This window comes from Prosopis cineraria, unplaced genomic scaffold (assembly GCF_029017545.1).
Source record: "Prosopis cineraria cultivar Desert tree isolate PC_DT_omini unplaced genomic scaffold, ASM2901754v1 PC1, whole genome shotgun sequence".
Lineage (NCBI taxonomy): Eukaryota > Viridiplantae > Streptophyta > Magnoliopsida > Fabales > Fabaceae > Prosopis > Prosopis cineraria.
Window position 1 is genome coordinate 58,610,728 of NW_026555332.1, and position 141,514 is coordinate 58,752,241.

At 34.5% G+C, this 141,514-nt stretch overlaps 13 protein-coding genes, 2 long non-coding RNA genes and 2 pseudogenes across 24 annotated transcripts; 12 read left to right on the forward strand and 5 right to left on the reverse strand.

Moving 5' to 3' along the window:
* Positions 1-12,523: 12,523 nt before the first annotated feature.
* On the reverse strand, positions 12,524-13,229 carry LOC129296382 (uncharacterized). Its single transcript, XM_054934991.1, has one exon. The coding sequence runs from the start codon at positions 13,114-13,116 to the stop codon at positions 12,712-12,714; it is 405 nt and encodes a 134-aa protein (XP_054790966.1). The 5' UTR covers positions 13,117-13,229; the 3' UTR covers positions 12,524-12,711.
* A 1,324-nt stretch (positions 13,230-14,553) lies between these two features.
* LOC129303350 (uncharacterized) lies at positions 14,554-16,721 on the reverse strand. 2 transcript variants are annotated; one of them, XM_054942636.1, is made up of 5 exons: positions 16,112-16,721; positions 15,816-15,912; positions 15,320-15,387; positions 15,015-15,067; positions 14,554-14,937 (listed from the first exon to the last, which is right to left on the reverse strand). In XM_054942636.1, the coding sequence occupies exons 1-5, from the start codon at positions 16,293-16,295 to the stop codon at positions 14,791-14,793; spliced, it is 549 nt and encodes a 182-aa protein (XP_054798611.1). In that variant the 5' UTR covers positions 16,296-16,721; the 3' UTR covers positions 14,554-14,790. The 2 variants fall into 2 exon arrangements, with proteins under 2 accessions (XP_054798611.1, XP_054798603.1); XM_054942628.1 differs by having other exon boundaries at positions 15,816-15,917; positions 16,112-16,712.
* A 3,069-nt stretch (positions 16,722-19,790) lies between these two features.
* On the forward strand, positions 19,791-23,589 carry LOC129320864 (protein NDL1-like). Of its 5 annotated transcripts, none has more exons than XM_054966530.1 (11): positions 19,791-20,360; positions 20,485-20,584; positions 20,742-21,007; positions 21,286-21,374; positions 21,849-21,909; positions 21,994-22,080; positions 22,249-22,326; positions 22,410-22,466; positions 22,629-22,684; positions 22,768-22,915; positions 23,068-23,589. In XM_054966530.1, exons 1-11 carry the CDS (start codon positions 20,301-20,303, stop codon positions 23,290-23,292), a joined length of 1,227 nt encoding a protein of 408 aa, XP_054822505.1. In that variant the 5' UTR covers positions 19,791-20,300; the 3' UTR covers positions 23,293-23,589. The 5 variants fall into 5 exon arrangements, with proteins under 5 accessions (XP_054822505.1, XP_054822498.1, XP_054822520.1 ...); XM_054966523.1 differs by having other exon boundaries at positions 20,103-20,360; positions 22,765-22,915; XM_054966545.1 differs by having other exon boundaries at positions 20,117-20,360; positions 20,742-20,839; positions 22,765-22,915.
* Positions 23,590-26,640: 3,051 nt separating this feature from the next.
* LOC129290398 (mitochondrial import inner membrane translocase subunit TIM23-2-like) lies at positions 26,641-27,615 on the reverse strand. Its single transcript, XM_054927160.1, has one exon. It carries the CDS (start codon positions 27,398-27,400, stop codon positions 26,864-26,866), a length of 537 nt encoding a protein of 178 aa, XP_054783135.1. The 5' UTR covers positions 27,401-27,615; the 3' UTR covers positions 26,641-26,863.
* A 2,186-nt stretch (positions 27,616-29,801) lies between these two features.
* Positions 29,802-32,429, forward strand: LOC129305081 (trihelix transcription factor GTL2-like). Its single transcript, XM_054945000.1, has 2 exons — positions 29,802-30,402; positions 30,882-32,429. The coding sequence occupies exons 1-2, from the start codon at positions 30,014-30,016 to the stop codon at positions 32,221-32,223; spliced, it is 1,731 nt and encodes a 576-aa protein (XP_054800975.1). The 5' UTR covers positions 29,802-30,013; the 3' UTR covers positions 32,224-32,429.
* A 6,405-nt stretch (positions 32,430-38,834) lies between these two features.
* Positions 38,835-46,271, forward strand: LOC129285949 (serine/threonine-protein kinase Nek2-like). Of its 4 annotated transcripts, XM_054921956.1 has the most exons (16): positions 38,835-38,991; positions 39,089-39,228; positions 41,507-41,618; positions 41,749-41,815; positions 41,887-41,952; positions 42,338-42,384; positions 42,507-42,552; positions 42,698-42,778; positions 42,884-42,926; positions 43,033-43,082; positions 43,193-43,274; positions 43,373-43,422; positions 43,862-43,938; positions 44,556-44,607; positions 44,819-45,265; positions 45,409-46,271. In XM_054921956.1, exons 3-16 carry the CDS (start codon positions 41,533-41,535, stop codon positions 46,033-46,035), a joined length of 1,821 nt encoding a protein of 606 aa, XP_054777931.1. In that variant the 5' UTR covers positions 38,835-38,991; positions 39,089-39,228; positions 41,507-41,532; the 3' UTR covers positions 46,036-46,271. The 4 variants fall into 4 exon arrangements, with proteins under 4 accessions (XP_054777931.1, XP_054777939.1, XP_054777924.1 ...); XM_054921964.1 differs by lacking the exon at positions 39,089-39,228 and having other exon boundaries at positions 38,845-38,991; XM_054921949.1 differs by lacking the exons at positions 38,835-38,991; positions 39,089-39,228 and adding an exon at positions 40,153-40,564.
* Positions 46,272-46,377: 106 nt separating this feature from the next.
* LOC129285968 (protein IQ-DOMAIN 19-like) lies at positions 46,378-48,392 on the reverse strand. Its single transcript, XM_054921986.1, has 3 exons — positions 47,724-48,392; positions 47,382-47,618; positions 46,378-47,291 (listed from the first exon to the last, which is right to left on the reverse strand). The coding sequence occupies exons 1-3, from the start codon at positions 48,021-48,023 to the stop codon at positions 46,962-46,964; spliced, it is 867 nt and encodes a 288-aa protein (XP_054777961.1). The 5' UTR covers positions 48,024-48,392; the 3' UTR covers positions 46,378-46,961.
* Positions 48,393-50,597: 2,205 nt separating this feature from the next.
* On the forward strand, positions 50,598-52,499 carry LOC129291733 (uncharacterized). Its single transcript, XM_054929244.1, has 6 exons — positions 50,598-50,877; positions 50,968-51,129; positions 51,230-51,310; positions 51,426-51,551; positions 51,662-51,742; positions 52,157-52,499. Exons 1-6 carry the CDS (start codon positions 50,787-50,789, stop codon positions 52,231-52,233), a joined length of 618 nt encoding a protein of 205 aa, XP_054785219.1. The 5' UTR covers positions 50,598-50,786; the 3' UTR covers positions 52,234-52,499.
* Positions 52,500-53,713: 1,214 nt separating this feature from the next.
* Positions 53,714-56,471, forward strand: LOC129321921 (PITH domain-containing protein At3g04780). 2 transcript variants are annotated; one of them, XM_054967903.1, is made up of 8 exons: positions 53,723-53,904; positions 54,047-54,133; positions 54,502-54,625; positions 54,795-54,843; positions 54,928-54,985; positions 55,094-55,140; positions 55,233-55,310; positions 56,030-56,471. In XM_054967903.1, the coding sequence occupies exons 1-8, from the start codon at positions 53,866-53,868 to the stop codon at positions 56,076-56,078; spliced, it is 531 nt and encodes a 176-aa protein (XP_054823878.1). In that variant the 5' UTR covers positions 53,723-53,865; the 3' UTR covers positions 56,079-56,471. The 2 variants fall into 2 exon arrangements, with proteins under 2 accessions (XP_054823887.1, XP_054823878.1); XM_054967912.1 differs by lacking the exon at positions 55,233-55,310 and having other exon boundaries at positions 53,714-53,904.
* Positions 56,472-62,221: 5,750 nt separating this feature from the next.
* LOC129305718 (probable aldo-keto reductase 1) lies at positions 62,222-67,711 on the forward strand (annotated as a pseudogene).
* A 3,941-nt stretch (positions 67,712-71,652) lies between these two features.
* On the forward strand, positions 71,653-75,542 carry LOC129320712 (probable aldo-keto reductase 1). Its single transcript, XM_054966277.1, has 7 exons — positions 71,653-71,981; positions 72,160-72,327; positions 73,200-73,409; positions 73,796-73,968; positions 74,143-74,239; positions 74,516-74,669; positions 75,101-75,542. Exons 1-7 carry the CDS (start codon positions 71,931-71,933, stop codon positions 75,292-75,294), a joined length of 1,047 nt encoding a protein of 348 aa, XP_054822252.1. The 5' UTR covers positions 71,653-71,930; the 3' UTR covers positions 75,295-75,542.
* Positions 75,543-75,991: 449 nt separating this feature from the next.
* LOC129303938 (uncharacterized) lies at positions 75,992-80,634 on the forward strand. The gene is made up of 3 exons (XR_008591554.1): positions 75,992-77,101; positions 77,595-77,690; positions 80,214-80,634. It is a non-coding gene; the product is annotated as an uncharacterized LOC129303938 (long non-coding RNA).
* A 16,106-nt stretch (positions 80,635-96,740) lies between these two features.
* On the forward strand, positions 96,741-99,132 carry LOC129289972 (uncharacterized). The gene is made up of 2 exons (XR_008588251.1): positions 96,741-97,091; positions 97,595-99,132. It is a non-coding gene; the product is annotated as an uncharacterized LOC129289972 (long non-coding RNA).
* Positions 99,133-108,999: 9,867 nt separating this feature from the next.
* LOC129302960 (ammonium transporter 2 member 4-like) lies at positions 109,000-111,123 on the forward strand (annotated as a pseudogene).
* A 960-nt stretch (positions 111,124-112,083) lies between these two features.
* LOC129287103 (uncharacterized) lies at positions 112,084-114,831 on the forward strand. Its single transcript, XM_054923259.1, has 4 exons — positions 112,084-112,498; positions 113,090-113,284; positions 113,744-113,925; positions 114,290-114,831. Exons 1-4 carry the CDS (start codon positions 112,210-112,212, stop codon positions 114,599-114,601), a joined length of 978 nt encoding a protein of 325 aa, XP_054779234.1. The 5' UTR covers positions 112,084-112,209; the 3' UTR covers positions 114,602-114,831.
* A 10,183-nt stretch (positions 114,832-125,014) lies between these two features.
* Positions 125,015-128,605, reverse strand: LOC129284651 (GDP-mannose 3,5-epimerase 2). The gene is made up of 7 exons (XM_054920184.1): positions 128,380-128,605; positions 127,312-127,722; positions 127,130-127,223; positions 126,901-127,030; positions 126,615-126,747; positions 125,722-125,929; positions 125,015-125,501 (listed from the first exon to the last, which is right to left on the reverse strand). Exons 2-7 carry the CDS (start codon positions 127,719-127,721, stop codon positions 125,346-125,348), a joined length of 1,131 nt encoding a protein of 376 aa, XP_054776159.1. The 5' UTR covers position 127,722; positions 128,380-128,605; the 3' UTR covers positions 125,015-125,345.
* Positions 128,606-136,149: 7,544 nt separating this feature from the next.
* LOC129314627 (light-inducible protein CPRF2-like) lies at positions 136,150-139,865 on the forward strand. The gene is made up of 6 exons (XM_054958109.1): positions 136,150-136,637; positions 137,844-137,940; positions 138,131-138,335; positions 138,710-138,785; positions 138,888-139,013; positions 139,201-139,865. Exons 1-6 carry the CDS (start codon positions 136,257-136,259, stop codon positions 139,591-139,593), a joined length of 1,278 nt encoding a protein of 425 aa, XP_054814084.1. The 5' UTR covers positions 136,150-136,256; the 3' UTR covers positions 139,594-139,865.
* The last annotated feature ends 1,649 nt before the right edge of the window (positions 139,866-141,514 follow it).

Sequence of the window (141,514 nt, forward strand, 5' to 3'; positions counted from 1 at the left end):
ACTTTCAAAAAGTTAATACTTAATAGCAGCTAAGCTGAATGTAAAAACGGACGCGCAGCGAGAACGGACTTCTTATGTGCATACGTATGTATGTATTCGTATAAAAACAACTTTTCCTTCCTTTAAACTAGCCCTTTTATTATTTTATATGGAAAAAAGAAACGCATTTACTCACATATGCACATGTTGGTGGACCTAGGACATTGAATCAATGGCGGCAGAACTTTTCGTTTTTTTTTTTTTAAGGAGGCACAAGTAATATATACTCTATTAATAGCAAAATTTAGTTTGAAATTAAGAAATATAATTATATGAATTAGATTTTCTGCAATGCAACAGTTGATATTCTAATTTCAACCACTTATTTAAATAATAAAAAAATATACCTTTTAATTCCTATACTTCACTCGTCTTTTGTCATAGGTTCTTATATTTTTTTTTATGTTTTAAGTTACTATACTTTCCATTTTTGGTGTTTTAAGTTCATTTAAGGTCCATACATTTTGTTTATTTATGAATCTAGAACATCAAAAAATAAAAGTGTAAGAACCTAAAATATTAAAAAAAAGTGTAGAAATTTATAACAAAACACAAGCAAAATGTAAGAAGTATGTTTTCCCAAATAATAATGACACATCTACCACATATGTTAGCTTGATTTGTTAAAAAACATTAAACAACAAATTGAATATAGAGACGTTAATATTATTTAAAACTTTATAAAGGATTTTAATAAAAATCTAGAAAAATTATAAAAAATAAAATATACAATTCCACAAAAAATATAAGAATTAAACAGTTTGAAATAAAAGTTTCAATAAAAAACAATCATCATAATACTTAAATTATTCTAAAATTTCAATCCTTTCTTACCACTCACTATTCTAAACTTTAAGTATTCCATTATTAATTTTACTCCTCCTGATATTTCAAATCTAAAATTCTATATTCAACTATACTTCATCTTCCCGCTAACGAACGTTACACTTTAACCCCTCTCCTAGATTTACATGGCTCTCATATTTCTTTCCCTCATTCTATCCCTTCCCTCATTCTTCTTTTAATTAGTTGAAACGAACATATCAATAGATGCAAATTAAAACCCAATTTATATATACACTTACATACATACATTCATACATACATACATACATACATACATATATATATATATCAGGTATCACAAAATTTGGAGGAGAGGGGAATTTTCCACCCTCAAAAATACGTAGGACCGCCCTTGCATGTACACAAATATATCAATGTTGAACTTGAAACTCATGATTTCTTCCAACTGTGAGAATTGGGGCTAAAACTGTAACAACTTATGATTAGGACTTCTTATTGATGAAAAAGGCAGGGAAAACAGAGATTTCAAGAAAACAATTAATAAGGGCATTCCTTACACATTAATTTTTTTATTTTTCTTCCTATCAAATATTTGACGGAATCCCCAAGACGGGAATATATCGCGGATTTTGGTTGGGATAAACCTGTGAATGAAAAATTATCTATGGGTGTTCAGTCCGGACCCGTCCCGATTAGCCCAGTATCGTGCCGATTATATCAGGACGGGTCTTGTCCTCGTCCGAAAATAATCGAGACGGGACTTTACGGGACGGACGGGAAAGGAGTTCGGGATGGGACGAGACGGGACACGAGATTACCATCGATACGTCCCATCCCGAATATTATATATAATATTTTTTATTTTAAACATATTAATTATACTAATATAATTTATAATTATATTAATTATATCAATTATAATTTTAATACTTGCAATTCTTATTTAAAACTAAAGTTTTTTATATTGATAATTTTAATGGCATGGAGTAAACATGTCGATATCTTTCTCTATAATATATTAATTATATTAATATAATTTATTCTTATATCTATCTATTTAATAATTTTTATTTATAACATATTTCTTGCTTGTTTTTAGAAGAGTAATTAGCTTAGTACATCTTCACTAAAATAAAAGAACAATGATTTGATGTTGTGTTTGACTTGCCTGTTGTTGCTAATCTTATAGCATAAAGATCACTTGTATTTGTTATTATAATATGTAGTTGTAATTAATATAATTCAATAATTGATTTTAAATTATTGTTATTTATGTGCTTGTGTTGTTTTGATTTTAAATTTAATAAATTATATGATTTAAAATTTTAATGAACGTTATCATTCAGATCTTTTTTCAATATTATTCTATGTATCGGGATGGCGGGATGTCCCGATCTTGTCCCAATCCCGTCCCGACTCTTAACGGGACGGGACGACTTTCGAAACAGGATGGGATACAGGATTAAAATTCAGTTTCGATCTTTTTTTTGGGACGGAACATGAGACAGAGATGTCCCGATCCCGTCCCGTAAATACCCCTAACTACCAATATGCCGACCAAACACGTGTGTGTGAAACGTTTGTTCATACTTTGGCAACCAAATAGGCAAACACAAACTAATGGCATGTTTGTTTTCTGTTTCCATTTTTTATTTTTAAAAACTGTTTTATAATATAATTTTTAAAATAAAAATAAAATAATTTTTAAAGTTCGTTTCAGTATGTAATTTTAAAAAAATTTAGAATTAAAAAATGGACTGATGGTAATAATTGTAGGCTGTTAATAATGGTAATTAATGATAAAAATTAGTTAAGGTAATCATAATTTTTAATAATCAAATGCAGTATATTTTAAAAACAAGAAAAATAAAGTGAAAATAACTTAAAGTTATTTTTATTTATTATTTTTAAAAATAAAAAATGAAAAGAGTTTGGAAACAACCAAATGAAAAACACTTATCCAAACAAAATTTTAAATTTTTCTATTTTTAAAAATAAAAAATAATTTATAAAAACAGGGAAAAAAAACAGACCCTAAATTGCTGTAATTAGTTTATTTCTCTTTGCCGCAAAGGAAAGGAGAAAAACAATTATTAGAATGCAATGAATGAAAATTAACGCTATGTGCTATATAACAAAAGAACATATGGATTTTCATGTTCCAGAATACGTACATTTATTAATTTTTCACAAATTTATATTACATGATAATGCAATGTATCCTCTTACCCTCCATTTTTATTTATAGGACATATATGGTATTTTTTTTATATTTATAGGGAATTTTTATGATTTTTTTTGTTTTCAGGAAATAGCTCATATTTAGAAAATATCAAAATAAAATTGGTGAAAATATAGACTCTTTTTTTAATATAATTTAAAGGTCAATATTTTTTAAAAAATATTAAATTTTAAAATAATATTTCTCAAAAAATCCATGCCCTTTTATTCATTCAAAAAAGTTTATTATTTATCCTAAAAATAGTAAATGGTTAATATATATATATATATATATAAAAGAAAATTCATGTTCTTTATTATCATTATATAATATTTAAACTAGATTTTAAATTAAATTATCTAAAAAATTCAATTATATATTTTTTTATTATTTGTAATTTGCTCTTTAAAAAAATCAAAAATTAGTCACAAAAATATATACAAAAAAATCACGTCCATTTTTATTATTATATAATTCAATTGATTTTTGAATAAAATCATTTAAAAAATTTTAGTTTGTTTAATTAATTTTTTTAAACATAAATCAGGTTAAAGTTAAAAACTTTTTTTTTTACCTCAATTGCAATATTTTTAATTCAAATACACACTTATATGTGTTGTTGTTTAGATGAAGTCCTGTGATAACATTTGCGGACCCCACTTTATTAATTCACAAACCATTTACGTACAACACTGACAACGGCATCAGGTGGAATCTTTCCAGTACAATCTGTGGGAGGATGGCGTTCTTTGTTGGAAGCCGTCTTTGGACAATAACTTTCCCATATCAAACCTACTTGTCAAAAATTCACACCAACTTTTAAATCACACTCAATAAATTATAATAAATTCATACAATCAAACAACACACTACAAACAATCAAATAATACACATGTTACATTTTCATCACTCAATCCCTTGATCACACAAATATAAAAAAAAATTAAATCATGTAATTTTACATCTAAATCACTAACTTTTACCAATGTATTCACTCCTCACTTATATAAGTATTTGGACCTTACTCAAATATTTTAATTAAAAAAATATCACACGCACTAGGGTCAAAAATACATATGTCAATACTCAATGTTAAATTATGCAAGTATAACAAAATAAAACATTTTAGTTGGTAATATCATGACAATTACACACTAATTAAAAGTAATTGAGGTATTACAATATGAAATTTGATTTTAAACCTCATATGCCTTTCATTTGTCCTGACCATAGTTAACTCCTGTAAAATATTAAATGGGAGGTGGGTACAATCACTCAATAATTAAAGTTAATCTAGCCTATACAGACGTATGTTGATTAATCAGAATAATGCAAGTGGCATAATCAAATAAAGTGCATTCACACATTAAAGCAGGTAATTCATTCATTCACAAAACTATCAATCACGTGACATTAGATTATTTAACATGCAAGAGTCACAAAACTAACAGTCATATGCTCTTTTATAAAACATGTAAGACTACAAAAAATAAAAATCATGTGGCCATATAATGATATGCATCAAAACACATATGAGGTGACAATACTAACAACTTGTATCCCCTCTCAAATTATGTCAGACCACAATAATAACAACCATGTGGTTGAGATATGATATGCATAATCAATGCTAACCTTATACCCTCTTGATACCTCAAACATGAAACTAGTGGCTATTTAGTGAGTTATGTTCATAAACTCGAACTTCCCAAGCCTTTTACTCGTGAGAAGTTGCTCAGTCAAAGCTACTGCAATCACTTGTATAACATGGTTTCCCCCAATACTAACAACTATAAGGTGTTGTACCCCTAATCTAACATTCTCGTGAACCGTGAAGATTAGTTAGGTTTGAGTTTCTTAAAGAACAAGCAAGACAGTCCTTATACAACAATGGAACAATGACTACCTCCTAATTTTAATGGTTGGCAATCTAGCTAGCTTTAGATTCCAATAGTAAGCTGTCAATACCATGTGAATTTACAACATCTACTCCCCTCCCTATAGGAAAACTCCTACCTCATATGATCATGCCATGTATAAATTTTTAACACATAGCATGCAAATTCGTACTTACTAATAGCATGCAACTTTTATTAACATCAATCTCATCATATCCTGCTTATCAATATCACGAATATAATTATACTTAACACAAGTCTTAATACAATTTTCCTTTTTCATTGGCACCCTTATACCCTTTAATATCTACTCACGACAACAATTATATATAACATATATTTCTCACAAATGCCATTCACATCGATTTTATCACATCATATAAACTTATTTATATTGCCACAACTTGCATCAAGTACAATTTTACAATATATTAAGATTTTTAAATAAGTCTTTTCACATATAATTAATTAATCAAGCAAATGCACAAGTTAGATTTTTCTTGATTACTTCAAACTTCTAAAAGGTCAAAGGTTACCTCTCAATTACAACTTGCTGTCCGAGCTAAATTCAAGCTCACTGGTGCTTCGTAATGCTAGTCCACAATTACATTAATTAACATTTATCACTAATAATTATCAAAATTACCACTTTTAACATCTAATTTTATATTTTAATAACTAAATTCTCAAGTACAATATTAACCTCACATCCAATGAGTTCCTTAACTTTCATTAATTTCATTTAGCTCTCAACAACTTAAATAATCACAATATATCATCTAACAAGCCAAAATCATCATCAAAGTCACAAATTTCTCACTTCTAACTTCCAATTTTTAACACTTTAGTAACTCCAAGCTCTCAACTATTGAGTTTAATCTCTATATTAGGTTTATTAACTCTCATGAGCTCTAACTAACGTAAATAAAATTTTTAATTAACATCAATGGCAGCCACTTACATCAACCACTATCAGTTATGGCCCTTTAAGGCATAATTTCATCCATAATTGAGAGCCCATTCTCATGGATACATAAAATCACTTTACCTATGTTTAGACAACTCAAACAATTTTTATTATTCCCATCTAGACTAATGAATTCAGACCCATAGCCTTAGGTTCAAAAATTATCATCTTCCAATCTCAAATCTCACTTTCAAAACGTGTAGAGAGAAGAAGAAGATATAAGAAAAACATACCTAGGTGAAATCAAGCTCTAATCATCTCCAAAATACCCAAAGGTTGATGCCCTTACAAGGCAACAACTCTCTTCATCACCCTCCCTCTGTTTTATGGGGTTTTTCCTCTGTTTTTGCATTCTTAAAAAGATTGATTATAGGAATTATATTGTGGTGTAAATTTTTATGTTACAGCAAAAAGCACCAGGCCAAATTAAATTTTTTTTACAATTTAAGCCTGAAAGACCTAATTCAGTTTTGAACCCAATCCAAAAACTAAAATCAAATCTAATAGCCGTCTTTAACTATTCTCTAATTTATTTATGTTTAAATTTACATATTTATCCTTTATTGGCTTAATTAATTAGGGAATAATTTTTGGTATGTTACAAATACCTTTTTTTTCCTTTCATTATAAGGCTAGTTTCTCTAAATTGCATAAAATAACCAAAGAAGCCCAATACTGGGAAAGCTCCATGGCAGAGACTTTTTATTCATGTATGTTAGAATATTTGAAAGGAGAGATGCAAACTCATCTATTATGAAGAAGACCATCTTGCAAGAGACATTACTTTTACTTACACCTAGGACATTATCACTAACCTCAATCTAAATTTAAAACTCAATAACAATCCTTTGGGATATGGTTGGAGTCATGCAAAATGGTGCCCTCTTGAATCTAGCTGAATAAGATTGGACATTGACCGCTCTATTAGTGGTAATGGCTTTACTGTCTATAGAGGACTCCTTCATGATGATCAAGGAATTACATTGGATTAAGGGCCTTTCTAGATACTTTGGTTATTATCATAGCATTGCTCCTAAAGTTATGAGTATCCTAAAAGGCTTTAAACTTTCACGAAGGTTAACATATACTCATATTCTATTAAAGCTCTCACATTGATTCAATTAGAATTCTCTTGGAACCACCTTCTCTTAAATACTATCAATAAGATTAAGGACTTAGTTACACAAGATTAGACTGTAATTCTCGATCGTGTTTTTTTAAAGTGAATAAATGTGCTAATTAGTTGGCCCATCATGCTTTGAATGATAATTTAGGATTTTTTTTGGTTTTTGTTTTCATTTTTTATTTTTAAAAACTCTTTTGCAATATAGCTTTTAAAATTATTTTTTAAAACAAAATAAATTGAAAATCCATTTGGTTATGTCAATTAAAAAATAATTTTAAAATTAAAAAATGGACTGATAGTGATGGTTATAGATAGCTAGTGGTGGTCATTAATAATAAAAGTTAATTAAGGTAACTATAATTTTGAATAATTAAATATAATCTATTTTAAAAATAAGAAAAATAAAATTAAAATAACTTGACATTATTTCTATTTTCTTGTTTTTAAAAATAAAAAATGAAAATAATTTTGAAAACAATTAAATGAAAAACACTTTTTCAAACAAGTTTTAAAATTTTTCTATTTTCAAAAGCAAAAAACAAAAAAAAAATGCCTTAGACTCTACAATTTTTGTCAGCCCACCTTTAGAGTGCATAAGCATTATTTGCTTTGACATGAATTGATTTTTCCCTGCATGGTTTCACCATGACCTTGTATTTAAAAAACACACACTAATAATGGAAATATATAATCCTTTCGGCCTTTTTTATAAGGCACATTCTAAAAGGTGTATTTGATTTTATTTATAAGTTACGGTACGGATTTTTAGGTAATATTTAAAAAGTATTTTTAAAATTATCATTCATAAAAGAAAAAAATAATATGATATTATTTTTTAAATTTTTTATATAGATGTCTATTTTAAATTCTACATACTTTTATTTTTTATTTTTTTATATTGATATTAATAAAATTAATATAAATAATTTATAAAAAAAATAAAAGGAATATCCTATGGTCATTATTGTTAGAGTCACGAAGAATAGAACCATTTTGGCATGTGCTTCTGACAAAGGCTAGGGCACAAGCTACGGAAAACAAGAGGGTGGAAGACAGAGGGAGAGGGGAGTTGTTTTTTACTTTTTTTAGTAATAGAATGGAAGTGGGGGAGTTAGTGCGTGCTGAACACGTTGCAGCCTGTCCGAAGCTCCATAAAGTTAAAGCAGGGGAAGCAAAGTCACGTACGGGAAAGGGTACGAAAAGAGAAGCAGACGAGGCTTTACAAATCAGCACCAACACCACAGATATGAGGCTGCCTGGCCGAGACAGCGACAGGTTTCATTGGTGAAATCTGCTCTTAAAGTTGACGAGCCAAGCTTTTCCATTTTTCGCAAACCACAAGCATCATCCTCATCTCTCCCATGAATTTGATGGCCGTGGTGGCCTGGCCTTTGCAGTGAATCACGACTCTCTGGTAAAAAGCAGCCACCTTTCCTTGAACTTCTCTTTCAACACTTCTCCTGTGCGCTCGTTGCGCTTTCCTCCAACGATTTCCTCTATGAATTCAACTCGGGAAAGGGACCCCGTTCCGCACCTCCCAGTCATCCGGTGCCCATTAATATCAATGTCATCCAAATGTAGAAGCTCCAATTTATCAATATATATATATATATATATATAAACTCCAAATCTAAGTTATGTGCGGTGCAATTTTTTGTTTAGTGGAATATATAATTCCCTTCTCTCCAATTATACCTTTTTCTAAATTATATTACATTTCATTTAATTATTAGAAAAGAATAGAATGAAATGGAGTAAAAAAATAAAAAAAATCCCCCTAGTAAGTATAATAACATTTATTAATATATACTACAAGTGTAGAAATCATCACACCCCTTCAAAAATCTTATAAATCATGATTCCCAACTCTATAAACTAAATTACCCCTTTTCTTTATGAATATGTTCATTTATTCTCTTTAATCATCTTATTTTTATCTTTATTTTTTCAATTCATTTTATTTCATTCTTTTCTAGTAACTAAATAGAAACCTATATATTTCTTGCAATAGAATGGAAAATCACAACAAAGGCTTAAATCATGTTGTCAGGAATAAGTTTGCTACTAACTAAAATACATTATTAGATAGCCAGAGTGATGCTAAATATGAAACCAAATGGAGCCTTCCATTGCCTAAGTGGACTAGGCTAGACATTGATGGCTTTGTCAACATCAATAGTGCTGTCGCCTGTAAAGGTATCATTAGGGATGAAAAAGGTAATTAGATCGAGAGATTTTCTTAATACCTGGATTACTACCCTAGCACAGTAGTTGAGCTCATGGGGATTCTCAAAGGTTTCAACTTTTGTTGGAATGCTAAACTTTACAAAGTCAATGTTTACACTGATTCAATAGAAGTATTATCCCTCATTGAGTATAATTACTCTAGAAGACACCCACTTTCTGACATTATCAATAAAATTAGAGATCTCACTATAAAGGATTGGGTAATCACATTCAATTATGTTTATAGAAAAATTAACAAATGTATTGACCTTTTTATTTGCCAGCCTTCTTGGAATAATTATATGATATTAGGACTTTTGATAATCCATCATCTAATTGTAGAAATATTATGATTTTAAACATGAATTGATTTTTGTTACTTTTGCATGATTATGCCGTGATCATGTATTAAAAAAAACATACTAGACATCTAAGTTTTAAAAAAAAAGATTATAAATACGATCAATTGCGATAATATTAGGTGATCGCATTAATTAAGATTCCATGAAAATTTGAAACTCTACGGATAACAAATCAAATTAAAAAAAAAAATTGTCGTGGGAAGATGATTGGAGTGAAAAGCTAAAATACAAGATAAAAAGGTAAGCACTGACAAATTTGAAGCCAAGAACTCGCTGTCTGGTGTCCACAATGATCCAGCGGTGCTCCAAATTTTCCGCATTTCCATGGTTGAAAGCTTCTAGAAGTAAAGTGCGGACGGCGATCGGTCAAATTAGAACAACGTAAGAACTAAGAACTACAATAAATAAAATAATTGTGGTAATTGATCAACCCGGGCCCATTGGCCTTTCTTTTCTTTTGTTTTTACATCAGTCAGGCTAGCAAGAAGCTAGAAGGATTACACAGACAAAAGAGTGTAGCTCAATTAAGTGGTTGACAAACAAGGCCAGATTATTTTCTAGAGGGCTTAGATCACCCAACTTCAAATCTTCCTTGTCTCGGGCGCACGAGTTTTTAAATAATGTTGGCGCTTTCTGATAATATGTTTTTCTGTATAATTGTACACACAGAATTAGAATAAATCCACTCAATTGCTCTCCATAATCAATTCTTTTGCGAGAAGTTCCTTGATCTACTCTTATCATGCTTCAATAAAAAATTTAACGTCCCTATGAGAAGTGAGCATTTATGAGTTGAAAGAAATCAAGAGAAAAGTAAAGGAGATCAGAAAAAATCCCATTCTCTATTGATATAAAAGGCTTACCATATACAGACGGGCCTTATAATGACTAATAAATACAAAATATTTTCTGAAAATATAGATATATATATATATATATTATCATGCTTCAATAACTGATTAATAAGTAATATATATATATCACTTACAATAAATTTTAATAAGTAATATATATATATATATATATGTTAACAAAATAAATCTCTATCTCAACATAAGTTGTGACAGGATTAAATTGTTAGGCTCGTCGACGTGGTTGGAGGTGTACAGTAATACTACCATAATTTTATTCTTTGAAGGTGGCGCAGTATTCAAAGTTAAGCCTCAATTTCCTGGCCTCCTAAAACAAATTAAATATTTTCGCGCCAAAGTATTCCTTTCATACGGAAATGGTGTTTCGAGCAGAAAACATTAAAAAAAAAAATTATATAATTTGTTTATTGTCCGGAAAACTAAATTGAGAGGCTTTGATATTTATGTTAGAGGATCAGTTCAAGAGAAAAGTAGCAGTAATATCTAAGAAACTTAATGGAAAACCTTTATGATTAGTTGCCAAAGACGAGTGCCTCAAAGTCACGCACGCCATATTAAATTAAAGGCAAGAAACTGACAAAGTTTTTGAGCATCGTCTTGTCCAAAAGGAAAAGGCGGCTGCCCAGTTCTGAAAACCACGTCCATTCCAATTCATGCAGACCTACCTTTACATGACCCATCAACTCACTCTCTTTCAGCACTGGCACAATGCAAAGCGCTTTATCTACTAAAAATTAATTAAAACAAAACAGACATCATCATATGTTGCATGCTCTCATGCTCTTTGTTCACAAGTTACTATTTTATTTTTTTATTTTAATTCTAACATTCACTTTTATTTATTTTATTTTCAGGCCAGCTTTGTTGCCCCAAAAGAGACGACAGAGTGACAGGCTAGACAACTATAAAAATGGCGATGTAACATACTAACACCAATTTGAAGAATTGGCCCAATACCAGTTAAGGATGGACAACTTTAATTGGGCTTCATGACCCAATACCAAGTCACCTGCTCAAGCCATTTTAGCCTGCATTCCTCGTCTAATTTTTTAATTAAAAAAACATTACTGACGCATGACGTGATTTTGGAAAGGAAAGAATGACTCATCGAATTAAGATAAGATACATGCAACGGGTTCGCTTATCGCTGTGAGGAATTTCGCAGTAGGGTTCTCTCATTCAAATACAAGCAATAAAGAGCCGTTCAAACAGAGAAACGAATCATTTAGGTTATATTTGGTACATTAAAATTAGGTTCAAAAGAAATGAAATTGAAATTGAAATCATGCTTTCAATGGATTGGCATGCATGAATTTAATTTTTTATGGATTTCAATTCTATCAAAATATCTAGAATTTAATTTCATTTCTATTATGATGAAATTACTACAATTTCATGAGATTGTCATAAGTGCCTCACATACACACTCTATTATGATAGCTGAGTTTTTAAATTTTTTATAAGGGCATTTTGATCTTTATTTATTTTAAATACATATATTTATTAATATTATATTCAAATTTTATTTTCATACCAAACATATATTTATAACTCAATTCTATTTTAATTTCAATTCCGATTTCGATTCTATTAAAAATTCTTTCATCATATCAAATGAGACCTAGTGTTCCCATTTCATGGAAAAATTTTGCAACGAACGGTTCACTATCGCTGGGAGGAATTTCGTCCTAAAAAGAAATAATTAACTGCCATCGTTTGCAGTCAAATCAGAGTGAATTGGCGGAATTTTCTCTCATAACTGGCCCTGGATTTGCCAATATGTTCCATAAATTAAGGGCTTGCTACAAGACAGATTTATGTTTTTTCCCCTAAAAAAAATAGAATTTATCAGTTTGTCCAATGATCTCTCCGTTTTCTGCCGGTACATCATTTCCGTTACCGGACTGTTTAAGCTACAATGCTATATGATCTGAAGATGAGGGGGGGGGGGTGTGTGTGTGTTCTAATGAAAAGACAACAAAAAATTAAAGTTTGAGCGAGCTCGACGTGCTAATTTGCGTTACTCTTTCTAATGTTTGTCTCTAAACAGTATGAAATGGCTTTAGTTGAGAAGCAAGTCTGGATCAACAAAACAAACAACCGAAGAGATCAAATCTTGAAATTGGAATACCCAAAAGAAGCCGCAACGAAGGCAAAAAGGAAAGGGGAAATGAGAAGAAAGATAGTACCAAATCAAGAAGGGGATCGATCTCTTGCCGATTCGTGTTGAACAGCCTTGGAAAGGAAGCTACCTTGTTCGAGAACGACAATGAGGGGAGAGCCACCGATGCCAAGAGCAAGGGCATTCATAATCTCCGTCATGAAGGACTTGAACTCGTTGCCATCCAGCGATCCATTTCGATCTTCATCAAACCTCTCGAATACTGATCCGCATAGCCCATCGATCTCGTCCTTTTCTCGCGGATGGTAACCTAACGGCAATAACTTGCGGAATCCCCCGCGCATATCGTCTGGCGAAAGCACTCCATCGCCGTCGTCGTCAAGCACCACAAGCCATTCCCTCGTGAATTTATCAAACGCGTCGTTGTCATCCACAAACTTGGTGATCGTAGAGCTATTCACAACCGCAATGTTCATTGTTGCGATTTGGAATTCTGAATTGGTGGTTAAATGCCTCGTCTATATAGCATCAGGTATTGCGCGTCTTCACTCTCTCCTTATATATACTCCCAAAACTAACGCCCTTAGCGCTGGCCTTTCCAACGGTCCAACCATGTAATTTGACTTTTTATAAAACTATGAATATCAATAAACCAACTTCACCGTTTTTTTTCCCCTTATGGGTCACTCCCGTAACTTGCTACTTTTCGTACAGGAATCTAATTTCTCAGCAACTACTCCTTCTAGCTTTATTTGTCGTTTTCTTTGTTTTTTTGGTAGCACGTATTATTAATAATGAAGTATGAAATTAAACAAGCAAGTATTTTTGGTATTTGAATCTTATATTTTTAATCAAACACAGATTTCCTTTGCTTGTTTTTTAGTGGAAGACATAGAGTCCAAGCCAACAGTTTCAGAGAAATAGATACATACTGCTCATTGGTTCAATAAATAAGCATGCAATATTACCTTCTTCTTTTTTTAATATAAGGAGTAGGTTTTATTAACAAAAAATATATATATATATATATATATCTCCCAAAGTACTAAGAGTGATGGGTGGATCTCTTCCGCTGAAATTACTACATACACACAAAAATTGTGATTTGAACTTTCATAAGACTCTAAGTTTTTGTAAAGAAAAATTTTAGATGGGGACCCTTAACCTAAGATAATAAAAAAGAGGATCTTAAAATTTTTAAAATTTTATAGAAGGACCCATAGGAACTTTCTTTGAATTTGTGACAGAATTGATAAAATTGTTCTCATTTAAATGAACAACATAAATAATTTGTCTATTCCCATACTGTATGTTATTTATTTATTTATAAAATATTATTTATTTTTTTTTACTTCACTTGTTTATAACCCTAGTTTTACTTAATTTTATTATACGTATCAATTTCATGATAAGACGACTTGTTCATTTTTAAACTGTGTATTGTTCATTTATTTAAAGAATATTATTCATTTTCCTATTTCACTTGTTTATGGCCCTTAGAATGAAATAAAGTGAAAGTAAGCTTATAAATAAGTGAAGTAGGAAAACGAAAAATATTCACTAAACAAATGAACAACATACAGTATGAGAATAAACAAATTATTTATATTGTTCATTTAAATTAAAGCAATTTTGTCATTTTTGTTATAAATTCAAAAGAAATTTCGTACGAGTCCTTTAGTAAAATTACAAAAATTTTGGGGTACTCTTTTTAATTATCTTAGGTTAAAGGTTCCCGCTTAAATTTTTTTTTTATAAACCTAGAGAGGCAAAAAAATTTTATAAAATGATCTATTTTGCTCATGACTTATATTAAAAAAAAATCTATAATATTTTCTTTTGCCAGGAAACAATATATTCGAATGAATATAAAATGTAAAATTTATAGCATATAGGGTATCTGATTATCCATGTGTAATGAATAACATGTCTTATTTCTCATTAGATTCTGTACAACACATTGAGAATGTGTCTCATCTTTCAAAAAAAAAAAAACAGAAAAGAAAGAAAGAAAAAAAGAAACGAAAATACACCCACCCACACACTATATTCACAGAAGGACATACATTTGGAAGAAGAAATGGTTCTGCTATCTACGTTGGGAATTTAAGTAATGAAATGAGCGGAGGATAGAATTGTTCTGGATGGCGTCAGAAGGCTGTGCAGAGAAGAGCCAGGAAAAATATAAGTGCAGCCAGTGCCAGGAATAACAAGATTGCGGAGCAAGCCTTCCATACCCAATACATTGACATTGAGGAACTACTTACCTGCCCCTCACTTCTGCTTCCAGCATCTTGCTGCCATCCCCATTCCACAATTTTATAAAACTGAATGAAAGTCCAGGATTATAATTTTCATGATTACAAAATCTTACCAGGAGAGGTTTCAGCAATTCTATGTTATCTTGGTACGAGGTTTTCGTCTGATCTGGAAAAGAATAAGTATAAATCATGGGACACAGAATAAAGTGCAGGCGAACCAGATCACGGCAAAAAATGGATACAGTAATTGATTATGAATGTCACGTGCTTTCAACGATTACTTATTTGTGTCTTCCATCCGCTAGTTTTACATAGCACCCTTGTGTATACTACATTTGTGTTTTGAGTTTCGTTTTACATAATTGCTTTAAATAAGGGTATGAAAGGGAGGCCATAAAAAAGGACACCTATTTTGCACCTTGGTCACAGTAATCAGGGCCTACGTTGCATTCCTCAGTATCTGCTGTTGCAAGAACATCTCTTGGCCTGAACAGAAGCACAACCTATCTGTCAATATCTATCAACAGACTAGATAATGGCCCCGACAACGTAAAATTGTTCATTTACATTCAACATTTTGATTCAATGGCTCGCCCAATTAGGCCAACTCCCCGATCATTTAAATAGTGCTGCACCAAAAATTACTCATGCTTTGACAAACCCAACATTGATATGGCAAGTAAGATTGATTGAAAGATATATTAGTAGATCGTCCAGTTTCCCTATCAACTATTCCAAGCACCCATGCCTTTGTTTCTCAACAATTGACTGCCCCAGCTTACCACTCTTGTCTCTTTTCTTAGACGTGGAGAAATATCTAAATACAAGATCTCTTGAGAAAGTACTCGGTAAATAAAATCGGTTCAGTTAGCTTCAAGTAGGTAGAAAAGGAAGGTAGTGAATAGCCTACTTACCAGTCTGGCGATGGTACCGCAGAGACGCTAGAAACCAATGATTTTGTTCTCAGCTGGATGTCTTTAAGCATTTTCCACCGATATTCCACATCTTCATCTGTTCTGAAAATAAACTGTAGACATGGGTTACTGACTCAAGCAAATCTTTCTTCTCTAGTTCTACTGTAAATCCACAATTATCTAATCAAAATATTGACAACAATCAGTATTACATCATAGAAATGAGCTACTCCAGAATTTCAATACACTTGCTGAGAAAGATAATGGATCGAAGAAGAGAGAGAGAGGGTGTATACAAGATGGGTTTAGCTGGTAGGTTGCGTAATAAGGATTCGAGGCGATCAAGTTTGACTCCGAGCTCCAATAACTTGGATCGAGCAGAGTGTAGGGAAGTGGAATGGACGAGACCTTTATGCTTGATTCTGCTCTCCAAGTCCTCCAACCAATGAGAAGCCTCCTGGGCTTCTCGCATCCACGCATCTATAATCAAAGGAATCTTGGACATGTCGAATGATTTAAATAATTAAGAAAAGCAAACAACCTTGGAACAGCACGAACAGCGCGCAGTGTCCGCATCTTATTAATTAAGTCTTCATACTGTGCAGGAAGCAAAGGAGTGGGTGGTCCTGGATGGTGTTGAGCAGAGGAGCCTTATGAGCCCACGGAAAATTAGTCGAAGCGTATTATCTGGCAGGTCCAGCTGGCGAAGGAAATGGGTTTTGGAAATAATAGCAATGATGAACAGACATGATTAAGATTCCGATAAGAGTGAGAGCAGACAGGGGATAAGGTTTTGATTTTGATGGTCACTCCTTGCGCTTTGTAAACTTGTTCGCAATTCATAATTAGATTTGCCTCAAATCATTGTCACGCCCCTTTACTCCCACTCCATTCTAAACTCGGCCTTTCAATTTCAACGGGGAAGTTACAGCTTGCTTCTGCGGACATCATTCATTCCCTTCACGCGGCTTTTATGCTTTGTCATGACTCGGTAGTTTTTTGGAGTAAGATCCATTTCATCCCGGTATTTATCTTTTGAAAGTGCGAGACACCTTATATTATTAAATAAGATAATGTTATTTTTAAATTATTTTTTTAAAGAGCAAAAATTCTGTTAATAAATAGTTAACTTTGCAGTAACATGTAAGAATTTAATCATATTTTTTAATATTAATTTATTTTTAAATCCTTTTTTAATAGTATTGAGCATTTAAATTTTTTTTATGAGCATTAAGTACTTTAAAATCTTATTAAAATAAAATTTAATAAATATTTTTAAAATATTAAATATTTTCATATTTAATAATTTAAATATTATTATTTATAAATATTTATTTAAAATTTATAAATTATTTTTTAAATATTAACAATTCAAATTAGTATTTTATAAATTTATAGATGACTTTTTATTTTTTATAGATCAATATTTGATTTTCTTTTCAAGCTAGTATCTAAATTATTATGCTTTTTGTGCGTGTCGAAATTTATATAAATTTTTAATATTGGTTATTTTTTAATTTTTTTGATCAACTAATGATCTTCCTTTAAAATATTATACTAATCAAATTTAATACTCTCTATATGTTGCAGTATTAGAAGTAAAATTAAAAAAATGACAATCAGGATGGACAAAAAAATTTATTTAAAAGATATTGCTTATTATATTGATATGCTACAAAAAAGTTACTTAACAAAAAAAATAAAGAAATGAGAATAAAAAATTCCTTCATTAATTTAAAAGTTCATTCCCTTCATTTTTAATACAAAATTATAAAATATTAAAAATATTAAAATATTAAATTGGGTGGCGTAATGTTTATAAAATTAGAAATATGATAATCATGACCAACAAAATGACAACAAAAATATTTATTTGAACTTATTCTATTAATGTGCTATAAAAAAAGTTACTTAATAAGAAAAAAAAAGGAGAGATGAGAAGAAAAAATTCATTCATTAATTTAGAGGCTCATTCCCTTTATTTTTAATACAAAATTTTAAAAATATTAAAAATATGGGTGATGTAATATTTTAAATAATAATATTTAAATTATTAAATATTAAAATACTTAATATGTTAACAATATTTATTAAATTTTATTTTAACAAGATCTCGGAGTACTCAATACTCCTAAAAAGAAACTTTAAGGTGTTAAGTGTTCCTAAAAAAAAAGTTTAAAGATAAATTAATATTAAAAGACAAAGTAAAAGTTTTACTTGACCCCACGCACATGTCACATTAGCACATAATGACAAGTGCTAATGAACCGTTAAATCTGTCATTATGTGCTAATGTGACATGTGCGTGGGGCCACACATGATGACAAGTAAAACTTTTACTTTGTATAATAAATATGATGTCCAGTGTTTCTAAAAAATAAGTATAAGGATAAAATTAAATATTAACCTTACTTGTTTCTTAAATGTTAAGGGTACCAAACCTCCAATCACCTGCCGGACTAAGGAGAGAAGCCTCCTCTGCCTCTCCTTTGAGGTAGAGGAAAATCTCAACCATCTAGATTTAATTTAGACAGTCTGAATTTAATATTATTATTTTTTATTTATATTTTTAAAATAAAAATTATAAAAAAATTTAATAAATATACTTATCAATCTGATAGTCTCAATTTAATATAGATGATCTGAATTTAATATAAAAAATTTAATTTAACTTTTTAGATATATTCTAAACAGTGTAAATATATTTTGAACAGAACAGTAAATTTATTAAAAAAATTAATATTAAATTTAAACCATCTATATTAAATATGAACTGTCAAATTCATAAATACATTTATTAAAATTTTTTTACAATTTTTATATATTTTTTATTTTAAAAATATAAATGAAAAATAAAAAAAATAAAGGTATTAAATTTGGACCATTTAAATTTAATCTAAACAATTTAAATTAAGCTACTATCTTAAAAGAGAGATAGAAGAGGCTTCTCTCCTGGTAAAAGAAGAGAAGCGGAGTCCTCACCTGCCATGTTAAAAAAAAAAAAATTGCGTGCATGCTGTCCGAATCATATCTATTTTATGATTCTGTGAAGCAAATCATGCAATCAGTAGGGTTGTGAGGGGAAAAGTCCAAGTTTTTTAGAGGGGGCTAGTAGTTGGATTAGGAGTCCTGTATAGTAAATAGGCAATCAGGTCAGGGAATAAGAACAGTTTAATTTGTTGAGGCGGACTTGAAAGGTTTGGGCCCAAAACAAAGCATCACCTTGAACGGGTTGGCAGGAACAAAAGGAATAGCCGAACAGGATTTGAGAGGCGTGTGATGGGCCATTCATCTGTTTGAGATATTGAATCGAATGCGGGAGTTCCGGAGCGCAGGTGAGGTGATTGAGGTAAAAAGATAGGATTTGAACCCAAATTGACAAAACGTGGGAGGCATAGTGATTGTGTTGTTGGAGCATTGACAGATGGAGCACCCGTAATGGCGTTGTGAATCGGGAAATGATAGGGTTGGGCCTGGGGTCAGGTTAGGGCCGTGATGAGCGGCATAAAAGAAACCGCGTCTAAGTCATTCGTCATTCCCTTTTTCCCCTCTTCCCTTCCAATTTCATTTCTTTTTTCCCCTTTTGCTTAAAACGATCCTGTTTAATAATTTTGAGGTACCTCTCTCGCCAGAATTCAAATTTTCATTTGCCACTGAAATCTCATCCATTTCACTAGATCTAATTTTATTGGCATTTAATATTTTATTGACAACATTGATTCTTTGACTCGCTATATTTAGTGTGATTGATTGTGTGTGCCCATTCTCAAAACCCTGGGTAATCAATACAGAAAAATAAAATATAATGTGCAATCAATAACTTTAATCATAGTAGATATAAACATTAATAAAATGGGAAAATGCACTCAATATGATCCCACATTGTTGATCATGCCTCCAATTTGAAGCCAAATAAACAGAGTAGGGAAGAAAAGTACACATACTTGGAAGGGGCTGCGGTTGAGGGATCCAGGTGGCGTCCAGCTAGATGAATTGACCAGAAAGGGTATTGCTCGGCATTTATCTCCCTCGCATTGCATTTGCACGTGCCCAGCTCATATGCCCTTGCAATTCCTTGTCCCACTTGTCCCCGCCGCACCGCTTTCTTATTTTGTCCTCCGCTATTTTCCTGATTACGGAATTACCCCTCTCTTTTTTTTTTTTTTCCTTCCAGAATCTGTCTCCTTAACCTCAAATGACCTCTTTGTCCCCTACAACGGACATCTTTTTTGTTCCCCCGCTCTAACGATCACTTTTTACTCCCTTCACGCCCCCGCGATCAGACAAACTAGTCACTCCCCGACTCGTAAGGTCAATGCTGCAATCCCATCCTGCTCCGAGGTTCTTTCCGTAATTTGAATATTACACTATAAATAATAACCCCGGCGTAGAGTAGAGAGACGCGAGGAACAACAGGAGCCTCTATTTCACGCATTATTATTCTGCGTTTGATTTTGCTATGGCTTGAATGTATAGAACTCAGACATGGCCGTCTCCAGCGGTTCGACTACCATTGACATTGATTTGATACCTTTCGGAGGAAAGGTAATTCATCAACATCCCGCAATCATAATCTATCCGCAGCTTCTCTGTTTTTTCATCCTTCAGAATTCTATTGGGTTTTGTGAGAAAACTGGAATTTATGACTTTGCTTTTGGTGTTTTTCCAGGAATTCTTGGTGAAAACTAGCAAAGGTTCTATCTCTGTGATGGTTTGCGGAGACCAAGAGAAGCCTGCTCTAATAACTTATCCGGATATGGCTCTCAATTGTATCCTTCAACACTTTATTTATTTATTTTTTTTAAAAAAAAATTATAGCTCGCCACTCATCCTTTGGTCGCATTCAAACTCACTCAGTATGTGCTGACAGTATCTTGGTCTTTTAACTCGTTTGTGCCTAATGAGACCGGTGTATTTCTTTTGCAGATATCTCTTGTTTTCAAGGTCTGTTGCTCTACCCAGATGCAGCTTCTTTGCTGCTTCACAACTTCTGCATTTATCACATTGATGCTCCAGGGCACGAGGTCATTATCAAGTCTCTAACCTATGTTCCTGTCAAGACATTAGCGTGTGTTCATCTTTCTAGCCATTATTATAGGCAACCTTCCTTGAGCATCTTTCTTTCTAGCTGGGCTTGCTCGAGTTTGCATCCGGGGTATAAAAAGTACTGCTCATTAAATAGATTTCACATGGTAAAGAGAATCGAAGCGTTGTATATTGTTATGCACATAGTCGCCTCCCTTTTGATGGTTAATGGAACATTAAGTTCCATTTTTCCTAATATCGTTTGTCTTTTATTAAGTTCCATTTTTCCTAATATCATTTGTCTTTTACTTCTTAATATTTTTTTCACTAGGTGAAGCCATGACAGCTTCGAGTGCTATATTCATTTATCTAACAATTTGAACGAGTGATAGGTAATCTAATGAATCTAATGGAGTCGTTCTCATTTGCTCAAGAGTTCTTGCAGTTGGGAGCTGATGTGATTCCTTCAGATGAACCCTTGCTTAGTGTGGATGATCTTGCGGACCAGGTCGTGGAAGTGCTTGATTTTTTTGGGTACGTTGCCTTTGCTCTTTCTGTGCCTCAATAGCCGACCATTAGGACCCGTTCCTTTATTTCGACATACAGCGCTGCATTATTAGATGCGTAAAAGAAAACTAGGATCTTTGTATTTGTAACAACTTCATCCCACAGCACGTTTGCCTAACTGTGAGGGGAAGATATTGGGTTAAGCAATATATGTTGATTGCCAGTCATCTTCCGTCAGCGAAGAAATGAAGCTTCTGTGGAATCACGTGTGCAAGTTGATATAGCGATTGATGTGCGCCAGCCGAACCTTGTGGCTTGGTGGTGAAAGCGTTTAGTTTTCACACACAACAACCATTGATGTGCGGTGCCAAGTGTTAGCCGGCCACTTGGCGGGTGTTATTTCCTTGTAATTTGAATAATAAAAGCAAATGGATACGCCCTTGAAATACTCACTCGCATTGGGTCTTTATTTAACCTAAGTCAACGACTTTCTTGTATCAGGATAAGACAGGTTTTGTGCTTGGGTGTCACAGCTGGTGCTTACATCCTCACGCTATTTGCTGTAAGTTGGCAAATATAGGCTCTAACTTTTCTGTCATGACAACCTGATATCATAAATCCTGGTGCTATTTTTCGTTTTTGGCAGATGAAATACAAAGAACGGGTGCTTGGGCTGATTCTCGTGTCGCCTCTTTGCAGAGCACCTTCATGGACTGAATGGCTTTACAATAAGGTTTTAATCTTGGTCGGCTTAGCCTTCTTCATACGTAACTACACAAGGAATTTAGTCAATTTACAATTACAACTAGCTTGAGGCAATGAAACTTGTCAAGTCAATGTTATCATTATGCTTGCAACAGAAAGAAAGTATGTCTAAAGTTTTCAGCCTCCAATGATGCAGGTTTTAAAGAATTTATTATACTTCTATGGCATGTGTGGTTTATTGAAGGAATGCCTTCTGCAGCGTTACTTCAGCAAGGTGAACTTCCTCAGCTACAGGATAAGTTGCGAGTAAGAGCGACATTATTTCATTATGTAACGTGTACTGTACATTTCTTTTAGGAACATAGGTGCAATGTTGAGGGAGCAGAACCAGACATGACATTAACTTGCCGAAGGGTATGAATATCAGAATATCACAATTTGAGTAACTACTCATACATGTGTGGGCATTTTGCTTCAAAACATACTTGAAGTTGTGGAGAGTAACCGATTAATAAGAGTTCTGTAGTCGAGCAAGCCTTACTAACAGGCGTACTTTTTTCTGCTTTATGATTACAGCTTCTGGATGAAAGGCAAAGTTTGAATGTCATGCGTTTTCTTTTAGCAATTAATAAGTAAGTTGTTGTTTGTTTTGAGGAACTTATTTTGCCTTTGACTCAACCCTAAGTTGATTTTACCTTTTATTAATTCCCAGTAGGCGTGACCTCACTGAGAGTCTCAAGAACTTGCGGTGTAAGACGCTCATATTTGCGGGGGCAAGTAGTCCATTTCATGCTGAATCCGTGCACATGAGTGCAAAAATGGACAAGAAGACCTGTGCCCTTGTTGAGGTAGGCAAAGGCAAAGTAAGCCATCACTGTAATCTGTTTTCGTTGCGCAATTTCAATGTAACAACAAAGATCCAAAAACTGATAAGAACCTCTTATAAATAGTGAGAGAGAGAGAGAGAGAGAGAGAGAGAAATGAAGTGACTGTGTTGCGGTGTTTACTTTCCCAGGTTAAAGCTTGCGGGTCATTGGTGACTGAAGAGAAACCATATGCCATGATAATTCCAATCGAGATATTCTTAATGGAATTTGGGTACCAGAGAGTATTTGCTTCATGCTCATCGTCAACCGTTGGGTCTAGTCCACCTGGCCGAATAGCGCCAGAACTCTTATCCCCCCAGAGCCTAGGGATTAAGCTCAAGCCTGTTAGAACCAGAGTGAATATTGAAATCTAATTTAAGATTTGCACACAATATAGGAAGTAAACTAGTTTAGCGTATTCTTTGGTAGGTCCTAAAACCGACACGTATTGATATGTTGTTAGAGGTAGTAACCCTCTGGAAAGCCATTTTTTCTTGCCAACTTTCACTCTCATGAGTCATGCCAGTTGAAGAAATGGCCAGGCTTCCCTAATTTTCTACCTAAAAAATTTGTATGTTCTATGAAAGACTCACTCAATGCCATCAACCTTGGGCTAGCTGTGCCATGAATTACCTAAAGACTAATTATACAGGCTTATGGTTCATGATTCAGATGAAGATGCGTGACTCACATGGGACATGCCTGATGCGAGTTTTGCAATTACCATAAAGAGTTTAATTAGCATATAAAAAAGAGTTTAATTTTCAGCTAAATCTAGAAACATCTGATAGAGATAATTGCAAATTCATGAAAAAATGACAGTTAAATCCTAGAACATTAAATTAATGACAGTTAAATTTTTGACAAATTTTTTAAAAAAATAAGTTAAAAATATAGATAATTGCAAATTTAGGAATTTTATTTTATTTTTTAGAAAATTTTGTTAAAAATTTAACTGCTATTGATTCAATTTTTTGAAACTTAATTGTCATTTTCCTTAAAATCTATAGCAACTGTTTCAAGCACAAGTTAAAATAATAAAGTTTTTTTTTTGTTAAAAAATAATAAAAAAAGTTAAGATACAAATTTACCTTTGAAATATCGTGCGATAGCATCTTAAACTAAGAAAAGAAGCAATGTTACCTTCAATCTTTTAAAAATAGGATAATATCACCCTATTTTAACATACACTAACAGTTAACTAACCGTTAGTTAACCTAACTCAGCCTGCGTGGCATGCCTTTGTGGCATCCACCTTACCTTTTTATCATTAAAACTATGCTTAGCTAGCATACTTTATTTTGATAAAGCTTAATTGTCAATCACTCATTTTAACTAATACATAGATTAATAACTTTCTTAAAAAAACTTCTTTCTTCAAGTCAAGAACCAGCCCCTCAGATCGGACTCCTCTGGAATTAATATTTTTTTGTGTGTAATCCGATTCTCGCACTCTGGAATTTAAAAGGGAAAAAAACTTCTTTCTTCAATAGTTTTTCTCATCCCTCCACAACGGTTCTTCATCTGAAAGCTATACACTCTCTCTTAAAAGTGAAATCCATTGAGCAAGAAATCCGTTTTCTCTTCCCCAAACTTAAGTCACGGACCAAAAAGGCACCAACACCATCAGCATAAACAAGAAGAAGAGGAGAAGGCACGGATCTAAGAAATTAACAGCAACACAACAAAACGCCAAATCTGAAAATCAAGCCATGAAACCCAAAATACAAATCAACAATCAAAATGTATATTCACAGCCACAGGGATGCCGGCACTGCTAGAAACACGATTCGAGCAAGAGCCGACTAGCTATTGGTTTAGATCTTCCAGGTGCGACTGTGGGTGTCATCGATGATCGAGGTTGATCGATGGAGGACTGAGTCTCTAATTCAGCAAGCGAAAGGACAGGAGGATGAAAATTGAAGAAGCACTGGTAGAGGACGAGACGATGTTGAGGAATATTGGAGGTTGAACTGTGGGAGGGAGGGAGCAAGGATGACGAGAGAGCAGCAACTTTAGAGCAACAGCGGATTCAATTTCAGAAATAATGTGACAGCCAGCTAATCTTTATTATATTAAAATAATTTATGTCATAGTCAACTAAAGGTTGACCATTAGTATCTATTAGAATTGGGCAATATTGTCTTGTTTTTAAAAGATTGAGGGCAACATTGCCCCCTTCTTTAGCTTAGGATGTTGCGCCGTACTTTGAAGGTAAATTTGCATTTTGATCCTAATAAGAATAATATATCCCAACCAAGATCATCAAATGCTTCATTTGGTACCTTGAACCATCCACGACAGCTTTGGATTTTTTTTAATCTTAAACAACATCTCGAGAAAGGGACAGGCCTCTAGAAACAAACAGAAGCATAATGTCACAACTTGAAACTCCCTAATCCATGAACCGTGCTGACCTTAATGTGACCAACCTTTTAATCTTTATTAAATCCAGCAAACCCTCATAATGTAGGTAAAAGAACTAAAAAACTTGAATACAAGAGAAGAGAGAGCTTGGATAAAAGAATTTAAAAACTTAAAACTTTGATTACTTTTCTTGTCGTTTACAAATGAGGAATTGTGAAGGTATTTATAAACTTCCCTCTTTATTTAAAAAATTTCCACCTCCTTACTGAACGATAGAGATCAATCTAATTTTACGATTTACATTCATCTTCTAGAGTATTTCATAAAAATATTTATAACAAATATCTAGATATTTACAAAGATATTTATAGAGTAATCTTTAAAATATGTGTGAAATGTTCCAGAACATTTTAAAATATCCTAAAATATTCTAAACATCTACACATTCTTCCATAAATTTCTAAAACTTTTTCAAAACTTCTAGATTTTTTCAAATATTTCTAGATTGTTCTAGATACTTCTAGAACATTTTAGAACATATTAAATTTTTTTTGAAGGTCCTGAATTGTCCTGAAAATCTTTGCATGATCCTGAACATCTCCAAAAGCCATGTAATCTCATGGTTTCTTCTGTTTTTGAACAAAGATTGTGACAATAAGGATAGAATCCGTGCAAAGAAAGCAAGAAACTAAGACACATTAGAGAGCAAAAGCTCTCTGCACCCTATAGATGGCTTCTAAGGATCCTAACATTATTATCCTCACGGTGGGCTTAGCGAGCTTTAGAAACTCCTTTTTGGTTCAGGGAAAACCACTGTTTTGGAGGCCTCCAAAATGGTTCCAAGCAATGCCCTAAAAAATATAGAAAAAAGGGAACCTCAACAAAGAAGACGATGGCCCCGCAAGTTATTATTTTCAAAGCAACGCCTTGAGACTTCTCTCTGTTTGTCAGGAATGAGCGGCTGTGATTCATCTTATCAAATATTCAATGATGTGGTGCAGATGTGCACCGAAATTGATCGATGAGACCAACGGTAGAGATTAAACTCATCGAAATGGTGTTTCATCCATGTGCAGGGAAGCTAAGAGCAAATCTGTGCACGGAGTCTGGATGCAAATAGTGTCGCTAACTCTTCCCAATTAATGTGCAGACAAAAGATGGGAAGAGTGCAAACCTGGGCATACGCATCATTTTGACTTAGTGCTTTGAAGCAGACAAAGGATCCGAGCATGCAGCGGCTGGGATTTTTTGTTTTTGTTTTTTTTTTTTGTTTTTTGGGCAACGCCGGGAAAGGGGTTGATTCATTAGTCTTCGATGTTATAAAATATAAAGTAATTATGTAAGCATTTGAAAGATGAACAAAAATGAGTACCCCTTGCGTAAATTTTACCCAATCACATGGAAGATGTTAACCAGTAACAGTGCCTTTGGCAGTGAAAAGAAATTGCCGGAGAGAAACAACAAGGCAGAGATGTTAACACAGCGACAACATGAATTTGCAGGACGTTCAAATTTGAAACCACCAAGCTCCTTACCTTTTCCTTTACATCCTCACTCATTCGACTGTCACCTTCCTCATCATATTGGTACATATCTCTTCAGAGATTGCTTCCCAGCAACTGCCGTTGCCGCTGCAATTCCACCGATTGCACCCGCAATAGCCGCTGATCGCGGTCCCGCCGCCGCCCTGTAAAGCGCTCCCGTACCAAGTCCCGCCACCACACTGTTCAACAAATCATCCTTACCCCTGAAATGGATAACGCCACTCTCTAGACCAGCAAAGATCAAACCCAAGACGCCGAGCGAATTCCCTAATCTGCGGCCGGTTTGTCCTCCCGAATTCAGAACACGGTTGACCCGTAGCTTTAGGGAGTCGCCGAGCTCGGCAGCTTTGAGGCCGCGGACGGTGCCCTTGGCGGCGCCGAACATGGCACCCGATAAGTAGCCACAGCCGGTGTAGTACTGGAGATTTTCCCCCCACGAGCGATGAGTTCTGGCGGCCTCTTCGGGAAAGAGATGCTCCGGGGCGGTAGGGAGGTTGTAGAGCTTCTGGATCGGAACGTTGAGATCTTGATACGGATGGTAAACCCGCGTCTCCTTCTCGTTCGGTTCCATGTCAGAAGATATCAAAGGTCAAACTGTTCGGCCGAGAATTCAACAGAGCGGCGATTTGAAGGGTATGGGTGGCGCTGTGCCGAAGGATTTGTTGTTTAGTTGATCGGAGAGCACACAAATTTCACCTATAAGGCCCCTCCCCTGCGAAGCGTGTTCGTAGGGTTTAACGCCCACCAAGGGTTTAGCGTTCGGCGATTCGATTCCTTTCCCGGTTTCCCCTCTCTTTAAGTTAAGTTAATTAATAATTTTTATTGATTTAAAAAAAAAAAAAAAAACTAGGCACAGGCCGAAAAGCGTGTTGGAGATTTTTATTTGTTGCCTTGCGGGCGTTCCTGGTCTCTCTTTTCTAATTGGGCGAAAAAATTAAATAGGATATTTGACAAAGTAGCTTGGCCAGAAAGACACGATAAACTAATGAAACGCAGAAACAGGCCAGGATGAAACGAAAATCATAAAATTGCGATACATTGACGGACATTGATTCCAGGTTATTTACAGAGAAGAAGAATGACTGTTCCTCCTAATTATTCGCAAAATAAAATTCTCGTGCAATTTCTTATTCCAGTTGCCCGGCAAACACCTGGAAAATCAGGCAACCAATGAAATGGAGGACCACGCCTAGATCAGTTTCATAAACTTGGCGCGCCCACAGACTGCAAATTTGTTTATAAAGTGTGCCTTTGAGTTCTCTGGATTGATTTTCGCCGTTTTTTGGTCGAGACTGGAAATCTTTCTAGTAACGCAAAAAAAAAAAAAAAAAAATTCTCCGCTGCACAATGGTTTATTTTTGTTGGTCTTTGCAAGTGTTTATTTTTTTGGTAGGAAGAGCGTCCATATTTTTTTAGGAAGAATGATAAATAGGTTTTAAAAAATAATTAATTCAAGTTAAGTCTCAAGTATCAAATTTTATGAATTTACAATTCAATCTTTCAATTTTACAATTACATTATGATAAATTTATAACTTATTTTATAAATTTTAATGAGAAAAATAATTTTTTTATTCTTCAATTATATTAAAATTTAAAAAATAAGTTATAAATTTATTGCAATACAATTACAAAATTAAGAGATTGGGTACAAATTTTTAAAATTTAATACTTAAAATTTAACTTAAATTAATTAATCCTTATCAAACTTTTTTATCATCCTTCCTATTTTTTTACGGTGAAAGGAGGATTTGTATAGAAAGTTATAAGGATATGAATAGAAGGCTGGGCCGAAGCTTGGGGTTTGAATGAGATCTGGGCTTTTAATTACCCTGAAAGCTTCAATGTTATTTGACACAGAAGGGCCTCGACAACCCAATGAGATTTGGGCTTCCATTTCCCAAACCTATTACCCTTGCCGTTCAAAATCAAAACATGGAGGGAAGAAAAGGATGAATTTACGCAAGATAAATTTTAAAAAAGCATGGAGGAATCTCAGTGTGAGGATGTCGCATCCATGGTGGGTCAAAACTCACACAAAATGGCAGCATTACATATAAGAAGACAGAAGTGAAGCGAGGACTGACGACACATCTCTTTCCACAACTCATTGCAAGCTGGTTCAGCCTTAACAAACCTCACCTACACTGCACAGTCTTTCCTCTTGATGCCTCTCAACCTTCCACTCACAGGCCAGCACGCATGGCTCGTCCCACTCCCACCTTCATTTTTGTCCTACAAATATTGCTAACCACGACCCTCGTGCTGCCGCTGGGTCTAATTTAATCCGAAATTCCAAGTCCAAAGCACTTCATCTTACATCATGCTATGATCTTGAGCAGATTAGATTACTGCAGGCCTCTCGCCCTGTGCAGGGGTGTACGATAACACTGTATTCCTCTGCTCCATGTGAAGATTCCCGTCCCTATATAATTGGTCCCATCCACTGCATGTTTTCACGTGTCCTGCCATCTGGATGCCGTTAATTACACCATCAGCTACTGCATAGGATTCGAATGGCCCAGTGACAACCGTATATATTTAATTTCTTTTTTCCCTCTTATCATTTTCCTGCCCCAGTCTCCTCCCCCTCCACTCTCAGCCCCAACGCGCGTCTCCTTCACCCCCACCAAATTTCAAGTTTACGTGGAGGTATCACTTTTAAGTCTATAGACATGATCGTCTATAGTAATGCCCACTCGCCTTGTCTTCAATGGGTGGGTTATAGTCACCATTCATTTGTGAGGCCTACCTATACTTTGTTGATCAAAGGACGCTGAGGATAAGCCTGGATTTTGCTTGGAAAGAGGAAAGAGCCGAACTGTGTGTGAAATGAGTTTGAATATACTTTTTTATTGCAACGTGGGTCGATATTGACTTGTCCGATGTCACAGTGCTTGCATTTTGCCAGGTGTTATGAGCAGAGGGGGGTGGTGCGCTCACTTTCTTCTAAAAGGGTGTGGTGGGCTATCTCTCCTCTTCCACGCGAGGACAAATTCATTGATAGACGTGAGAAGAAGAGAGAGAAGACTGCGAGGTTGGTGTTTTGTAATGTTGCTTTGCTCGTTGCATTTTGCCCATTTAGGCATTTGCAGTGAGCAGAAGGGGGCGAGAGAGAGAGAGAGAGAGAGAGGTGAACGGGTCTAATTAGACGGAGGAAGAGAACTCCCGCTCAGAACACAAACATGTTCGATGGAGTCCCGGACCAGTTCCATCAGTTCATAGCACCCGGAACTTCATCGCTTCCGCTTCACTTGTCTTTCCCTCTCAATGCCTCTCTAACACCCAACACTAACACCTTCCCTACCTTCGATCCTTTTCACTTGCCTCTCCAGCAACCCAATCTCTTGCACTCCCTGCACCACCTGCCTCCTCCTCCTGCCCACAAGCACCAGCAAGACAAGCAAGATGATAGCATGAGCAGAGTGTCCATGAACCTGGAGATTGAAAGAGAGAGGCAATTACCTGAGCTCATCGATTCCTGCTGGACTCACGATGAAGTGCTCGCGTTGTTCAGGATCAGATCTAGCATAAAAACCTGTCTCCCAGACCTCACCTGGGAACATGTCTCCAGGTAAATTAACTTGCTTGAATCGAATCGTATCTCCTCCGATAAACCTCATTTATGTCTTTCCCTATTTTCCTTTCTTTTCAACTCCGGAACTCATCTCCGTGCGTTTAATTTGATTTCATCATCCAAAACCATGCTGCAAAAACTAGTAATTAAATACTAAAAAGAATGAGCTGGAATTCGTGTTTGATCGGTGTTTGTATGTGTTTTACTCAGTGCCGTGTGGTAGCCAAAACGCACACGTGCACATCCGCTTAGCTGTTACCTCGCAGTGACACAGTAGCAAACTGACTTCGAGAGAAAGGAGCATGATGAGGGCGGCGAGCTTGGAAGGGGACGAAATTACGAAAAACTGATTTTTGTCTAGCCATTAAGTGTGTTTGAGGCAGTATATAAGATGGTGGTGTACAAACTAATTAAGAAGCATGTATAAATGACTTATTTGGTTGGTGCTGGATTTTACACATTTATGGTCAGTGCAGGAAGCTAGCAGAGCTTGGATTTAAGAGGAGTGCGGAGAAATGCAGGGATAAGTTTGAGGAGGAAAGTAGATACTTGAACCACATTAATTACAACGAAAATTATCGGTTCATTTGTGAGTTCGAACAAGAGCTTTATCATCAAGACCCTGAAGCTCTGGTTGGGACGGAAGAAAAGTCGACCCAGCAGCTGCAAAAGCCAAGGGAGGGACAAGACAAGACGTCGGGCCACGCATTGGAAGAGAGTTCTACAGGACATGACACATCAGCACCCACCATTACCAAACGCTGCGTGGTGGAAAAATCAAAGCACAGAAAGCGAAAGAAGCAAGATGGTAAGTTTGAGATGTTCAAGGGCTTCTGTGAGAATATTGTCAGCAGGATGATGGCTCAACAAGAGGAGATGCACAATAAGCTTCTCGAAGACATGCTCAGGAGAGACGAGGAGAAGTTTGCGAGAGAGGAGGCTTGGAAGAAGCAAGAGTTGGATAGGATGAATAAGGAGCTCGAAATGATGGCACACGAGCAAGCTCTGGCGGGAAACCGGCAGGCCACCGTAATAGAATTCTTGAAGAAATTCACTGCAAGCTCTCCCAGAGTAACGAGCGTTTCAGATCCGAAAACATCGCATTCACAAAATCTTCACTTTTCTGTTGAGATCAGTAAGGAGAACGATCCAGAGACCCCACCTTCTTCTACAATGACACCGCCAAATCATCAAGATATAATAACAGCTTCTGCAGCCTTACCCATCACGTGCCCTAGTGCAGTAGCGGCAGTAGCAAAAAACCCTAGCTCAAGTCAGGCCCAGGAGACATCAGAAGTTGCACAGAACCCTAGTTGTGTTGATTCAGTCTCAACGTGCAAGGCGTCGTCGACGGGATTGTCGAGCGAGAAAGGAGACGTGGGGAGGAGATGGCCGAGGGATGAAGTGTTGGCATTAATAAACCTGAGGTGCAGCCTGAATAACAACAGCGAAGACAAAGAGGGAAACAAGGCTCCACTGTGGGAGAGAATCTCGCAAGGGATGTCAGATTTGGGATACAGGAGAAGTGCAAAGAGGTGCAAAGAAAAATGGGAGAACATAAACAAGTACTTCAGAAAAACCAAGGATATTAACAAGAAGAGAACGCGCGACTCCAGGACTTGTCCTTATTTCCACCTCCTCGCCACTTTGTATTCTCAAGGAAAGCTTGTTCCTGATCAATCTGAATTATTAAGGCCAGCGAGCCAAATGGTTTCACCTCCGAGTCCCCCTCAAATCCCACCACAGCCCCAAGCTCAACCTTCCCACCAAGTTATTCACGTCGATGAAGGTGAGAATACTGCGATGCAGTGCACCTGAAGTTTTGCATGCATGTGGATTATCGATCTGTTTTAATTATTCATTTCTCCATTTCCATGGCATATAATAATTAAGCGTCCCTTTTTTTTAAAAGCTTTCTTTTGTTGATTCCTTCGCTATTGATCAACAGCATAGATCATTATAATTAATGTATCCGGGTGCGCGCGCGCGCACACATATATATTAAAGGACTTAAATTTTGGCGAGTAGCACGAGCACCGACAACTGAGAGACGAGAACCGTGTTCTACTCAGGTGCAAGTTTTAAATATATATGCATTAACACATCGAAGACGATGACCATCAGGGAAAAAGGAGGAGGGACATTCTTTGAGACATTCTAGCCTTTTAGCGGGGGCTGAAACTAATAAAAAGCGAAAAGAATTATCAGTCCTTTCAAACACAGGTGATGGCTAAACGTGGAGCACTCTTAATAATGCACACGGGGTTTGATACAACTGTTACTTATAAATACGCGATTCAGGAGTTATGAAACGATGGAAGACCCTCCTTAAAATTGTAGGACGGCGGATTCGCAGTGTGCAGTGAGCAAATTCAACGTCTTACTAAATTGAAATACCTATTTTTGCAAAAAAAAAAAAAAGAGCTATTGGTGATGAATATTAATGAAGAAAGGGGACGGTACAAATTGAATGGTCACTGTCAACGGGTGGCCGTACATATATTTTCGTGTAGAAATCATCCTCGTTCACCGCTGATCGCTATGACCGTTGATATGATATTCACAATCACGCATCGCACCTAGCAGCCGCGTTCCCAAGGGAGCTAGCCTGCATTGCGTTAGCGGAAAGAGAGGATGTTGGGTCGCTAATCCACCCCACGCCACGCCTTCATTTCTCGGGTGTACTTGTAAAACAAGGAGAATTTGCAGGAGTACGTGTAAATGGAGTTACATTTAAACGGTGTTCCATTTCGTTCTTGAATTTGCGTTGACGTTCCGAGGACGTTCGCTTTTGAAATACGAACGAAATCTCTGATGAGTGATTCGCTGCCTATAGCTAGGGCTGGAAATCCCTAAGAGCCCGTGTCCGGTTAACTAAAATTTGATCTAATCTTGAGAGGCAAATTATATTCAAAAAACTTAAGGTGAAGTCTGCAAGTCTTTTTAACAAAAAAATTAATATTCTAATTTAAATAAAAATTGTTAGTATTTAATATAAAATAAATTAAAATCTCACATAAAATTTAATAAAGATTTAAAATTTTAAATTTAAGATAAAGATTAAAATCTTTATCAATATAAATATAAATTCTCTCCTCATCGTCTAAAAATAAAATATTAAATTTCTCATATGTAGGTCCATTCATTAAAAATGAAAGTTAAGATTCAATATCAATTATCTTTACAATTTTTTATTCATTATCTACAATAGATATTTATCAAATTGTATCATTATTAATTTTATATATATATATATATATTAAATCTCTTATATGTAGGGCGTGACCTGTGAGGTAGAGATGAGGAACAAGAGGTATAAGGTTGAGTGGTTGACTGGCTGAGGGGGTGAGGGAGAGACGAGCAAGGAGAAGTAAGAGGAGATTGCTTAATTTAATTTCTTTAATATTTAAAAAGTAAAGTGAATTTAAAGTTCAACAAAGTCCCTTTTTCAAACATAGTACTTCAAAAAATAAATTAATAATAAGATAATAGTGTTTACACCTAAATTGTAAATTTGGAGGCCCTAACCTAACTCAACTTAATTGACTTTAAAATAATTATATAAAAAAAGAATATTTATAAAATCTTAGCCATTAAGTTAAGACCATCACCTATGATGAGTGAACATGATGGAGGAAGTGCTTCCTAAATTCAAGGAAAGTGGCGATCATGGGGCTTGGACACCAAGTCAGGATCATCTATAAATAGAGGAGCTTACTCTCAACGAGGGACATCATCGTCAGTATCAACAAACTATCAGTCTCAAACTCCGCGTCTGCTACTTTATTTTTTTTATTATGTAGTTTTAGCTTTTACTTTTCGTTGTACGGCTGGCATAGCCCGCCACCTATTTCTTTAATTAATACATTTCTGCTTTTTTGCATCTACATTAGTGTTATTCACTTCACATTCCCAAATCCGGTGAACTGTGGTAAGGGAGCTCAAGTTCCTTGTATTTAATTAGAAATCAGGTTCTTCCATCCATCCTTTTGAGACCCTGGCCTCTGGCATGCCTCGCGACACCACACCTGATTGATTGTTTGTTTTTTATGAATAATTTTTGGCACGTATGGTGGGACTCATATGAAAGAAATGCCTGGGACACATGAGGATTAATATATTATGAAAGAATAGACCTAAGTTTTATGACTCAAAAAACGTGGTTGTACACGCAGAATGTGAAGTATGAGCTAACGAGAGGCAAAGAGCTCTGCTGCAAACCCTGAAGGAGGGGCTAAGAAATATCCTTCCTATGCTATTTAGATCGTTGCAGAAACAAGCTCCGATTGGCTCACACCTTCAGAGAATAGATAGACTCAGGGTAATCTCCCAAAGTGCCCCTCAACCAAAAGATCAATAACGACGACTGCTATAACATTCCTTAAAAGATAAATGGCAGGTCTAATTCAATAGCAGGTCTGTTCGGCCACAAGGGCCAAAGCCATTGGGGTCAGTACCATCGGAGTCGAGGACACTGGGGTCAGCATCAGAGGTGCCAGAGCCACAAGGACTGAAGTCATCGAGGCCAAAGCCATTGGGGCCAGCACTACAGGGCCAGTGCCACAAGAGTCGAAGTCATCGGGGTCAAAGCCATTGGAGCCAACATTAGAAGGGTCGGAGTCATCAGGGCTAAAGCCATTGGAACTAGCATTAGAGGGCTGTAGCCATAAGGGTCGGCACTGCAAGGGCTAAAGTCAAAAAGGTATGTTTTGTAAGGACCCTTTCCATGAGAGCTCTCTCCTGAAAGACTCTCTCCATAGGGGCCTTACAACAACTGGATTTTACAGAGTTAGTTTTTAAAGTCTAAAAACTCGAAGGGCCAATTCCAAAATCAGCTCTTGAGGTGCTAAACCTTAAGAAACTTGACCATAAGCTGGACCACATGGTCCTTAATTCTTAATCACAAGAGTGTCCTTCAAAAAAATACAAGATCAACTATTAATTAGAACAAGAATAAGCCAGTCTTTTAAGATATATCCATACAAAATTGGCCTACAAAAACTCTAACCAATTTGTATGCGTGGGGCATTATTTGTACCCAAACTATGAATTTGAAGGCCCTGGCCCAACTCAACTTAATTGGCTTTAAAATAATTATATAAAAAAAGAATATTTATGAAGCCTTAACCATTAAGTCAAGACCATCATCCATGATGAGTGAACATGATGGAAGAAGTGCTTCCTAAATTCAATAAAAGTGGTGATCATGGGGCTTGAGTACCAAGCCAAGATTATCTATAAATAGAGGAGCTCTCTTTTAACAAGGAGAATCATTACCAACATTAACAAACTGTCAGTGTTAGACTCTGCGTCTACTATTTTATTTTTTTTATCATATAGTTTTAGTATTTACTTTTCATTGTACGGTCGACATAGTTTACCACCTATTTTTTTAATTAATGCATCTCTGCATTTTTACATCTATATTAGTGTTCTTTATTTCACATTCTCACATACGGGTGAACTGTGGTAAGGGAGCTCGAGTTCCCCGCTTTTGATTAGAAATCAGGTTCTTTCATCTTTTTAAGACCCCGCGCCTCTGACACGCCTCGCGACACCACGCTGATTGATTGTTTGTTTTTTACGAACAAATAGGATTTGAAGAGCCGCCTAAGTCCAGACCTTTTTTTTACATGATTTATTAAGATCAAACTTTTAAACCTGATTATTTAAAATAAAATTTAATTTTTAAGAGTTAATTTTTTATTTAAAGAGAGCTTTTAAATTCAACTCTTATTATGTGACTATACAAAGTGGAGAAGAAGTGCATGGAAGTCAAAAAAGAAGGTGCCGGTGGGGTGCATCTGAACTAGGGTGAGTCCGGGTACAGCTTATAAACTGCATGTTGGGATAAGGTACGGGGGGTGCTCATGCTGATGCCCATGGCGTCACGTTTTAATGGGGCAGGGGGTCCCACTTTGTCTTTTCTGAGGCTCACGCATTCCTCGCTTCACATGTGCCGCTCTTTTGTTCCGTTCTGCATTCCCCCAGCATCATGGACTTCCACGTGCATTTGTGGGCCCCCACAATCATCCCTCCATCCCGTTTTGGCGACCAAGGTCAGACTTCATCACTGCCGTCAACTGCCTCGACTCAGCAATGCCACGAGCTTCCTAGCTCCATCTCAAGCCCACCCACCCCGCCCAGGCCTGGGCTTCCACATACATTTCTGATGGACTCCGAACGACACTCTCGCAAGTCTAACCCATGTACTAAAACTGGCAACGACGTGCTTCCCATTACCAAATGCTAACAGACATGAACTCCCTGCTGTTAACGTTAACATTAACATTGATATCGATGTCAGGTATCATCACTAGACTAATAGATTCCTAATGCTGAGGCATGCAATGGTTGTTATTGTAGACATGGAGAGTATGCCGTTGGAAGCGGGCAAACACGTTAGGATGTAGCCAATGGTGGATGTATGCTGTAGGCAAATGCCCGCCCCTTCAAATTTTAAAAAAATTAGTTGAATTTTGTCATTGACATGAGTATCTTGCCCCGACACAAACCGTCAAATTGCGCCCATTGGACAAAGTTGAGAAGGAAACAGAAGGAAGAAGATGAAAGAGTATTAATTGGATATTATACTAACTTAAATTAATGTTGATATAAAAAATAAGACCAGTTATTAGTTTGAATAAAGTTAATTATAAATATAGTTATGTGTTTAGCTGCTTGTATTATCAGACAAGAGGAATAAGGAAGCTCAATGTAGGAGAGAGATTGAGAGTGTTGGCGACTTGAGAGAGAAGGGGGGGCATTGTGATTGTGGTGGTGAAGGGATAAGTGGAGTTGTTTTTCTTTTAATATATTTATTTCTTCCATTTGCTATTCTTTTGGGTATTTGGCCCATTCCACATGTTGTTGAAGATTGCAAAATATATAAACATGTTATTTTGATTTAGACTATTCAGTCCTTTCAATTTTTTTATTTCTATTTTATCATCAAAAAAAGCTTTTACTCTATAGTATGTTTTGAGTTAAATAATTTTTTGATATTAATTAATAAAATATATTTTGCTTATATTAAAAAAACATAAGATGGGATATAAGCAGATTGATTTTTTTTTTAATAAAAAGCATAGAAAGTAAAATAGTTTTAACAAAAAATTGTAGAGAAACAATCTTCGATTATCTAAATTTCATGAATAAAATTTTCCACACAATAAACAACAAATTAAGATAAATCTAGAAAACTTGCCATCAAAGTTCAAAATTTTAAATCAAACCCAATTGATTTGGTTGCACATGTGATTTTTTTATGTTTATATATTTAACTTTAAGAAAAACATAACTTTAATTTTTACAATGTACATGCGATTTATTATTAATCTCTGTATTTTTATTTTAGGTGCTCTAAATCCCTATAGTTCTTTCCAACTACACATTAGGTCTTTATATGCTCAAAGAGATATTGATGTGACATTAATGATATTAATTATGCTGACGTAAATAATAGCATCATTAATTGTATGTAATGTGTCAGTTAATATCTGATGTGTATTTAAAAAAAAAGAAAAAAGGCTGATAATAAGTTTTCTAGGACTAAAAGTTTGATTAACCTTATCTAATAATAAGTATCACTATTTCTTATATATATGTGCGTGTGTGTGTGTGTTGCCCCCGCTGGCGCTCAGGGTCCTCCATCTGCCACTGGATGTAGCAGAAAAATCAAACTTGTCCTCCCCCTTTTAATTTTACCCCTAATCTAACATTCTTGTTCCTTGTGAAAGGAAGATACACACACTCACATATGCACTGTGTCAATATTGAATTTGAACTCAGGACTTTTTTAAAATGAAAATGTGACACTGTGGCCAGGACAACTAATTATCAACAATCGAACTTGTCTTTTAGCGACGAATGGGCATCTATTTTCAGGAGCCGGCCATGAGGCAAGTTAAGGCAACCCCCAACAGCACGGCTTTTAACCCAAAAAAAGATCAAGTCCGAATTAAATTGTGCGAGAAGAAAAAGAGCACAGGGTCACATAAAAAGCTGGGCATTCTTAATATCACGAGATGCGAAAAAGGGATCACAAGCATCCAACTGAATGACCAGCGGGTTGGTCTACTTTTGCATGCTCTTTTTGGTGCGTCGTGTGAAATGAAGCCCTTTTGACCACCCACCGTGGTAACAACGAATATTGGATGCGGAGACCCTTTTCCAGAACCGGGTCTCTCTTGTCGCGGTTGAGATCCGGGAGTCATGTGACGCCTGTAAACCGTTTTCCCCGGACATGAATGTCTTTAATTATTCGCCGTGTTTTTTCAGAATCCAGGGTAGGAGACAAATGATGAGTGCCTCGCTGCATGAGCCAGGCTTGGGATGATTAATGCTACGAGTGTGTGTGTGTGTATTGGAATCCAGATTCGAGTTGAATAATTAATGAATGATGCGGTATGCAGGGGGAAGCGGATGATTGCATGAAGAATTCGTAGGGTCTGTTGACAAGATGAATCAGTACCGTTGGGCATATACATCCATTGATGCAGTTATGAAGATGGGGCCCATTTGGTTGGAAAAAAAGCGGGCGAGAGCGAAGGGAGCGGCGAGATGAGTTAATTTACTGAAATGCAAGTAAGATTTTCATCCCCTGACGCCCATTGGCCATTGTTACCGTATTTGCCGAACAAATTATTTCTTATATTTCGTTAACTATTGATGTCAATTTAAGTTGGAGAGAGTAAAGGAGAGCTGGGGCGTGGCATGAGGAGAAAAATGAGAAGGGAAGGCAGGAGATGGCGGTACAGTGTTAGGTGCGTTATTATAGGGCCGTGAAAAAGAGCCCAGCAAACTTCATCGCATTTCTCTCTGGTGAGTGCTTTAATGCCTCTCGCTTCTCTATCTGCCTCCACTGTCCTCCAACATCTCCTCATCAATCCCAACTCAATTTTCCTTATTCTACTTCCTTCCCTCCGTTTTCGTACCTTATAATTCCTGACAACAGTGTATGTTCCCCTTCCATGTGTATTGTTCCTCCCGAAACAAAACAAGAAGAGCGGCATTGTACTATCAATTAATTATCAATAATCACAATCTAGTCGTTTGACAAAAATTTATTGTGAATCTTCACAACCCTCCATCAAGTGATATCATTCATTTAAGGTAAAAAAAAAAACAAATTCAAACATGTAGTTATAACGACAAAAATAACCATGCGCTGAACATATTTTTTTTTTTTAATTACGCAAAATCGTAGCGTGGTTTATCTTATTGTGTGTTTTTTTTTTAATTCACTTAGCCAGTCTCCTTCAAACTGGTCAAGATTAAAAAAAAAGGTCGATTGGAGGAGGGAGGTGTTTACCAATTTTATTAGATCGTATTAACAATGATAATAATATGTTATTATATTTTGAGGATCTCACTAGACATGTTTAAGCCTACAACTAGTGCAGCGGAACTGGCTCTGGTGTTTTTGAGGAGGCTATGAAAGCAGTAACACGTGGAATAATTTGCGTGGCTTTGTTGCACTTGCACCCAGAGTTGGAGAAAAAATGGCAACGGAAGCGGATCCCTAGAGCTAGAAATAAAGAAAGGATAAATTTGAGTAGTTGAGCGGCAAGGGCATGAAGCAACGACAAAAAGAAAGGGATCGATAAAGTTGAACGCACGCAGCGTACTCAGAAGGTGTCGACACTGTAGCTGTGACTTGGAGACACCCCCACCTTCCCTTCTTTTTACTTTCTGCTTCTTTCGACACAACACCTATAATGATATAGTAGTAGTCAATAAATAACAACTCCTACATCTTTAGAAGGCCTGGTCATCAGTATTCACTTCCATGTTGACCCCATCGTTTCTTTTCCTGCCTTCCAACACTTTCATGTTCCGCATCTAACACCCAAAATCTCTCCCGGGGCTCCCCCCTGCCTCTGGCATACTATCCCTCGCTTTCATAAATTACATTATAATAATCTCACACTCGCACATCCCCCCCCCCCACTCTCTCTGCCCTTTTTTTACTCCCAACGAGAATGGCGGAGCTCTTCTTCTACTTCCTCTGCTGCCGCTACTTCTTCCTTTGCTCCTTCCTCAACTGCGCTTTCGTCTTCCAGCTCTTCTACCCATGTCACGGCTCTCATTCTCAGCTTCTTCTCTTCTCCTCTCGTTTTGAATCCCTTCGATCTGTCTCACTTCTTACTGTACTCAGGTGCATTATGTCTTCCCTATTTTCCTCTTGTTCGAAGTTCAATCGCCTCTTGATTTTACCCTCTCCGAGCCCTTCGTTACTCTTCTATATATGTTTATCCACTATCTCGATTCGTCTTTGGTTCCTGCGTTTGCTATTTTCACGGTTGCATTTTAGTGCTTGCTTCGATTTACTTCGATTTTATTATTTTCTCCCGTATTTGACTTTGAGACACTCTCTGTCTGTTATAATTTACTTTCTTCCTTGCTTTTTGCAATGCCTTAATCGCATTATCGGCAATGTTAGTCTGTTTGAATATATATATATATATATGTATATGCATATGTATGTATGTATAGGGAAAGGAACATGGCGTTTTTTTTATCTTCCTATTACCACCAATTTGTTTGCCAGAGTTCTATCGCCGGTGCTTCGTCGGGCCTCTGCTGGTCGAACGTAGCATCAATTATCCACCATTATTCTGTCCAATTACTATTTTTGGTCAAATTCAAAATACGTTGCTAAAGTTTTGTTTAGAGTTTTTCCCTTTGATCCTTGAACTTTCATGGTTAACTTGATGTGATCCAATGTCTGTTTTTCATAGACCTCATCATCTTAACTTTGCTGTATATTGTTCATAGTGACTGGCCAGCTTTATAAGCTTGCGGTATCCCCCCCCCCTCAACACTCGCTGTTTATTTTTTCTCTCTTCTTGATTTTATTATAGATACCTGGGCGTTGGATACAGTTTTGTGAATAATCACTACTGCATTGCAATCCTCTTTTCTTATTTCTTGAGAAAGTATAAACTATAAAGAGAAGGAAAAAAGGTCATTTAGAACCACTATTAACTTCGTCCCTTTTTTTCGATTGTTGATGCTTCGACTTTCCAGTACGGCTTAGCTATTTTCTTTTTTCACCTTTTCATAAGGACCAAACTTGCTAAATTTGGTTTGCTTCTAGGAGAAGGTTAATCTCTTGTTGAACTCATGGAGCAGTATGAAATACTGGAGCAAATTGGAAAAGGTGCTTTTGGTTCTGCTCTTCTTGTGAGGCATAAGCATGAGAAGAAGAAGTGAGAAAGAAACCCGTATTGCCTTTTCATTTGTTTCTGCTAAATTATCTACTTTAAACTATTATGATCATGCAAAGCCGATGTCATAATGCATTGCTGAAAGTGCTGTTTTCTTTTTCTTTTAATATAGATATGTGCTGAAGAAGATCCGCCTGGCCCGCCAAACTGAGCGGTCTCGTAGATCTGCGCACCAGGAGGTTAGTGCTGGATAATGATTTTAACAAGTGAATTATGATGTCTCTTACATCTCAGTTCTTTGCCTTTATAGATGGAGCTAATCTCTAAGTTCAGAAATCCATTTATTGTGGAGTATAAAGATTCATGGGTAGAGAAGGTAATCACTTTATCTCCTTCAGTTAATTACTAGAATGCTTTCTGCTTGAAGCTTACCCTCAAGCTTTTAGCGGTCTCTGTAAAAGAATTCAAGAAATTTAATTCTTGGTCTTATCTTAGGCAACACCAACGTTGAATATGTTGTTTGTTTCATTCACGTAGTGTAATACTGTTGAGCTTGATGGTTCGTATTAATCTTCAACGAATATATTCACGTTAACTTTCTTACTTGTTTAAACATAAAATTTCACACACCTCTCATTATTGTTGATTTGTCTATTTCCTTCTATGATAAGAATTTGTGCTTTATTTATTATTGTTGCGGGCAATACAAAAATTAATCACAACTGCTTCATGTTGGTGTGTGTTGATGCTTTGCTTCTCAGGGTTGCTATGTGTGCATCATTATAGGTTACTGTGAGGGTGGAGATATGTAAGTCCTTTTCTTTAACTCCTTCTTTCTTGCAATTCATAGTTCTTTCTCCTTCTATTTGGTGACTTTTGTAAATTGTAGCATTGTTAGCGTTATTAAAATCAATATGGATTGAATTACAGGGCGGAAGCTATAAAAAAAGCAAATGGAATTCTTTTTCCAGAGGAGGTAATACCAATTTGTTTTGTCCCTGCTGAATCCACAATATATCTTCATTTACCCCCCCCCCGGGGGGTAAGTCGGTAAGAGGAAATGGGCTAAAATATCTATTAGCATTTGGATATGCATGTCTTGAAGCACTCTCTGTCTGCAGAAACTTTGCAAGTGGCTTGTTCAGCTTCTTATGGCACTTGACTACTTGCACATGAACCATATTCTTCATCGGGATGTCAAGGTGAGCTGCAGTTATCTCTTTGTAATTAGTAGTAGTGATATTATTTGTTCCTGGTTCTCTAAAGCTGTATACTAATGGAAAAAAAAATCACATGATACTGATCAGTGTTCGAATATATTTTTGACGAAAGATCAAGACATACGCCTTGGTAAGTTGCTCTGTTGTTTCTCAGCCAAGAAGACTACTTTTTTTTTTTTTATGGGAAAGAAAATGGACATGGCGATTTTGCTTACAAGAACTTAATGATCAAGCAGGTGATTTTGGACTTGCCAAAATGTTGACTTCAGATGATCTTGCTTCTTCTGTAAGATTTTTGGAAGATATAAATTGAGTTAAACTTCTGATTGTGACTTTGGCATGACTTGGGATCATTAATTAATGATAAGAGTGGTTTTGCTTTGTCTTTTGACTTAGGTCGTGGGAACACCTAGCTACATGTGCCCTGAGCTCCTTGCTGATATTCCTTATGGTTCTAAATCAGATATTTGGTCTTTGGGTAAGTATCTGCAAATTATATGATTATTTCTCCTTGGTAAATTTCTCATTGTCTTGTTAACTAGTATGTATTAATGACCTCTAAAATGTGCCATCCAGGATGTTGTATATATGAAATGACGGCACATAAGCCTGCTTTTAAAGCATTTGTAAGTTTTTTTTTCCCTTGGCTAAAAAGTTCGTTTATCTCTAGCTTGTCTTTTCGGAGCTTGTTTAACACTATCATCTCAACTGCTTTATGAAAATAATTCAGTTTATTGTGTATTGGATGAAACTAATCGTCTGAAATTTTCATTACATTACTCCTGTCAACAATTTTTTGTTCTGTGAACTGAACGCTGAACTCAAGTTTCAATAGAGATTTTTTTAAAAAAGAAATGCTTAGTGCTATTATTAACTTAGTTTCACCCTTTTTCCAAATTTGATGTTTTAGAATTTGGTAGTTTATTGACCATTGAGCATATTTTCACTCAGTTATGAGCATGGCAGCACGCAACTTTGTGCATGGCTTTATGATCTCTGGAAGACTTGTAGAATTCTAACTTGCATCTTTATTAAATTTTCTTTTTACTTTTTAATTTCATCAAGCAGGATATACAAGCACTGATAAACAAGATTAACAAGTCCATAGTGGCCCCACTGCCAACAAAGTATTCTGGTGCATTGTAAGTTTTTCCTTTCTTCATCAATTTTAGTTATTTTGGTTAATTTTGCCTGTGGCAAATCACATTTGCGAGGCTTGCATTGGCATAGATAGCATTCCCATAAGCCTAGCGGCTTAAATTGCCCAATAATACCAACTGTTGGTTAGTTAAAGTTTTAAAGACAATTGAAAGTGGTTTACCTCCAACATCCACCCTTGTGGTAACAGTCTGACATGGAGGCTAACCTTCGGCATTATGTGCTAGCAAATATGGGATATGAGAAACAGAGGGATCTTTCTACAGAACACTTAAATGTTTATAGCCTATTCAATGAAGTCATACCTAATGCTAGCCATACTCTCAGAGCTCTTGATATGTATAAGACTTTGAATAGTAATCAGGCCACTTAGTTTTTTGAAGCTTGGTCTGTTTTGTATCCTTGGCCCTTGGTCTCTTCTTTTGTAACACCAGGGCTCTTTTTGTATTGGACAGCATTCTTTGAATGGATCCATCATTTTCATTTTCATTTTTTTAAAAATGACCATTGAAAGCGGGCTTTCATGTAAAATAATATATATCAATGGTTATATTATGGATAATACAGTTGATGTAATAATATTTTTATTTCCTTTTGGCAGTCGTGGTCTTGTTAAAAGCATGCTGCGGAAAAATCCAGAGCTTAGACCTAGTGTATGTATATTCTTTGGTTCTCTTCTGACCTATAATAATTTATGTACTATGAATAACATGCGACACTGTGCATAATGTGTAATTGGCTTTGTCATTGATCAACTGTATGCTGCTGGTTGATGCACTATTCACTGACACTCAAGTAGTTGCAGACAGATTCAATCTGTTGCATGGAACTATTTTTCCATTTGAAGTGTATTTGTGGTGGCAGGCCGCAGAGTTGCTTGGGCACCCTCATCTTCAACCTTACATTCTCAAGATCCATTTTAAAATCAGTAACCCCAGACGAAGTACGCTCCCGGCCCATTGGCCAGGCTCCAAATACACGAAGAAAACTAGATTTGTGGAGCCAGGAGATGATCCTACTTCCACCTGCAGGGATAAGTGGAATTCTTTTAAAAATGACCGGACTTTGAATCCTAGCATATCTGGAGCTGAGCAAGATTCTGCATGCTCTACCTTAGAAATAGATTGCACTCCGGATCATTTGAATCACCCGCTAGCAGAACTGTGCGTTGGGGATAGCCCTGGAGTGAACAAAATCCGTAAGCCTGGTGTTTCCAGGAATTCAAGCATTTCCAGAACTCCAAGATTGACATCGTCAAAAACTTTTGCCAGCCCTAAGAAACAGATGGAGTTTTCAAGGAATCGTGAGCTGGTAAGACATAATAGAAGTTTGCAGATTTTTTGGTGTTTTTTCTTGGGCTGAGGGAGAAGGGGACAGGTTGTGTTAATAGATGCTATATTATATGAAGTTTCTTTTTTTCTTTGTTTTTTTTTTACTTAAATGATTGCTTGCAGCATCCTATTTCACACAATGCCAGAAAATCGCTCCATGCAACTCGCAGAGCATCATTTCCGTTACCAGAAAGAGGTGCTGTTCTTGGCCATGCAAAATCACCTCATATTTCAGTAAACTCTCCCCGAATTGACAGGATAGCTGAATTCCCATTAACATCGTTTGAGGGTCCACTGTTTCCCGTTAATAGAACTTCATCAACCTCTGCACAGGGTTCGTCAGTCTCCCCGCCCTGTGGTGATCGTTCAATCATGAAAGATAAATGCACTGTTGAGGTATCTGATAGAGCTGCTGTCAGGCCTAGTTTGACCGATGCCTTGCAAAGAACCAAATGCAGCGTGTATGAGGAAAATGATGAGGTGAAAAGCGGCTCCTCTGATCAAAATGCAACTGCCGGTGCATCAAGCCATACCTCTTCAGACTGGCGCCGCAGGCATTTTGACACTTCATCATATCAACAAAGAGCTGAAGCCTTAGAAGGGTTGCTGGAATTTAGTGCAAGGTTGCTACAGCAGGAAAGATATGAAGAACTTGGGGTCTTGTTGAAGCCGTTTGGACCTGGGAAGGTCTCTCCACGTGAAACTGCTATATGGTTGAGTAAAAGCTTCAAGGAAAACACTCAACCGTGAAGAATCCCTTTGAAGTTTAAACTACTGTACTTGAGTTATCATTCTAACTCGTAACCACTTTGTAGAGTTTGATATATATATTTTTTTAGCCTTTTCGTAGAATGTCGGGAACTAGATTGCTGCTGGTTTTGTAGATTGTAAGGATTCGGCAAACATTTTTCCCCAGTTACCGAATCATGTTATGCCAAGGACACAATCTGAAAATTGAGGAAGAAACAGACATCTTCATAATATAATTCCTGACTGACTGATTCTTTTTTTTTTTTTTTTAAATAACATTATGTCGAGCAATCACTTGTGAAATAAACTTGAAGGCGACGCTGATGGTGCTTCCAAGTTTACCCTGCCGCTGCGGTTTTTTTTCCTTCAACTAGATGAGAAAATCACATGCAGCGTGACGAGTCTTATACGCAGTGATTTATAGTGAATGGAAGGGTAAATCTACAAAATGAAAGAGAAAAACTCCAATTACAAGAAGAAAGTTTGTTCATAAGTTACTCCAATTTAAAATTTTGGTTCGCGAAGCATCATGGCATTGTGCTGCTTTTTCGATGCTTGGATGGGTTACCCATTCCATCCTGCGTGCAGATAATTCATGATATTGCTTCACTACTACAGTTCTGCTCCGACAAGTATGTAATTGGTCGGTGATACGGACCCGGACTCGGTCATGACTCGAAAGCGCTACGCTACAACTACAACTAACATTTGAAATTACGACAGAAGCGTACCAGCCAGCCATTCTTCCAAGAAAGCACTAACCCTTCGAATTCAATTTCTCGCCCTGTTATGGACCCGGCAACCTTCAATGAGAATGAACGCTCAAATTATCCAAGGTTGAAACGTCTGGAGTTTGAGAATGAACGCAGCGTTCGACCATCCAATGGTTCTATAGGCTTGATCATGTGCCTGATCCCACGCCCGAGTCATTGTTTTGGCTCACTCTCAGACCGAGCTTTGGCCCTTGATGACACTGTTCTTGTCATGTAATTCGGTTCGCGTGAATACGATTGGTGATGACGCAGAGAAGTGGACAAGCCCTCCGTTGGAGTTAATCCAGACATGGTCATGCAGTCCGCAGGGCTGTTTGGTGCTGAGTATTGATGGAGTCGCTTCCAAACCGAAAGATCCGAAAGATGCTTTGAAATCAACGTCCCGGAATCATGCTCTGTGCTCTTACGAGGTGGACCGTCTAGACGGGCACTTCTGGTTTTTAAAACTCCTAACGTTTCTCTCAGATTCGTATGCTTTGATTCCTGCACAAACCATTCCCAAGAGACGGGAATTCCCTTAGCATCAAATTAATTCATATCAAAGTTAAGCAGAAAGGTTTGAGGAAAGCTCACTTCATAATCTTGCACGTAACTTGTGGGGAGAGGCATTACTCTAAGCTGTGAAGGCTGCTTCTCTAGAAGGCTTGATTGTTGAGCCATCAGGATTCGGAGGATTCGGGCTCTGACTTGAATGGTCATCAAGGCATGCATGCCGCGCAGTGCGTTGGTTGTCTGCTTCCTTACAAGGTGCCCTCTCACTAATGCCTGCAACTTGACTAGTCCCCTCAGAGCATGCAATGCTCTTCTTCCCTGAGAAATTTTGTTCGAACTGTGTTAACTCCACGGACACGCGAGTGCCTAAAACTTGGAATGCAAGCAAAGCTGCAATACAGAATGCGGGAAACGTAATGATACCAAATATGCGCGAAAAGCAGCTTGAATCTTAGTAGCGGCGGCGTTTTGGATGTCAGAAGATCTGCGAGGTTGAGCTTGGAGGATCTCCCGTATTCGGAGCTTAGCGGAGTCAGTTAAATCGAAAGAGGCGGACAATCTATGCTCTGTTACCTTGACCGATTTTCTTCCGAAGCTCCATCGGCGCTTCACTCTGGGGCTGTGGCTCTCCGTCTCACCGTCGCCCTTCTGTCCGATCTGCTTGTATTTCTCTTGCTTCTTTCCTACCAGCAAGTTTCTGATCCACTCGCTCGCCTTCCCCATTTGCACCAAGCAATGTTAGAGTTGGGAACGCTTGAATATTGGAGCTAAGCTTCCTGATCATATATATATGTGTGTGTGTATTGGTTTCATGGTTTGGTGTCATTCTTGTGCATGTTCAGTAATAGTAGGATTGATTATTATAAATAGCTTCGGCCTGCAATGACTTCCGCCGGTACAGCCACTTGCCACTCCATTCCCTCAACCGGCTCCATGTACTCCTCAAACTTTGAAGTGCACTTCTCATTATTTACGAGCGGGTTATAAAATTAAACGGTCCTTTATTTTTATCAGCAAGTGGTTCAAAGTCATGTTGAATCCCCCAAGAGCCCTAAGGCAGCTACTGAATGCGCAATTGAAGCTCCCACCTAATTCACCAAATCTACTCCGAATCCAGAAAGCAGAATTGTTCCCAGAAAACCTCGGAAGAAAACTCAAACAAACAAGTGAAGATCCCATTACGATTATACATTTATTAAACAACCCATAAAGTCAATTTTCTTTTCTTCTTTTGGAGGCAGGGGCGGTTAACTTCACCCATATCCTCCAGTCACCGTGGACTTGGTCGCTATGATACCATGGGAAACAAGATAAAAACTAGATTCCGTTTTTTTTTTTTACTACAAATTTTGTTGACCATTCAGATTTTATGTTATTGTATTATAATTTTTTAGGTTTTTTCCATTTCCATGGAAACAGCGTATAAAATAAAAATAATAATTTAATTATCATTTACTTAAAAGAAGAGAATTTTAACTTCAAAATGAAATCAAGAAAGAAATACTAAAAAAATGGAAAATGAAAAGATTATGAAAGATGAACTTGATCTGTTTTGCTTCTCCGGGGCATCACGCTATTCTCTCCCCTCCTACAAAGCTCAGGAGCATTTTATTTTAAATAATGATTGTAATAGTCTGGATGGATCGATATTCCTTTTTTATATTAAAAAAACATTTAACTATTCGAATCATATGTTAAAATAAACGTTACGTTATGAACCAAAATGTAAAGAAGCACTTAGTTAAGAAATTTCTTGTTTATCAAGGTGGTGGTACTGTAATAAACATGTGATGTGACATGGTTTGTGGGGATCAGAGATGCGAGTGTGAAATATGAATTAGCTGAATTCCGAGTTTCTAGAAGTTAAATGTTCAAACATGTGCGTCGTCTGACTTTGATCTCATCTCCATGCCGTTATAACATTTTGGTTTTGATTTAGTCCAGTGTTAAGATAATAATACTCCTAAGTCACATCAACGCCATATATTATATTGCCAACTGACGTCCTTCTTTTGTTTTTTTTTTTCTGTGTTTTTTTACCTGCGGGTCATTTTCATCACTCCCTCTTTCTCCTTACTCGTTCCAACCTTCCCCCCTCCCAACCTGCAAACACACATCTTTGAAAATGGTGCGTTTGGTTGAAAGTTTTTAAAAGAAAGGGGATCCTGCTAAAAAAGTATACTTGATGAAATTTTTGAATTACATTAGAATAAGCGATGAATGATAATTGATTGCTCTTCTTCTTTTGATTGAATTTTGGTTACTTATGTTGTCTAGTTTTCAATTTATAAATAATTTTTAAGTTTTATTCAAAAAAAAAAGGGGGATGGGAGGGATTTGTTCCCCTTCCATAATTTGGTTGGCATTTAATAAAAAAAAATTAAGAGAACCTTTTATTTGATTAAGAAAATTAAAGGGAGAGGCCTCTCCCCTCCTAGTTTTCTCCTCCAATTTGAGGGTTTTTTTGGAGGGAAGAGAAAAAAGAAAATTATAATTAAATTATTTATTATTTTAAAAATTTTAAATTGTGTTTGATATTAAAAAATTGTGCATTATTATTCTCCTTCTTTCTTATAATTAAATAAATTTTATCACTTTACAAAAATTAATATGTAATTTTTATTATCTAAAATTTTAATATTTTTTATTAGATACACTGAAAAAATATAATATAAATATATTTATTCTTTAAAAAAATGTTATTAATATACGTGAATGTCCTTAAAATAATAAAGTTACTAAAATATAATATAACTATTTTTAGTAATGAATCAAAGTAAAAATAAAAATAAAAATCAATTTAAAATTGATAAAAATAAAATTATTAATTTATTATTGATTCCTCTCTCCTCTCTTCCCATACCAAATGAAGGTTTAGCAAGATTCCTTCTCCTTTTCTCTCCCCTCCTTTGTTAAAATCTCTTCCCTTCCTTCTTCCTTTTAAATCAAACACACTCCTGACCTACTTTTCACTCTTCTAGAAGAGTGGCATCATGCATGTTAAAATCTGTCAATTTTGGCACGGTAGAGAATGGGTTTGGATAAGGAGCGAGCAATTTATTATGTTCTGCTGCAGTGGATGGAAGTTCTAGACACATATTTTATTCATTCCGTAAGATCAGCAGTCCCCGTGTTGACAAATTTAATAATGCCATTATCAAACATGAAGGTCTTCAATAGCGTGGAAAGAAGGAGACGACTTAGAGCTAAACTAAATATTGTAATGAACGAGCTGTCATCGCAAATTTAAGGGAACAAATAATTTACATAGTCGAAACGACCCGCCATTTTCTTATGATTCTGGAGTTATTAGACTTTACCCAGAAGAATCAACCCTGCACAGTATTTTCTATATTTATTGGCCGCCACCATCGTATATGTGCGCACAAATCCTCCTGTGATCTCCTCTCATCTGAATTGCCTTGGTCCCCTCTCTGCCTCTCTCTCTCTCTCTATACACACACACACACACACACACACACCAGCATGGCCTCCTCCAGGTTGTTGGCCTTTCTAGCTGTTGTTGTCATATTCATGCCCATGGCTGCTAAAGGAGGTCCTCTGGATGATATTTTAGGTGCTTAATTAAATTTGTATTCATACCTATTTTCGTTTCTCTCTCAATTTGAAGCATGAAGTGATTAACTTAGTTGATTGGGCGTTGCAGACAAGGTTTGTGACCAAGTGGAGTGTGGGAAGGGAAAGTGTGTGGTGAATACAAGTTTGCCCTTAAACTTCATCTGTGAATGTGATTCTGGCTGGAAGCGAACCAAAGATTACGACAATAACACCTATGCCAACAACTTTCTCCCATGCGTCATTCCTGAATGTGAATTCCCATCTTAATTTCTTCAGTTTTTTCTATTCCGATACTCGAAAGATGCATATATATTCTTCGTTTGAACCTGAATAACAGAGAACACACGCAGGTAGCCTGGACTACGGTTGCCAGTCAGCTCCGCCTCCAGTCCCTGACAGGGAATATCCCTACAACCTCTCTGCCTTCGATCGTGAGCATTTTAACACCACTGCTTCTCATTCATATATGCACATACTTTCCTTTTCTTATAGTTGTTATTATTATCATTAAAAAAAAACCATTTGTTCTGCAAAAATATGTGTCAGCCTGCTATTGGGCTTACTGCGGGGAGGGTCATTGCACGAGGAACAGAACACGTACGCACTCGTGTGAATGCGATTCGGATTACTTCAATCTTCTCAATATTTCAGTTTTCCCGTGTTACAGTTCATGTAAGCGCATAGTTACTGTTAGTGTCACCCTTGTTTATCTATCCCCAGAAATGGGTTTTTATGAAGAAGTCGTGAATTGACGAAAGAGTTTTTGGTACTCAATTGGGAAGGCACTATCGGGTCCGACTGTTCAAGGCTTGGAATCAGGGTGGCCGATTCAACTTCCAGTGACGGCGGTGAAGCTAATCCAGGTGAGACTCCGAATGAATCCACCATCGAATTATGTTGATTTGTTGATTGATTTAATAGGGAAGGTAGGTGACACAGGGAAATGAAGTCTGGCGTTGGAATGAAAGTGACTAAAAATATAACTTTAGCCAACATACAGAATACAGACAGAATGTTTGCCTCGACGAGGAACCGTGTGCGTGTGGAAAGTCAAACATGCCACATCCAATGGGCGTCATTGTTATCGTTATCTATGCCAGCCAAAATAAGAGTGATATGAGTTTGAGGGAGACAAACATGTGGAAACAGCAAGGCATAAGCACGACAGAAGCATGTTAAAGCAGTAGATTAAGTTAGGCATTCATAATGGTCATAATGAGTCGCACGACAATTTCAGATTAAGCTTGGAGAGTTAATTATTGTGATATTTGATGCAGCAATTTCAATCCGTGCGGGGAGGCTCTATTGGATGGTAATGCTGTTGCTGTCCACTGGTGTGGTCATGTGGAATTAGCAGGCAGCTAGCAGTGAGGCAGGCGGGTGGCTTTAATTATCAGATTGATGTGATTGTTTCTTCAGTCTTATTATTTATTTGTGGGTGTAACATAGAGTGTATAGTATGTGTATACAAATAAATGGCAGCGCAGTTTATGGCGGATGATGACTGTCATATGTCGTATAGTCCATACACTCACTCTCCCATATTCACATTCCTTCCATAAGCTGTGTGTTCCTGGCTATTCTCTCAGTGTATACTATCGTCAGCATCGCTTGTGTTTTTTCCTTGGCCCTTTCCTCCTATTAGCACCGCTCTCTTTTTCTCCCCGTTGTCTTGTTCTTTCTCCCAAGTATCTGCTTGATAAAAGCAATTTTGTTGAAGGCACAATTTGATGTTAAAGATGAGCACCTTAAAGAACTAATTCTTTTTATTAGATTTAAATTTCGTTGGGATTGATTATCTTGTTCTCCTTTTATTACATTCCATCATCCTAAAATTATTTATGCTATTCATATAATCTAAAAATATTAGCAAAGATAACAAAAATAATCTGAATTTACATAGATATCTTACTTTATTAAAAATAAATAAAATATAAGATAACTATTAAAAAATAATGATATATATAGTTAAGTGCTATTTATTTTACCGGAGCCTTTGGGAGATTACGCTCAAATGGCTTTATTTATTGCAACATAGAAGATTGTTGGATGCAATCAAAATCAAACCTTAATTGCATAACAAAATAATCCACATTCACTGTCACTATTTTCTTTGAATGTACTGTCAATTCCTTTTTATCTGCATATTTTCTGCTCTTCTGCATAAATTCAATTATAAAAAAAATATAATAGTATTAAAAAATTGCTAAACAAAAAATTTTTTTGATAGATCCGATGTACTGTATCATCCATATTCTATTCAATAAAAATATATTATGTTGGATAAACATTGATAATAACAAAAAGAAGAAAAAACAAAAAATTAAAAAGATACTCTATTTCAAAAAATAAATTCATTAAAAATAATAATGTATCAATTTTATTTGATTAAATTAGCATTATATATAATATTTTTATTGAATATAGTATAGATAATATAACATAACGGGTATATACAAATGGCTCTCGCTGTGGAGTTTGTTTGCACAAATGAACTTGACGGTGTTTGTCTTGAAGCCGATTCTAAAATTATAATTGATAGCTTTAACACTGGTTCTGCCCCAAATGATTGGATTTCTAGACCACTGGTTCCTCATAGATTTCTTTTAGATGTTTCCTGGGAGAAGTTTCAACTGTGGTTGAATTTCTTTATTTTTATCTCTCTTCCGTTTTTGGATATGGTGGACCATTTATGCGTTTAATGAAAAAATAAATATTTCGTTGGGAAAAAAAAAAAGGCAAGAATTTCTCCTCTGGCTTGAAGGGCGAAGGCTCCCAGTGAAAACTGGAAAGTTACAACAATCACCCGGTTGGGGGGGGGGGGGATGGAACTCGTGGCTTGCTCATCCGATACGGCGTCGTTTGATACGGGAAACATGCAGTTTATCAGTTCTTCGCCGCGTGCTTGGCTCGCCCGAACAAGTCTTCCCCTTTTCTATCCCTTTTCCTTCCTCTCTTGTTTCCCTGTCTCTCGCGCCGATCAGCAATGTCTGCAGAATCAGCTAGTGCGATTCACAAGAGCCAGGTATGATCTTTTCCTGTTTTTCCTGTTTGTTTGGGCAAATCTTGTACTTCTCGTTTCCCTTTTGCTATTAAAATTCCTTCAATCTCAGATAAATGATTCTTTTTTGTTTCGGTTTGCTGCCACCAATCGGCCGACATATCAGGTCGATCTGTTAGACTTCATAGACTGGTCTGGGGTAGAATGCCTCAATCAGAGCTCTACTAACCCTCTTCCCAATTCTCTCAAACAGGTATTTTTACTTTGGTTATGGCTTATCTTACTCATCGTTAAATTTTGTTATTAAATTTGGCAAAACTCCTTTTAGGGTGGGAAGAATCATATCAACAAGTTATACACGAGTGTTATATTTTAATCCTCTGCTCGGACGGAACCGTTGGAACATAAGTAGGGCTAGGGGAATTAACAAGGATTCTAAAATCAAATCAAAGTGTTGCATTTTTCAAATTCATTTTTTGGGGGTATTTTGATGGGTTACCCAGAGTTTTTATTTTTTTATTGTTTTTGCCATGTTGCGATTAGCGTTTGTATGTCCTCGATGACTCTTTTCGTTTTCTTCTTTAGCTTTTTTCCTTTTAGTTTTAATTGTTTAGTGAATAGGGTTACAGAGAAGATGATGGCTTGCATCTGGAGAGTGATGCGGATGAGCAGCTTTTACTATATATTCCTTTTACACAAGTTGTAAAACTCTATTCCGTTGTTATCGGAGGACCTGAAGAGGAAGGTATTCACTAGAACACTTTCTAAGTATATCCCTCGCACTCTATAAATCTGGACATCGATTAAACAGAACTATAGCGGCAATTAGGTTGGAACATATGATCTTATTATTTCTGCACGTGCTTCCTGTTGACCATGATTACAGTAGGAATCTAATGCTAGTTCTTTTTCAGGCCCTAAGACTGTCAAGTTGTTTTCCAACAGGGAGCACATGGGATTTAGGTATGAAGTCTGGATTTAAAATGGCATCTGTTTATTATTTGTGCCCCATGACTCAACTGTTTGCTGACTGTTTATCAATGACAGTAATGTCAGTGACTTCCCTCCTAGTGATGTAGCAGTTTTATCTCCAGACAACCTTCTGGTGGGTAGTCACCAACTATATTTAGGGTATCTTCTGATATTTACAGATATATTTCACTAGCATGCTTGCATTAGATTATGCTGTGATTGATCAATTGTAATCTAACAGGGGAAACCAGTAATTCTAAAGTATGTCAAATTCCAAAATGTTCGTAGGTGAGTTGATTCCCTTAACTTCATTGGGTTTCTTCCATTATGATTATTCAAATATTCAACTAGCAGCTGATTGATCTTAATTAATTGAACAGCTTGACAATTTTTATTGAGGACAATCAACAGGGTTCTGAGATCACAAAGATTCAAAAGATTGTGCTGTATGGTACAACGTAAGTTTTAAAACATCTCTTGATGTCCATCTCACTTTGCTATGAATATACCCATCAGAGTCTATGACCATCCCCTGATCAGCTGTCATCTCTTTGTCCTTCCTAACTAAATTGTATGGTGCACTTAGAAAGTTCTTTAGGGATATCTGATTGTTTGTGCAAATTATTGTGTGTCGGTGTCTAGCTAAAGAAATAAATAGCATGTTATGTGACCCAGATGGTTGATTGATCTTGCCACTTTTTGCCTGCCTGTTTCAATGCCTTTCTGTTGGAGTGTTGGTCATACTTTTGGTTTTGTTATAAGTGAGTAAGTAAACCAATTATAATTTAAAACGAACTTTCAGTAAGATTGAAAGTTTGTGAACAGCGTGAAGGGTCTGAAGAAAAGATAGGCTTTATTCAACCTTGTCTACACGAATTGTCTTGTGCCTTCTTCCAAGAAGAATATATCATAGGGTTTATCTAGATACTGAAGTGGTATTTAATAAAACAGTTATCTTATGTCTCAAAGTATTGCCATCAAGATGATGAGGTGGCAGCGCAGGCTACGATTTGTACTGAGTTACTGCATGTGAGCCGTCCTTGTTCCCCTCTGGGGGTTAGTGAAGAGTGACGAGCAAAATAGAAGTAGCAGTTTCATAAATTTATTGTAATTTCTTGTTTAAGATGTTTCCTATTATGAAATGGCACGTGCTTCTGAATCTTCACTTATAATGCAGGGTCGAAACAACAGACATGAAGGGTTTGAAGAAGATTGAGGATCACTGACCATGACCAGAGAAGAGTAAACTGATGGATGAATCGACTTAGGTCCATTTCTTGCATTTCTCCCCCAAGAAATTTTGATTGGAAATGTTTTATGCTTCTCCATGCATGATATTTAATGACTTCCAAGTTGTATCTGATTTGACACCTGACCGATGCACGTTCATATGAATGATTGTGGTGGTTACTGGTTAATGTGTGCAGTAAGGGGGAACATTGAGCTGTTCGAAGATATCATTATTTTGTTTTTTAAGAACTGTGGGACGTGTTGGGAAACATAGTTCAGGAAAGCATTTTCTTGAATGGTTGAATTTGATAAGGACCTAAGCTGCAAAGATTAGACAGGAATTTGATCTGGATTTTCAATTTCAGTTATGAACATGAGGTTTCGATTTCGATCTTATATCCCTTCACCCCTCGCGTGAGGTTTATATCCAACGTCCATACATTGGGGCATTCAGCAATAGCTGCTGAACAAAAAAAAGGAGCCTCAGGGTACCTCATTGAACTTGATATGATGGTAAAGTCCATTTCTACCCAGGCTTTATTAGGCATCATGAACATGATAGCTCAGCTCCTGACACGCTTTGCCCTGCCCTTCCAAATAACCTAACTCAACGGTTGAGTCTTTTAGCTGACTCTCACTCTTTCATCTAGCGAAAGGGAAGTTATAAGAAGCCCATCTGCCTCTCGCTCTTACTGGTAAACACCTCCATTCTTTTTCAGCTGCTCCTTCATTGTGATCACAAAGGTAGGTACTATCGGACATTAAGTGTATACCCTTCTCTCGGCAAGGGTTCAAATCTCAATTTGTCATATTGTGAGGGACTAATCCTTTTGCTAGATTTAATTTTTGTTGGTACAAAATATCTTCTCTAGTAAATGATAGTTTAAGAAAATAAATTCATGCTGTAATAGGTTTTACTGGTAATGATGATTTGGGATAATAAAACTTTTAACCTTTTTAATTTGCTTCAACTATAAATTTGATATCTCTAAGTTTAATTTTTATTAATTTGATCATAGAGTATGCATAGATTTGGTCCTTATTGTTTAGGAAAGGTAAAACAATATTAAAATATGTTAACATAGATGATATAAAATATTGAAGATAGTAACATAGATTAATGAAAAAAAAATGTTATCGTGTAGGTAGAAACAACAGACTTAAAAATCTTTAAAAATAACCGAACAAGATGAAAAGTGAGGAGCTATATTAATAAAAATTAAATTATTTGAAAGTTAATTTATTCTTATTTAGTTTTATATACATGTCAAATTATTTTGTTATTTGATTAATTTGAGAGTCAATTTGTGTTTGAAAACTTAAAAATAACATAATAATTTAATAAATTTAAAAGAATGAATTTATAAAAATTAAATTTGAATGATCAAATTGATAAATATGATAAATCTAAGGAATTTAATGTTTTATTAGTTGGGATTTTATGTGACATTTTGATAATTGAGTTTAATAACTTTAAGCAAAAGCAACACTTAAAAATGAAATAAGATTGGAAGAATTATATTGAAATCTCACACAAAACAAAAAAAAATTAATTATTGTAAGATTCATTAACAAGTGAGCTAATTGTATTGATGACATAGTCAGTTGTTAATATAGTTTTGTTTAATTGTTAATAGACCTTACGGTAATTACACCTGGTTGTAATTCTTCCATTATTTTATCCAATTTATAATTTTATTTATTAAATTATTAAATATATAATAATCTTAAAATTTTAAAATTACATCCAAATATAAGATATTTAATTGCAAATTTAGAATTAGCATTTGTCTAATTAATTTAAAAATTAAATATACTATTTGTTTAACAAAAGTTCATGATCAAAATGTAACTATACTTCTGGCAAAAAAAAAAAGTGTAACTACACTATAAATATAAAATTTAGAAATTAGCAGATAAATTCAAAGATGCAATTTTCTTTTTAAAATCTTTTCATATTTGGATAGAAAAGTTGGAGAAAGAAATATGTAGATTTTACATGTTATTTTTTTCCTACTTTTCTCTCATCTCAACTTTTTTCTCCATAGCCATAGTAGAAAAAAATGTTATTTCTTCTCACTTTTCTCTCTCCTCCACTTTTTTGTCTAGCCAAGCATAACATGAGGTTCTCCTTCCCTGAAATCAAAAAATTTACTTCTTTCAAACCATAATATAAGGCAGTTTTTAGGAATACTCCTTGGTCAAAATATAGGGCATTGGGTAAATTTTATAATTTTTTTTTTCAATTTATACCCTTGCTTTCTTTAATTAAATGCTTCATATTTAAACCACCAATTCTTGAGTCCATCATGTTTCCACTCCTAAGGATCATTACTCATTAGAACGGTTTACACTCCCAGGTTGAGGATTAAGGGTCCATGCACGTGCTTCTTTCAGTGACCGCATTCCACTTTGTCTTTGAAGGCCTTTAGAGTCTCTCTTCTTCCATGTCTGATTCAATGCTCCAAAGGAAGCTTTTGCAGTGGTTGAAGATTCCTTTGATGGTGACGTCATTGTGCAAAAGATGGCCACAAAGACCGCCGCACAAGAACGAAATCACGTGCTTCGGTCAGCTCTCTCATCTTCCATGGTAGATATGGTGTTGTCGAAGGACGAAGTGGTTGAAGATTCCTTTAATAGTGGCACCACTATGTAAAAGATGGGTACAAATACCGCCACACAAGAACGAAATGACGTGCTTCGGTTGAATCTCTCATCTTTCATGGTGTTGTCAGAGGATGGAGTAGTTGAAGATTCCTTTGATAGTGACAATGCTATGCGAAAGATAGGTACAAAGACCACCGCACAAGAACATGATGTTGTGCTTCGATCGACTCTCTCATCTTCCATGGTAGATACGGTGTTGTTAGAGGATGTAGTGATTGAAGATTCCTTTGATGGTGATAATGATGGATGCATTAAGCACTAACTCCTCTTAGATATTTCAAAGCTTCTTCCACAAGGGATTTATCACACGTCAATTGCCTTGGTAGCAGACCTTGCATTTGCAATTTTTCCTTATGCCTTGGTCATTTGAACCTTTAATCTTTATGATCTCCACAATTGAAGCATGTAATGATAGGAAGATCTTGTTGGAATCATTCAATGAAAAACTTCCAAATTCTCTATCCATAGCTTCAATTAGGCCATCTATAGTGGTATGTGCTTCCTTTTGTTGTAAGGCTTGTATGCCATTGAAAAACCCAAGATCCAAGACATTTAGATCTGCAGAGTTTGGAGGTTGGCACATTAAGTGAACATCAAAGGCTCCTTTACTTGCAGCATGACGAGACTCATCGTCATCTACATTAATATGACAAGGAGCATTGTCTCGTTATATGTAAATTGTTTCTCCTACATGCTCTCTTGGCCATTTCAACTTGATGGCAAGTAAAACTTGTCCAATCAAGTATGACTTATTGACACTCTTGTTTACTGAAGTCATAGGTTTGGTCACAAGTGTTCTTGCAGGTCTGTTAGACCTTCTTCTCTTTGCATGCTCTTGCATGACAAGTGGAAACACACCAATCTTTACCAAAGAAAGTTTCATTTCCTTCACCATCAAATCTTGGCCTTGCAACAACAACTAGAAACATGACATTGTCAATAAAATTCCCAGTTTTACATGTGCGATGCGGTCTCTTCTCGTGTGGAAGTAGATACACGTTCATTGACTTCTTAGTCAACTAGAACCACTTTTCATCTATGTGAACAATGTTTTGCATAGATTTAAAAGCAGGATCATGTGGCATGCTACTGTTTTCAAGTATAGACAAGCAAAACCTCAACTGTACAATCATGTTTCTTTCATTTAGGAGACCTCAACTGTGCAATCATGTTTCTTTCATTTAGGAGAGGCTTCATTGCATTAGAGTGCCTTTGAAGAAGACCCTTTTTTAAAGTCTCATGAGCTTTGATTTTTTAGTGTCTAATGCACAGGCTAAATATCGAAGAGTTGTCAGCTTCAGTAGAGGGACTTCAAGAATTCTTCACCCAATGTCTATTTCATTGATTTTTCTGCCACAATTTTTCTTCTCATGGTGAGAATTGCTCGTATCTCTTAGTTGATGCCAAATTCTTTCAATAGCTCTTCTTGAAACTTTAAATGCTGATGCAATCATGTTTGCTTTGCCACTCTTTAGCTTGCCATTGAAAGTTGAATGCAGTAGAATTTGACTTACTGACTCACGTTGTTCATTTGTCAAAAGCTTCCATAGCCTACTTGCTTTGGTCATAACATCACCTACATAATATCGTGTATGAAGACTTTGTGGAGTTGGATAGGATAAACAAGTTGAGAATGATGAGACATAATACACGTAATGAACGTCCAATAAGTTGAGCATGAAGAGAAAATATCCTAAAGGCAAGAGATTTATGGGTTTATTGCGGGAGATGTACCTTCATTGTTTTCAAACTTATGGGAGTTTATGCCTACCTCAATCTTAGTTTCACAATTTCCAGTATTCTGACTTGCTTCATAGTGCTTTGCTACTGCAGCATTATAACAGAGCATGATTAGCTGCATGTTTGGCTCTTGACTTCCAGATCCATTCATACATGAGTCATCTTCATCTGTGAAGGTTGCCTCTACATTTAAGTCAAAAGGAAGAATGTGAGCTATTGCATGTGTTCCTTTCATGTTGACAGAGGTGGTTCCATTATTTGCACGAATAGGGAGATGGGACTTGTAACCTTCCATGGAACATAGGAACATGGTTTGGAGTCAATTTTGCATGCCCTTTTATTTTCTTCATGGAACCCGTAACATCCAAATGTCAAAACCCAAACACCACACACCTATTGTTTTTTTAAATTTTCTTTTAAACTTCACCCCAATTCCCATCATCACGTTGCGAGTGAATTAAAAGCAATAATCAGTAGAAAGGAATAAATGTAATTAATGAGAGTATTTTAATTAAATAATTTAAATACAATTAATTTATTCCACTTAGGGGCATAAATGTAAAGATGTGGATATTTTTAGGAATTTAAAAATTTAACTAACATTGTTTGTAAAATTAAATTAATTAACTATGACTTATATTATGGTTTGGAGGGAGTAAAATATAAGAAACAATCATAAGCGCTGATGTGTTAAAAGTTTTACGAGCATAACTGCCCCTGGGTTAATTATTCAAGCTTAACAAGCGTGATTGATTAGCAAAAAAGCTGGGAAATTACAGAGTAGTGAGGATCTGTCCTTTTCTTTTTTTTTTTTTTCTTTTTTTCTTTTTTTCTTTTTTCTCCTTTTCCCTCTTGTGATCAAAATTTCAATGGTTGAAATTTAATTTTTAATGAAATTATTATTTTAATTTTACATAAAATATATAAATAAGTTTAAATTATTAAATTTTAATTTAAATAATTTAAAACTATAATATTTTATTTACATAATTTATGTAAAATTAAAATAATAATTTTTTTCAAAAGTTAAATTTCAATTGTCAAAAAGCTTCATTCCAACAACCAATATTTCCAGAACTAGATCAGATATTGAACCAAGAAGGTTAACGATTTACAGTTGGCATGGTTTAACTGGGTTGAACCAGTAGTCAAACTGGTGATGTAATAATTAAAGTAAAAAAATTATATGTATATAATAATTGAAATATAAGAAATAAATGTGAAATTGTTATTTAATTTAAAAATAAAATTAAATATTTTAAATTTATCATGACTTAACAAGCCACATAATACAACATAACATTAAATGACTAAAAATATTAGTCATTTAAAAAAATAATTTTTTTTGAACAATCCAATTTTTGAAAATTGAGTCAGGTTCCCAGCTTGATTTTGGTTGCCGATGCAACTGCTAGTTCAAAATGGCCCAACTAGGGTCAACTCCTAAAACGGCTTTTATATATTGACCAAGCAAAAATCCAAATTGATTAATGGTCTGATCGTCCAGTCTAGTCTAAATTTTTAGTCATTTCCATGAAAGAGCAAAGGAGGAAAATGGAGAAAAAAGAAAAGCACGGAGCCTCCCAAAGATTACTGTACTTGATTGATTTCTAAAAGTAATTTTGGGTGACGGTAAGGTGACTACCATGGATGCCATTCCTAATGGATTTGTTCATTGTATTTCCCTAGTGCTCCATTCTGGCTAACATATTCAGTGACGATTTCTCGATTGATAATGGATTCCTCTACCTAACATCGTCGATTCCAGGCCTGCTACATATAACCCCACACGCTGCCTGCATATACATCACCTTTGCATCCACAATTCCACATTATGATATTGAATTACTGAAATCCATTCTCTACAATGGTCGTGCCTTACATGCCTCGCGTCAATCTCAAAACCTTAGGCTTTGAGGTATTCACTATCCTCTTCAATCGCTTCTCCTTTTCTTCTCTTAGTTTGTTAATGTCCCTCTAAATAATGTATTTGAGTATTTGTATGTAAATCTTTTGTTTGTGCTTCCTCTCTTAAGGCTTCACTCATTCCTTGTGTAGCTTGATCCTATATGAATATTACTACTCTCTATCTTTGTCGATGATTGATAAGCATGCTCCTTACATTTTAGATTTCTAAGTTAGGATTTGGCTGTATGGGCCTTATTAAAGTCTATAATGCTCCTGTCCCTAAAGAGGTCAGAATATCCATTATCAAGTATGTGTTCAATAAAGGGATTATGTTCTTTAATATGTTCGACTTTTATGGAGCCAATACTAATGAAGTTTTAGTAGGAATAATGACCATGATCAATCCTTATAGCTTATCCATGTATTTATATTGCACTTGTCCTACTGTGCTGATTCGATCTATTGATTTGTTTAATTTTGATGTTTCATTATTCATCATGTCATAAAGGAGTTACCCAAAGAAAAAATCCAGCTGGTAATGAAGTTTGGTATCACCACAGATGCAAATTTCTCTAATATTCAAATTAAAGGTATGCTAGAATACATGTATTTATGTTGTGAAGCCAGCTTGAAAAGGCTTGATGTGGAATACATTGATCTCTATTATCAGCATAAGGTGGAAAGTCAGTGCCGATAGTAGACATGGTTAGCGATTTCTTCCTTTAAAATATCTCATAAAATTTTTTGTAGTAAAATGGCATCTTATAGCAGTATATGTTTCTTATGAGTTTGTTGCATTATAGGTAGCTGAACTTAAGAAACCAGTGAAAGAAGGAAAATTTAAATATATTAGGCTGTTTGAAGTTAGTCCTGACCTAATTAGGAGAGCATATGTGGTTCATCCCATAATAGCTGTGCAAATAGAGTGGTCCTTTTAGACTCACGACATTGAAGAGGAGATAGTTCCACTTTGTAGGTTAGTTCCCTACTTTTCGTCTTGTGATTCTTAAATCACAACTTTGTCTCGCAATCATAAGAATTCACTACAACAACATAAAGTGAATGTTTAAAACCAAAACTCAGTCAATGCTGTCTTCATGGTTGCCTTCTGAACTAGTGCCTCTAGTAATGTGAGTTTACTTTCTTGATGGATTTTTGCTATGTAGAGAGCTTGGATCGGAATAGTTCCATATAGCCCTCTTGGTCATGGCTTTTTTAATGGTCGAGGAGTTGTGGAAACTATACCTGCAGTTAGCTCCCTGGTATAGAATATAACTATCTTTTGCATTTGCTTTTTAATCCTCAGTTGAAAAATTAGTTAGATTGTTTCTTTTTTTTTCTTTAATATAATATTTTTATTATCACTATCCTTATTACATAACTAAGCCCTTTTGTTTATTAAGATGGCCGGTGCTAGTCTTTTAAGAATATTGGTGTAAGGTAGTACCCTGCAATGTTTGTAAGGTCTCCCTTACTTATCCATAATTAATTTCATAAATATGATAATCAAAGGATTAACCCTCAAAGAATTGCCAAAGTTGTAAAATTATATAAAAGAAAAGAATTCTCAAATCATTTATAATGGGATCTCAAAATTCAATATTTTTAATCTCAAATACATTTGAAATGGTCAAATCAAAATTTGAAAACAATGCGGAAGCTTAAAAATCACATGGGACCCAAAACAATAAGTTTTAAAACTCAAAACTGTATTTTGTATAGAAAATGACCTATGCGCTGTTGCTTAATACACATGCACCGCTTTTACTCACCTTTATGCCATGTGCCATGACGTATTACACGAATTTGACAGCAGTGGGAGTGAACTTTTGACATGTTCCAAATCTTCATCCGACATCCGATTAAGGTAGTTTTGGTGTCTATACAAAGCTTTCTCCTAGCTCTAGTTGATGGCATTAGTTTCATATTCAAATTCATTTTCTATAAAAAGGTAAACACTAAAACCTATTTTATCACTTTTTCACAAAAATTATCAACCATGGTCTCCTAAACTTCAAGTGCCAAAAGTCTATACTAACCGTTTGACCACACTCAATAAACTCTAGTAGACTCTTGCAATGCACCATACATAAACAAAAACATATATATCTCAAATTCACCACTCAACTTCAATTTTTATAAAACACAGGGGGGAGAAAAATCATGCACAAAACCATTATTTTAATTTCAAATCATTCAAAATACACATTCAAAATACACATGTTCTTACTTGTACAAGTATTTTAGCCCTATCCATGAGTTTTCAACCAAAACTCTCTAACTTGGGGTACAAAATACATAAGTTGTATGTTACCATAATGCAAGTAGTATAAAAATAACATGTAACTCCTAGTTGGTAATTGGATTAACATTCAATACACATAAAACAACAAAGAGGGGCATACAAAAAGATTACTCTACAAATCCTAACCCTCTACATCTTTTTCCTAACTCAGATATGATGAGCTAGGCCTTGAAAATATTAAGAATTGAGGGGTAAGTACAACCACTCAGTAACCAAGTTTTACCTAATTTATACAATTGCATATTAATTGTAAATAGATGCAAATAGACAAAAATTGCACAAATACAACACATGTGATGAACTTGGTTCACAATACTAACAACCATATGATTGGGCTCAAAAACACATATATCCATTTTAAATCATAATGCATAATATGGGGTCACAATACCACCAACTAGGCACCCCTAACATATGCCAAACCATAATACTAACAACCATATGGCCCAATTTATATGCATGATCGAATGCCAGCCTTATACCCTCGTATTACGTCTAATATGAAATTGGTGGATACCACGTGGCTACATCCTTCATGGACTAACCCAGCCTTTCACTTGTGAGGAGCTACCGAGCTAAGGTTAACACACTCACTTATGTAATCTGATTTTCCCTAATACTAACAATCATGGGGTGTCATACCCATAATCCAGCCTTCTTATGAATCGGTGAAGACTGTTTAGGTTTGAGTCCTTCATAAAACAAGTAGGACAGTTTTAAATCAACCATAGAATAAGGGCTACCTTCCAATTCCAACAATTGGGGCCAAGGAAAGTTCTTGATTTCAACGATCACTGCCAATATCACATGATTTAAATCAATCTACACCTTTTCCTAGGCAAACTCCCACTAATGATTATGCCATGTACATTTTACACATAATATGCATTCCACACAATCAATTCATAGCATATAAATTCACATACTCATACTCTACATCCTCAACACATCACATCACAATTCTTCACCCACAATAACATGCCAGAATTAAATTCATAAATCACAAATGGGTGGCATATAAAAGGTTTTCATTTATCAAATCATTCACAAGTTCATCTTTTATCTAAAATTACATATATAATTTAAAATATAAATCATGATTCAAAACAATCTATTTTCAACTAATAACAAATTAATATTCAACTATATAAAGTTATATTTCCTTCGACTACCTCAAACCTTTAAGAAGTCAAAGGTTTACCCTTTATAATATCAATTTCTAAAGCTTCTCACTAGCTTGAATAGTGCTAAATTAAACCTCACTACATTCATAATACAATGATACCATCATTATCTCATTTTTTAGGATTTACCAATACCAAACTCCATATATCTATTCTATCAATCTTATAAATCACTACCCATTCATACCTAACAGGTTCCTTAGGTTCTATTGACTCATAATAGTACTAATGAGTCATTAAATCATCATTAATGAATATCAAGCTCTCTTAACTACCTAATTTATGTTAATTTCAAACATTTACTACTCTCATGCACCAACCACTTTAAAAGTCATTAATGTGGTGTTTCAATACCCTAAATAATTCTCGTCATATCCATTTTAACTAATGGATTCAAACTCATAACTTTTATGGACCAAAAATCAATCTTCTAACTCAAACCCTATCTCAAATCTTTATAAATAAGGGAGAGAAAGGAAGAAGAGGATATAGATTGCTTACCTTGGGTGTTTGGGAGCTTCAAACTATCACCAATATGATCCAACAATGTGCCCTAGCAGAGCTCAACCATGTTTTTCGAGTCTTCTCCTTCCTCTTCTCTATTTTTCACACATAGAATCGTATATAATAAATTAAATTTTTGACCATGTGCCACAGCGCATGCAGCCCTCTACCACGGCACATGGCACGAAAAGATTGTTGCATTTAAAATCTATCTTTGTGCGCCATGGTGGATTGACCACAGGCCGTGGCATGTTGTGCAGAAGGCATTCCTTTACTTTTTCCTTCTCTTTCTATGCTTGGGTGACTTGCCATCGATTCGGACCTACTTCCAAAGTTGAAATTATAATAAATTATATCAATTAGGCCTCTCTTATCACACACCTCATTAATTCACTAATTATACTCATGAGGTTAACTAATCATACATAATTTTCTTGAATGTTAAAATGTTTCACACTATTGCTAAATTAAAGCATTGAAAGAGCAAAACAATTTTTTATTTAAGAGCCACGGTTGTTTGATGGTTATGTTGTTTCACACATTAGAGCTCATATCCTCACTTCTAGTTAGAGAATTTGGAGAAGAGCAAGAAAATATATGATTGAATAGAAAATATTGCTAAGAAGCACCATTGTACTCCTGCTCAGCTAGCATTAGCATGGGTAATCCAACAAGGCAATAATGTTGTGCTTATCCCTGGTGAGTCGGTCGCTCCCTAATGCCTATATTCCTTTTTTTTGGCCTAAGCCTATATTCCTATTTAAACTCACAACTCTAATTTTGACAATTAATCAAGGCTTGTTATTTTGTTGTCTAAACAAACTAATATGCATCGTGTTTGTCTGTCTGTGGGCATTATTGTGGCTTTGTAAAACTAGACAATATACTTTATTGATAAAGGTTTCTTTCAAGATTGTTGTTGAAAAACATGATTTATAATTGTACTTAGACCACTCTATAAGCTTCGAGTTTGAAAAAAATTAGTATGTTGAAATTATATGTCAAATATTCAGCAATCATATTGGATTGCATTAGCATGTCAAATATTCAAATTTATTATTGCATCAAGTTTTTTTTGTCCTATAGTTATTATCTTGGTATTTGTCCATCTCTTTTGAATTAATTGATATGGATTTTTTAAACCTTTTTAGGAATAACAAAGATTAAGAACCTAGATCAAAATTTGGGTGTCTTAATAGTGAAACTTTCAGATAGGGGACCTTAAAGAAATTTCCAAGACAGTCCTATTGGTAAAGTTGCAGGCAATCAATACTTTAAGAGTTGGGACCAATTTAGCTGGAGGTTTGCCAACACGCCCTAAAAGATTGTAAGGCCTAATATGAATGAAAAATGCTGTAATTTGTGTTTTGAAGTCAAAATGATGGCAATATCAATAAATTGTGAACGGAGGCTCTGAAGTAGCTTGGGTTGGGTGCTTTAAGAGTTGACTATTGTTTAAGTTTTAAATTCTTGTGTAAGATTGTCCTTGATAATATTTGCAAAATCATGAATTATGTTATTGTATGAAAAGATGCGGGGTTTCACTGGTCATATTTACACGAATGTTTTTGACACAACTTCTCCTTATAAAGTAGGTATGGTTTTAAGGAGCTACTCCAATTAGCAATGGCATGAAATGGGATGAGGGAGCATGTAGGGGCAGTCGCACCTCATTGTCAAATATGAATGAAGACTTCAATGGCTCGGCGACTATTATTTGATTTAATGAATCACGTAAATTGATTCTACTAAAAGTAATTAAACTTAGTAATCTAAACGTCAAATAAAATTCCAATTACTGGTAAAAACATTTTAGCACAAATCTATTTTCATAAACGATCATTGACTAATTAGTTAGAGCAGAAGGCATATTGGCTTCCTGTAACTTCCCAGGGTGTCCTATTCTTGTGTAATAGATCGATGTTGCAGTATGCCTAGTGGTTTGGCTTTGTATGGACATTGGCAATAAACCTGCAGAGAGAGGGGGTGAAGGAAAACACATCAAACCCGAAACATCAGGCTAATAAATGAAATCAAAAATTGTCTAATCTGTACAGCTTAGGTCCTATCAATCAGCGAAGAGCTAATAAGGCATGTGACCTTAATTTTGACCCAAAAATGATACTATAAGACCTTTACAGCCATATGTGCCCTTGGTTTACAAAATTAGTCAAATTGAGTGAATGTAACTTTTTAAAATTACTTGGTCCTCCTTCCCCTAAAAAAATACTCCCTTCTTTCTATTTATAAATTATTTTCATCATTTTTTATTGAAACTAAAAAAATATATTAAATTTTATTAATTACTCTCTCTGTTAAAAAATGTAAAACATTTTTAATCGAATCTTGCCCCTTAATAAAGTAATTACTTACTTTTAAAATAATTCTATCTTTTTATATTTCTCCCTATTAAATAACCTATAACAAATATAAAGTCATTATTAATATGGATACTTTTGAAAAAAAAAAACAATGATTACATTTTGAAAGACTAAAAATACCTTACATTTTTGAACATATAACTTCTCAAAAAATGCCTTACATTTTTTAACGAAGGGACTATATCTTAAAATTTAAAAGTTACCACCTCTATCTCTAATAAGGATAAAAAATTATTTTAATATTTTTTTAACATTTAATAAGAGTAGTAATGTATAGATGAACCTAAAAAATAGTGAAGTATCTTAGAAAATAGGATTAAAATTAACCTTATCTTTTTGTGCTATAAATAGAATCAGAGGAGTATAAGATATTTTTTTAGGTAAGATGTTCAAGAATATAAGATTTTTAGTTTTTTAATGAGTAATTAATGAGTTCTTTTGTTTTTTCAAAAATACCTTTAATAAATAAATGACTTAATCATTCATTTTTAAATAAGACATCTTATTAAATCAAGATAAATATAAAAGATGGCAACTTCATCTCAAATTTTAAAACAACTTTAGAGGTATTTCATTGAATCAAAATATAAGATAATTTAACAAAAATAATGTTTCATTAATAATATTTTTTTTAATATTACCTTTTAAATGGAGAGAGAATTGAAATAATTGTAGTCTAATAACTAAGTATATAGATTTAAAATTATATTAAATTAAAGGTATTTTAAGAGGTTTATATTTTTATTTTAAAAAAATAAATTTATGAAATGTAATTATTAAACTTTATTAACATACATAGGGCCTCTTTGGATGTTCAACAACAATATCCCAAAAGTACTTTTCTATTTATGAGATGTGAAAAATTGTTTAAATAATTTTTTATAGAGAAAAATGGACATTAAGATGTACATCTATAAACATTGAAAGTGGATTTTCAAACACGCCATCCTGAATCTTCCAAAATGCTATTGTGGTTGGGAGCATTAATATCTAATTTTATATTTGACCATACTATCCTTCTATTTTTTTTTTAAAAAATAATGTTAATTCATTAAAATATAATTATCATTTAAATAATAATAATTAGATATTAAATTTTTGGCATTATTTGAATTTGAAAGCATCCCTAACTTTAGTGAGCATTTAAAACTCAATTCATCTAATTTTTTTTAAATTTTAAAAAATTATCATATATTTATATTTTTGAATTATGTTAATTTTTAATATTAATGTATGTTGAATTATTTGCTATATAATTTTCTCCAATATTTTAAACTTTATATTTTATATTTTTTAAACATATCAAATTTTATGTCATTTAAAATTTTTGTACATTTTTAAAAATTTCAAATATATTACATTTACATAATAAAAATTATAAATAATCATGAATTAATATCTTTTTTAGTAATTTTATATTTAAAAATACATTTTATTATATATAATTTAAACAATTTTTAGTTTATCTAATTGATTTTTTTAAAGATATACCTAGATAAAAATTTTATTATAACAATTAAATTTTATTAAATTAACTTTTATTTTAAAATTTGAAAGGAAGAGAATATAAATTTAAAAACACTTAGCTAACTTTTTGCATTGATTCCACTAAAAATACGTTTTATTTTTAAATGAAGGGAGGTTATGTTGCCAGTCAAACTATTGTATTTATTATTTTTTATATACTTTTTTATTAGAAAATATAAAAATAGTTAGATATTTAAAAATATAATATTTTTTAGTGTTTCAAGTTATAATTATTATATTTATTAAAGCATTGTTAATGAATAAGTTACTTTATATTTTTTTTAAAGGTGAAAAATTTATTTAATAAAGATAAGTATAACAAAAGAATACTAAATTAAAAAAATAATTATGATTATTTTTTTAAAAAGTGAGGTTTACTTAGAAGTAGGAACTAGTTTCCTTACTCATCCTAAGGATTAGCATATGGTGCTCATCCTTAAAATAAGATTTGGATCATCTGAATTTTAATTTGAACAGTTCAAATTAAAAATATTATTCTATAATTTATATTATATTTATTAAAATAAAAATTTATAAAATATTTTTAATAAATTTTTATTTTAAATATGATCTAGGTGTAATTTAAAGGGTCTAATTTAATATTATAAATTTTATAATCATAACATATTGATTTATATTATGATTATAAAATTTTTATAATTTTTATTTTAATAAATATAATATAAAATAATACTTAAAATTTAGACCATCCAAATTAAAATTTAATTGGTCCAGATTTTATCTTAAGGATGAGCTGAGGGATAAGTATTGAAACCAAACCCGTTAGAAGTGATCCACATTTTTTAAACAAGAGAGTAGAATGTCAATTTTTTTTTTAGAATATAAGGCCATGGTTAAAATTGTGCAATAACACCAAAATCAAGTCAAGTCAGAAAGTCATAAGACTCTTACAATTATTAAGCGATCTATCAAATAACATAATATCAAAATATTTTTTAGAAGCCCTATATGTCAGAAGATCAACACATCTATTAGTTTCTCTGTAATTGTGATTAAATGTAATCTTCCAATTTCATCTGGTGATATTCTTAATGTTTTTGATAATAGTTAAGAGATGGTGACTATTTATATGGCTATAATCAATGAAGGATAGAGCCTTTAAAGAATCTAAATAAACACTCATCTTGATAAACTTAATATTTTAACAAAGGTTGAACCCCTCTATTAATTTAATAATTTTGCTATAGTGTTGGATTGATAGTTAAAATTAAAAAAAAAAAAAAAAAAACTCTTAATCTAGTTGCTTTTATCATTTTTTACAAGTCCTTCACAACTAGCTATGCCGTTGAAGTTGATGGAACCATCAACATAGAATCTAACCCATCAGCTATACCGTAGAACGTCAAATTTCATTAATGCGCGGGAAGAAAAGAACAGGCAGCGAGTGCAGATGGTGTTACGGAATCGGGGCTTGAGTGCGGCGGCTCCCACAAATGTCACTCTCCTTATCTAAATGTGGCCCCCCGATTCTCTAGTCTCGCCGTCCTATTCCGTGACGGTTGCCCAGTTCACGATTGATCACTCCACCGAACGCCGCTATTTCCACCCGCATCCCCTTTGGCCTTTGGATGTACAGTCTGATACTCAACAACTGAAATCCGTTCTCCGCAAATGGCCTCGCCACACATGCCTCGTGTTAAACTTGGAACCCTAGGTTTTGAGGTATCCACTTCAATTGCTTCTCCTTTTCTTCTCTTCGTTATTAGCCTTCCGACTAATTAAATCTTTTTAGTAATTCATTCGACTTCTCTGGTCAATTATGTATCGGATGTCTATCCGTAAGTTGTCTATTAATTCGTGTTTCCTCGCTCGACTCGTGCCTTACATTTACATAGTTCAGGTTTCCAAGTTGGGATTTGGTTGTCTGGGCCTTACTGGAGTCTATAACGCTCCTGTCCCTGAAGAGGTCGGAATATCCATTATCAAGCATGCATTCAGTAAAGGGATTACGTTCTTTGATACGTCCGACTTTTATGGAGCCAATACGAACGAAGTTTTGGTAGGAAAGGTGACGATGATCCATCCTTACGGCTTATCCCTATATTTACATTGCATGTGTCCTGCTGCCCTACACTAATCCTGTTATGAATTTGAATCACTGCATCGTTAGGAATTCCTTCCATATAACCCAATCTCTGATTATTGATCACCTTCAACAGATGTCGTTTACAATCTTTTTCTGTGTGTTTGCATGAATATATGTGCAATCGGTCATCACAAACAAGAAAATGAAGCCTTGAGCACAATACACTGCAATATCTGATCTGATTAACAGATTATTGTCTTGGTCATGAAGCATAGTTCCATGGGGAAAGAATACGCAATGATCAATGACTGTTGAACAAGGTTATCAACGTTTCAATTTAAATCACACTGTTTCCTTCTTCTTCGGCAAGTTTCCCCTATTGGACCTTTAAAGATTATGAGCCAGCTAAACCCACAAAAGAACTTGGGAAGGAAACCGTGGCACTTGCGACAATTCACGTACATAACATAGTGCCATAGTGGAATATAATATTTCTCTGTTGATTTTGATGTTTTGTTGGTTCATGTAATAATTTTGGCTCTGGTTTATGAAAAAGGCTGTGCACTTGAAAATCACGTCATTTTTATATGAAAGAAGATCTCGAGAGCAGGAGAAGTGGCTCAATGCTCTTGCAGTTGAAATTTCTCCGTATTGTTAAAAAGAAAAAAGAATTTCTCCTTATTGTCAAAGAAAAAAGAAAATTTATCTCTAAATGTTTTTGCACGTTAAAGTAACTATAAACTAGTAAAGGTCTGTTTTATTTTAATGTTTCACTTTTAAACTTTTACATATTTTATTGGCTCACTGGCATGATATTTGCTTAAACATGTCAATTTTTTAATTTGGTTGAGCAGGCCATAAAGGAGTTGCCTCGAGAAAAAATCCAGCTGGCAACGAAATTTGGTATTAAGGCAGATGCAAATTTCCTTACTGATATTCAGGTCCAGGGTACCCCCGAATATGTGCGTTCATGTTGTGAAGCCAGCTTGAAACGGCTTGATGTGGAATACATTGATCTCTATTATCAGCATAGGGTGGACAAGTCAGTGCCAATAGAAGACACTGTTAGCAATTTCTTCCTCTGAAATATCCTGTAAATTTTTGTCCTTCCGTTTTTATTTATAAGAGAATTTTGGGAGTGTAATTCTGTTCCTATTTATAAGAAACAATTAACTTTTGTCTAAAACATTTATTTTGATTTTCCAGTCAAGCCTTTATTAATGAGGAGAGATGATAAATGGGCCAATTTGGTCAATTTCCTTAAATTAAGAGTATTGCTTAAAAAAAAAAGTTATACATCTGTACTATTATTATTTTTAAAGCTTATAACTTAATTTACCTACTTTCCTTGGTATTGAGAAAGCAGGGGTTTGTTTCTTATAGAAAGAAACGTAGGTAGTATTAAAATGGCCCAGCATTATACATTTCTCATGAGTTTGTTGCATTATAGGTTGGTGAACTTAAGAAACTGGTGGAAGAAGGAAAAGTTAAATATATTGGGCTGTCTGAAGCCAGTCCTGATACAATTAGGAGAGCACATACGGTTCATCCCATAACAGCTGTGCAAATAGAGTGGTCTCTTTGGACTCGCGACATTGAAGAAGAGATAGTTCCGCTATGTAGGTTAGTTCTAGCAGTTCTTAAATCACAACTCTCTCACAACCCTAAAGAATTCATTACAATAGCTCAAAGCGAATGTTTAAAACCAAAACTCCGTTGTTGCATTCTGCGTTTTTGCCTTTTGAAGCAGTGCCTCTGGTAATGTGAGTTAACTTTCTTGATGGATTTTTTCTGTAGAGAGCTTGGGATCGGAATAGTGCCTTATAGCCCTCTTGGTCGTGGCTTTTTTGGTGGCCGAGGAGTTGTGGAAACTGTGCCTGCAGTTAGCTCCCTGGTACATAATATAACTATATTTTGCATTTGCTTTTCAATCCTTAGTTGAAACAGTAGTCAGGTTGTTTCTTTTGTCCTTCAATATAATATTTTTATAACCACTATCCTTATTGCATAGCTAAGCCCTTTTGGCCGTGCTAGTCTCTAAGGAACATTGGTGCAGGGTAATACCTCGCAATGTTTCACCACTATTGCTAAATTAAAGCATTGAAAGGGCAAAACCGTTTTTTATTTAAGAGCCACAGTTGTCTGATAGTTGCATTGTTTTGCACATTAGAGCTCGTATCCCCGCTTCCAGTCACGGAATTTGGAGAAGAACAAGAAAATATATGATCGAATAGAACACGTTGCTAGGAAGCATCAGTGCACTCCTGCTCAGCTAGCATTAGCATGGGTACTCCAACAAGGCAATGATGTTGCGCCTATCCCTGGTGAGTCGCTTGCTCCCTAATGCCTATATTCCTATTTAAACTCGCTACTCTGATTCCGATGGTTAATTAAGGCTTGTTATTTTGTTGTCTGTACAAACCAACATGCGTTGTGTATGTCTGTCTGTGGGCATTCTCTTGGCTTTATTAAACAAAACAATGTACTTTATCAATAAAGGTTTCAAGATTGTTGCTGAAAAACATGACTCTTAACTGTGCTTAGATCCCTCTGCACGCTTGGAGTTCGAAAAAAGATTTAGTGTTATATTTCATCAAGTTGAAATAGTATGTCAAATGTTCAAATTCATTGCCGCGCCTTGTTCAATTTATATCAAAATTAAATGACCGTAGTGTAGTTATTATCTTGTTCATTTATTTTGTTGCAGTGGTAATGTTTTTGTATCAGCTGACATGAATCTTCTGTACCTTCGTAGGAACAACAAAGATTAAGAACCTAGATCAAAATTTGGGTGTCTTAGCTGTGAAACTTACAGATAGGGACCTCAGAGAAATTTCTGAGACAGTTCCGATTGATGAGGTGGCAGGTGATCGATACTTCAAGAGCAGGGACCAATTCAGCTGGAGGTTTGCTAACACGCCGCCAAAAGATTCCAAGGGCTCAATATGAACGGAGAAGGCTGTAATTTGTGTTCTGAAGGTAACTATGACGGCAATATCAGCAAGCTATGAACATAGGCTTCGGAAACCAGGTAATAGATACGATGAATAATAGCCTGGGTTTGACGTTTTGAGAATGGGGCATTCTTAAGTTCTAAATCTATGTGCGAGATTGTCCTTGGTAATATTTCCAAAATATGAATTATATATATACATGTATATATTATTGTATTAATACGATGTGGGATTCGTTGCGCATGTTCTCATGAATATTGGTTACGTCTTCCTGATGAAGTAGATTTGACTGAAGGAATTAGTTGTTCATGACATGGGATGAGGGAGCAAGTAGGTGCACCCGCACCTCATTGGCAGATATAACTGAAATAAACATTTCAATGACGCCGTGACGATAACTTGATTTAGCCTTTGACGAATCACATAAATTACTTCTAATGTTATCATTAAAAGAAGATCAATATAAAATATAAAATAAAGGTTAAGAGTCATTTTTATCTTTAATTTTTTCTTTAAAAGTTAATGAATGTCTTGAACTGGACATTAAATTTTGTCAGTCATTAGATGTTTGAAAATGTTAACGCACTTAAAGATGCCATTAGTGGGGCCTATCATTTTGCACTTCTAGCATTTATATATATTTTTGGGCTACACCCTCTCTTAGATCACCCAGCATTTTGACCACGCTTTCTGATCACCATCTCCCTCATCTATCTCCTCTCCACTCTCTCTCTCTCTCTCTCTGTCTCTCTCTCTGTCCACCTTTCTCCTCCTTCTCCTCCATTGATCTCTCATCTCTACATGAGCAAGGAGCTATGACCCTGGACGGTTTCTGCTCATCCTCCCACATCATCATCATAACCTCTGGTTCTCTCGCTCTATAATCCAACACACTCCATAGCTCTTCCTCCTTTGACACTTGATCCAACATGCTCCACCCTACCCACAGGACTTGATCATCCATCTTCACGTTGTTGGTATTTAAGAGAGAGGGAAGGAGAGGGAGAGTAAGAGAACGATGAGGGAGAAGGAGGGAGGGAGGGAGGGGGGGAGAGAGAGAGAGAGAGAGAATGGAGGTGTCATTTCCTTCCACTGTTAACCTCGATCTCTAGGAACTAGAGTTGGCGGCCTCTAACACTCGCAACCTCACCATTCGACTCCATCCATGGCACCCTTTAGTCCATCGAGCTCCTCCTCTCTTTCTTCGTCGTGTTCACCATCTTTTTCAAGAGTCATGTTTTCACTCTATTTATCTTTATTTTTTGAATATAAAACAAAGAATATGCTTCTTGTTGTGGTGCAAGCTGTTCTTCATGGCTCAATTCCAATGCCTACATCTAACCTTAACCAACTCATCTCCAATTTATCCTCCTTTGACCTCCCCACCAAGGACTTGGTTGCTCTCTCTAGTATGTATTGTTCCTAATGTCGTCATGAATTTCCTCGTCAATTTCTTCTAACATTATAGGTGGCTATTCAATTGGACAAGCGAGGTGCACCGCTTTCAGAGTGCACATGTGCACGGAGCGCACTACTATATATACATTCAATTGGACAATCGAGGTGCACCGCTTTCGGAGTGCACATATACACGGAGCGCACTGCTATATATATATATATATATATAGGTCAACTCAACCTTGTGGAGGAGGCCGTTGGTAAAGGTGAGCATGGCTACTGGCTACATGAAAGGGAGTGTGAATTGGGCATGGCTGTGATGCTTGGCAAGCGTCATGACCTGCTTGACGGTGGTCACAGCACTGCTACCTGTTCTCTTCTTGGTAGAGATGGGAATAAGCCAGGTCTTATCAAGAGCTTACTCTCTGACTTACTTCAGGCTTAACATAACTTATTTACTAAATAAATTTAAGTTAAGTTTAAGTTTTTAATTAGGCCTATTTACTTAAATAGACTGGGCCTAATTTTTCAAAGCCTATCCTACAAGCTCAATAGTCCAACCTATATATACACACACACATAATTATGTAATATATTATGCATATCAATTTTATAATTTAATTTTTAATTAATCTATTTGCTATTTCTAATTATGTTTTTAATTATATTGAACTTATATATTGATTTTAATATTATTACTTTATTATTTTATTGTATTGTAGTGATGAGTCTTTTTAATTATATATTATAATTGATAAATCATGTTATATATTTAATTTTAAAGTATATTTGAGATATTTAAAATTGAAATGTGAGGTAGAATGATACCCTGCCAAGATATAGACCCGGTTCGGTTTCCAACTGGCGCATATTCTTGTTTATTTTTGCATTTTTCAGCCAATCAGTTAGAAAAGCCTTGAGCCCGGAAGGGTGGCATCTACATTCCGGATGAAAGCGAAGTATAAAAAGCTTCGGGCAGTTGACCACCGCAAGGTGAGATTTAAAAAATTTCATGTGTTAAAGTGGTCTAAATCTTATTGAAAAAATTACAGTTAGGTCTTACATAAAAAAATTAATTACTATAAAGTTTATTAATAACTGAACAAAACTGCATTAACAATCGATTGTGTTATCAATACAGTTTAGTTCAACTGTTAATGGATCTTACAATAATTAATTTGCTTGTGTGAAACTTCAATATAATTCTCCTTAAAATAATTTTGTTCAATATTAAATAAAATAATTTATAATTATCTTTTTATTTAATCAATAATACATGATAGAAATTATTGCATATATAATTTTTTTAAATATTAAATTTTATTATATATAAATATTTTATAAATAATAAAATTATTATTGTCTATATAAAATTAATAATTTTTTTCTCTTCCTTATTTTTTTCTTGTTCAAACAAGCACAGTAGGAGAAAATTGTATTTCTCTATTTTTCTCTTCTCTTCATTTTATCTCCTTCATATTTTTCCTTACAAGCCAAATGCAGCATTAATCCAAATTGGAACGAATTAACGCTCATTATTTCCTTATGGGAAAAGATAGATAAAAAGAAGTTTTATTTTTTCCTAAAATCTATCCATGGATACGACAATTTGTCATACCAATACCATCATTTAATGTTGCCTCTTCATAGGAACCGAGTTGAGCCTACAAGCTAGCTCGTTTAATTTGCCAAATTTAACGTGTTGGGTTAAAAAGATTAGTACATTTTTATAAAAATGGGCTAGGCCAGCCCAGCCTATAAAATTAGTGGGTTAAAATGGATTAACCTGTAGGTTAAATGGGTTAGTCTGCGGATTAACATATTTTTTTAAAAATATATTTTTATTTTTTCAATCACAGTATATCTTCTTATAAATATATAATAATAATAATATTTTATAAATATATAATTGATGACTTCCAAATATATTCTTTACATTTAAAAAATAATGTAAATTTTTCTTACATATTGCAATGAAATTTTTGGTATAGTTTATAAATCCATGATTTATTAGTTTTTATAAAAATATTTTGAATATATATTATTTGTTGATCTCATAAGATCTATTGATTGAAATCACAAATATGAATTTTGTCACGCCCCAAAAATAGAGGGTAACCGGCATGGGTGTGAACCATTCTCACATTCTCGTAAGCCTCCAAGTGAACATTTATTTCATTCATTTTTTTAAGAAAAGAACAAAATTCAATCAAATCACATGGGAATTAAAATAATTTCTTTAAATTCATTATCATAAGAAAGTGTCGACGTTTTTTGTAAAAATTTTGGCAGAACTTTCCCTATAACTAGGATCTCTTGAAAATTCTACAACAAAATTTTTTACAAATAACAGTATAAGTCAGGAGCGTAGCTCCTTCCAGCCAACAACCAATATATATAGACAAAAATAAGATTCACCAACAACTTATGTGGAGCATCTACTCTTTCTTTTCAAATCAAAAAGACATACATATCATATATTTAAATTAAAGCAACAGTACCAATCAAAAAGATCCACCCACTGTCGCTAGTTGCCCTTTTAAGGTCGTTGGTGGAATCAGCATCAGCTAACCAATCTAAGGCCAAATAATTTTTTTCCAGTAAATAGCATTCCCATGATAAAATCTTTAAAATTTAAATTGACAATCTCTAATAATGGTGTCAAGAAAATTGAAAGTAATTTTACCAAAATTTATAAGCATGTAAGTCATAATCATATTTGTAAAATAAGAATAAATTAAAAATAATTTATGTTATCATGCTTAAAGAAAACGATCTGCTCTCATATAGCTCAAAGTGATACAAATTACTAGTAAAAATCAAGTAAAATTTGAAAACACATAATAATTAACATTTAAAAATTTGAAAACTTAACAGAACAGGTTACAAACGTGGACACTCAGTCCACAAGGGTAAATAACCAAACGCAGCTCAAGCCACGGAATCAAACGCAAGTACGAAGCCCACGAATAGCAAATATGAGAATAAAACTCACGAAACAAACTAGCTAGTGTTTAACCACAGCGCGCTACGGACTAACGGAACTGCCGTTAGTAGCATGTTCTGTATAGAGTTCTCTTATAAATCCCATTTCAAACATGCGAGAAAAATAATTATTTGTGAAGTCAAATTTCATTCTCAAGATCAAACTATGAAACTTCAAATATATGAAACTTATCAAATCGATACACCATAACGAATGTACAACTTGCGCTAATCATGTAATCAAGAGATTTTTAAAATTCAATAGGCAAGGGTGCCTTTATCAATATTAAAGATATATTTCTTGAAAAAATGCATGAATCATAATACGACTATTATTTATCATTAGTTCAAAATTTCTAAAACTAACATAATTCATAAAAATGAAATATTTTAATAAAAGATTTTCAATGAATACTCATAAGGAATGCTATTCACTTACCTGTTAAAGTTCTAAATTCCCGAAAGTATTCTTCTTTTAAGTCTTTTCAGGGTCTTGTTCTTCCATACACCCTTAAATGAATCAACATGCAGGGATAGAGGAAGGAGGATGATGATGAACATTGAAGAAAAACTAGATCTTTTATGCCCACGTGAACTAGAAGCTAAGAGAAAGAAAGACTTTTCATACTTGAATCAGCAGCAGAGGCAAACGAAGAGTAGTAACTCGAGAAGAAAATCACATTTGAGGCGAACGGATAAGCACAGCATCGACGATGGCTACACGAATGACGGTGCTGGCTTCGGGGGAGGAGGAAGAAGGCAGATTCAGTTGAGAGGCAGCGCAGAATGTCAGTGCTCTCAAAACTCTTTCTCTAGTCTAGATCCATCGAGAAAGAAGAAAGAAAGAGTTGAAAAAATCTGATGAAACCAATGGCAATTTAGTAATTTTGCATGACCAGAAAAATAAAAAAAATTCAACTCTTCTTTTGTACTCTTCCGGATTCAAACTGGGGATCTGATATATGAAGTCTTCCTCAACTGCCACTAGACCAAGTCTCTAACTTGCTATATTTATCCCAAAAACTAATATAAACACACTTTAAGTAAGTTGCCCTATATATATATATATATATTATTTATTTAGTTTAAATTTTGTTGGGGTTATTACATTCTTCCCCCTTTAGAAAATTCGGTCCTCTGAATTTAAAGTTGTGCTTACCTTAATCCACAAATAGGTGTGGATACTTAGCACGCATATCGGCTTTAATTTCCCATGTAGCTTCTTCTTGAGAATGATTACACCATAACACTTTCACCGAAGCGATTTCTTTCGACCGTAACTTCTTAACTTGTCGATCCAAGATAGCCACTGGAATTTCTTCATAAGATAAGTTTGGGGATATTTGAATCTCCTTAGTTTTAATTACATGAGAAGGATCATATAAGTATTTCTGTAGCATTGATACATGAAACACCGGATGAATACTCGACAGTTCAGGTGGTAATGCCAAACGATAAGCAACTGCACCAATTCTTTCTAAAATCTCAAATGGTCCCACATACCTTGGGCTCAGTTTACCTTTCTTGCCGAACCTCATTACCCCTTTCATAGGAGATACTTTAAGGAATACTTTATCCCTGGCCATGAATTCTAATTCTCGACATCGATTATCACATAAGACTTCTGTTGACTTTGAGCTGTTATTAATCTTTCTCTAATTATTTTCACTTTCTCAATAGCATCTTGCACCAAATCTGGTCCCAAAAGTTTAGTATCGCTAACATCAAACCATCCAATAAGAGACATACATTGCCTGCCGTAAAGTGCTTCATATGGGGCCATTTGTATGCTAGATTGATAACTATTGTTATAAGCAAACTCTATCAAAGCTAAGTAACGGTCCCAACTGCCACCAAAGTCTAAAATACAAGATCTTAACATATCTTCAAGTATCTGAATGGTTCTCTCAGACTGGCCATCGGTTTACGGATGAAAAGCAGTACTGAGATCCAATCGAGTACCCAAAGCTTTTTGGATAGATCTCTAAAATCGAGAAGTAAATTGCGGACCTCTATCAAAAATTATGGATATTGGAATCCCATGCAGTTGCACAATCTCATCAATATACAATTGAGCATACTTATCAGCACTATATGTTGTCTTCACTCGAATGAAATAAGCTGATTTCGTCAGTCTATCAACAATAACCAGATAGAATCATACCCCTTAGTAGTGTGAGGTAACCCGGTGACAAAGTCTATTGTGATATTTTCCCATTTCTACTCTGGTATTTCTAACCTTTGGTGTAGCCCAGCTGGCTTCTGGTGTTCTCCTTAACTTGCTGGCATGTCAAACAGCGTGAGATAAAGTCTACCACATCCTTTTTCATGCCATCCCACCAATACAATTGTTTCAAATCTTGATACATTTTAGTTGCTCCTGGATACACGGTATATGCAGAATGATGAGCCTTTTCCATGATAAATCACTTCAAGTTTTCCTCTTGTGGTACGCAAATTCTAGCCTTACACTTTAATATTCCTTCCTGGTCAATTTTAAACTCAGTGTTACTTCTAGCTATGACTGCTTCTTTTAACTTGCATAATTTTGGATCTAAAAATTGAGTGCTCTTAATTTGATCCATTAAAGAAGAACGAGCTTGTATATGAGCCAGAAATGCTTCCTTATCAATAACCTCAAACTTGACTCTACTATGCTCAAGTTTATGAATTTCTTGTACCAAAAGCCTCCTTGTCAAAATTATATGTGCCAAGCTACCCATCGACTTTCTGCTTAAGGCATCAACCACCACATTTGCTTTGCCAGGATGGCAAACAATTGTACAGTCATAATCTTTCAGCAACTCCATCCATCTTCTTTGTCTAAGATTAAGATCTTTTTGTTCAAAAATGTACTTAAGACTCTTATGATCCGTATAAATTTCACAGGTCTCTCTATAAAGATAGTGATGCCAAATTTTTAATGCAAAAACAACTGCTGCCATCTCTAGGTCGTGGGTTGGGTAGTTCTGCTCATGTTTCTTAAGTTTCCTTGAGGCATAAGTAATAACTCGTCCATGCTGTATTAGAACACAGCCTAGACCCACACGAGAAGTATCGCAATAAACTGCATATCCTCCATTGCCTGATGGTAAACTCAAAAGTGGTGCCGAAGTTAAACACTCCTTGAGCTTTTAAAAATTGTCTTCATACTTGTCATCCCATTCAAACTTTACATTCTTCTGAGTCAACCTTGTCAGTGGAGCAGCTATTTTAGGGAAATCCTTGACAAAATGACGATAATATCTTGCAAGACCTAAGAAACTGCGAATTTCTGTAACAGTCGTCGGTCTTGGCCAATTTTACACCGCTTCTACTTTGCTTGGAGCCACTTGAATACCATCTTTAGAAACTACATCTCCTAAGAAAGTAACTTTATCAAGCCAAAATTCACATTTAGAGAACTTGTCATAAAGTTGTTGCTCCCTCATTGTCTGTAAAACAATTCACAAATGATGTTCATGCGCCTCTGGGCTCTTTGAGTATATCAAAATATCATCAATAAAAACAATCACAAACTTATCAAGAAACAGTCTAAACTTGTTTTCAAGGTGCGTTGGATATCCTATAAATTTGTTTTGGATATCCTATACTAATAAGTGAGGCAATGTCTCTCCTAAAACATTTTTTCAACAACAAAAAAATACTTTCATTGGTTATCTATTAACTTTGCCATTCTTTGCTAACATGACATGTGTATGGGCCTATGCATAGCAAAAGGTAGGACTCTCACCATATTTTTTATGCTAATTTACCCTTAAATATTTTTTTAGGAACGTTGGGCACCTTAAGTTTTGTTAAAATAAAAGGGTTTATTTTTATTCTTGATTTTTTTGGAAAAGCACTAGGAACTTTATATTAAATTTAATAAATACTGTTAAAATATAAAATATTTTAATATTTAATAATTTAAATATTATTTATGAATATTTATCCAAAATTTATAAATTATTTTTAAAATATTAACTATTCAAACTTAAAAAAAAAACAGGAAGCATAATGGCTCTTAAGGGTTACGGCCCCAACCTGTCAATTTTTCTCTAATATTCTTTCAATTTCTTTATATAGATTAAACTTAATCACTATATGCAATGTGCATTTTAATGTCAATCCTATTAAGGGATGTTAATGAGGGAAGAGTGAAGACAAGAAAAGAGTTAAAATCTAAGGACCCATTTGGTTCACTGGAATTTTGATTCAAGAAAAGAAAAGAGAATGGAATTTCACATTTTCTTAGGTTTGGTTAATATCAAATTGAACCCTTAGGAAATGATTTTCAAGGAAGAGAGTGGAAATTTCTAGAGTTAGGCCTATGAAAAATATAATTTTCTTGGGAAATTATCTTTACTGACTAAAATGTCCTTCACTTTTTCTTAAATCTCCTTGGTGAGCCATGTGCATAATCTCCTTCACATTTTCAGACTCTACTGTCACCTCCTTTAGATCTTCGACGTCATCTTCACCTCCTCTATCGACCTTTGCACCATTCTCTCTTATCTCCATTATTGTGTTCTTCTTTGATGGTGTGATTTTGTTGGATATTATAGAATATCTTTAGTATTTCAAAAGGAGTTAGTATGAATTAAATTAATATTAATTACCATAACCCCCTATTTAAATATATTTATTTAACCTTTTTATTTTTTGTAACTATTTTTTAATTGTTCTTAAGGTGATTTTATTGCCTAGTATTATAAGATCTGCTTATAAAAGGCAGTGCTTGCCACATGTTCTGGAGGAGCTTTTATGCTCTTAGCCTTTCCCTCCTCTTTTATCATATTGCTTTGTTGTGCATATACATGAGGTTATTTTATGAATTTTTGCTGTTCTGTGTCCCTACTTTCAGTAGGAAGAATTTATTTAATTTTGAGGAGTTACCGCTTATCAACCCAGTGTAGCGAAATAACTTGGGCACGACTCAGACTATAATTTTTCTCTCGACGCCAACAATCTTAAGAGCTATCGGCTACTGATTAGGATCATAATATGAAGTGTAAAACTTAAAAAAAGGGCATGTTGATATTGAGGTTTTTCATGACTTTCTTGGCTCACACCAACATATCTTTCCAATGTGTAATTAAGCAGGTATGAAAAGTTATGATTCTAGTGATTTCTAGAATTTGCTTTTAGTGGTTTCGAGCCATCATTTAAATTGATGTGTGTGTTGGGGGGCAATGGCTACTTGAAAATTATTGTGTTTTAGTATTGAGAATATTATGGAACATTGACTAAATGTTGGCAGAAAGATAGCGTCAGGGTTTCCTATGGCTATTAAATCTAGAAATGATTGTGTTCTTGTTGAATATACAGACATGTAAAACACAATTACTTGAATCTATACTTATTTCGTAGAGCAAGTTTTGTTTATTTTGTGAAAAGGAATTATTTTGAAATGCATTAATGCATCCTTATATATAATCAAGTACAACACCTGAAGCTTTTTCTTATATGATGGTTAAATATATCATATGGAACATGATGATGAATAATTATTTGATATGGGTGTTTTGTTAAAACTACTATATGATTTGAATTTTCTGTGTGGAATGAAAGCATTGGTTCTAGGTTGAAGAAGACATCCCTTTGCAATTTCCTTTTGTAATATATTTAGTATATATCAATTGATGAAGTTTTTTAAAAAATAAATATTTGTAAATTAACTTGATGTTATATCCAATGTGGAACATTAATAAACCATCAATTTTGGAATATTATAGCATTAACTCAAGGGATGGCATAAAAGCGTAAGTAACCATTCACTACTTTATTAAGACATTGAAGCAATAGCAACATATGCTTTGGTTATAATTAATTTCATTTGATTGGTTTTTATAATACTAATAATAAATAAATGCCATTATAGTTGTTGAATTGTTCTTGGGAGCAAGTATTTAATCTGTAATATATATTATGATTAATAATATTGATAAAAGGGGCTTTGATTTTGGAATGGAGAAGTTGACCTTGGCTAATAAAGGTGGTATAGCAATTGTTATGAATTGCAATGATGGAAATTTTGCCAAGTTATCTGAAAATACTTCTTATTTTATGCTTGTAAATTAGTCAAGGTTTAATGTTAGGTTCACATTAAATGGCTATATCATTTCACATTTAAATGATGTTATAACATCTCTCTTGGTAATTTCAGTAGGAGTTTTTGCTATTAATTTAGTATGTAACTGTCACTAATAAGGAGCATGATTCTTTAATTGTTATACCATTTGGTTGTAGACAATAATGAGTATTTATTTGCATGAATGAACTATTTTGGAGTGGTTATATAATATAATCATGTGCATCTCAGCTCAATTTGTTTATATGCGGTATCTCATAAATTTAGTGTTTTATGTGAAAAATTTATTTTATATATGGTAATTATGCCTCTATCATGAGTTATTATTCACAATGCATGAAAATATTTTAAATGTGATTGAGATAATTAAAAGTGTGGGGGTTGTGTCTAGCAAAATTATTATTATTATTTTGCTTGATTTTGAAAATATATGTGTTGTGCTAAGTTATTAGTCTCATTCTATAAATGCCAAGATAGTTCTATGGTGGTGTAGAGAGGCTTTGTGAATTTTATGCAACTTGAAACTAACATATAAAAATATAATCATTTATCTAATGTAGATAAATGTATTTTAAAAAGATGGTGCGTGACCTATTTATCTTGGCATAGATATTCATGGTTGTGGATAATAATTTTTTTAAAAGTGTTATGATCCAATGAAATAACTAAATTTTTTAAATTATGGAATTGAGAATAGTGGATTCCCATTGTATAAAATATGTGCATGTTTACTGAGTTATAAATTTGTGTGAGAAAACCCATTAGTAATTATCCACTCTCGGTAATGATGAAATTACAATATAATGATAAGACTATAGTGGAGTCCAAGCTAATTAATTTGAAACTAGATTGGAAGCTAAGTTGCTAGAGATCATCTAAACAATTATTTTGTTATGTAGAACTGCCATTTAGTGTCGATGAATTCTTATAAGGTTGATATGTCATTTAAAAAAATGATATATTTTTATTGCTCAATTTGTGTATGTACAAATTTGTGAGAGTTTGTTGCATTAATAAGTGTTAATCCCATAGCATACGTTGTATGGAGATTAAGTCTCATAAGAGTATGAGATAAATGAGTATTTGAGGGATACCATAAATGTTAGTATCAGATATAATAGATTTTCATTGTATTAAGACAATATAATGATGTTAACTAAATTTTATATTTAGATGAAGAAAAATCTATTAGTAGCCAAATAAAATATTATTTGAGCCAGAGTTTATTACTCTGAAAGTTGGCTAATAATGAGATTGAGTGGTTAAGAAACTTTTCAATGAATATTCTACTATGAGTAAAATTGATACAAGCCATGTCAATGATTTGTAATTGTCAAATGGTAATAATCATTGCAAAGAGAATAATGATATAGGTAAATATCGATTGAAATACAATTAAGCATGCTAAAAAAGGAAGTTATCTGAATCGATTACGTAAGATCGGATATAAATCTGACGGATCCGTTAATTAGCCCTTGGGAAAGAGATTAATTATTTAAATGTTGAGGGGAATGGGACTTAGGCCTATTTTAAATTAATAGTGATGGTAACCCACCCTTTATGATTGGAGATCCTATGAAGAAGGTTCAATAGGTAAGAACAAGTCATTTGTTAGTTCTGCTAGCACTAAATTTTTGTCCTTTTCTATAGCTTGAGAAAATGCTAGAATGCATTGATCAGAGGCTGGGCAAAAGCTCTAAATATGTTTCATAGTTCTTATGGATGGTGTATTCATTGCAGATACACTTGATGAAAATACCTATACAAATGTGGAGTGAGGCTACTCTTATGAGATCGTGGTGAAATCTCTAAAGCATTTGTTAAAATCAGGCGCGCGCATGGCCAATAACATGCAAAACCGCGATAACAATGAAAATTGTAGAGGTATAATCTAACTAATACAACCTCTAGTACACAACCAAGATCTGTTGGTTTAATAATAAAGTTACACCAACTGTTTTATGTGCTAATTTTTATTAGTTTAAGTTTTGATTCAAGTTAAAAGACACTAAATTTGAAGTAATTATCTTCCGTGTGAATAACCTAGATGATAGCAATCTTTTTAACACATGTTGGGGATTGTTGCAAGTGTGTTAAAAAGGAAAGTCCCATATTGCTCAAATGAATGGAGGCCTTAATACATGTATACTAAGGTATGAGCTTGGACAAGTAATATGGGCTTAAAGGAGAAGTGAGCTCATACAAATGCAATTACTCACACGTGAGCTAAATGTGGTATCAAACAGACTAGGCATTTTTTTAAAGTTTTAAAAACTATTATGTGGAGTTACAAATTATTTGTATAAAATAGTTTTCAAGAAAATTTTTCTTCCTTTTAAAATATGTGGGGGATTGTTGGATATTATAGAATATATTTAGTATTTCAAAAGGAGTTAGTATGAATTAAATTAATATTAATTACCATAACCTCCTACTTAAATATATTTATTTAACCTTTTTATTTTTTGTAAATGTTTTTTAATTGTTATTAAGGTGATTTTATTACTCAGCATTATGAGATCTGTCTATAAAAGGCAGTGCTTGCCATATGTTCTAGAGGAGCTTTTGTGCTCTTAGCATTTCTCTCCTCTTTTATCACATTGCTTCATTGTGCATATACCTGAGGTTATTTATAAATTTTTGTTGTTCTGTGTCCCTGCTTTCAGTAGGAAGAGTCTGTTTAATTCTAGAGAGCTACCGCTAATCAACCCAATGTGGTAGAATAGCTCTTAAAAATAGTGTCCTTGAGCATGACTCGAACTATAATTTTCCCCTTGGCGCAACAAATTTGGCCATGGAAGTAATTCCTTGTATTCAGCAAAGAAATGCTTCGTTGAAGGCGCTCCTCTCACTCACAAATTTGGGTCATCAAAGCCAAGCCATTAAAGGTCCTCCTCCTTGTAATCGTCCATTGAACATCATCCTCTGTTGAATGTCCCCAACCTTATTGTCATCCCTATCCTCAATGGTGTCACCAATCATCATCCGGGTTGTAAATTGGTTTCTTTGTTTGAGTTTGAAGGTCACAGGTGAAGAGGCTTCGTTCAAAGCTAGGATTTGAGTTTGATTGAAGCCTACCAATCATGGTTACAGCTATAAAAAAATGGTGCTGAAACTTTTTCAATCAAAATGTTGTTTTACAATTTACAATGTAGTCTTCAATTCTAATCTTGTATGTCTTTACGTGTTAGAATATGATCCTTGTAACCATGGCCAAATTTGTGCTTGATTTCTATGGATTAGATATGTAAAACTAATAAGAGAGGAAGAAAGAGATGAGGTTGTTAGAAGAAGAGGGTGGTAATATTGTCTTTTTATTATTTTAAATATTTTATTAAATAAAAATTATTTTAAGATTCCATTAAATTTTTCTAGCCCACCAAACATGCTTCTCTTAACATTTTTCAATTCAATTTCTTTTTTTTAATACAACTAGATCAAATATTACTAACTACAACAAGACAAATGTAAGAATTTAATCAACACTAAAAGTTAATCCATCATCATTCATAGCCTCTTGGGTAAGATGAGGGAGATAATCAAATATATAAAAGTTTCCTTCTAAACTATAGGATAATTTAGCTAAATAATTAGTAACAGTAATATCCTCTTGAGAAACATAGTAAATATTAATAGACCATGCTCTGTGGTATAAAAAATGAGCTTCACCAGTGATATCCTTAAAACGATGATTTAGTGGGCTTTGCTTAGAGATCAAATTCACAGCTTCAATGCAATCACTAAAGAGATCAATCTTCCTATATCCATTTCCCAACAATGATATAGGCTTTGGATGATTCTAATAACCTTTGAGATGGGCCGGAGGAACTTTGCTTAATTTACAGCCAAAACCTTGTATCCAAACATCATTTGCATCTAAAATAACCCTTGCACAGTCACTATCTCCAATACTTAAAACCGAGCCATCAACATGAAGCTTGATACAATCACTTCTCCCCTAAGTGTGATTTCAAACCCAATTTCTCTCATAGGATACCAAGGGAGCTCTCCTGATTAAATCACTATTAGAGCACGCTCTATAAAAACTCACTAAGACCTTTGAGGGATCACAAGATTTATTTTCCTCAAAAACCTTTTTATAGCTGTCAACCTAGATGTCCCAGCACACGTATATATTCTGGCTTACTTTCTTAGTAAATTTTTTACCTGCTTTTTGTGATAAATTCCAACGTAGCCAATCAATACCTTATAGGTTATGTTTAGTAAATAGCATTATGAGGGTGGGATTGGGATTGGTATTAGGCAATCCTACCTTTTCATGTTTGGTATGGGGTAATGGGAAATTTAATCCCAATCCCAATCCCAATCCCTTCAAAGTGGGATTACTCAATATCACCTACCCCCTAGTATTAGAAAATCAATCCTAGGATTGATTATTTTTTGGCCAAAATGCCCTCCACCCCATCCCTCTCTCATTTCTCCCTCTACCCTCTAACCTCCACCCTACCTCATAGCCACAACGAGGGCGCCGACGGCAGTCACACACAAGCACAATGTCGATGGCAGCCACACATAAGCACAACGCTGACAGCAACACACACAGGCACAACACTAACGGCAGCCACACACAAACATAATGGCGATTGAATGACGTCTCTCAGTTCCCATCTCACTTTGTCTATCTCCATCACTTCATCAATCTACATCACCAATGAATAAGTGGCCTTCATCCATCAAAAACCAAAAAGCCATTTGCACCGCTGGTCACTAGTAAGTAGATCTTTATCACTCCGTTGATCTACATGAAAACCAAAAAAGGAATAGCAAGAAGACAAAGAAGAAGAAGATTGAGCATGGCAGAGAGAGCAGAGGGAATGGCCTTGTGCGCTGCCGTGCTCTTTGGAGGAGATGCAGAGAAACTGTAGATGTGCCGTCGTGCTCTCTGGGGGGGCGTGCTCTCTATGGAAGAAGGGGAGTGATTGCAGACACGTCGTCGTGCTCTTTGGGGAGGAGGGTAATGCGTTAGCTAGGTTACAACTTTTTCTTTTTATTATTTTAAGGGTATTATAGTCTTTTTATGATTTATATTTAATTATAAAATAAAATATAGGTAAGTATTCCTTATAAATATTATTCCATACTAAACATAATTTTAAAACCTCATTCCCAATCTCAATCCCAATCCTAATCCTAGTTCCAGTCCCAATTCTTTTAAATTGAAGCTGTGTACCAAACAGGGCCATAAAGTGTTGAAAATATGGAGTGATCATCTTGTAAGACAGCCTCCCATCTACCTTTAGCATTAACATAGTCACGCAATAAGTACATAGAGTCTTCAATGGCTTCACATCTAAACGAATATCCTTCATTAGCTTGTATTCCACGCTACATCTTAAGTTCAGTAGTATGTAATCTATTATGAGAAAAAAGTCACATAAAGGATTTAATTTTTTTTGCTATTGGCCACCCCCAAAGAGCCTTCCAAATGCTATTAGCTCCTCTATCCACACCTGCAAAAAGAAATTTATATATATGTGGATTTAATGTTAAAAAGACCATCAATTGATGGTTTCCATATGTATTTATCCTCTCCTTTTCCTCATAAGGTTGGTGAGCACACATCAAACAAGCAAAAAGTTAAGGTGGAAACCATTGGCGCAATTTCACATAATCCCATTGACCCCCTTGGGCTATATAATCAACTATAATCTCATTTCTATCAATTAACCCCTCTCTACTAGTCATCATATCAATGAGGGGAGTATTTAATTCGAATCAATTTTCAAACTAAAAGGAGGTTGATTTACTATCCCCAATCTTCTTTTCCACACCCTTCATAAATCTATTCCACACATCACAAATGTCTCTCCAATTTAAAGAGGACTAATGTTTCTTTTTAGTAGTTGGAAAACCATTAAAGCCACACTTATACTTAGCCATTAGTACTTTAATCCAAAGAGCCTCTTCATTATAAAGGAGGTTCCAACACAACTTCAAGATAAAGGCTTCATTTTGTTTTCTCATATTTTTAATACCAAGCCCACCTGCCTTCTTCTCCTTCAATATGCAATCCCAAGAAATTAGATGCAATTTCCTAGCTTATGCAGAATCACCCCAGAGAAAACTTCTACTTCTTTGTTCAATTTCGCTCAAAAATATTTTTGGGAATAGCATTGTTTACATATGATAAGAAGAAATAGCTGATAGGATAGCCTTGATTAGAGTGGCTCCTAGCCATATTCAAAAGCCTGCCTTTCCAATTAGATAACTGATGATCCTTTTTTTTTTTTTTTCAAGAATTGGGGCAAACATCAAGTATGAGGCTCTCTTATGGATAAGAAAAATGCATAAATACTTACTCAGATCACTTGTCAAACTAACCCCCATATTTTTGCTAAGGTCATAAGCTCTAGCAAAATGGACAGATTTAGAGAAGCAAACCTTAGTTTTTTAACTTGTTCATTTTTTGCTCTGAAGCAATGCAAAACCTATCAATACACTCTTTAATAATATCTACTTGAAAAGAAGTAGCCTTTCCAAATAAAACAAGGTCGTCAACAAAGAAGAGGTGGGAGATAAGTGGACTATCACTTGAGAGCTTAATAGGATTCCATTTATTTTCCTCAATAGCATCAACAATAGATTTACGAAACAAGCCCCTGATGTTGGACGGAGCGCAGTGAAACTAGTTCGGACTTGCGAGCTTTACTGCTTAATGCTACCAGCGAATCTTCTTTATTCCTAACTTGCCCATCAAGTTTCGCTTTGCGTAAAAGGGACCATGACATCGCACTTGCATGTATCCTTTAAGTCTTTTTGACTCTTTTTAAAAAAAAAAAAAATCGAAGTCTTTTGACTTTATGCACACACGCATGCAGCTGCCTTATTTTCATTTTGTGACAAAGGCAGGGACAACACCCGTTGTTGAACATCATGATCCCATGCTTTTTCATTTTTTTTTATATAGTTACGTAGCTTTGCGTTTGCAAATAATTAATTTCCTTAATTTCTTTAAAAGATAAACAACTCATGGTAAATTGTCAAAGGTCTTACTGCTATTACAGTATTTATCCAAGATAAAATTTTTTAAGTGATGGGCGACTACATTTAAAATTTTATATATTATCAAATGATAATAGCTTGTGATTCAATTTGTCTTCGACTCTGTTTTCAAATGATTTCGTTTTGCGGGCAACTAAGGAGCCGGCCAATATGAATATTAGTGAAGTTCCATGGTAAAGCTCTTGACTAGTCAAACGCAACCCCGGAGCGCTAGATGATTTTCTATCACGAACTGATATTAAGCAATAAATACTCCCTCTAATAATTGAATTTATCATGCGTTACAAATTTAATGCTAATTGCATGTGACTATCTAATAAGTAATTTATAACTATTATTTTAATATTTTACAACTATAATTTTACATAGCTAATAGTTAAACTAATAATGTGGTACTAACAAAGCTTAATACTAATTATTTACAACTATTTATCAAGAATTTATAAACTATAAAACTATCATTTAAATATTTTACAACTATAAACTTTGCATATTTAATAGTTAAACCAATTATATGTTACTAACAAAATTTAACACTAATTATTTATAATTATTTTTTAATAATTTACACCTATCACTTTAAATCTTTACAACTTTAATTTCATATATTCAATAATTAATTGACAATACATTAAAAGTAAAGGTAGTATTGTCTTTACACCATAATTAAAAATACACTCAAGTCGTAAGAGACCTAACTATGGTTTTTAAATATTCCCAAATGTTAATTATTATCCCAATACCAATATGGTTAGTTATTATAATATACTCCTCCCATCCCAATTTATATATAAGTCACTGTTAGGACAGATGGAACATTCTAAAACATAAGACATTTTGATAAAAATAAAATGTTATTAGTGATGCTTTTTCAATGTTATCCTTTTTATTATATTCATTCTATAATATTAAGTTGTAAAGTGTATTTAATAAGTTTTATTGGTATGTGTAATTTTATTTAAAAGTATTTTATAATTTGAGATTATTATGCAAAAATTAATTTGTTTGGAAAAATATATTTGCAATGACATCAAAAATGTTAAAAGAACGTTACCTGGCATCCCTGGCACGGTGGAGGTTAAGTTTGAGATGGTTGGGGTGACCGGATGTTTACAACTTGAGCTATTAACTATAGTGCTCTAGTCGGGATAAGACATAGGTTCCTCACCACCAGTAAAGTTGGGAATTAGGATTGATGCCTAAAAAACCCTAGCTCAAAATCCCTAAAATATTTGGGGTTATATTTTTTGGGATCGCATTTGGTGCTCATCAATGCTGAAGAGCACCGTGCTCATTGTCCCAATGGAATGATTTGGGCCCTTCAGTTTTTTTAAATGATATCTACTGTTGATTTAAAATTATTTTAAAAATATTTTTATATTAAATTTATTAAAATAAAAATTATAAAAAAATATAATATTAAATATGAACTATCCAAAGTTTATTTAGATGATCAATTAATTAAAATTATAAAATTTTTAATACTAAATTGAACCTTTTGAATTATATCTGTACTGTTCAGAGTATATTTTAATAGTCAATTTATAAAATTTATTAAGAAATAATATTAAACTGGATCACTCAAATTAAATATTTACTAACCAGATTGGTGATAAAAAATATATTAAATACGTTTTTTACATGTTTTTTATTTTAATAAATATAAAATAAAAGTAAAATGTTTAAATTTGGATAATCTAAATCTTATCAGGGGTGATGAGTATTGTAATATTTATCCTCCAATAACATAAAAAATAGTTCATATTTAATATTATAATTTTTATATATATTATTTTTATAAATATAATATTAAAATATTTTTAAAAATAATTTTAAGTCAATGGGATCATTTGAAGAGAAATAAATGGCTCAGATCTTCCCACACCAATGATGAGCGCACGGTGCTCTACAGAACTAATGAGCACAGAATGCATTTCTATATTTTTCTAAGCTCGGCCTTAGTTTTTACTTTTTAGGATCGATCCTAAAATTTTTTAATTAAAATATTTAATAAATAAATTTAAAGTAAAAAACTATTATACATAAGATTAAGCCTTAAAAAATATAATTAAGTAAGTCCATAATAAATCTATAACATGACAACGTCATTCAATTATGTTGCTTAAATATTGAGTTCATCCAAATAATTTTCTCCTCCGCTTGCATTGAATTAAAAGTGGTTATGAATTATTTTATTTGAGTTTGAGAAGTTTTTACTCTTAACTTGTATTTGGTCAGTTTAAAATTTGCTAGTACTGAAATCATATTATTTTATTAAGTTGAAAATTTAGTTGAAAGGAGTTATAAAAAAACTTTATTTGAGTCGAAATTTTTTTTTCTTGCAAAGATCATTGGACATGAAGATTTTAGTTAAATTAAGTTTTTAGGACTTCATAAAAGGACCATGGTCCTAAAATATATATGCCCTTCTTGCCCCACTAACACGAGGTGATTATAAAATAGATACATTTACATATAAATACTGCCTCTTATCCTCAATGCAAGTTGAACTTAATCAATTTCAAACTTATTAAGAAATGGTAGGTATATTCTTGAAATTGTTAAAACATATCTAACCCTTTTATCTTGTCTTTGTTTGCAGTTCATAATCATAATAGGATAAAATGAGAAAATTACCTCATAAACTCCAGTTTCAATGCCATCATATGGATCTTAAATTTATTTATTATGCTAATTGTTCTCTCAATTTTTAAAAATGGTACAATTTGACCCCTATTGTCAACAAAATTAACCTTGACTGTGAGTTGACAAAAAAAAAATTATAAAAAATATGGAAAAAATTTTTAATCCTTTTTTATAACTTTTTATGTCATTGTTTACAATTTTTGGGCCTTGCATTGAAACTTTTTTGTCCTTTTTTATAAATTTTGAGGTCATTTTATGTTATTTCCTAGTTAATTAACGAGCAAAATCAATTTTTGTTAATAATAAGAGTTAAATTACACCATTTTTAAAAGTTAAGAAAATAATTTGTACAATAAATAATTTCAAATCCATAGTGCTATTTAATTTCAAGTTCAGGAGTAATTTGTTCATACACCCATCATAATAAACTATTGTCTAAAAATTCAAATAATAATAAATGTAAAAAAATATTAATCACCCTAAGTTTATTCTATACCAAAAACAAAAAGCTTTAAAAATTTGTCTTCTATTAAAAACGGGAGGCGCCAATACGCAATACCACCATGCTTTTCAAGGCTCAACACTAACTTTCTAAAATCAAGTTGAGTGTCAAGTAAATTAGGTTTTTATGACATCAATTTTTTCTATAAGAGTGGGGAAAAAGGAGTTATTTTTGTAATAAAAAAAAACAAAGAAAGAGTTAAGGAGTTTAATGATTTGGTGCTTGAGCGGTGGGGAGGGAGAAATGGGAGTAAATTGGAAAATGGTCCCCAATCTGGTTAGTGGTTCCTTCCAAATGATGCCTGCTTCACATGACAGCACTTGGGACATTCGGAAGCTCGAGTCGGCTTGTGGAGGCTGTTGAGCGTGATATTATTAAATTCCCCTCTTTTATTTCTTTTGGGGACCGCATTCAGTCGCATCTTCCACCTCCTCCCTTCTGCTTTTGGTTCTCCCTCCATTTATGAGTTATGACTTGTGACCTCGCTTCTTCCAATTACTCGCCCCCCCTACGCCGCTTCTTGCTTTTTACCATGTACGAGGCCAGGTTATATCCCTCATTATTGATCACTACTAGCTGATTAATACTCGACTCCATGTACTTACTTCTCCACATATAGCCGCCCGCCCACCCCAGACATTAAACAAAACTCCAGAGATATCCTTGATCCCATCACTCCAGAGAGATGCCATTGCAAACAGTAACACAAAGCCACTCACTACTACGAGTGGCTTATCCTTCATGCTCCGTGTCTGCCCCAAAATAAATAAATTCACGAACAAACGGGGGACCAAAAGCAAAAAAAAAAAAAAAAAAAAAAGCCACTGTCCACATATATACACTACTTTATTACGCTTTAATTTGCTTGCTATTTGCCTATATCTTCCTCTCGCATCGCTCTCATCTCTGCACTCCTCAACTTCAGAAGAAGAATATGAGGTCGAGAGCCTAATTCAAGGGCAATACACACACGCATATATGCACCCGCAGCAGTTGAAGCTGCCAGCATGATCTGAGCTTAGCTTCTCTTGATTTGAGGTGAGAATAGATCATGCGGCAGTTTCACCTGCTGAATGCAGGCATACCCAGTACCGGTACATTTCTCTTCCTCAGATTCGCAGATCCTCTCTACCTGTCTCATCCTGTCTCCCGACCATCAAACCAGGTTTGCTTTCTTCAATTTTCCCCTTCCTCCTTTCGCTTAACCTAGCCGATTTATATAGTCTCATCCCTACTTGCACTTTCACCTCTACCTTTACACGGAAAATCCAGCCGATCTGCGTATGCTTCCTTAAGGAATACCCATGTATTCCTTAATTTACGATTCGCTGTCTTAGTTGTTTCTCTCCCCGTTAATTGGCTGAGTTTGTCGAAGGATGTTTAATTAACACGGCAACGCATGGGGATGTGTTCAGATTTCAAGTGACCGAAACGCGGTTTCGGTGCTTTTGATGATGGTTGTGATGATGACATATCACGTTTCCTGTTATCAATATTCAATGCTTTGAGCATGTTTTTATTTTCATTTTATGCCGTCGTTATTCTTTTCTTTGCAATTATGTTTTTGGCTCGTATGTATTCTTTGGTAATGCTTGCCTGACCTTTTCATCCTGCTTGCACATTCCTTTCAACCTGTATGTATCTATTGGGAGAACTGGGATCTTGCAGCGGTAACTTTCAGTTTCAGATTTACATACACGTACGACTGGACATCGGGTCCTCTCTCCCCCTCTCCAAGTTCATCTTCTAGTTCACCCACGTTCAATGAGAATCCACGCATTAACACAGATAGGTTGGGTGCGGGTCCTCTTCTACATGAAGAAAGTACAATATTTGAAGTTCACGTGTCTCACTAACTAAAATGAGGAGGGATCAGATTAGGGCAAGTGAGCGAGGTTTGAGATGGAACTGCACTCATTTTAAGAGAAACCAGGTAGGTGACTATTCAAGGCACATCATTTCTTATTTTTCTCTTCTTTGAATTCTGCGCATGTTATTTTAATCATTCAGCGCTGCAGGGGGCGTGTATAAGCAAATATGTATGATAGTCAAATAGGAGCGACACTATTGAGTGTTTATGTAAAGAAGAAATAACTTTTGTCTGTCCCACTTGATAGAATGAAGGACTATTAATCCGATCTGTTTGATGAAGAGGAGTTGGGGACATTAGCTTGAAAGCTACGGCGTACATATATAGTTGGGAAATTAACCAAAACAAGGAATATGGAGGAACATAAAAGAATGAGAACCAGTAACGTGTATCCCGTCTAAAATGATTCTGAACTTTGATCTCTCACAGATTTTTTCATCTTCAAAAGCTAGCTAGGCTTAACAACATAATGGAGCACTAGGAGAAACCCATGCAGTTTATGCTAGGCACGTATATAAAGGAGCATATATGACTGTTAAATTAAAGCACAAAAAGTTTCTCGTCAGGATCTCAATGTTGGGTTGGCAGCGAACCCTGGATGAAGGATAGTTTATGGTGGTCCGGTTCTGGTCGGCAACAGTGCCACAACATGGAAGAAGGGACCTATGCGATGGAGTGATGCAGATAGAGGAAAGTGAAGCCGGGATCGGCACCACTGATTGCCGTGAAAATAAGTAGCTTGAATGAGGATTTGCCTTCTGGTATTGGAGATTGTAGTTATCAGATCAGGGGTAGATTGGAACGGCTGCAAAGGCACCGTATATATTGGGGTCTAAGAGCGCGGCACCACACACACACACACACACATGGACACAGGACAAGCGCTGATGGAGTCAAGAATTGGGTGACATTATATGTGGTCTTGGCGAGCGATGCGTCGCCCTTTTTTCTTTTGCTTTAATTTCCTGGAAGTCTTCTGAAAACATGGTAGTGGCAGAGAGATAAGGTTTATATTATTGTATACGAGTGGGGCTGCGGACATGGGCACGAGAATTTGGTTTAGAAGACAGCGTCACTCTCTCCTTTTTGTTTTGTTTGGAAGCCCAGTTTAGGTGACGACACACGCACGCACACAGCCTTTATATATGTGTGTGAAGTAGCTGGCCGCGTTGATAATCTCCAGAAGCGTCAGTTTGTTTCCCGCTGCTATCTTTGCATGCAATTTTTATGTTTGCCTTCGTCTCTCCTGGGAAGATATACACTCGTTGTATGCATATCTAGCTCTGATTCTTAATTTCTAGCTCTGCTACTTCAAATACAGCTTCGAAGCCCCGAACTGCGCCACTTTGTCAACCGATAATCCTGACGTCTCTATAGGGCATTGATCAGCCATTTACTTGCATTCTTGCTCTTCAACACTGTTTAAGGAACCGCTCGTATTACATGACCCAGCATCTACACCGCCATTATTAATTTCAAGGAGAATGATGGTTAGGTCCTAAAATATTAAACTAATTACAGTTAAATTCTTGACAATTTTTTTGAAAAATAAGTCAAAGATATTGATTCAGATATTATAAATTCAATAGTTTCAGTTGTAAATGAGTATTTAAATATTGAATGTAACTTTTAAATTATAATATGAATTTCTGTTCATAACTCTTTAAATTAAAATTTACATTTTATTTTTCAAAAATTTTATTGAGAATCTAATTGTTATTAATTTAATTTTGTTAGGACCCAACAATAATTCTCTCGTAATTATATTGGCTTCATGTTGACTTGTACCAAATTTAAATTTATAAAAAAATAAAAGTTAAGTGGTGACTTTCAATAATGACTTTAAAAAGTCATTACTGAAAATGAACAATCTACTTATACAATAAAAAAAGTTGCCGCTAAAAATTTGATTTTCTACGATGACATTATATAGTCATCGTTGATTGTCAGACTTTCAGCAATGGCAAATGTATGTCGCCACTGATGGTCTTAGTTTTAGCAGTGATATAAAAGTTGCATCTAAAAGTTGACAATTAACTGTGACTTTTTAAAGCCGTCGCTAATTGTCAATATATTTTAAAATGTATTATAATTTTTTAAAAACTAACATTATAATAAATATGTTGTAAGTTTTAGCAGTGACATATAAGTTGTCGCTAAAAGTTGACAATCAGCAGCGACTTTATATTGTCGCTGCTAAAAGTTTAATTTTATTTTTTTAACATTATTTTTATTTTTTGTCTAATATAATATTTAAATTTTTAAGATATTAATTTTATTGTATTATTATAATTTTATAATGAATATATAAAATAACATAATGAGTTTTTATTTAATATATTTTATAGTTAAATTGTAACTTTAAAATAATAAAATTATTTTAAAATAAGGTTAAGGTATTATTTAATGCTAATAAGAGCAAAGAATTAAGCCAAACCAATTATTTTATGTCAATTTTTGCTATAGAGTAATGTTTGATTTAATTCAATACAACTATTTAGGTCAGTTTAATTAATTAGTTTTACTCAAATAACACCAAATCTACATGAAATGATAAATTCATTCAAAAATATAATATTTAATTTTTTTTTAATTTGGAATGCATATAATGTGGTAATGAGTTTCTATTTTCAAATATTTTATAATTAAATTAATATTTTAAATAATAACACTACTTATTTATAATAATTAGACATGTGATGATTAAATTTATTTATTCATAAAATAATATTTTATCTAATATAATTTTTCAATTTAAATTTTATATTTAATACTAATAACTTTAGAGCTTGATGTTAATTTAGATGTTCTCAATTTGATGACTAATGATAGGAAAAAAAGATAAAAAAAATGAGATATTTTAAAATTTTATTTTTAACTTTTACAATATACGAAATATATATATCTAGGTATGTGATGCTATATAATTTTTTTTGTTTGATGCTATCTTGCGATATAAATATAAAAAAAATTAGATGATATAATGTATAATGTTCTTATAAAATTATATTTTAAAAGTGAAAATTAATTAAAAAAGTAAAGTGTAATGTGAAAACAAGACAATCACATTCCTTAAGAATTATTGTTAATTAAAAGTAAAAATAAAATTTTAAATAAAACTAGCTAGAAAAATAAATAATTATGAACTAATAGATAATCATCTATATTTTTACTATATATTCTTAGAAATTTTTTATATTATAATTATAAATATAAACATTAAAATAAATAATATAATAACCTTAAGAAGTAAAAAAATTAAAAAAATAATACAAATGATATTGTATCAACTATATTTATAACTTGCAATTTGAATAAATTAAAAAAAATAAATTGAAGTATTTAATGATAGTAATGAAATTTTATAATATTTAATGTGTGTGTGTGTGTGTGTGTTTGTATAGTTTACTAATATATATATATATATATATATATTACTAAAGAAAGAAATCATGGATTCAAATCTTGAAAAAGACAACTTGTAAAATGAAAATATAAATTAGTGAAATGATGAAATGTGGTGTGAGATAAGGGCTCCACGTGGATGGATGAGGTGGCGACACTTGTTGGGTAAAACTAATATTATTTTTTAGCACTGACTTTTTTGCCACCGTTGATTGATAGTTTTTGCAGCGACAATTATTGCCACTGATGCTTAACATTCAATAGTGACCAAATAGTCGCCACTGATATGTGGTTTTTATAGTGAATTTTATTATTATTGATTTTTAACTTTTAGTGGCAACTTTTATTGTCGTTACAAATAGAATCAGTGACAAAAGCTCTTACGACGATATTATGGTGACTTTTGCCACCACTGAAAGTCAATTTTTTGTAGTGTTTGTATGACTTTTAAACCTATTAATTATTGTCCTTTATAAAAATATTGACAAAAAAATAAGATGTTAGATTAAAATTAAGTTCTGTATTTAATATTGTTCCCTTGAATTTTACATTAATCTTACCATCAAAAGTCACCTGCGGATGTTTTTTAGGGGGAAAAATGAATGCCTTTCCATGGCAAGCAAAAACTCTACAAGGGATGGATTATAGTACTCTTCATGATATATTAATTTATAACACATGTCACAAGTTTTATGTTATATTTTTGGTAAAGCATGTCAAGTTTTGATTCTTTTGTGGAATTGATTCTTAGAATTGAATTTCATTGGATGATATTTAGGTGTCCTTTTATTGTTGGAAAGGATATGAATAAAATGGATTGTAAAAATCAAAACTTACATTACTATAAGAAGTACTTTTAGTAATGGTTATTTTGGACTTTTTATGTCAGTTATTAAAGGAAAGTAAAAAAATTACCTTTTTCACATTGTTTTAACTGATATGGAAAAGACTTTTTATGTCGGTTATTTGCATAACCGACGTGGAAAGTCTCTAAATAAAAATAATTTTTTTAAAAAATAAACTTTTAACAATGGTTATTTAAAAAGTCATTGTGAAAAAATTTTTACAACGGTTATCTATAAATAACTGTTGTTAAAAGTGCATTTTTTAAAAAAAATTGTTTAATTTTCTATACATCCAGAATTTAAAACCTTTAAATATACATAATTAATCCAACATCAATGGCAATGTTAACTAAGCATTCAAACAATTTAAATACCCAAATTCATTTATACAAATACCCAATTATCATAAAATATAAATTTAAAATTAAAATAAAGATTTAAAGGCACAAATTCATCTATTAAAATATCTAACTATACAAATGTTCAATTAAATCAACTATCTATAATACCAATATTGAATAAAAATTGAAAAAAATAAATAAAAATAAAGACTCAATGGAGTTTGCAAGGACTATATAATGAAAGAGGAAGACAGAAGAAGATGAGAATAACCCACACCTAAAAGTTGAATGGCAAGGTGAGGAGAAAGGTGGAAGCTTTAAGTGAGAAAAAAAGAAGAGAGAAGAGAAGAGTTCACTCACATATCTAAAAAAGTTAAGAAAAAATGTATCTAAAGAGTCATCCAACCAAACAATGGAGGAGGAGGAAGATGGAAGAACCTAAAAAGAAAATGTATTAAAAGAAGATCATCAACAATAGAAGAAGGAAGGAAAGAAAATGCAGAAAAGGACCTCTATAACGAAACCCACTAACATTTAAAATACTCAAAACAGTGAACAATGGTGAATGGAGAATGGTGGATGGTGACGGCGCCGAACTGACAGAGAATGGCATAAGTCGACGATAATGATGATGAAAAATTAGACCTTTTTGACAGTTTATGAGTCTGAAAGAGCTGTTTTCTGAGAAAAAGAAAGAGTAAAAGACACTGAAAAATAAAATAAGGTGTTGAATCAGTTAAAAAAATATAAAAGAGAAACAACATCAGTTATTAAACACAACTAATGTCGTTTGAACTTTTTACGTTGGTTTTTTATAAAAAAAACCAATGTAAAAAGTTATAATTTTTGTATTTTTTATTTTTTTGAAAAAGTTGACGTGGAAAGTTCAATTTTTTTTTATTTTGTGAAGTTTTCCATGTTGGGTTCCAAAAAAACCGATGTGAAAGGTTTGTTTGTTTTTTAATTTTTTTACTTTATTTTTTTGTATAACTAACATGAAAAAACTTATTTACATTGGTTTTTTATCTAACCAATATTAAAACTATTGTAAATAATTACATTTATGCCATTGCCTTTTTTTAATACAATTTTTTATAAAACTGACATTAATTAGCAACATAAAAGGCTTATTTTCTAATAGTGTTAATATTATATGTCACAAATGTGAGAATTGTCATATTTTTTACAAATTTTATAAATCATAATTTGCAACCTTATAAATTAAAAGCTCGTTTGATTCAATTACCAATCTTTGAAAGATGCAATGCATTATAATGCAATGAAATTTTTTATAGTATGCACACATGTTTGGCATGCTATAAAAATTAATAAAGATGTGTTGATTTTTTATTTATATAAAATATAAAAAAATTGTAAAATGGTCATTTTGTCCTTATCCATCCGACAAAAAAAGGTTCTTTCCTCTTCATCGTTTACAAAAGCCAAACCGAAGATGAATTGAGTGGAATTCTTCCTCTTCTCAGAATCACAAATTTATCAAATCCACGTAAAATAAATCATCAACGAATTAATCCATATCCATTCTTCATGTCAACAAGTTCAAAGATCGACCTTCCCCTTTTTCACTGGTGCATCACTACCTCTATAGCCTCTGCAAAAGGTTCGAAGATCGTTGTAAGTAAGGAGGGACGAGGTTGGCGACGGCGCATCTGCATATTGATGGTGTCGGAGGCTTGCTGGTAGCTAGGATGGGTGGAGGAAGAGTTGGTGTGGATTTATTTAGTAGAGCTAAAGGAGAAGATGGGTGTGGGATTAGAAGACGGTGGTGCTAGCTTTGCCAAGTACAGTGTGACAACGTACACATTAAGGCGGAGGAGATGGGTGGGTGATCGTTGCCCATAGAAGAAGAATCTCGATGGTTGTGTGAAGCACCTTAACCATGGTGAGTGATGTCATTGTTCACACTGGTCAACTCTTTATTAGTGGTGAGAAGGCGGCAATGAGAAGAAGACTGAGAAATTAGTAATGGCGGAGACTAGGAAAAATTTAAGGGCAAAGCTAACTTTTCATGGAATGCAAGGGATGGTAATAAGGATTTATAAGGTGGAGGTTGTGAATGAATATTGCAATATTTATGGGGTTACCATGGTAAAAGTTTAATAGGCAACTAAATGCATTTTCAATGGTAATGTAACAAACGCTGTCATCCCAAGGCAATCCTGCAATTGAATCAAACAGCTGGTAAATTATCTTTATTTTTTATGGACTTGGTTCATTTATTTCCTCTTACATTTTAATTATTTTTATTTTTTCAACTCATTTTATTCTGGCAATTAAAGGGGAACTTAATTTCATCTTATCAAAGTTTAATTTCAAATTTTTAAATATGCATGTATCCTCTCTTGTCCTTTTTATAGGTCACCTTTTATAAAGTTTTCTTGATTCTTTATGTAAGTTACTTTTTTTTATTTTATTTTTTTGTAACATTTGATAAACAATTTGAAAAGTACCTGTCAACAAATTCTAAAAAAAAAACCTCTTACCACGCATCAAATCATCCTTTTTCTAAATCCAAGGACAAAATTAAATATTGATTTGTTTTTAAGATAAATTTATTATTCTAACTAATTTATTCTGATTTTTGTGAGTTAGTTGGAAGGAAATTTTAAAAATGATTAGAGGGAGTATATAACTCTCTCCATTCATATAAGAATATAAATTTAAATCATGTTGTCAATATAAGAATTTAATAAGTAATTTGTAATTACATATGTAAGTACCTTTTGCATTGTAATTGATACACACACACATAGCAAAGATATTATTTTTTTAGAGTAAAATATTCTAATCTCCTTTTTATTTTATCTTAATTATAGTAAATTTTTCTATTTTTGAAAACTATGTGAACCTCTTATAGTATAAATAGTTACAAAGCATAAACATCCTCTTTATTTTTAAGATTTTATTCCCACCCACCCAATCATATTGTTTAAAAATCATTAAATTATCCAAAAAAATTAATTCATATATTATTTATTTATATTTATATTTTATATTTTTAATTACATAAATGTATTCATTTAATAATTTTAAAAATTAAATACATAATTTGGTTAAAGTAATATTCAAACATGCAGTTAACAAATTTATGAAATGAGAATTTAATATAATAAATTATTCTATATTTTTTTAAGTTTGGAAAGAGAGTAGATAATTAGATTATAAGAATAAATAATACTTTCTCCATCTTAAATTATAAGATACTTTTAAAAAAAGTTGGTATCCTAAAATTTAAGATACTTTAATAAAAATAAATTTTATTAATAATTTTTTTAATATATTCTTTTCATATATTTTCTCTTTTTAATATTCTGTCATCAATGAAGTATTAAATAAAGAATATTTTTAAAAATTTATATTTTTGTCTTGAAAAAGTAAAGTTGCAAAGTACATTTAACAAGCGTTATTGATATGTGAGATTTTATTTAAAAATGTCTTATAATTTAAAATAGAGGGAGTAATTTTAAAATTTTAACATAATTATAACAAGAATTAAGTGTTTTAAAATTTTTAATAGAATATTGTTAACCGTGTTAAATGTTAGATTTAAAAGTATATTTTAAAAATAAAAAAACTATGTAATTTTAACAAAACGAAAATATAGTCGTTATATTTTACTCGATTTTTTTATCAGAAAACTTTTGGTTGGTTCAAATAATTGTAGGTATTTTTTTATTAAAAATAATTATATTTAAAGTATTATTCAATACAAAATACAAATATAAGCACTTTTTTTAAATAAGTATTAAAATCCTGACTGATTTCTTTTATTAAACCCAACACCCCTTGGCAATTGGCACCTGTGCTTGGATCGAAGGGATCGGGCACAGGGCAAATTGAAGGACGGTAAAGCCCACGTAGCCGCCAAGGGATACAGAATGTGGGATTTGAAACTTTTGTTCAGCCCATTAAATATTCAGCATTGCAATCCATGTTTTCAACAGTTCACATGTTCCGTTTGTCGTGCAAAGCACGATGCACTCTTTAACAACAGCTCCTACCCTCCATTTGCAAATGAATCAGAAACTCGTTATAAATTAAACAGCTCCGACCCCGGCCTCCTGTATCCAAAAAACAAAAAGTGTTCCTACCCTGGCCATCTGGCTTGCAGTACACTCTTTTTGGACTAAATGCCAAAATAATATTATATTCCGAAAGATGCCTTGCTCCACCAAAGAGGCAGAACCGTGGCAGCGTCTTTCTGTTCATTTCATTACGAACGGCCCGCTTCGCCCTTTTTTCTCTCAATAACAATCTTTTAATGTAATTAAAATTTCCTTTGACAAATGATCTCATTGATCACAATTAAAATTTTTTCTCACAGCTTCATCTCGTGAGAAATAATTTTTCCTTCCAACGTTGAGAGCCACTTTTTCATGAGAAAATCCCTGAGAAAAATATTTTTCACCGATTTTTGTGTTTTCTCACCTATCTGTTTTGTAAGAAAACTGCTATTTTAGTGTAGTGATGGGAACATTTTGCTTTCTAATTTAACTTAATTGTTCCTGTTTTTTCTATACAGTTTTTTCTTTTTACTCGGGCCTTGTACTAAAAAAATTAATAATGCAAAATCAGTTTAATTTTATATACAACAAAATCTACAAGAAGTCCCCCCCTCTTTCCTATAGGTTATCAGTAAAATAATTTTTATCCACTTGACTCACGGTGCTTTCATGCGTCTATTTAATAAGAGGTCGGTGGGATGTAAAAATAATAACATTTGTCTGCAGGTATCCTAATCAGCTAATCAGAGAACAAAATGCTAGTAATAGAAGTACAGAGACATAAGTACTGTACGCAAATCCATGCTTAATTTTGTAATACTATTTTGGTCTGAATATGAAACATCACTTGCCAAAGCATTGGCTAAGTCATAAAGTCATTTAGGCTAAGTGACTAAAAAGTCAGATCTAATTAACAATCTGAACAAAGAGACCGGCCCCGAGCTCAATGGAAAGCCACAAAAGGATGAGCATGCCAAAATTTCACCAGTTGCAAACTCGCTCTGTGGACCATTGGTACATAAAGATACAATCTCAAATAATCTTGGATCTCTCGGGAGTAGCATCATCGTGTATAAGTATCTCGACGAGACAAGCTGGTTATCAAAAATGAAAGACAGTGAGTAAAGATCATGTCATGAATCTCGCAGGATTCCTGATTCTTTGAAAGAACATTCTAGATTTTAAGGGAGAAGTTGCCATTACTTTGTCACTATAAATAGAGTATTAAAAAGTAGAAAAAAAGATAATTAATACTCAAAAGACTCATATTCTGCACCTATAATTTTTAGATTTATCAATTAGTTTTATCTTTAATTTAGACTTGTAATCATTTTATATTTCAATAATAATAAAAAATATATATTCTATTAAGTTTTGTGTATCTTTTACATTCGAGTAAATGATGATAACAAAGCTTGAGATTTTTTTATTATCAATTAATACTCAATGTCTCAGACATATTTAATAATTTATTGTTCGCCGACGAATAGGTACAAATGGCAAAATTCATGCCCGATGATTCGCCCGTGCATGGGTAAGGACTTAATGTAATGAGCAATGCATGGCCTGCAAAATGGTTTGCATAACTGGTCACAGTCGATACTTCCTAGGTTTAAAAGCAAATGCAGATAACCGGGGGGAAAGAAATTGACAAAATGACGAACCATGATCCCACTGTTTTCATACAAGAATATAGATCATCAGAGTTGTACAATGTCAGTGTAGCAGGTATTTGAAAATGAATGATGCACTCTCTCCCTGTACTTTTCTATTGCTTCCAGTAACAGGTTGAACTTGGATTTCTTCATTTCTCTTAAAATCATTCAATTCTTATACATGTAGTGCATTGAAAAACATTAATGCTTCTATTCCAAGTAAAATAAAATTAAGAATAAGGTAAATACCGTGACTTTATAATTATATTTAAATACTTCCTGCAAGGATTAAGACACTATGAAAATCCAAATGTAGAAGCTTAAAACAAAGAGCATCAACCAGCGGCGTTGTCACCGTTTACAGTAACATGTACTGTGCAAGCTAATTAAGCATACACGTGACCCGATGGGAAACTAGCCGAGTAAACCATTCGATGGGAAACTAGCCGAGTAAATCGTTCATAGGAAAAAAGAAAAAAAAGTTGCTGCAGAATTCAGGGAATTGGACACGGCTGGATACTAATAATATATTACAAGTTTTCTCAAATCACGCCCTGTGTCCGCATGTGTTGCGATGAATCGCCATGTCACTGGTTACTTACATGGAGTGCGCGTACAGCACGGTCAATAATTAACAAAGAGAGTTCAAGTATACCGCCAACAGAGCCGGCTTGCGGGTCCCAATCATCCGAGAAGAAGCAACAAAGAAAGAATATTGCAAGCCAATGACACCTGAAAACTAGTAGGTGTTTGGGTAAAAAGGTACCTAAAATTTTAGAAGAATTTCACTTGGTCAGTGAAATCAGTCTCAAGAGGGATAGAAATGATTATCCCCTCAAAAAACCTCTCTCTCAAACCTCTATAAAAGCCCTCACTGGCTTCTGATATCAGGCAAAGTACTGTTGGAAACGATCCGGATAATTAATGCAGAAATGGAGCTTCCGTCAAACTTGTTATCGAACGAGGCGAGCCTATAATAGAATCGATAATTCGGGTTAAGTTCGACGGGTTAGCTTGAATTAGTTCAAAAAATTTTAGGGTCAAGCTTAAAAAAAGATGTTTTTTTATGTTCGCGCCTATTCAAGCCGGTCCGAATAGCCCCGAATGCCCGAATAAAAAAAATTATATTTTTTAAAAATATATAAAATATAATAAATATTAATTAATTCTTTAAGTTTTAGATCATTTTATACTAAAATATCATATATTTGAGTTCTAGACATCGTTTAAGTATTAAAAAAATATATTTTATATTTTTTATAAAATAAAATAATTAATTTTAAAGTAAAAAATAATTAAAAATAATTTAAAAAATTAAATTCGGGCATTCGGGCCGGGCTTGACTATTCGGGCTTTTTAAAAAGTCGATCATGTTCGGGTTCGGGCCTAGCCTGGAGTGGATGAAGAAGGGGGGACAACACGTGGCAGTTAACTGCAGCCACGGTAGTGGGCCTCCACAGCATATCGGGCTGGTCATCCTCTACAGAAGCCTCATCAAGAAGACTTGGGCCGTCAACTCTGCTTTCATGGCCTTCTACGCCTTCGCGGCCGTCCTACTTTGCTGGGCTTCTTGGGTTTTCCGCATGTCCTTTGGAGACAAACTGGTTTTCTTCGTCGAAAAACCAGGTGTCGCACTCGCCGATAAGTTTCTGCTGGAGAAGGCATTTCTGGGCCTGTTTCCCACCGCCACCATGGCGTTCTTTTAGGGTGTGTTTGCTGGAATTACCTTGATCTTGATAGCCGGAGCATTACTTGGCCGGATGAACTTTCGAGCATGGATGCTGTTTGTGCCGCTCTGGCTCACATTTTCCTACACCGTCTCTACCTTTAGCATTGGTCCCCCAATGGGTGGCTAGCAAAGCAGGGCATCATTGACTTCTCAAGAGGCTTTGTTATTCATCTCTATGCAGGGGTTGCTGGTTTCACTGCGACTTACTGGGTATATATGCATGCATTAAACCCCTTGTTTGCATCTTAAATCGTCCGAAACGAATAGTGTTATTGTTATGCGTCATAATGAAATAAACCTCTGTTGTTGGGTTTTGAGCAGGTGGGTCCAAGATCAAACGAGGATAGAGAAGCGAGTCCGCAAACACCGAACAACATGATTATGGTGCTCGCAGGAGCAGGGCTGCTGTGGATGGGTTGGAGTGGATTCAACGGTGGAGGCCCGTTCGTGGTGATCACGGTGGCATCTCTGGCCATCCTCAACACCCACATGTGTGCGGCCACTAACATCATCGTCTGGGTCATCCTTGACGCCTTCTACTTGGGAAAGCCCACCGTGTTCGGCGCAGTGCAGGGCATGATCACTGGCCTCGTCTGCATTACTCCCGGCGCAGGTGATACCAATAACCACCTCCCGATTCTATTTCCGACATTTACTCCTTCGCACTCGAACACTTCACCGACACTGCTGATTTACTACGCAAATAATTACAGGAGTTGTGCAAGGGTGGGCAGCCGTCTTAATGGGATTGATATGTGGAAGTGTTCCCTGGTACATCATGATGCTTCTCCACAAGAAGGTGAGCTTCTTGAAGGGAGTTGATGACCCCATGGCAGTCTTCCACACCCACGCCATCGCCGGCATTCTTGGCGGCATCCTCACCAGCTTCTTTGCTGTTCCTAAACTGTGCCGTCTCTTCTATATGGTGCCCAATTGGGACAAATACATTGGGCTTGCTTATGCGCTTCAAAATGGTTCTACTCACGAGGCCTTGAGACAGGTGGGGATCCAACTGGGAGCCATCATGTTCGTGATATGCTTGAACGTGGTCGCCACCAGCTTGATTTGCTTGCTAGTGAGAAGCATGGTACCTCTTCGAGTAGCGATCCAAGATTTGGTGGTGGGGGACAAGGTAGTGCATGGAGAGGATGCTCTTGCGTTGTGGAGTGCTGAGGGTGGAAGAATTCAGAATCTAAAGCGCAATAAAGTTTTTGATGCCCAAGGTTACCCATCCTTTGCCTCCAGGTCAACGAGCACAGTCCAAATGGTGCAGCGCGCAAGCATCTTAAGGTTTTTGGAGCTTCGAGGTGAGAATAGAATATTCTAATTTAAATTGAATTCACTGGAAAGGGCTGAATCCCTTCACCCTGCGTTAGATTTTATAGATCGACGGATCAAATTCAACTCGGAGTCCTCGCTTCAAGCAAGTATTCAGGAATATTCTCCCGTGCATACAAGATTCGACGTGAGATTTTCTTAATTAACAGAAAGTCATGATCCCATTTGCATTTTATCAGGGTTGGAATATGGAATTCGTTTCTCACCTTTGTCTTTTCTTAACTTTTAAGTTTCAATTTAAAGGATTTAATATATTATAAAATTATTATATTAAATAATAAATAAATTAAATTAAATTATTAAAGTTTGATATGGACCGTTTAAAATTTGAATAAAAGATATTATTATTATTTTTACCTTTTTCGCTACCTAAACCATTCGATTCAAATTAATTTCTAACATTTTGATTTTTTTATTATTTAATACTATAATAATAATAATAATAATTTTGGAATAGATTAAATCCTAGCTATTAAAATTGAGATGGAAAGATGATAAAGATCATAGAAGAGGGAGTTGGCTTTCTTGCTCTAGATGCGAGCGGAGGAATTTTAAGAGCTTTAGCCTTTTACATTGATATACGTATCTGCTAAGCTGGAGAAAGAGCCCATTCAGAGTTCAACTCCATTACCACGGGTGAAAATGAACTTTGAAGTTCGAGTTTGGTAGCGCTGCCTCTCTTAAATTTCAATAAGGCTTCGTACAATTCTGTCGACCTTTCTTAATTACTAAGGCCATGCGACTTCAGCATTTGACTAAATCCGCGTGACGTTATACTGCTGGTGGAATTTTCATCCGTTACTAGTTAACAATTATGACAATGAAGAAATAAAAGTGATCGATTAATTGTTAACATTAAACCACAGCTGCAATTGGACAGACGGACGTAATTTGCAAGTACTATTTATTATTTATATTTGGAAATTGGGAATAGAAATAGGAACGAGAGTTCACAATTTGAAGTCCAGTCCAGACACGGAATAGACAGAACGCAGACCGTATTATTTTTGGGTTCCAAAACTTCCAAGTCGTCCTGCTGAGCTGAGTTCAAAGTTTGAACTATATCCGTGGCAGAATGTCGGATGGGGCGTTGCGTGTTCTCGATGGAATGCACATCAAAGCCGTCGATCTCTCGCTGCCGGAACCTGATGTCATCTTCTCTGGAGCTCAGATACTGAACATAGCCAATTCTAGAGCCTCTGATTCCCTCTTTGGTCTCCCATTACCCGAATCAATCAGTGCCTCTGCTCTATCGCGCATCGTCCCCAACGATGTCGACAATTTCCGGTCTTCTGAGTTCACCAAGGACAAAGCGTCTGAGATATTCAAAGACTACCTCGCTGCGATCGCCGATGAACTCAAAGGTTCATACCCTTTTCGTGTTGGAAATACCGATTTCTTGTTTTGTTTTCTTAGTCTATCTGAAATTTGCCTTTGTTCAATCTCAATCACTCAAGTAATGCACTATAGGTATAACCTGAGGTCGATTTAACTCGTGATTTCCTAGTCATCAATGTTGAATGCGTTTGAACCATGTCTTTGGTACTGAACCCCTTTTAATTTGTTTGGAGTTTCCGCTTCTTTTTTTTTTTTGGGGGGGGGGGGGAATGAAAAACGAAGAATTACGAAGACTGCAGGAAAAAAATGCCACAGTAAACAACACGAGTGAAATCGGGAATTCAAGAGTTTCTGTTTGATCATACTTATAAAAGCCTGATGTGGATGATGGGCCGGAATTTCGCTTTGTTACAGAAAACGTTTAACTTCTGTAACCTTTCTTTTTATCAAGTTCTATCATAATTTCGCAGATGTTATGGAAATAGACTTGTGCATAAGTTTTGAGCGATTATCAATTCTTCTGCGTTTCCATGTTGTGCTTTCATGATCAAATAGTTACATTTTGATATTCTGACAAAGGGGAAAAAACACTTCATACATTGAAATTATACGTGCAGATGATCCTCTTGTTATATCGATCTTGGATGGTAACACTCTGCGGATGTTTTTAGAGGATGAGGACGATTTTGCTATGTTAGCAGAAAATCTTTTCACTGATTTAGATGTTGAGGATAAAGGGAAAATCAGTAAGTGTGAAATCCGGAATGCTCTTGTCCAGATGGGAGCTGAGATGGGTGTTCCTCCTTTCTCAGGTTCACTTTTTTTTCTGCGTTGGGCTGCTGCACTTATTTTTATTATTTTTTTCTGTTATTTTTTTCCCCCGTTTGTTCCTATTTTAAGCTATTATACTTTATCTGGAATGCACAAGTGATTGCATAACCAAAGCACCAGGACCAAACTTTGGCGCTTATCTTCTTCCTTCATAGTAGATTTGTTGTATCTTGGTAATGAATTGAAACCATGCCATATATAATCGTAACTACAAAGAGAGAGAGAAAGAGAGAGAGAGAGAGAGATACTTTGTGATCCGATCCATGTATGCATGTTAATGGAAGATGCATAATTTATTTTATATGTGCAAGAAAAATGAACTTGTTCCGTTTTCGTTTTCTTATCTGATCCATATACACACAGTTATGTTTATTTGTGAGCTTCCACACGGTTGTTCTCCAAGTGTGAGAAACTGACAGCTTTTAGTGTAAAATGAACAGAGTTTCCTCAGCTAAATGACATACTGAGAAAACATGGAGCAGATGGAAAAGAACAACTGGGCCAGGCACAGTTTGCACAACTTCTTCAGGCCGTTCTGCAAGATCTAGCAGAGGAACTTTCACAAAAGAATGTCACTTTTATTCAGAACATAAAAATCATCAATGGCTCTAAGCTAAGACAGGTATCTTCTATATCCATTTTTCGTAAACCTAGTTAAATTTCATACTTATATCCAAAACACCAATCTTTTCCATGGCAATGCTTCTTGCATAACTGAGAACTGATTTACCAGTCATCTTCCGAGCCTGAAGATGACCATGTTAGCATCTATTACGGTTTATCTGCTTTCTGTGACGTACAGTGTGGCATCGTAAGTTTTGCTCGGTGGGATTGGTCATATCAATTCAAGGGTGGACATTGAAATCAGAAATGGGTGTTTTCTTTAAAAATAAAAAAATAATAAAAAAAAAAACCTTAAGTAGATGCCTTCGTGCCGGTTTACACCTATCCTTATGCATTAATTGATATTGTATTCAACGATGCAGCTGTTGAACAATGAAAAGGAATTAAGCAGCATTGCAGAAAAACTTGTGCAGGAAAAGCAGAATGCAAAGAGCGGGTTAGGAAATAAGGAAACATTGAGGAGCTTCCTAGAAAGAAATGCGAAGGAGTTGGGTTTACCACTATCTGAAGCGGACGAGGCAGTTGTTCTTCTTTATGATGATATTTTTGCTGATGTAGGTAGACAGGAACATGCGGAATCGGATAAAGATGAGCTGGTAGGATTATTGAAGGAAACACTGCAGAAATTTGCGGAGCAGCTTGAATCCAATCCTGTGTTTCAGGATTTTGCTTGATGAGGGACACAAGTTATTGCACAACTCTTCAGATTCGTTATCTGGCGAGCTTGTTGCATTCGACGTTAGTCGTTTGCGTGCGCATTTGAATACACGCTTGTCCCATCCGCAGGGAAAATTTGCACTGTACCTTCTATAATGAGTTCTATATTTGTGGATTTATTTACCATGCGCGTGAACTACATATTACAATTATTAAGGTCTTGAGTGGCTTGTTGGTTATTGACCAACTGATAGGAGCACCATGGTGTGGTGCTCATCACTTGATGTATTTTTATGTTTATTATAAAAATTATATAATTTTAATAAGTTTATTTTATCATTAATCTAGACAATAAAAATTCAATCTAAATGATATAATTTAATATTAAATTTTTTAATAATTTTTATAAATAGAGTGTTTAGATGTATTTTGAACAATCTTGATTTAATAATAAATTTTTATAATTTTTATAAATTTTATTTTAGCAAATATAATAGTAAAAAATAAAAATAAAGATAATCTTTAAGCTGATATTTTAAAAAAATTAAGAAATGGTTAAAATATAAAAAATTTAAATCCAAACTATTCAGAATGTATTTAGATAATTAATTTATAAAAAAATAAAAATATTTTATATTAAATCTATATTATTTAAATTGATGATAGGATAAATTCATTATTATTTCTAATTTTTATTTTAATAAATATAAAATATAAAATATATATATTTAGACTATCTAGATTGCTCATTATGCGATGAGCATCTAAATCAAAATTTAGGATATAAGGATACATTGTTATAACATGTTTTGGATTAATGAGTATCTTGAGCCTTAAACTATTATTATAACAACATTTTAAAATTTGAATTCTTAAAATAAACAAAAAATTTTTTTAATTTATAAATTTCAAGCAAATTGTCCTTGTTGTCAATTTACATATGTTTATAACTCTGCCTATGTTTATAGCCGGTCTCAAGCCCGGGTAAAGGAGGAGAGTTGTGTTAGGCTATCAACAGCCAATGTAAAATTTTATTGAATATATCATGAACATGGACAATAAATGTTATAATGTTAATGTTAAGTCGTTGCCCGTAAGTAATGCGCTGCATGGCTCGAGTATAGTGATAAGTGAGTTAGAGCCGCTGCATCGGCCCCCGGATATAGTGTTAAATGAGCAAGGGCTATCACGTCATTCTGGACGCACGCAGCTAAAGAAGTTAGTCCATGAAAGCAAAATTAGATTTGGTACTTGAAATGTTGGAACATTGAATTGTAAATCTGTAGAGGTTGTAGGGGTTATGATTTAAAGGAAAATCAATATCCTTTGCCTGCAAGAAACAAAATGGCGTGGAGAAGAAGCTAAGGATATTCAAGGTTTCAAACTTTGGTATACAGGAAAAGTAAGTGCACGCAATGGAGTAGGCATCATTATAGATAAGGAGTGAAAGAAGAACGTTGTAGAAGTTAGCAGAATTGGAGACAGAATTATTTCCTTAAAAATGATAATTGGACGTGAGACTGTTAATATTGTTAGCGCTTATGCACCGCAAGTCGGGACAGAAGCCAGTCTTAAGGAATTATTTTGGGAGGATCTGGAGGGGTTGATTCGACACATACCACAGAGTGAAAAGATTTTTATTGGAGGAGACTTTAATGGGCATGTCGGGAGGGAAGCTGGTCAGTATGCGAGGGTGCATGGTGTTTTGGTTTTGGAGAGCTAAACAATGAAGGATAAACTCTTCTTGATTTCTCATTGGCGTATGATTTTAAGATTGCCAACACTTGTTTCAAGAAGAGATATGAGCATCTCATCACTTACAAAAGTGGAGCCTCAAGGTCACAGACTGATTTTCTTTTGGTTAGGAACACAGATAAAAGACTTTGTAAAAATTGCAAAGTGATCCCCAGAGATGCTGTAACGACACAACATAGGGTCCTAATCCTTGATGTGTGTATTATGAGTAAAATCCAAAAACGTCGACAAGTAGTAGCACTAAGGATTAGGAGGTGGCAATTAAAAGGTGAGAAGCAAGATATTTTCAAGCGAAATCTTTTGGATAAAGGAATTTAGGAATCTCAGGGAAGTGCTAACATCATATGGGAGGATATGGCTAAAAAGATACGAGAGGTTGCAAAAGTAGTTTTGGGAGAATCAAAAGGTTCTGGTCCGAGAGATAAGGAGTCTCGGTGATGGAATAATAGTGTACAGGACAAAATTAAGTATAAGAAGAACTGTTTTAAAGCCATACATTTGTGTAACAATGAAAAAAATTGGGAGAGGTACCGTATGGCTAAAAAGGAAACTAAGAGAGCTGTGGGTGAAGCTCGTTCTAAAGCTTTTGAAGAATTTTATAAGAGCCTTGAGATGAAGGAAGGAGAGCGAAATATTTATAAGATTGCCAAAAGTAAGGAAAGAAAATCAAGAGATCTAGAACAGGTAAGGTGTATTAAGGATAAAGAGGGAAGAATTTTAGTTACATATGATGAAATTAAAAATAGATGGGAGACTTACTTTTCTAAACTTTTTAATGATGGAGACTGTTCATCTAGTAACTTGGAGGATTTAGTAACTGGTGAAGGAGAACAAAATTTTTATTCTATCGAATAATACGTGATAAGGAGGTAAAGGAAACTCTTAAGAAAACAGCAAATGATAGAGCCAACGGACTTGATTGTATATCTATCGAAGCGTGAAAATGTTTAGGTGAAGAAGGGTTGAGATGGTTAACTAAGTTATTTAATGTGATTTTACGGTCCAAGAAAATGCCTGATGAGTGGAGGAGAAGTACATTAATTCCTATTTATAAAAATAAAGGAGATATTCAGAATTATACAAACTATAGAGGGATTAAACTCATGAGCCACACAATGAAATTGTGGGAAAAAGTAATTAAGCACAGGTTGAGATTGGAGACAAGTATTTCTGAGAATCAGTTTGGTTTTATGCCAGGTAGATCAACTATAGAGGTGATTTATCTACTAAGGGGATTAATGGAAAAGTATCGTTGTAAAGATAAAGATCTACACATGGTTTTTATTGATTTGAAAAAAGCTTATGACCGAATATTAAGAGAAGTGCTCTGGAAAGCGTTGGAAAAAAAGGAAGTATGGATTACTTATATTAAAGCCATACAAGATATGTATGAGGGGGTAAAAACTAGTATAAGAACGCCTAGTGGTCAAACAAAGGATTTTCCTATAAAGATTAGACTACATCAGGGATCATCTCTGAGTCCTTATTTGTTCAACTTGATCTTAAATGTTTTGACGGAACATATTCAAGGGGAAATTTCGAAATGTATGCTCTTCATGGATGATATAGTTCTTATAGCAGAGACAAGAGAAGAGGTTAATTGCAAACTTGAATTATGGAGGAGGACATTGGAGTCGAAAGGTTTTTGTCTGAGTAGAAGTAAGACGGAATATTTATATTGTAAATTTGGTAAAGGACTATTCGACAATAATTTAAAGTGAAATTGGGAGATCAAATTATACCTCAAGTGAAAAAGTTTAGATATTTGGGAGCCATTATTCAAAATGATGGCGAAATCAGTGGAGATATTTCACATAGAATTCAAGCTGGGTGGTTTAATTGGAGAAAAGCTAAAAGAGTTATTTGCGACCGTAAGGTGCCTAATAAACTTAAAGGAAAGTTTTATCGCACTGCTATCAGACCTGCAATGTTATATAGTAGTGAATGCTGGGCTCTAACGGGAGTAGCAGAGATGAGAATGTTACGATGGATGTGCGAACATACACGTAAAGATAAAATTCGAAATGAGCACGTACGCAAAAAAGTGAGGGTGGCACCTATTGAGAAAAAAATGGTAGAAAATCAGTTGAGATGGTTTGGGCATGTACAAAGAAGACCAAGGGAGGCACCAGTGAGAAGAGTGGAATATATAACTTTGAGTTCAATTAAGAGAGGTAGAGAAAGGCCTAAGAGAACACTCTTGGAAGTTGTTGAACGCGATCTCTTAATTAATAATATTCCTAAAAGCTTGATAAATAATAGAGCACAATGATATCTTATAATTCATGTAGCCGACCCCACCTAGTGGATAAAGGCTTGTTGTTGTTGTTGTCATCAATTTACATATAGCTGCAGTTGCTTTTAACTTTGTAAGGCCAAGTTAAGGTTGATGTGACACTAATATCCTCTTGACATATGGCATGCCAATTGAGCCATATAATAGTCAAAATTGTATGGATAAATAATAAGAGATAATTTACTCAAAATTTATAAGTTGAGAAACGGTTTTGCTTATTTTAGAAGTTTAAGATTCAGTTTATTATTTGGGTAATAGTTTCATGTTTAAAAATACTCATTAACCCATATGTTTTTTGAGAATTACGTTTAGATTAATCGCAACACGATTGAATATCAGAACTCACGAAGTCTATTGATAACTTATGTATCAAAATGACAACTAAAATTTTGCTAAGTTTAACTGTCAACAAATCCTAAAATATTTAATTATGCCATAAGGAACCGGGGCGTAATTTTTTTTATTCATCTTAAAATAAATGGGCTTTCTGTTTTTGGTAGAACAATAGGCTTGTTGATCCAGGGCTCATATATTGTCGGCCTGAAATATCGTCCTGTGCTGGTTGGTTAAACGGGCTATAATGTGAGTGGAAGATAGAGGGAGGACATTCATCATGGTTCAATCACTCATCTTGACGTATCAACCATGATTTTAACTAGGAAGCTCGTAGCAAAAGCCCAACATTTTTTGACTGAAAAATACAATGGAGAAATAGAAATAGCCCCACGACATTTACTACTAATGGACTCAGGAACGGAAACGTTGCTGGCGTGCTGCGACAATCGCCAGGGAAATAACCCAAAACCAAAAAACCAGCGTAGCCGAATATTGGAGTGGAAGATAGATGCCAAGAACATGTAAGGCTGCGCTCAAATACATCACGTCCAACTCCACATGGCATGTTAAAATTTTTCTCATTTACCCATAAAAGTTTGTTCAATTGATAAGAATTTAAATCATAATCCATGTGTATTCAAACCCTGTGACCAATGTAAAGATTTTATTAGTGAGTAATTTATAAGTATTTTTGTAAGTGTTTATTAAACTTGAAAGTATGTTCTAATGAATTTCAGGATTCAACTCACCAATTTTTTTTTTTGTATAAAAAAATTCTGATTTTAGGATGCTTTTGAGAGCAGAAAACGCTTCACATTCTCATGCCAGTAACGGTGAATTGAACTTGCCAGTTGCCACAAGGCCACTTTCATTCGGAGAAGGACCTCATGACTGAAAAGTTCACACGTTATGTGTTCATCTTAAAAGATGAAAGAAACACGGTATGCATGTGAATAACTTCGTCTTATCCTCCGGACCTCCGCCACATTACCGTGAGTTTTATTATTATTGTTATTGCTGATTATTGACAACGACAGCACAACCTTCGAAGGATACGTACTTACACTGCATCTGCCTTATAATAGAATTACCAGACATCTCACCATCGCCACCAGCTTACCCCATCAACGTCATTGCCTCAATCATAACATGTCTCTCTCCTTTTGGACTCTCCTCAAAAAGCCATGTTTTCGTAATCCCAAGTCTAAATGCTAAAAATTAAATACACTTGCATCTCCTTTATTTTATTTCAATAACACATGCCTTCATTCTGTTTTTAAAACTTATATAAATCTATACTGAAATTATAATTCACATGAAACATTCCCTCCCTTTCATTTTTAATATTTCATTTTCATTTATCTAATAGTAATTGATGGTTAAGTCAAATATTTTGGATTAAAGTACCCCTATTTTTAATATAAATGTTGAGTAAGAGTTATTTAAGATTTTAAATAATAATAACTATGCATGAGTTTTTAAAATTTCTAACTTATTTTTAAGTTTTAGTTATATATTGTATTGAAAAATGTTTAGTTATATAAAGTTCGTAACTTTTAAAATTTTAAATATAAGTTGGATAAAAAAATTAAGAAATTAGAAACTTTTTTAGCCAAATAACAATGAATTAGGAATTTACTATAACGAGAGACATGACTCGTTAAAAATATTTTTTGAAAATTAAATTATTGAGATTGTCAAAAAGCAGAAAAAAAAATCTCAATTTACATTTATTAAATATGTTATTTTTTTTAAAATACTTGCTCTCTCTCATAACTTTTTATCTTCTACTTATCAAAAATTGTGAAAGGATAACATCAAAAATATAATTAATAATCCACTTTTTATATAAAGTAGCTTGTAAAAAGACTATGATTTTTTTATAGGAAAAATTATAGTTAAGGATTGCTGGAGGAATATATTTATAAACAAATACCAAATAATTCTGAAATTATGCTATAGTGCCAAGGGACCAAAACATAATTAATTTTTAATATAAAAAGATAAAATTGCCCCTCAATTTAAAAAATAAAAACTCCTCAATTGCCGACCACAGGAGCTCCGATGTCAGTGGCCAGACCAGCCATCTGAGAAATTTTCAAAAAAACTTGTTATTTATTAATAGTTTACTAAAATTTTACATGTCCAAAGTTCATAGAAAACTTGTTATTTTGCTAAAATTTTCTTGTCAAGTTATCAAGAAAAATTTTCAAAGCCAATAACAAGGCTTGTCATTTCATAAAAGGTCACTTATTAAATTATCAATGGAGATTTATTAAAAAAATTTTAATATAGAATAATTTTTATAAATGTTTACTTATTTTTATTATTAAAATTTTACATGTCAAGGGCTCAAAGAAACCTGTTTTGCTAAAATTTTCTTGTCAAGTTATTAAGAAAAAATTTTAAAACTAATAACATGTCTTGTCATTTTACAAATGGTTACTTATTAAATTGCTAATGAGAACTTGTTATTCCTAATAATAAAAATAAGTAAGTATTTATAAAAATCAGTATGTATTAAATTTTTTAAAAAATCTCATTAATAGTTTAACAAGTAGTCATTTGTAAAATGACAAATAACTATTGGGTGGCTATTTGTAAAAATGACAAGTAACTATTGAGTTTTGTTTGTGTGTGCATGTGTGTCATTAATCTAGTGATTAACGCCAAAGCTTTAGCTGTGGCCTGGCTATCACTGTCGAAGCTCAAATGGCCGGTCCAGCCATTGGTGGCTGGTAGTTTAGAAGTTTTTTTTTTTAATTGAGGGGTAATTTCATCTTTTCACATTAAAAACTAATTACATTTTAATCTCTTGGTATTGCAGTATAACTTCAGAATTATTTGATAATTGTCTGTAAATAAATTTCTCCAGCAGTCAATGGCTGTAATTTTTTTTTTTTTTTTCTGTAAAAGTGACTTACATATGAGATATGGAGAGGAGGTACAGAATATTACATAGCTTTCAATCTTCCATAGACGATGGTAGAAAGAGGAGGTATCAGCGGGAAGAGAGAGAGATTGTTACGACGTAAGATGACAAAATGGTGCTTGTTTGTTTTACCTTTAGTTTCATACGAAATGCAGTTTTTAACATGAAAAGTGATTTTGTTTAAAATGAAGGTGTTAACCTTAAACTTCAAGAATTTTTAATTCTAAAATTAAAATTCTAAACTTCAACGAATTATTCATGGTCACACAAAACATCAGGGATTATATACAATTGAATTAAATTTCATAGAGTTGTGTATATTTTAGAACTTTTATTCATTTGTATGAAGGCTAAACTTTTACCACATTCTCTCCACTAGGTATGCGCGTGTTTGGTGAGACGTTTTGCCCCTTCTAATAGTGTTCTACGAGCAAAATGCAGGTGTCCTAATGTTGCAAAATGCACCAAACGAGCTCTTAACTGTTTAAGTCGTGCAGGAATAAGAGTACTGATTCACATTTTTGCCCCCTAAGCTTCAGGATTTCTTTTTTTTTTTTAATGGAGAAAAGATATATTAAAAATCAATAACAAGACTGTACAAGAAACAAACCCAAGAGCTGGGTCACCACCTTGTGCAATCTACCCTCCCTCATGATTGGGTGGGTTGATAGTAAAAAAGGTGCTAAAAGAATTGGAACTAGGTATACCTATAATCTAAAGACATCATTGATAAAGGGAATATAGATATTACAAGAAAAACTCAAAGAAGTATGCCAATCTTAAAAAGAAACTGTGTAATTTCCAAAATAATGACTTGAAGTGGATGATCACTTGAATGCTCCCTGCTAATGAGGTCATAACTATCTCTGCACATAGATGATCAATCTTAACCTTTCTATAACCTTCAATCTAGCACATGTGGAGTCCATTATAAATGATTTTCATAAAGCTGAATCACTTTGCATGTTGCCTACCTTGTTGAGAAATCCCACCTCGATTTTGCTCCTTTTCTCCCTCAAAGCAGCAGCACAAATTTTTATCCTATCTATCATCTTTTGTTCAGCTACTTCTAATCTCACACAATTATCCTCACCAGCATAAATACTATCCTTGGCTAACAGATCATGTCTTAAAGAAAGAGGAGACCAAAGCATTATTCTATGTTGTATAGCTTTGAATAAGATGGTTTCAAGTTTACTCCTTTGATTACTCTCTTCCTCACCAAACATAAAGTTACACCTATATGTCCAAATGTCCCAGCAAGTGTAAGTGAAAAGTGTCTTCCAATGCACTTGTTGCGTTTGAGGATTACCCAAATTTGAACTCCAATTCTAGTTAAGCCATTGCAATGTATTTTTTCTCTTGATTCGGTCCAGTGTCTTCGATCAACAAGTTGTCTCCACTTGCTTTCAGTTTCTCTGCGATCTTTGAACTTCTGAAGAGGTGAATCTCATCCTATATCTCTGTGCATCCCTAGGGGCATAAACTTGACTGAATTAAACCCCTTTAATATTGAAGATTAGCTGTATGGACAGCTTCATGAGCCATCAGCCAAAGGAGGCGTTTCGTCTTCTCAGGAACTTGTAGCTGCCATATGGTTCGCTAATTGAATGATGGTTGTCTCGGAGTACCTACAACTAAAAAATCATACACAAATCCAATGGAAAATTGACCATCTCTTGAATACTTCTAGATAAAATATTCTCTCTCAATTCTACTAAATCTAGGCCTAGTGTGAGTCACAACATTGACCTCATTTCTCGAAAGCAAAGTTTCTAGTTTAGACTTATCTCAATCTCCTGAGAAGAGGATATAGGATATACTTAGGCACCTTCTCATTAATATCAATCAATCCTAATAGATTTGGAACCATATCCAAAATGCTTCTATTCAGACTGGACCATTCATCAACCTAGAATAATATATCTCTTGTCAAGCTCTTTTTCAAGCCAAGCCCTTCTTTAAACTTCTCATAAACAGTGCAGATACTACTCTATGTTAGTGACGCTTCTTTTCTTATTCACCTCTAGAATCGCCCCATTTCCGCACTTATATTTTTCCTTAAGGTTTTGAACCCAAAGTTTTTGCTGTTGTGTTACCATCTGGCAACACAGCTTCATAATGTATGCTTCCTAAGGTCTTTCATGCCCAAACCTCCATGGTCTTTTCCAGCCAATACTTTCTGCCCGGAAACGAGATGTAATTTCTTTTTTTTTTTTTTCCATCTATATCTCCCCACAAGGAACTCCTATTGTACTTCTCAATTTCTTTAAGAAACTTTTTACGAATGAGCATTGTTTGCATACAATATCACAACTTTGATTAGAGTAGCCCTTCCAACAAAATTTAACAATTTTCCTTTCCACCTTAGGAACATTCTCTTTGTATTTTTGAGAATTGGGTCAAACAGGCCAACAATGACTCTCTTATGTAGTAGTGGAATGCTGTGATATATTTTCCCAAGTCCCCTGTCAGCGACACACCAAATTTGATACTTAAATCATAGCTCTGTTGAAATGAACATGTTTTGACGCACACATTCTCATTTTTCCACTATTCATTTTCTATTCTGATGCATTGCAGAAGACATTAATACACCTCAACATGACTTCCATTTGGGATGTCATAGCTTCCCTAAAAAGAACAAGATCATCTGCCAAAAAAAAAGCGAGAGATATTTTTTCCAATTTTTTTTTTTTTGAATGTGAATGGTTTTTACTTGCCTTGTCTTATTTCATCTTCAATGATGTAGCTCAGTCTCTCTATACAGAAAGTGAATAGGTAGGGGGACACAAGGTCCTCCTGCCTGAGCCCTCCAGAGGATTTAATTTCCTTTGTTGTTTCCCCATCCCAAAGTGCTTGATAAACTTCAGGATTTCAAGCAGCAGTGATCCTTTTTTTTCCCCCAGTGAAAAGTGGATCTATTTCTCAAAAGTGGCTGTCCAAAAAGGAATCTGGTTAACCGAAAAAATAGCAGCCAGATTCTGGAAGAAACCGAACAAGAAATCAGTACATTGCAAACTTTAATTCAGCCAGCGATCCACTGTTGATAGATCACCATATAACGAGTCATAATATCCTAACTATTAGATAACATCTTACACTAAACTGTTAGATAACTTTTATATTTTATACTCTACCGAATGTAGTCAACAGGATAAGCGAATAACGAGAGAAAGATGTATAATTCTCATCCTATAAACCGATCACAAAGATATAGCAGGAACAATTTGATCTGCTGGCACAATAAAACTGCCCCAGAAAGAAATGGGCTAAGTAAATTACAACGAAACCCGGCACAATCTTCCCGACGTCCTCCCAGACACGAACAAACCTCAGACAAAACAAATCCTTAGTAGCTAATGAACACCACCGATGACAACATGAAAGGCGACTCTTCAATAAAAGCAATACACATGCAAGCGACTACTGCATAACCAATTCATTCTTTGCCGTCCGCAGCCCGAAGTGATCCCAGCTGAACTGGTGCTTGAGTTTGAACCACTTTGGATGATCCATAGACTGAAATATCAGCACCCTGAGCTTTCTCGTTCTCAATCTGTTCCTTAATCCAGAAGTACGTAATTCTCAGCCCATCCTGCCAGATGAAAATTAAGATCACTATAAGTGGGCGTAGGAATAGAGTTCGAAACTTCCAGAAAATTAAGAGATTTGAGATGTTACAAGTCTAAGGTCAACTAAAAAGTACACTGAACGCCATGTGATTAACTTAATGGAAAAGCAAACACTAATAAAAGCCTGAAATGGTCAATTAAAAGTGAAAGTGAGAGGATCACTCTCTTTCTTCTGAAATATACCTTCAACTTCATGGTTGGAGCCCATCCAAGTTTCTCTTTGATCAGAGTGTTGTCTGAGTTACGACCACGGACACCCTCTGGGCCAGGAATGTGATGAATAGGAATATTCTTGTTCTCGAAGCTAAGAACAATCTCAGCCATCTCATTCATGCTCACCATCTCATCACTCCCAATGTTTACTGGCTCACGGAAGTCTGACTTTGTCAACCTAAGCACAAAAATGGACCACAACGGTTGCTTTGTAACTTGAATCTCTCGTTGTCGATTCAGCTAAGTCTTGTAATGAAGAAAACCTCACAGAAAAGAAGAATAAAAAAAGGCAAGGGAGGGGAAAAAAAAGAAACATGCTATCTTATGACTGCCAAACACTATACCTGATTTCCCCATAAAACGAAAATAAGGTAAAACTCAAGCACGCAAAAAATAGAAAATTCCTCATGAAGCCAAAGCCATTCAGTACAAAAGGGTTCATTCAATTAATAATGTTTCTCTTAAGGAATGTCCCTATTTTGAAAAACTCAGTTTCACCGGAAACCTACTTACAAAGTCGTAGATTTTCAGTATCAAAATATTTCGAAATTAGTATCTAGCCGTGAAATATATTTACTTCAGTACATAAATATTAAGTTCATAATCATTGTAAATATAATCGACTGGCTCCATCTTTTTAGGTACAAGAGCTATCTGATGATCAGAGAGAGGGGCCAACGTGCATAATTACAATTGAACTATTTAATAGTTGGTTCCCAAGGCAATTCGGGTGCAAGTTGAGCTAAGGCTTATTGGCTAGGATTCATCCTTGTTCACAGACTAACAAATTCAGAAATTAACTTTTCAACTCAGGAACCACAGAAGGATTATCTGCATGATTCACAGAATCATTTAGGACTAACCTAAGTACACCTTCAACGCACTCATCAATGAAGGTGAAGGATCTTGTTTGCAGTCCATCTCCCCACATCTCAAACCTGTCTGTGGAAGTGAGGGCCTTTCGGCAGAAAGCTGCAGGAGCCTTCTCCCTTCCACCTGCATGAAGGAAAAACGAAGTGACAAACCTGGCAAACTGTTTTTCCCCCAACAAACTTGGCAAATTCAAAACGTTACAATTCATATGTTTGAAATTAAGCCCCCATTTAGATAGGATAAAACTGCAAATTTGCAATTAAGAGAAGAGAATACCTTTCCATGTCCCAAAAGGACCATAAATGTTATGGAACCTACCCATGCGGCACTCAATTCCAAAATCCTTGTTATAATGTTTACATAACTCCTCTGTTGCAAGCTTCTCCAGCCCATATGCATCTTGTGGCTAGCACATATCATTAAATGAACAACATGAGTTCTGACCTTAATGTGAAAGTCAAGAAAAAGCAGAAATTATCTCATTAGAAATATCTTCAAAACAGACCTCAGCAGGCCAGGCATCAGACTCCTTCAAGCTCACATTAGTTTCCAATTGTTTAAATTCAGGGTAGATACAAGCACTAGAGGCATAGAAAAACCTGAAAATACATTCATGGCATGTGCGATGTGTATTAGTAAAAAGGTAAAAACTCAAATTACTAACTGAGCAAACTCAAGATGGCTAACCTTTTGACCCCGTTAATCCTGGCTGCCTCAAGCATGTTAAAGCTAATCATTGTATTGTTGTACATAATAACAGAATGATTGGACTGGATAAAGCCCATTCCACCCATGTCAGCAGCAAGGTTGAAAACGTGGTCAACATCCTTAGTAACCTTTAGACAGTTCTCCATGACTCTGAGATCAACAAGATGGAATTCATGGCAAAACATGTCTTCCGTCATGTGCTCATTTTTCTTCCAATCAGAAGCAATGATGTAATGACCCTCGGTCTTCAAGCGCCGTGCTATGTGAGAGGCAATAAAACCGCCAGCCCCGGTGATGGAAATTCGAAGCTTCTCTGAAGGCCAATAAGGTTCTCTCTCGAGAATCTCATAGGTGTAGGCACCGTAGTCAGTTTTTCCGGCACTTCCCATTCTGCAGCATTGAACTGGTCATGTAAGGGCTGGTTGATAAAAATTTCACTTCAAAAACATTAGATCACACTTCGGACACGACCGAATTTCAATAAGGAAAACATCAATAGTTATAGAACATAGTTGAGCACTACGACAACGACAAGTATCAGGAAAAGAGAAGCTGTGGGTGCAAAATTAGAAGAACAACAAACAAAGCGCTTAGCCACGAGAAAAATATCATAATGCTATTTAAAAAAAAAAAAGGCGAACACGGGAAAGCAACCAACTCACTGGAGTTGGCAATTTTCCCCTCCGCGTGTTAGAAATACCAAAGCACTCATCCACAGATACTAGTACTAAAATCAGCTTCTTCAGAGGAAAGAACAATAAAAGCATCGATAACAGAATAGTCGATTGAAGCAGAGGATTAGCACACGGTAGAAAATGGCCTAGTGAGGGATATGCAAGAGCCTATGAGAGAGAACAACAAAAATGACGCAAGTGATAGAGACGATTTAAAGCATGCACATGAAACAGTGAGGCGGTTAACAAAAGTGGAATACAAATAAATAAAGGCTCGAACCCTAAATTTGAAGAATGGAATAAGCAACGGCACAAAAATATGCGGAAAACAAGAACGGGGCAAAGGAGACAGAGAAAGAGTTGGAGGACGAACCTCTAAGGAGGTGAATTGAAGGCAGCAATGCACCGAAGAAGATAGGAGAAAGAGAGACAGCAAGCTGGAGGTGGTGAGAAGCCACGGCGTGGAGGAGCTATATATAGACTGGAGACACAGCGAGGAAGGAAAACCACTCATTTATTACCTGCTCACATGAACGGATCAACGAGAAAGGAACGTCCGTACAGACACCCGGACGACACAATATTTCTTCCTTTCCCAGTACCGCCCCAAAGCATTTCACTTCGTCATTTTGGCAAGATGCTTTTGAGAAACTGTTCGGGTAAATTAAAAAGTTGTTACGTTTACTTTATTTATTGAAAAATATCTTAATTTTTGATTTTTTTTATTAATTGAGAATATAAATATTATTGAGAAAAATGTAGCATTGAAGACATGGGAGAGATACTTTATTAGGGTAAGGCCATCACATTTTCTCAAATTTTAAAGATAAAAATAAAATATTAGTTCATATTTTTTAACACGCCATGTAATTAGGACGATTTTTATTTTCGTAAATCGCCTCATGAAAAGCATCTCAAGAAGTGCGTGATATGGGAAATTTTTATTATTATTATTATTATTTTGAAAATGGTAGCAGCAAAAGAATATCCCAAGCCAAGCAAGACATTCAATTTTTATTTAATATTTTAAAAAATAATGAACGCACGTTACCCAATAATATATGTATTGTTTTTTATTATGTGCTCGTGGAGGTTTTCCCCAGGAAGTTGGAAGCCAAAAAGTTTGGGTTTTATAATGAGATTATTGAATCAAATCAAGGGAGACCCCGATAAAGATTATGATATATGTATTGTATTTCATAATAGCTATCACACATGATAACATCGTGTTGCAATTTTTTTTAATAAAATAGTTTTATATTACTTAATAAACTTAAAAAAACTTATGTTCGTTGATTATTATAAATATCTTTATATTATCTTAAAAATACTTGTTTAAACTTTAGGATATTTCCATCCATATTATAAAATTTTGAAATATATATTATATATTCTAATACCCGCATATATCAACCTAATTCTGGCAAGTATTAAGTAACATTTTTATTTACAGTTTAGTTTAAGCTTCACAATTTTAGAAATGACTATTTATTAGAAGCCATTGTTACATCAAACTTTGTGTTCAACCAAATTATATATGCATTGTTGGGATTTGGAGATGGAGGAAGAGAAGCACTTGCTTAAAAATATTTTTTTATTATTTACTCGAACTATAATATTCGCAAACGTTTATATCTTCTCTCATCATTTTCCTCCACTCTTTCTCTTCCTTCCTCTTACTTTCTTACACTCATGCCCTTTAATTTCTCTTGCTCAAATCACACACACTTGCACTCTACACCACACACTCTTTAATCTTTATTTCAACCAAGCTACAACATCATAAGCCTTTTATTTATAATACTTATGTGTTAGTCTTAGTTATTTTATAGCATTTTAAATTTTTTTTAACTGCTTTTTTGTTGCTTCAGCTAGAGATACAATATTTAGATTATTTTTTTATTTATTTCACCCCAATTAGCTTGCTTGTTTTTCTATTATTCTAGAATCATTCTTAATTAGTCGATGCATTTTCTAACACTCTCCCTACCGACTAATTAGCCTTTCCACCTTTCTATTATCCTTATTTCTTTAGCATATCGAGTGACTTCTTAAACTTGTCATAGTTAGCTTTGTTTTCTTAAGAAAACTCATATGTAGTCAACTTTGCCTTGTGTTATAAGTCATTCTTAATACCTAGCTTCTGTATCTTCATAAACCTATGTAAGGGTGACGATTGGTCCTGCTCTCCCTCTTCATCTTCATCTTTGTATTTTTCCTTGATTGAACTTTAAACACCAAAACATGATTCAGTCACTTTCTCCAAGCTAAGTTCCTCCAAATTGTCCTCATCCTTATCTACATCTTTATTCTTACTTACCTTAACACTGTCCTCCTTAACTTCACCGACTTCTTTCATCATAAACAACACAACTATTTCTTCTCTAGATAAGTCTTGTATCTCTATTTCTTCTTAGATGGCACTTAAAGCTTAAAAACCCCATCCTTCCTTATTGTCATTTTTATTGTCGTAGGTGACGACATTTCCTTCGAACCTTCTCTACCAACAGTTTCAAGCAAAGTAGTTGACCTTCTTGCAATTATAACACTGATCTTTCTTTCAATGATTTTTCCTTTCCATTAGGCCTGTCTCAAACTTTGGACATTTATGCATCTAAAGCTTTTTGTTTGGCTAGGATACTTTCCAATCTAGCTAAATTGGTTCCTTAGACCAACCTCTTATTGTTGCAACTAAGCCATGACATTTTTGGGTTTAGCCTTGTAATAAATAATTATCCGCATTCATATGTCGGCAACAGGGTTACTTGGATCTAATTTGAAAATCTCATTACAAAAAGATTCAACCTTTGAAAGATACTTACTTACACGCATATCATTTTGTTGAATTGAGACAAGCTCATTCTCCAATAACTGCAACTTTACATCATTTGCTCTTACAAACAACGGGGCCAATGTATCCCTTGCTTCCTTTTATTGTCTTCGCCTCTTTGACATATCTAATGAATTGTAGCTCAACAGTAATAGCTAGTATATAAATAGCTTTCTTAAGTCTTACTTGATATTTCTTCTATTCACTTGGATTTGTTAAGGGTGTAGTGTCATCTCCATCGATCAGATTCTAAAGATTTTGACCTTCAAGGTAAAGCTCGACTGTCTTACTTCACAACTGATAATTTTCATTGTTTAACTTCTCTACTAAACAAGCATTCAATGTCATGCTTGCCATAACAATATTAGGAGTAGTGCCCTACACTTATACCAAACTGATAGTCTCTAACCGATCTACTTCATAGCCCTATATTGTGTACTAATAGAGCCTCGAGCAAATCTAGACTCCCGCAGTCTTCTACTTGAATACTTGAGCCCTACCAACTACTCTTGAGCAACCCAATTGTGTCTTAATAGTTTTGGTTCTAATCCAACTCTAGTACCAAATATTAAGATTTGAGAATGGAAGAAGAGAGAGACTTCATTGAAAATATACTTTATTGCTCACTCGAATTATAATATTCCCAAACACTTGTATCTTCCATTTCTTTCTCCTACTAAAGCCACGCACACTTGCGCTTTCACTTGCAATCTACATGATACACTCTTTATGTTACCCAAGCTACAACATTTTAAGCCCATACTTCCCCTGCGTCATATTATAAGTTATTTTTAAATAAAATTTTTTGTATCAATAAAGTTCATTAAATACCTTTTTGGTCTTCTTCATAAATTATTTTTACCAACCTCATCAATATCAATGTAAAAAAAGTATAAGGAATGAAAATGTGTAGAATTTCAAATATATCTCACATAACAAATTCAAAGAGTGATGTCGTATTACTTTTTTCTTTTGTGAAGGGTAATTTTAAAATTTTTTTAAATATTATCTAAAAAGCTACACCATGACTTATAAATGAAACCAAATAAAATTTTAAAACGTAACTTATGAATGAGACTGGATGAGTACACTTTACAATTTTACCTTTTTAAGATAAAAATATAAACTTTAAAAAACGTTTTTCATATAATATTTCATTAATGAAAAATATTGAAGAGACAGGATATATAAGAAGAATAATATTAAAAAAATATCATTGATGAGAACTTATTTTTATTAAAATGTTTTATATTTTGGGATACCGAATCTTTCATAAAAGTTTCTTATAATTTAAAATAGAGAGAGTACTAATATCTTGATTTTAATTCTTCTGCAGCATTCGTTTACTGCTTTCGTGTTGCTTCAACAAGAAACATAACTTTCAGATTATTGTTGATTTATTTCACCGCCATCAGCCTATTTGTTTCTCTATTATTGTGGAATCATCCTTAATTAGTCAGTGCATTTTCTAACATGCTTAAAATATCAATTTATCCTGTATGTTTCAAATTAGTATCTCAGTTTACTTAACTTAGACATTTTACTGATGTAATTTACATTTGGAAGCAAATATATATTTAAGTAACTAAAACTTTAATTGGTGTACAAAAAGATGGCATCGAACGGGACAGTATTGCATAGATTACATGGAAAATTTTAATGGGAAAAAAACATATAAAAAATTTGGGATTTGCCTTACAAACATCTCTCCCACAATGTTTTTTTATTTATTTTAATAACTTATAGATTACTTTTCCCTTGTGAGAAAAAACAACTAAATGGTCACAGCGGGCACATGAGTGCATTACTGCATTCCCCACAAATGCCCTTTTGTCTGTCGAGTATTAGCGGGAAAGGGGAAAGGAGAAAGGGGGAAACTTCTGGGAAGCTGCCTTCCTCCTTCCCACTCTGTTTGGTAGCTTTGTGTTGTTCCTACAAGTTGTACTTTTTTATTTCTTGGCCACCACTCACTCATTTCTGACTTGAAGATCCTTCCCCATTCGTCTCATCGTACCAAACATGGCACCTATCCAACTTCATCATCTCAACTCATTTTAGTTTCGAGCATTTCTTGAAACCAATAAGCTTTCTCACCCCTAATTTCATGGGTTGATCAATCTAAAAGAACGAAATAAATCACGCTGTCCGTTGCACAAGCCTTTGCTCCCCACGTAATGTTGGGCCAAAAAAGTAACTGAACAGAGATATCATAGTCCATTCGCAAGACATGCATAATTAAGAAAATCACTCCTTTTTTTTTTTGTCTTTTGTGATCAATATATATTTTTTTAAGGATGATATTTAAATCCCAACAAATTATATTAATTGTCATTATGTTTTCTGCCAAATTTTTTAAAAAATAAATTAAAAACATTCATTTTACCAACTAAAGTTGAGGAGTCTTACTAACAAAAGATTGTATTAGTTATAATTACCGTTGCAAATTGAGGAGTTTTATCAACTAAAGTTGATTTGAGTAGTAAGGGTTAAGGTCAGTAATTTGAGCCAACTTTAATAAGCCATCAAAGTTTTTTTAAGATAAAAATTAAAATTAGCTAAAATAATTAATAATTAGAATATTCAAATAATTTAAATAAACTCAAAAGTCTAAGATGTTAAAATTGAGCTTAATTATATTATTTTTTTATATGTTCAGGTTTTTTAAACCCAAATCGATTAAACATGACTCTCTTGAATTTTTTTATTATGAGCTTTTGTCACTTAAACAAATTATTGAGAATTTGAATCACTGTACCTATATATGTAATACATTGGTTGAGAAATGTCTGTCATCTGCCCTTGGTATCTCGGTGGAGGTATTCTCAGCTGTCAATGAAATTTACTCCCTATACCTACTAAAAAACTTGAGGAGTTTTAATTGTGAATAAAGTATTCGAGTTTTGAACATAACTTTCAAATTATAATCGATATTTTTATGTTCAATTATTTAAATTAATATTTATAATAAAATTTTTTTAGGGAAATAATTTAACTATCGTGTTTTTCAGGAACAAAAAATTTTGATCCAGCGTTAACAGCTGTGCCCTTCATAAATATGATCCCAACTATTTATCTTTTTCACGATTTTTCTTGTCATTTCAATGGACGTGTCTTAATGCTTTATTTGCAGACTTTTTTTTTATTAATATAATTGCCTTTTTACCGAGAAAAAAGTTGGTCCAAGAAAAGAGACGGCGTGAGGCGGGAGCTAAGATAACATAGAGTCTTCCTGTTGGGGTCAAGGGGGTGATAGAGGGAGGCACGATACCAGTGAACTGGGCCGAAGTGTTATACAACGAGGGAGAGTTATGGAACAGTAAGAGGGCCCAAAATGAGCGGATAAGTAGAAGCGGAAGGATGGATTTGGAATGCAAGTAGGCAGGAAAGGAACAGTGACATGGCAACATATGATTGTGGATTGACACTTGAGCGTCCTCTGCAGTCACCTCTCCCAGTTGCTGCATTTGCATGTACCTTTTCCAGACAATGAGAAGCCATTCGCTCTCCACCACTATCCCTCCATCGCTCCACCCCGACTTGTCCACGTGAATTGAATTTCAAAAACTCACCCATATGAGAACATGCCTTTAGGCTTGAAGCTCAAAAGGTGTTTATGGAGGTAGTTATATATTGCTCACCAACAAGATTCTCAAATCGGTGGAATCTCATTTCACAAACTTGTGGATTATAAGCCAAACTTTTTGGCACATTACGCTTGGGCGAAGACCCTGGGTCTTTCCCATTTCGGTCGCAGAATTCGACATGTCGGCCTGCTTTCAGCAGCAAATCCGATTCTCCCTGTCTGGGCCAAACGGTAAGTCTGATTCGTAACTAACAAGGCTTGAAAGGGAAATCACTCTGTGGGCCCATAATCCACCAAACATGTCTATCCCTTTATCCTGACTTGTTCCAATTGAATTTATGCGCCAAGTATTTCGTCTTGGAGACACATCATGTTTCCTCCTCTGCCTTCTAATCATTTAATGTAATTATTTTTTAAAAAAATCGGCCACATGAATAGTAGATATATATGTAAACTCTATCTAATTCGATTCTGAAAAGCTGTATAAAATTTAGTAAAAAAAAAAAAAGCATACCATTCAGTGTGTGAAAACAATCCATCCCAAATACAGTTTTATTGTGCCTTATCCGGATTTGAAATATAGGGATCCCGCACCAACCACTTATTTCCTTCATTTTTCAGCCCTAGTCGTCCGCACTCCGTTGCCCATGCTTGAGAAATTCATGCATGCACGATTACATTATTCATAATTTACCCAATAAAATTATATCAATTTAATCAAATTAACTATTGTGCATCATTATTTTTAGTAATTTTATTTTTACAACAGAATTTTAATTTAATTTCTTACATTCTCTCTTTATAATATTATTAATAACAAAATCAATTTATATTTAATATTATTCTAATATCATGTTTTTACTGGATGAAAATAAGATTTTTTTTCCAATTTTCCCTTGCTCTGTCCCCGTTACAATTTTTCCACTCCACTTCTTTACCTTTTACAGAAATTATATTTTTCCTGACATTATTTTATTTTTACTGCATGGAAGGTGGATAATGAAAATGAACAGGGATATTGTGGTATAAATGATAAGACTTCTCGCCGATTTTATTTAGATTATATATATAATCATCTTTTAAAAACAAATTTTGACGGGAGCAATAAAGTAAATCACATGCCAAGCTTACAGGAAAAAAAAAAAGACAAGTAATTTTATAAAACAAGTAATTGAAATAGGATTTGGCATGGAGGTAGAGATGGATAGTCCGGGCAAACTTAAAAAAAAAAAAACATGTAATTTTAAACCATTAATAATAATGTTCAAACAATAATGTTAATTATTCGAAAGATGCAAATGAGCAAATTGGGGGAAGAAAACTTTGGATAATGGTCCATTTTGAAATCGAAAGACGATGTAGATTAGATTCACAAAGTGCAGACTGGATAAGAATGAAGAAATAAAGAGAAACAAAATTGGACCCATCCACGAATATCAAATAAATTTCTTTAATGACGGCATATAATATATAAATCGATCGAATCCAATCAGAACAACCTTATTTTTGCACGATAAATTAAAAAGTAAAAGTTTCATTTCAGGTACGTTTTTTTTGTTTTTTTTGGTTCTTCCTTTAGCATTGAATCTCAAATCTGCGTCAATTTCTCTTTAATGCGATAACGTTAACACGAGAAAATGAATGGATGTATTGTCAATCGGATCGTACAGATACGATTCCGCACGCTTTTACTGTTGACGATCTAGAAAATCTTTCCGTAATGAATATGATTAGTCTCTATTAATTACACACGCGGGGTCCTCTTATTCTCTCTTTCTCTCCCTCATTGGAAAGTGTCAGGCCGCAATCCAATTGCACAAGGGAAGCGGGAAACCATATGGATAGAGTGTTTTCCGTGGAGGACATTTCTGAACAGTTTTGGTCGCCTCCGGTACCCGCCGTAAAGGATGAATACTCCTCTGGAATGAATCGCAGTGCTTCCGAGTGGGCTTTCCAACGATTTCTCCAGGAAGCTTCTGCAGCTTCCGACGCTTCTCACCCTTTTGCTTCATCCAATCCTGACAAAAACGAAGACCGTGGACATAAAATCGAGGGAAAGCACAAACCCAAACAGGACCTCACCGCGCCATCCATTCCCAAGAATGCTGGTGTCTTCTCCAATGCACCTTCTCCAAGCATTCCTGCTGATTCCGAGCATTACCAAGCTATTCTCAAGAGCAAACTCAATCTCGCTTGTGCAGCCGTCGCCTTGACTCGGGTACTTCTTTCCTTCTATTGTTATATAATTTATATTGCGGAGAAACTTAACAAGCATAATAAAAATATTTGCGGCGGATAACAAATGATTTGGTGGTTTCTGTATTGTATATCGCGTTTTTGTGCCTCTCAGTTTTTCTGGTTAACTGGAGGCTAGTCCGGGTCCTGCGAAAGATCCCACACTCGAAGGAAAAGTTTCTTTTGCTAAAAAAAAAAAAATTATAAAATGGCCGGATAAACCTGATTTTTAGCGTAGTCGGCGATATGATCCACTTTTTGGCTTTTAGGATGCCACGTAATAGAAATTTGAGATTCAGAATCGCGTGTTTTTTCTCGTTTCTTAAGGCCCCTGCTCTTATTGATTTCCGTAGCTCGTTGAGATTCAGATCAAAACGAACAGTACAGAACTGGGAAAATAAAGTGAAGTGTACAGTTATACAACTTTAGCTCTGATATCATTTGCTGTTATGTTTTGGACCCAAATCATTGAAAGGTTACGGTTTTTATGGAAGTTAGCCAACTTAAAAAGCAAATGGAGACTACAGTACCTTGGACGGGCAATATAAATTTTGCTGGAAAAAGCAAAGTTGGCTCCATTTGGACGGTTGCTCTTGAAGTCAGCTGTCCCTCGGACTAACGGACTTCCAGGAGCGCAAGTTTAAAGATTTTTATTGACATATCGACTCGTATTTCCCCTCCTATGCTGGGAGATTTAGATTGTAGTTTTTTTAAAGTTGTTAGTTGTCAAGCTACTACCAAGGCTGAGTTTTGGAAGAATTTTACTTTTTAATGATTTTATGTTTGCTTAAGTATACAGTCTCTCTTTTTCTGCGGTATTCTGTGTAGTTTCTGTTGTTTTTATAGTATGCTGTATAGCGTTAATCGCGTTGTATTTTTCTGCATGGCTGTATTAACGCTTATCTTTCTACTTATTCTCTCACGTTCTTCTCTCCATGTCTTGTCAACTCTCAGTATATATGCTTGCAAATTGCAATTATTTTTGGCCTACTGGACTAATTCTACTCTCTGAAATTGGCCGTAACTTCATGTATATTCAGCTCCAATGTTTTTCTTAATTTTTAAGATGCGTAACTTTAAAAGTTTTACATGGTCTAAAAAAGGTTACTGTTCCCCCATTCCATAGTGAGTGTGTAAAACCTTTTGGAATTTAGCTGTATCTTATGCTTTTTTCTACTCATGACAATAGGGTTCTTTAGCCAAATCCCAAGATCCAGCCACTTTACCTAATGGCGTATCTAAGGCTAACAAAACTCCTCAAGACGGATCTCCTGCTACATTAGAAGGTTTGAATCTCTAATGCTTGTAGATATGTCTATGAAAGTTAGTAAGAATGTGGATAAGTATTGTGTATGAAGAATATACGTTAAACAAGATGGATGGCATTTATTTGTATATCGCGTGTTAAGAAGCTTGTTGCGTGTTATACTTAGTGAATTATGTCAATTATATCTTCTCTTGTGTATGACCTTGTAGGACATGGTCCATCTAACATACATGATAAAGATGCGAAAGGACCAGTTGGAATTCCTTCATTACCTGCCGTTCAAAAGAAATTGGCAGTTGCAACCAAGCCAACAACCAGTGGATCATCGAGGGATCAGTCTGATGATGAGGAAGCTGAAGGAGAGATTGATATGACTGAAAATATGGATCCTGCAGATGCAAAACGAGTAAGGAGGTACATTAATCTTGGCTGCATACTACGAGGTTGTTTCTGGCAATATTTAAACTTGAGTGTATATACTCTCATGAACCAATTATAATATGAATATTTTCCTTGTGAATGGCTTGTGTATGAATTAGAATTGTTTTAACATCATAGATCGATGGACTTCCCTTCTGAATAAACAATGTGATGGCCCTGCCAGACAGAAATTGTGTCTAGTGTATCCAACATTTCGGAGCTGAATAACTTCTCATGTTACTGATAAAGCTGCATGAATTTATAAAAAAGAACATATAAAATAGGTTATCGAACAGTTATTCATTCAATTAGGGAGGAATTGTGCTATGTGATCAATTATTTTATGCCTGATGACATCGGTGATACAGGATGCTTTCCAATAGAGAGTCAGCCAGACGCTCGAGAAGAAGAAAGCAGGCTCATTTAACAGAGCTTGAAACACAGGTTGTAGCTTCTCTTTTAGGCTTCCTTTCTCTAGCTCTCGCCCCATGTGCGCTTCTTTCCAATTGAGTCATCTCTATTTTCTGACCTAATTTTGCACCTTAGGTTGCTCAATTAAAAGCAGAAAATTCATCATTGTTAAATCGTCTTGCTGATGTCAGCCAGAAGTACAATGAAGCTGCTGTTGACAACAGAGTCTTAAAAGCTGACGTCGAAACATTAAGAGCAAAGGTAAGACCGTAAGAGGCACGCAAGCGTTCTTTCAGTTAAATTCGTTTTGGGATCAAGAAAATCCTCACGTAGCAAACATGCTGACTCTTGCTCAAATGTTGCTGTCTCTCATTTGGCTGGCAAGCTGAATCAATGTCAGAAAGCTAGATACATATCTGATTTATATTGGATGTCATATCATATTCAGGTGAAGATGGCCGAAGAGACTGTCAAAAGAATAACTGGGTTAAACCCAATGTTCAATGCCATGTCTGAGATATCATCGATGGGCATGCCATTATTTGATGGTAGCGCCTCTGACGCATCAGATGCAGCTGTACCTGTGCAAGATGACCCAAATCATAACTTCTATCAACGCACTTCGATCAATTCTTTGTCTGGGCCTGATATAAAGGTCAACAATGGACTGATAGATATATCTTCCATAGAAAATGTGCAGCAGAACCCCACGGCAATGGGAAATGGAAACAAGAAGGGGCGAACAGCTTCCCTGCAGCGGGTGGCTAGCTTGGAACATCTTCAGAAGCGTATCCGTGGTGATGCAGATTCTTGTAGTCCGCCCAGCAATGGGGAGCAGTAATAGCAAAGACAGCCATGAAAACAAGGATGGCTAAAGAAATTCTGAAACATTTATTTTCGTTGTAAATGCTGGCCTATTCATCTTGACTATATCGTAAATCCATTTGTTGTGCTCAATAAACTTGTAAATTATGGCCTATTCATCTAAACTTGTAGCCTACCAAACTCTAAAGCGGCCTACGGAACTTGTCAATTGGTTATCTTGGTTGCTATATCTTAGCCTCGCATATTTAAACGGAATAAACAGTATCCCACAATTTCAAATTTTATGAATTCCTGGTTCGTTATGAGTATTCAAAATCTTCTACAAAGCATTCAAGTTGGTTGTTCGAATTGAACTATAACTAGCTTTATTTATAATCCCCTTGACTTTCATCTCATTTCTTACTGTTTCGACATCAATCTACCATTTCGCAGAAGCATATAAATTGGACATGGCAACATAATCCTCGCTCCTAGGAGCCAAGTCATCACAGTTTTGCTCTTGAAGTTGCAAGAGAAGCTTCCCCACCTTCTCGCCTATTGCAGTGTCCCCATGAATGTTGCACGCACCAAGGAAAACTCCTCCATAGCACAGCAGTTGGGCGAACTGGCATTCCCATGATAAAATATAAGCTTCTTTTTATCATCTGCCTTGACCAAGAAGATCGACAATACAACTATAATGTTGCATATTTGGCGTCACCCTAAGCTTTTCGTTCATAGCACAGAACAAGCCACGGCCTTCTTGAACGAGCCCAGCATGACAAGAGGTAGAAAACAAGCTCAAAAAGATTGCTGCATTTGGCTTTATTCCATTCATTAGCGCCCCCCCCCCCCCCCCCAAAATTTTCACATCAAAGCGCTAAGGCTTGTTCTCCTTTCTCGTGGATAGAAAGGACAGCAATTATCGCCATCCAAGTCAAGACATTATTCTGATTCATCCGCCTAAGAATTGAGAAATCACTTTCGAGACACCCACACTTGCAGTACATATCAACAAGCCCAGTGCCAATATGCACATCATCTTCGAGGACACATCGTTTTCTCTGCAAACGCATGCAGGGAAGCAACTGTTGCTAGCATAACTAGTTGAGAATCTACCGAAAGGACACAAACCACGGTAGCATCCGTGGTCATAACCCCACTCTCATCCATCAACATGTCCAGCATATTGTTTGTCCTGCCCTTTAGGAAGAATAACCGGTCATCATTGCATTCCACGTGACACTGCTTTCTTACATTTCAAAGAATACCCTTCGATACGACGTCTCTATTGCCCGTGTAAAAATGTATCCCCGTAGTTGGAACCATTATATTTGAGGTAACTCCGTGTTTTACAATGTGGGCTTTAAGTTGTGTGCCTAGCAATAACGTTTAAGCTGAAGGAAAGCGAGCTCAAGCTCCGAGAATAAAAAATGGAAGTTTAATCATCGAAAACCATGTCTCCCTTGGAAAACGCACTTCGCAAAACAAGGATAGAATCCTCGGGTTGACAACATCTTACCAAGGTATTAAAGAGAAAGAAGTCGTCTAATCTGCGTACTCTAACACCAAATGCACATGATTGGCAATTTCGTCAAAGATGGTAGATGTTGGAGGTTCGAATTGGGAAGGTTTTAAAAAACTCTCGTGAGGGTAGTGTGAGGAATAACGACTGTATCACCAGTGAAAAAGCCGGCAATCATGTGATGACATGTGTGTTGTCTAGTGTTGGGAAAAGACCCTGGAGAGGCAGTGATGACTCAGAGGGCTGTTACATTTCAACATTTGTCTACTCCAAAAAAAAAATGCTCTTGAAAAAATTAATATAAAAATAAAATAAATTATTAACTTTTATAAAAATTATTGATATATATATTAAAAATTTAAAAAATATTGTATCTTTTAAAAATTTTAAAAATTATAATTTTTAATTTTATAAATTAAATTATCTACGTGGT

What these genes read in the sequence shown, in the direction of transcription:
- LOC129285968 (XM_054921986.1), bottom strand. Translation starts at nt 48,023, where the DNA reads ATGGGGAAGGCGAGCGAGTGGATCAGAAACTTGCTGGTAGGAAAGAAG. An exon ending in CTGCTTTTCGCGCATATTTG is followed by an intron (nt 47,619 to 47,723) that starts GTATCATTACGT and finishes AAAATTTCTCAG; the next exon opens with GGAAGAAGAGCATTGCATGC. An exon ending in GTTACGTGCAAGATTATGAA is followed by an intron (nt 47,292 to 47,381) that starts GTGAGCTTTCCT and finishes TGGTTTGTGCAG; the next exon opens with GAATCAAAGCATACGAATCT.
- LOC129287103 (XM_054923259.1), top strand. Translation starts at nt 112,210, where the DNA reads ATGTCGGATGGGGCGTTGCGTGTTCTCGATGGAATGCACATCAAAGCC. An exon ending in GATCGCCGATGAACTCAAAG is followed by an intron (nt 112,499 to 113,089) that starts GTTCATACCCTT and finishes TTATACGTGCAG; the next exon opens with ATGATCCTCTTGTTATATCG. An exon ending in ATGGCTCTAAGCTAAGACAG is followed by an intron (nt 113,926 to 114,289) that starts GTATCTTCTATA and finishes TCAACGATGCAG; the next exon opens with CTGTTGAACAATGAAAAGGA.
- LOC129314627 (XM_054958109.1), top strand. Translation starts at nt 136,257, where the DNA reads ATGGATAGAGTGTTTTCCGTGGAGGACATTTCTGAACAGTTTTGGTCG. An exon ending in ATCTCCTGCTACATTAGAAG is followed by an intron (nt 137,941 to 138,130) that starts GTTTGAATCTCT and finishes ATGACCTTGTAG; the next exon opens with GACATGGTCCATCTAACATA. An exon ending in TAACAGAGCTTGAAACACAG is followed by an intron (nt 138,786 to 138,887) that starts GTTGTAGCTTCT and finishes TTTGCACCTTAG; the next exon opens with GTTGCTCAATTAAAAGCAGA.
- LOC129284651 (XM_054920184.1), bottom strand. Translation starts at nt 127,721, where the DNA reads ATGGGAAGTGCCGGAAAAACTGACTACGGTGCCTACACCTATGAGATT. An exon ending in TCCTTTTGGGACATGGAAAG is followed by an intron (nt 126,748 to 126,900) that starts GTATTCTCTTCT and finishes TCCTTCATGCAG; the next exon opens with GTGGAAGGGAGAAGGCTCCT. An exon ending in TGCGTTGAAGGTGTACTTAG is followed by an intron (nt 125,930 to 126,614) that starts GTTAGTCCTAAA and finishes TTTTGTGCTTAG; the next exon opens with GTTGACAAAGTCAGACTTCC.
- LOC129320712 (XM_054966277.1), top strand. Translation starts at nt 71,931, where the DNA reads ATGGCCTCGCCACACATGCCTCGTGTTAAACTTGGAACCCTAGGTTTT. An exon ending in CAGTGCCAATAGAAGACACT is followed by an intron (nt 73,410 to 73,795) that starts GTTAGCAATTTC and finishes GTTGCATTATAG; the next exon opens with GTTGGTGAACTTAAGAAACT. An exon ending in GAGATAGTTCCGCTATGTAG is followed by an intron (nt 73,969 to 74,142) that starts GTTAGTTCTAGC and finishes TTTTTTCTGTAG; the next exon opens with AGAGCTTGGGATCGGAATAG.
- LOC129320864 (XM_054966523.1), top strand. Translation starts at nt 20,301, where the DNA reads ATGGCCGTCTCCAGCGGTTCGACTACCATTGACATTGATTTGATACCT. An exon ending in TGATACCTTTCGGAGGAAAG is followed by an intron (nt 20,361 to 20,484) that starts GTAATTCATCAA and finishes GTGTTTTTCCAG; the next exon opens with GAATTCTTGGTGAAAACTAG. An exon ending in TGACATTAACTTGCCGAAGG is followed by an intron (nt 22,467 to 22,628) that starts GTATGAATATCA and finishes TTATGATTACAG; the next exon opens with CTTCTGGATGAAAGGCAAAG.
- LOC129285949 (XM_054921956.1), top strand. Translation starts at nt 41,533, where the DNA reads ATGGAGCAGTATGAAATACTGGAGCAAATTGGAAAAGGTGCTTTTGGT. An exon ending in TACTGTGAGGGTGGAGATAT is followed by an intron (nt 42,385 to 42,506) that starts GTAAGTCCTTTT and finishes ATTGAATTACAG; the next exon opens with GGCGGAAGCTATAAAAAAAG. An exon ending in TTTCAAGGAATCGTGAGCTG is followed by an intron (nt 45,266 to 45,408) that starts GTAAGACATAAT and finishes GATTGCTTGCAG; the next exon opens with CATCCTATTTCACACAATGC.
- LOC129296382 (XM_054934991.1), bottom strand. Translation starts at nt 13,116, where the DNA reads ATGAACATTGCGGTTGTGAATAGCTCTACGATCACCAAGTTTGTGGAT.
- LOC129321921 (XM_054967903.1), top strand. Translation starts at nt 53,866, where the DNA reads ATGTCTGCAGAATCAGCTAGTGCGATTCACAAGAGCCAG. An exon ending in AGGGAGCACATGGGATTTAG is followed by an intron (nt 54,844 to 54,927) that starts GTATGAAGTCTG and finishes TATCAATGACAG; the next exon opens with TAATGTCAGTGACTTCCCTC. An exon ending in TATCTCCAGACAACCTTCTG is followed by an intron (nt 54,986 to 55,093) that starts GTGGGTAGTCAC and finishes GTAATCTAACAG; the next exon opens with GGGAAACCAGTAATTCTAAA.
- LOC129291733 (XM_054929244.1), top strand. Translation starts at nt 50,787, where the DNA reads ATGGCCTCCTCCAGGTTGTTGGCCTTTCTAGCTGTTGTTGTCATATTC. An exon ending in TCCTCTGGATGATATTTTAG is followed by an intron (nt 50,878 to 50,967) that starts GTGCTTAATTAA and finishes TGGGCGTTGCAG; the next exon opens with ACAAGGTTTGTGACCAAGTG. An exon ending in CAACCTCTCTGCCTTCGATC is followed by an intron (nt 51,311 to 51,425) that starts GTGAGCATTTTA and finishes AATATGTGTCAG; the next exon opens with CCTGCTATTGGGCTTACTGC.
- LOC129303350 (XM_054942628.1), bottom strand. Translation starts at nt 16,320, where the DNA reads ATGTCCAAGATTCCTTTGATTATAGATGCGTGGATGCGAGAAGCCCAG. An exon ending in CTACCAGCTAAACCCATCTT is followed by an intron (nt 15,918 to 16,111) that starts GTATACACCCTC and finishes GTTTATTTTCAG; the next exon opens with AACAGATGAAGATGTGGAAT. An exon ending in CCCTGATTACTGTGACCAAG is followed by an intron (nt 15,068 to 15,319) that starts GTGCAAAATAGG and finishes ATTCTTTTCCAG; the next exon opens with ATCAGACGAAAACCTCGTAC.
- LOC129290398 (XM_054927160.1), bottom strand. Translation starts at nt 27,400, where the DNA reads ATGGAACCGAACGAGAAGGAGACGCGGGTTTACCATCCGTATCAAGAT.
- LOC129305081 (XM_054945000.1), top strand. Translation starts at nt 30,014, where the DNA reads ATGTTCGATGGAGTCCCGGACCAGTTCCATCAGTTCATAGCACCCGGA. An exon ending in ACCTGGGAACATGTCTCCAG is followed by an intron (nt 30,403 to 30,881) that starts GTAAATTAACTT and finishes TGGTCAGTGCAG; the next exon opens with GAAGCTAGCAGAGCTTGGAT.